This window comes from Harmonia axyridis, chromosome X (assembly GCF_914767665.1).
Source record: "Harmonia axyridis chromosome X, icHarAxyr1.1, whole genome shotgun sequence".
Taxonomy (NCBI): Eukaryota; Metazoa; Arthropoda; class Insecta; order Coleoptera; family Coccinellidae; genus Harmonia; species Harmonia axyridis.
The window spans coordinates 799,659-922,584 of NC_059508.1; the positions used below are offsets into that span (position 1 = coordinate 799,659).

The 122,926-nt window shown below is 32.2% G+C and overlaps 6 protein-coding genes across 15 annotated transcripts; 4 read left to right on the forward strand and 2 right to left on the reverse strand.

Annotated features, from left to right (window-relative positions):
- Positions 1-23,806: 23,806 nt before the first annotated feature.
- LOC123685756 (ras-related protein Rap-2a) lies at positions 23,807-25,391 on the reverse strand. The gene has a single exon (XM_045625614.1). The coding sequence runs from the start codon at positions 25,079-25,081 to the stop codon at positions 24,536-24,538; it is 546 nt and encodes a 181-aa protein (XP_045481570.1). The 5' UTR covers positions 25,082-25,391; the 3' UTR covers positions 23,807-24,535.
- Positions 25,392-26,554: 1,163 nt separating this feature from the next.
- LOC123685757 (phospholipid scramblase 1) lies at positions 26,555-45,340 on the forward strand. Of its 3 annotated transcripts, XM_045625618.1 has the most exons (8): positions 26,583-26,872; positions 27,204-27,244; positions 27,306-27,497; positions 40,676-40,783; positions 40,906-41,123; positions 42,292-42,618; positions 42,779-42,841; positions 44,361-45,340. In XM_045625618.1, exons 2-7 carry the CDS (start codon positions 27,205-27,207, stop codon positions 42,806-42,808), a joined length of 915 nt encoding a protein of 304 aa, XP_045481574.1. In that variant the 5' UTR covers positions 26,583-26,872; position 27,204; the 3' UTR covers positions 42,809-42,841; positions 44,361-45,340. The 3 variants fall into 3 exon arrangements, with proteins under 3 accessions (XP_045481572.1, XP_045481574.1, XP_045481573.1); XM_045625616.1 differs by lacking the exon at positions 42,779-42,841 and having other exon boundaries at positions 26,555-26,872; XM_045625617.1 differs by lacking the exons at positions 26,583-26,872; positions 42,779-42,841 and adding an exon at positions 26,960-27,046.
- An 830-nt stretch (positions 45,341-46,170) lies between these two features.
- On the forward strand, positions 46,171-47,558 carry LOC123685758 (DNA repair protein complementing XP-A cells homolog). The gene is made up of 5 exons (XM_045625619.1): positions 46,171-46,424; positions 46,479-46,587; positions 46,650-46,777; positions 46,936-47,098; positions 47,179-47,558. Exons 1-5 carry the CDS (start codon positions 46,306-46,308, stop codon positions 47,449-47,451), a joined length of 792 nt encoding a protein of 263 aa, XP_045481575.1. The 5' UTR covers positions 46,171-46,305; the 3' UTR covers positions 47,452-47,558.
- A 1,348-nt stretch (positions 47,559-48,906) lies between these two features.
- LOC123685759 (3-hydroxy-3-methylglutaryl-coenzyme A reductase-like) lies at positions 48,907-100,913 on the reverse strand. Of its 5 annotated transcripts, none has more exons than XM_045625621.1 (12): positions 100,642-100,913; positions 67,232-67,407; positions 59,835-59,949; positions 57,122-57,209; positions 56,880-57,070; positions 56,453-56,559; positions 56,240-56,394; positions 53,315-53,422; positions 52,589-52,833; positions 52,189-52,526; positions 49,807-50,333; positions 48,907-49,624 (listed from the first exon to the last, which is right to left on the reverse strand). In XM_045625621.1, exons 2-12 carry the CDS (start codon positions 67,397-67,399, stop codon positions 49,033-49,035), a joined length of 2,634 nt encoding a protein of 877 aa, XP_045481577.1. In that variant the 5' UTR covers positions 67,400-67,407; positions 100,642-100,913; the 3' UTR covers positions 48,907-49,032. The 5 variants fall into 5 exon arrangements, with proteins under 5 accessions (XP_045481577.1, XP_045481579.1, XP_045481578.1 ...); XM_045625623.1 differs by lacking the exon at positions 100,642-100,913 and adding an exon at positions 95,702-95,833; XM_045625622.1 differs by lacking the exon at positions 100,642-100,913 and adding an exon at positions 76,112-76,268.
- LOC123685761 (deoxynucleoside kinase-like) lies at positions 62,348-114,347 on the forward strand. Of its 4 annotated transcripts, XM_045625625.1 has the most exons (6): positions 86,177-86,334; positions 104,975-105,089; positions 112,977-113,173; positions 113,379-113,512; positions 113,571-113,689; positions 113,808-114,347. In XM_045625625.1, exons 2-6 carry the CDS (start codon positions 105,017-105,019, stop codon positions 114,062-114,064), a joined length of 780 nt encoding a protein of 259 aa, XP_045481581.1. In that variant the 5' UTR covers positions 86,177-86,334; positions 104,975-105,016; the 3' UTR covers positions 114,065-114,347. The 4 variants fall into 4 exon arrangements, with proteins under 4 accessions (XP_045481582.1, XP_045481581.1, XP_045481583.1 ...); XM_045625626.1 differs by lacking the exons at positions 86,177-86,334; positions 104,975-105,089 and adding an exon at positions 62,348-62,414; XM_045625627.1 differs by lacking the exons at positions 86,177-86,334; positions 104,975-105,089 and adding an exon at positions 112,648-112,799.
- Positions 114,348-116,663: 2,316 nt separating this feature from the next.
- LOC123685861 (ubiquitin-conjugating enzyme E2 H) lies at positions 116,664-121,621 on the forward strand. Its single transcript, XM_045625719.1, has 5 exons — positions 116,664-116,893; positions 117,605-117,681; positions 117,734-117,901; positions 118,736-118,864; positions 119,246-121,621. Exons 1-5 carry the CDS (start codon positions 116,841-116,843, stop codon positions 119,362-119,364), a joined length of 546 nt encoding a protein of 181 aa, XP_045481675.1. The 5' UTR covers positions 116,664-116,840; the 3' UTR covers positions 119,365-121,621.
- The last annotated feature ends 1,305 nt before the right edge of the window (positions 121,622-122,926 follow it).

The following is a 122,926-nucleotide window of genomic DNA, read 5'->3' on the forward strand; positions in this document are numbered from 1 at the left end:
GGTAGATACATATATTAAAATAAAACTTAATGTTCATAATGTATAAATGTTTTTTATGTGTAAATGAGATTGGGCTGATATAAGTAATAAAAGGAACTTCATGCAGTCCAGAAAACATGGCGGAGATCTTTTTTTTCTTGGGGGGGAAAAACGAAAGAAAAATTCTTGAAGACATTGTTTACACATATCTATAATGTCAGAAAAAGAGGTTTGATAACGAAGTTTGAACCAAATAACTCGAAATAACCTTTTTTTATTATGAATTCGATTGTTCATACCTTACACTGGGTGTTCTTAAATCAAAATTACGAAGGAAAATGAGAGATCAGTAATATAAATAATATAATGGGTGTTTTTTTTCGAGGTATATAACTTTAAATTGGCATTACTGTTCAAAATGGCGACCGATTCAAAAGCTGTCAAGTTATTTATTCTCAGTTTGGTTTGGCAATTCATCATGAATAGACTCACGCCTGAACAATGCTTGCAAATAGTGCAATTTTATTTCGAAAATAATGGTTCTGTGCGGAATACGTATCGCGCACTACGTCCATTTTATTTTGTTTAACGTAGAAGCGCACTTCTGGTTGAATGGCTACGTCAACAAACAGAACTACCGCATTTGAAGTGAAGCTAATGCTCAAGTGTATGTCGAAACACCGTAACATCCAGAAAAACTGACTGTTTGGTGCGCTTTATGGGCTGGTGGGATCATTGGTCCGTACTTCTTCAAAAACGATGATGGCCAGAACGTTACAGTCAATGGTGATCGGTATAGAGCCATGATTACTAACTTTTTCATTCCTGAATTGAACAACCATGATGTCCAGGAGCTGTGGTTCCAACAAGACGGCGCAACATGTCACACAGCTCGTGCCACAATCGATTTAATGAAAGACACGTTTGATGATCGCCTAATTTCACGTTTTGAACCTGTGAATTGGCCTCCAAGATCTTGTGATTTAACACCGCTAGACTACTTTCTGTGGGGCTATGTAAAGTCATTGGTCTATACGGATAAGCCACAAACCCTTGAACATTTGGAAGACAACATTCTCCGTGTTATTGCCGATATACGGCCCCAAATGTTGGAAAAAGTCATCGAAAATTGGACGTCCAGATTGGACTACATCCGAGCCAGCCGTGGCAGTCATATGCCAGAAATCATATTTAAAATGTAATGCCACAAGATTATCTTGCGGATAAATAAAATTCATGTCAATCGAATGATTCATCGTTGTTTTATTGCAATTTAAAGTTCTGCAGCTCTAAAAAAACACCCTTTACAAGTAGAATGAATGGGCAATCATAAAACTTGTACTCGATTTTTGAAATCAATAAATAGTAGTTCTTATCGTGTTATTTTACGTGAAATTGTCATTTTTGGGCTGCATGAATTCTCTTTAAGTTGATGAAATTTTACATATTATTAAATTAGCATTTTTTTGACGTACTTATATTTATTAACATACAGAAGATTGCTTTGAACGGGAATTCAATAAAAATTAAAAGGAAAACCATAGATAATTATCAAATTTTTATTGAAAACAACAATAATAAATAACAATTTACAATGATCGTTGATGAAATAAACATTCAACAGATCCCCAAAATACCAAGGTCTATAAAAAAGTTTTGCGCAGTTCAGAAAGAAGCAGTGATATCAAAGTATTAGTATATACTTCACCAAATTCACTTGTTGAATCCAAAAATTTGTTCATACTAGGTAAACTATCATAAGAATAATATTCTTTGTGGGGGTGCATACTATATTTACAGCAATAAAAGCATTAAAATTCAGTTGAATATCGAAAAAACTAATTTATTCAGAAAGAGGTGCACATGGTAAACAATTTCCAGCAAAATGATGAGAACATAAAAAAACTATTAATTTGAGGGATAAATTCAAGTTTATTTACAATCTGCACCCATAGTTTTCTCTTCTTTAGGAAATTCTGGAATGAAGATGCTCCTTCCTATTATTTTATATTCTATGCCAAGGATGTGATTAACGCATGAATGATGTCAGTGCTTCGCTCATTATTATCGATTAGAAAATATTTTTTTAAGTCCTCAATAATAATTAAAGAGAATTTGAAAAATTTGTGGTCTAAAACTCCATTCAGGAAATATTGCATTGTTGAAATGAAATATCTCAATTCGCCGAAAGATAACTATGCTTTTATTAAAATAAAAAAAAAACTGGTGGAAGATGTTGCATTTCTGTTGGAAATTAATTTTCCCGCAATCCAAGAAATGCGGAATTCTCATATCAAGCATGTTTTGGCTCCATAACCATAATAAAACAAATGGAATTGCCAGTAACTCCAACGAAACATTTTACCCGTAAGATGCCTGAGACCTCTTAAATTTCAAACATTCCAACAGACTGTCCCTCCATTACTTCACTTTAACAAGGGTCCTTTTGTTTATTAGTTTCTGCGAAATGGAAACAAAACATCTGGAATCTTGAGGCCGAAGAGAAGGAAGTTATTTTTGTAGTATTCTGATGGCTATAGATGACAAATCTGTTGCTCCAAAAACAAGCATAAAAAATTATTGAAATTTTATGCGAGACTTCAGCGGTTTTTAGAATTGTTTTTCCTGTATTCATAACAAAGTAAAACGGCATCCGACTGACGCAGTGAAGTGGATTGGATGATTAATAATGTACGATTTTCTCAATTTCCTACTCGTTTTCCTCGATTGTTGACACAATTCTCAGAATAAGCATGACCGTTCAAGTTTACACTTAAGTATGCATAACGATAAATTAGATCCTATAAACTCAATACTCTCTCTAGCTGAACTTTTACCATATACATCTATGAAGACTTGTGTACTTCAACGTCGCTTACAACATTACAAATTTACAATGAATGAAATCGTTGATGATAATTACTATGTACCGAGCTCATGAAGCCTACACAACAATAGATTTTTTAGAACACATTGAATAAGGTGCGGTATCGTTCTTTGCTTCTGTTTTCTCTTCCTTGAAACTTTCGTGTGATAATGTCAAGGAAAGAAGATGTTATAGATAATCTTCGTTTTTGCAGAGCATCTTCATACAAGGTCCGACGAGAAATGGTTCTTAGGTCTTCTTTTTTTATAAGGACTGGAATTTTAATCTCTACGCCTCTACTATAATTTCTCCAATTTCCTACTGTTGTCTAATTGGGAGACTTCTCTCCCTTCTGCAAGTCACTTTTTCCTTCTATTTGGTTCTTTGAAAGAGGTATTTCCTCTTATCTGTCTTTCTTATTGGGATTTGTACTATCTTACTTAATTCCTTATTCTCATGTTTTTTTGGCGCCTCTATTGTTTTCTTTCTTTGTTTATTAACTATATCCTAAATAGTTTCAATTTTCAATTCTTCTCTGTTTTTTTTTTGGTTGCTTATATACCATTGGGCGCCAACCGCTGTTCTGATAACTGTATTTAGTGTACTTTGCAACTGATCTTTCTTTTTGTCTTTCGTATTATATCAAGTTACTCCTGCATACGTAATGCTTGGTATTAGCACTATTTTTATTATCTTCAGCTTGATGCCACATTTTATCGAATGTCTCTTCTAGGTATATCCAGTGTGATTCAATATCTTCCTGTACCAATAGTCAGAGCTTCGTCAATTCATATGAGATCATGGTATAAAGAGATCCTTATACTATTATGAGATCAATGAAATCTATGGAACCTACTGCATTTCACTTCGAAATTGAATTGTGAATTTCATAATTTTTTGTAATAACGATTTGAGTTTTATTATGTTATTTAGTTATTTTTCTACGTATTTTCTTGATATAAATTGTATCTTTCTTCTAATATGCCAATCAGAAATCTTTATACATGTGATGTTTTTTGTATTTTTAATTTGAGAATTCTAATCCAAATCTGATTTTGAGTAGGCAGCATATTTAGTTTCTGAAAGAACATCAAATTTATTGATATTAGGGAAAATACATACTTTCAATCATAAATCCCATGAAATACAGTCGCTCCTTCAAAATAATAACACCGTAAGAAAAAAAGACTGATTTTAATTCTATTTTCTCCACGAGTATCCAATTAGATTTCAAAAACCGGCACACAAGATGTTATTTGCACAAAAAAAATATACTATTTCAACCTGATTTCCAGCAGGAACAAAATAAGAAGTAGAGAAGTAGGAATCCAAATATTAATTTGATTCGATACATTCGTTGAGGAAAACAATCAGCCTGTACATCGAAACGAACAAGCGTTGATCTTTGGTATGGGGTTGATATTGAAACGCCATGTCCTTTCCCCATTTAAGTTTTGACCATTGATTTTTGGAACACCTATACATATATTTCATGGATTGAGTCATTCAGTTCAACATCATTAAACGAAGAAATGATGCAAATTTCATCCAAGGTTCTTTTTTTCCAACTCTACCTGTAACTTTTATTTTGAATTAGATAATATCGATTAGATACTACATTTCACACTATTAGAAATTCGATTTTACTGACCATTAAATTGGTTTTAGTATTTGATGACTAATAATGTAAAGTTTCGTTATTTATTAAGTGGATAAATTCTCTGTAGACCTTTATCGAGTATCACTCATTTTAATTTCATAACATCACTGTAAATAATAAATGAAGTTGGAGGAACACCTTGATATTCAATTTTGTAACGAATTCATTCACTCCACTTTTCATTGGAAAAACATTCGGTATTCCCCATAATATGAATTCTACGACGCCAGCATGTATTTTTTAGTTTGATTCTTGGATGTCAATATATTCTTCATAGAAGGTTACCTGTCGATTCAATCTAATGAGGAAGTATGTAATTCACTCAAACCTTTCAAATTCATAGCGTAATTTGTGTATCATATTCAAACAGGATGTTCCCTCCGAGTCATATAGTAAACCGGATTTGTGTTCATTGGTTTATTGAATATCACTTGTGCAGTGGAGCTTTGTCACTTTCGAAGTCATTAAGCTTCATTGCACATCGCACTTAATTAAATAATTAGAATAAAACACATGTATTCCTGACAATATTGAAAGGAAAAATGTAAATAATGATTTCGATGATGATACAATATTTGAAGCGAATTCTGGCATTTGAGTTGTCATCATTAAAATCTACATGCTACTTATAAAATTACAAAAACATGGGAAATGCTCAGGGTGCCATCCCAAACAGTATTTCTAATCTAACCAACCATTGGTTACAACGATTTAGTGTTCAAAAATCACCCCTTCAATTAAGATAAGTATATAATGAGTTATTGACAAAAGGGTTAAGTCTCTATTAAACAAATTATATCTCTCTTCACTGAGTGAAATCCATATTTTTTTATTAATAAAGCACTTTTTGGAGGTTATTTATTCCCAACTATTACAACAAATTTATATCTCACATATTCATTAATAGTTAAATTATACAATCAAAAAGTTTATCAATAGAGAATAAAATATTTGTTTACAAGGTATTTGATAATATTTAATATATTTCGGTTTTAAATAATTTATATGAACTTACGTTATCTCCACAAATAACATAAATTCATTATCAACAAATTTTCAACTGGTAGTTAACGAACATTTGCTATTTATGAATAAATTCTTAAAAGAATTCAATAATTTATTTACTCAGAATATAAGATTTATTAATAATTAACAAACTAACATAACCCTAGCGATCCAATCTGTGGAAAAGTTTAAGGACACATCCCTCAAAGAGAGCGCATCTCCTTGAAGGATATTAAACATAAAATCTATGTTTCTATGGGCTTATTGAACACCGCTTAGCACATCTGTACTAATTTTGGGTTCAGATCGTTTGTACCTGTTTAGTTATTAATGATGTTGGCAGAACAGTGGTTAGAGGGAACAGATGCGATCAAGATGCCTAGGGTTCAAACCCGGATACCCTCAAAATGAACTCTAAAAATTATCTAGTTTGGCAAACGGTTTTTCTCAGACCCTAACAATCGTATAATAGAAACAACCAAAATAATTATCTAAGAAATACGTTAACCATTACTGAATTGAAATTTCATTTTTATTACATATAAATAAGGTTTATTAATTATTACTCAATGATATATAAACCTCAAATATATTTATTTCCTTCAAATGGAAATATCTTCAGCATTATTAATATAAGTTATGCGTAAATAAATAATGATTATTGGTGGGATTTCAAATAAATTATTTATTTCCATGAAACTAATATTTGTTAGTCCATATATCCAATAAATGATTTATTAACTATAATGCATTTTCGATTATATCAAATAAACACTTCTCTCAGTGTAAAGAACTCAATATCAATTACTTATCGATTTCTTCATTATGTATAGGTATGAGATATTATGTAATCGCTCGAGTAACGCCACTGTGTTCGCTTTCATATGTTCCTTCACTTAACCAATTCAAAGAAAGTTCTCTTCTTCTGCCAGAGAAGCACAAAAAGCAAATGTCCATTGTTTCTCCTTTACCATTAAGAAGTCACGTACTTCGAAGTTTATAATATAAACACAAATAATTAATTTTTTGTTTGCTCATTGTGGGGGAAATTATGTACCCACCTAGGATATTACCTCGTGAACTCTGATGAGCATCACCGATGACTCGAAAAATTTTTTACTCCATACAGCATGAACAATTGACAACAACAAAGGTGATACCCAGAGTCGTTAACCCAATTGTCATTGTCATTATTCCGAATTCAGATCATTATCAGTGTATATAATTATGTACGTTGGATATTGTATGAAAGAGAATGGAGCAATATGCCAGACAAAACAAGTTCTCTAACACCTTGAAAAAATTCAAATGATTTAACTGCATACAAAGACATTTACAGCATTCTTTGGAACTGTTCCATTGAGAATCGATCTCCTATTGATTTTCATTCTATTGAAATAAACTGAATCGTGTACGTTTATCATAAACTTGAATGAACGAACATAATATATAACACCTCATTCAGAAATTTATTTAATTAATTTGTACGTACCTATAAACACTAAAAATTTTACACTTTGTTTCATTATTTCCTCTTCAAACACAAAATATCTCGACATTGGAAAAAAAATTTCACGATTATGTGTTTTAATGGTTTCGAGAAAAGAATTGTTTTAAAATTGATTCAATTTTTTGCAAAATTCACAGATATTATTATGGAGCTAGGAATATACAGGGTGTCCGTGAAATGTGGGAAATCTCTCGGATTCATATAAAGCATAAAACAATAAGATGACAATTTCCAATTTTTTTTTTTCCTAAATGACATCACTGGAAATCCATTTTAGAATATTTTAGTATAATATTCTGGCTTCCTCCAAGTGACTTTGGATATACTATACCTTTTTTTAGCTTAATGTTCAAGCTATCAAAATTTTTTGTTTTTTTCTACTCCTTATGTACAACCTAGTCCGCCTCTGGTAAACTAAAAGAGCTAATTTAAATTTAAGGGCAGTATTTTAAGTGGTCCTCACTACTATTCATCAAATCAAATATTCCTTAAATTATATTAAGTAGTTTGAAATTTATTCCAGTAAAATGGATTTCCAGTGACGTCATTCAGGAGGCCGTATTTCCGTAGGAAGGGCCCCTAGGAAAAAAATGATGGGAACTTGTCATCTTATTTTTTTTTATTTTATCTGAATCCGAGAGATTTCCCATATTTTCCCAGACAATCTGTATGTATAAACTTTCTCATATATGAGTATTTTTCTGTTCGCTTAAATGATACCGATGCAAAGAATATTTGAAAAATGAAACAATCATAGAGGATTTAGACATTTTCCCTACTGGGTTTAACTCAAAATATTGTACAAAGTGGATGATCACATAATATAGTTATTTTAATAATGAGGACATTTCAATGCCAAATTCAAGATTTCAGTCACAAATATGACAAATTATCGATCGATAAGGTTATATCAGTTTTTTTTTCAATTAAAACCTGGATCTGTGATTCGGTTCTTTCCATAAACCAAACAGCATTCAAGTGAATTGAGCATTAAGTACCTACATTGCATCATTTCGTCTGATTGATTTATTGAATGATCGTTTGAATCATGTTTTTGATGAATGTTAGAAATTTCTTGAAATGTGTTGTAATATTCCGCAAAAACACACTCGAGTTGTGTTAATTAAAGTTTTTTCTCGTCGTCTCTGTTTCGATAATCAATTCCGAAAACGGTTACTTTCAATACCAGGTATTCACAAAATCGTATTCTGTACCCAGTCGTGAATAATAATGAGCATTTCTGCATATTGTTGGTAACACATGACTCACTCTTTTCATTCATAACTTGTTTCTTGAATTTAGAAACGAAATCTGGTCGAAGAATACGATGGATAACTTCTATCTAGTGATGATCGACAAAAAAAGGGGTTTCCTCAAATATGAATCATCGATTTTATTACGGGAAACGTATTAAAAATGCAAAATCGTATATTAACCAGAAAATAATTAGGGAATATGTTTAATGAAATTCAACAGGAAACTTTCAAGATTCTTTGAGAATGTAGAGACTGTTGTTAATATCTGGGTGACTTCCATAAAATATTTATCATATTTCCTGAACAATCTGATTTATATACCTTAGGAATTATAAGAAATTTCTAACGTACAGGGTGTCCCAAATTCGATGTTCAGTAAAAGAATCTCGAGAACTATAAGACTTCAGTCCCGATCTTTTTTTTCGAAATAATAATATTTCAAAAAGCACATCATAAAAATCCTGATTCCTTCTTAAGTTACAGGGGTTCCTGAAAAATGACTCTTTCAAATATTTTGCTATATCTTGGTTTCTGGTTGAGATATTCCAAAAATCCAAAATTCCATTTTCTTAAATGGAATAACCTATATTTGTCATCGCAGTTTTTTAACTGCAAATTTGTCGAAAAGCATCAAGTTATTGGTTTTTCAAAAATGTCATTCGTTTCAAAGATATTGAGTTTTTCGACTTCATTTTTTGATAGGACTATACAGGCTGAGCCTTCGAGTTGTACATATTCCAACCGAAGATTCCTAAGGTTAAAGGAAACACTTTTTTCCTTTACTATTTTTCCGAATTGATTTTTTTTCTCACTTGATAAAGCGAGCATTTCCTCGTTGACCGGACTTTGATTGAATTTTATGTTCAAAAAAGATCCATCACATCAATTTAAAACTATATTGCGAAAAATATTCGATTCCGGTTTTTTCTCGTTACAGAACGAAAACATCACTAAATTCTGCATGAAGATTCTTTCTACTATTTTGTACATGATTTCTAAATTTCAGTTCGATTGGATAAGTATTTAATCAATTATTGAGAAAATAATAATAACTATACAGGCATACTACCTGAAAATCTGGGAGATTTTGCCTATTAACGAATTCAAGCTCTGAACGTTGCCTGAATCCTTCATTATTGAGCCGACCCAATCATTCAAAACCATTTTCGTCTCATTTTTTGACTATTCCTGACATTTGGTTGAAGCTTGAACAAGCCCACAAATATGTAGGGCCTTTCAATTACATGCTTCAATATGCATTATTTCGTGTGTACAATTTGAGTAGCATTATTGAACCAAATAGCAAACAATTCTTGGTATAAGTATACAAGCTTCGAGGAAAAATGCACATTTTTCGAATGACTACAGCCTGATCTGTTCTGTTCAAGAAGCGTTAAATTGTTAAGTGTTTCTTTAGGTGAATGACGAGTCAGTGTTATGACGAGCTCTCCTTTTAATGAGTCATGAAGTCTTTTTCAAACTGTACGACATACATATGCGAGTGAAACGTTTTGGCTTTTGTCCAAAATGGATCTGTGAAACACGTATTTTAATGGTAATTAAAACCGATAAAGACTGAACAGATGTTTACTTGCAAGATCAATGCTTCGTATAATTATTGATTATCCTTGAAAAATTCATATCCGCAGTGCATTCCGTGAAAATCACTCATTGAAAAGGTTTTATTCAGTTGAATATTACTGATATGAATTGAAAAACACAATGGCATTAATGTGGTTCCAATGTGGAGATGATTTGAAGACTAATTCACAAGACAGCTATTTCAAATAATTTGGGTTATGAACGATGTTTCATGCATTTATTATTCTGAATCATTTTAAATTTAAAACAATATTCATTATCAAAGGTATAATATTTTATTCGAAAATCAATGAAACTGATCAAAATAGATATAAAAATTACTCATTGCTAATTTAGGATGTGGTAAGATGGCTCCTTAATTCTTTTGATAACATGACTTGATTTCGTTCAATTTGATATTGGTATTGAATATTAAAAATATTTCAATATGGCTCTGAACATTTTATTCCATTGAAGAAATTCAAATGAATTTCAGATACTTATAAAAAGAAACAAATATCTGTTGGTTAAGTCTAATTGGAAACTGGTGGCAAATAATTGAAGAAAAAGTATCTAAAAAATGTAAGGAAGGCCTATGTCTCCAAATTTAGAACATCCTTTGCATCGGATTTAATACCGACTAAATTAGTAATGCGTACCTACACGTTAAAATAAGAAATATTTCATTCAAAGAACTTCAAGACTGATATTGCAATAACTCTATTGTATTTCGAAGAATTCGAATAATCGCCTAATACAAGTGTTAACGTGGAAGATGGTTATTGGTTGATTGAATGAGTGAAAGCGTTAATATTACCTAAAATGAAATATGTTTATGTATAACCTTTGTCTCTTTCAAAACGGACCCCTAGAAAATTTGATTTCATAACACTGAAAGTTTCATTAACGACAATCGATATTTAACAGACCAGTTAGATCAATTACGTATTCATGACTGCAATTGATTCAATGTAAATTCCATTTATTGTTCATTCGACTGTGATTTCAGCTGCAGATACAGCTCGATTTTGGCTAATTCGTTCATCACCCACACTCATCCGTTTCTCAGTGGAGTTTTACGTCTTTACAACATCAGGTTTTGAAAGATTAACGTCATTATCAGAAATAAATGAGGAAATTCTGGTATTTGAATAGGAGATCGATATTTCCAATTTACAAGCGGTGGACGTAAGACTATAGAGGTTTGGGACAGCTTTGATGACTGTGTAATTATTTTTCTTAATGAACCGGAATATTTCGAAGTGAAAACATTCCTGAATCTGACAGTATATTTCAAATCCAATATTATGTAATTACTTCCCCTCCTTTTGGATATTCTCTAGAAAAATCTAAAAGCTAAATGCATGAAATGCAGTTGACGAATGAGAAAAGCATCAAATTCGGAATCATGAAATTTTTTCACAAAATTTCGCAAACAGAGTGAGTCAATAGTGCTCGATCGGTCGATAACACGTCTAATTTTCGACGGAATCGACAGTCCACAGCGCATAAGCTCAAATTATTTTTGACTCTACAGGGTGATCTGGAAGTGGTGAAACACGATACCACTGTGTTTTTATTAGATAAGAATATCAAGATTTTATATCAAACTCATAATCTACATGAAATTCTGATTTCGAAATACCTCACTTGTCATAATTTTCATCTATGGTACTTTTTGACATAATATGCCATTTTCTTGGACAAATTAAGGATATAGAGGTTTGAATTAATGAAGATCATATCTTGAAAACCGTTCGAGATAATTGTACGATTTATTTTTTATTGAATTCCCAAATTGATTTCAAGTTGTCCGAAAGACACTGCAATTTAAAAAAAAAATGATATTTAAATAATGGCATGCCCTGATTTTTTTTTTGTCTGCCTAGTGAGTAGTCTTTATTTTTGTCTAGACAATAATATCAATTGAAGATAAGCCAAAACAAAGGGATAATTAGAATATTTTAAAATATTTATTTTGACTAATTGAAATGAAGACCACATGAAAAAACAGAAACATCGTCTGAATTCTCTTCAGTAGAACAAAATTATTGCATCAGCAGAAAAAATCTCTTCAATATTTATCGTTCATATGATCTGCTCAGATGTCTGCAAATTTTTTTTGAATTTTCAATATGATTGAAGTGCAGTTCGATTTTAAAAGAATTTGCAGTGATCTGAGCAGATCATATGAGCGATAAATATTGATGAGATTTTCTCAGTTGAAAATATGCAGTCATTTCGAACTCCTAAAGAGAATTCAGGCTATGAGTTCCTATTTTTCGAGATGGTTTCTATTTCATTTTATAAAATTAAATGTTTCCAAATACATATTTTGATAATTTATTCGATTCGGCTTATCTTCAATCGATAGTATCAGTAGATATTAAGTTGAGTTGAGTAATCTTTTCCCTTTGAAATTGAATACGTGAAAAGTATAGGTACTGCCAGCCCCATTACAAAACATGAAATGCTTAACTTTTTGAAAATTATTCATTTTAGGCATAATATATGTCTCGACAAGAAATGAGACCAATCACTAGGTTATCTGACAAACAAAAACATTTTAGGGGATACCATTTGAAAAAGCAAACCTAAAATTTTATAAAGGTCATTTAAAAGAAATTAAGTGTTTTTCGGACCACCTGTAGAGTGATCCGTAAATTTGCTGAAGACTTGACAACTCGGGAATCAATAAAAAATAAATCGTACCATTATTTGAAAGGTTTTCAAGATATGATCTTCAGTTTAAACCATTAGAACCATGAAATTTTTCGAGAAAAGTGGCCTACGTCAAAAAGAACCACAGATAAATGATGACAAGTGAGGTATTTCGAAATCAGAATTACATGGAGATTATGAGTATGAGATAAAAATTGGGTATTCCTATTAAAGAAAAAAGGTATCGTATTTCATATTTCGGACCAGCCTATAGGTATAGTAAAAAATTTTTTAAGCTTATGCACTGAGTGCTGTCGATCCCGTCAAAAATAGAATAATTCCCAAAATTTATAAGAGTTACCAACCGATCGAGCAATATATTGTCTCACCCTGTAGATTTATATATTTAATTTATTGGTCTGAACACAAAGCTGTCTTGGTCAAAACTTCCTGGACTATGACATGCGATGAAAACATAGAAAGACGTGATATTTTCAACGCAATGTTATTTATAAGTTTTAAAAACAATGTTGTTGAGAAAAGGAAAAAGCGTATTATAAGGATTAGGTTCAATTTTCACCTTTTCCATAAATTACATTATTGTATGTACTGACATTGGTACCTGCATTCTGCATTTGAGTTTGTCAAGTTTCTATAAAATTGTCTATTCCATTGAAATTTAGAGTTTCAATTTTTTTTCAAATTGATTATTTTCAATTTACATTCTTTCTCAGTTAGCTTCAAACGACAAATATTTTATTTTTTGAATAACAACGAACTTAACCTAACTAATATCTAAATTTCTAACTATACGTAAATACTAATAAATTTAAATCACTTACCTTAGATCAATCCAGCTTCCTCACTTATTCTACTTTCAGTTCTGTATTCTTATGACTCCCTTCTATCCAAATTCCTTATAAATACTCTTCATAATAATTTCTTTCTCGATGCAATTGTATCATTGTATAATTCATTATAAAGAGTGTTCCCAAATTGAGGGTACAAAGGAAAATGAGAAATTCCTTCGTTAATTTTGAAAATAAATAGTCCTATAAACATTAGCTTATTTTCGAGATACAGGGTGTTTCTTGTAATCCCACCTTATTTTGATGATTATACCTGTTTATCGAATCTTTAATAATCTTCAGTACAGATTGAGCAAATAAGTACCAAAACTTATAATTAATTTATTCATCACAGCTTATTGGCTGGATTTTCATAATGATAAGGTTTTTCTAAGGATCACTAGAGGTTGGTTAGAATTTTTTTTCTCGAAATCGGTGCGTGTACGACAAAACTGCAAGGAACCAAAAAGTATTGGACCTAAGTTACTTTTTACATTTTTCTAAACAATCTTGGTCCACCTAAAAAAATTATGGAGGAAAAAAGCGAGCACCGTACCAGCAACAATATCACCCTCTAGATTCGCATTCAAAATTAGCATCACATGATGAAACCTTTAAATTGAAATATCTATGCCAAATTTAAGTTGAATATAATGTGAAAGTGCTATGAGAAAAAAACTGGAAAAAATCAAATATCCTGTATCTCAAAAACAAAGCATTTTTGATGTTTGTTTCAATTGATTGAAATGTATTTATTCTATAAATTATTTTTCTCAGACAATATTTTGAGATCGAACACTATTTCAACTCGACAATATCTCAAAATTTCACAATGACACTTTTCATTTTTCGTAGTCATTCCATCATTTTCCAAATCTCCTTTGCCTTGCAATCATATTTGTGAAACCAATTCATATGAATATATCTATACATCTTCTTATATCTGATTTTTTTAAATTAAAACGTATATGAAACAAACTGTGATTAAATTTACCTGAATTTAGATTGGATATTTTGATTTCATATTTTATAAAATTACTGGACCTTTTATTTGAATAAAATATAATGAATTATGAAAAATTTGACTGAAAATCCATAACAATAGGTTTGAGAGTATACTCTCATCTCAAAATTAGAATATTACAGAAATTCGGGCAAACTCTAAAATCAAAGTTTCCCAAGAATGGAAGATCCTTATTGAACCTTCTTGTTTGAGAATTCCGATATCGATAACATGTATAACTCACTTATTATGAAGAATAAAATTAAAAACGTGTTCCTATTCACTTGAACCAAATTGATAATACCTGATTAAATCATAATTCTTTACATATGTCTACTGTCTTGCGTTCTATGTTCCAAAATACAAATTAGGAAGGATGTGGGTTAATTTATGGTCTTGTAAATTCTACCACGATTATAAAGATTCATTTAACTAAAAACAGATGTTCCTCTGAAGGGCCTTTCTTGTCCGGAAACCGCTTTTAACACGCTGGTAGGTCGGAATTCTAGAACCGCTCAGTTTCAGTCCATGTCTTTTCACAAAGTTCGCTTCAAGTAGATTAGGCTGAAAATAGGTACCTAGCTTTTCAGAATAATTTGGAACAAAGTTGTTGGGAATTTATTCCAGTATTCCTGAAGTTCAAGGGCCAGTTGAAAATAGCTTTTGTTTTTCATCGACCGAAGCGGTTCACCACTTTTCATTCTCTATTTTATCGTAGTTGATGTATAGTCCTTGTTATGTTTATTGATTAATCTCTATAATGAACCGATCAAGAAAAATGTTTCAAACCTCTCGCAAAATTTAAGTTTTGGAATGTATAGAATCAAGGAACACATAACATAAGCATGAAATTGAAAATATGCCGTAAAAATATACAGAAGCAATGGTGTTTTTTAAATGGGACACCCTATATTTCTCAACGCAGTTTTATAGCAGAAGCTCTATCGAAAAGCACCCCTCTTATATTCTAATATATAAATATGTTCAATTTATAACGAGATTTGATTCATTTTGTGAAATTATATAATGGACACAAAATGAATTGAATCTCGTTATAAATTGAACCCTATAGGGTGTCCCATGCAAAATACACACTCTCCTCTATATCTCTAAGAGGGTTTTATTAATTTCTATGATGTGTTATGAATAAAATACGAACCATAAAAATCTCTGAAAAAACACAAAATGTAATAAATTTCGAAATACATGAATACATTTTCGAATATCTTGAATAGAAACCAAGAGGTAGGAAAAAAAGTGTTTGAAACAGTAATTTTCAGAAACGCCCTGCAACTCGAGAACGAATCAGTATATCAATGATCTGCTTTCTGATATCTCATTATCTCGAAAAAAGAGATCGAGGTCCTTGAAAATTTCCAGTGAGTATAGAATTGAGAATTAATTTCCGATCATCTTTTGGATATTCAAAATGAGAGGATTCATTGATAACTTAATCAAACGTCAAAATCGGGCTTTCAAATGGCATTCGCATTATTTTATTTTGTGGAGAATTTTTCGAAAATAATGAAATTTGCTACCAAATACAGCGTATGCCATTTAGAATAAGACCGATATTAACGTTTGAATAAGTCATCACTTAATTGTCTCATTCTGAACATCGAGTTCTTAATGATTATCAAAAAGTCCGTACTTACCTTCATTCTTCTGGGATTCACTTTCAAAATCTCATATAAATAGACTCATTCATTTCAGAGGCATTTGGTTTTTCCAAAAACCCAAAAACAAAAAAATCTCATTAAGCAAATGAACTTCGAATAAACTTGTGTTCATTCATTCCATGGAATCTGAAAATTCAATAAAAACAGTTTGTTTCTTGAGAAAAAACTTTATTGGTTGTTTACACTTTTTTGGTTCCTACACGATGTGTAGAATTTACAATTTGAGAATGTAGCTATAATGGAGTCTAATGATACTGTGTCGAAAAAAAATTCAAAAATTCAGTGCTTAACTGTAATAGAGCGTCGCGTCAATGGTGAAACAACCTGTATATACAGGGTGTTCTTAAATTGAAGGTACAAAGGAAAATGAGGGATTCCTTGGATAATTTCAAAAATAAAATGTCGTGAAATCATAGACCCACAAACGCTTTGTTGTTCTTGTAGTACCTACTACGTTTTGTTTTCGACTTACTGGGTGTCTATTGTATTCCTTGCTTAATTTTGTGATGATTATACCAGTTTATTGAATCTTAATTGATCATCGCTACAGATTGGGTGAATAAGTTCCAAAAATTATAATTAATTTATTCATTACAGCTTACTGATTTTTATGTTGATTTGAATTTTCCCGAGGAAAGTAAAACACCAGGTATCTCGAAACCAAAAAGCATTTTCTTCTTAAAATCACCTGGGGATTCTGCCATTTGCTTTAATTTAGGAACACTCGATATATAAACAGTTATGGGGTCTCAAAGTTCGCATGAATTTTTGTCGTTGTGATTATAACTATAAAACTGACCCTAGACAATTTGATTTAATCGGATCTATATTTTGAAACGGATAATTGATTGCAAAACTCTGAAAAAGTATGTAACAACACATTATCAGTAATCAAAAAGACAAAACGATTCAATCTTAGTTTAGCTATGTAATGTGAAATCTTTGCTCCTAGAGAACCTATTGGTATTAAATATTTGGACATTTTTTTAGAGTGCATCTACATACAACAAGAGTTTTGACGGCATTGTTCTGCTTGTTGAATGGCTTTCATCTTTCATTCTGATTTCATTTCAAGTTGACACTGACACTATTTTTCGATCGATTAAACGAATTAAATTCTCGTATTTTTGATGCTCACTGTCGCGTTTGCTGTTTAAATGGTCATAATTAAATATAACCAGAATTGAACATTTAAACAGACATCTGATTGAAAACATTCTATAGCTAGAATAGGAATTGACTGCTTTTGTTTTGATACAGTTGTTTGAACAAATACCATTCCAATTAATTCAAAGCGGTGTAATAGGAAATGAAATACCTATCATTGGACCAGTTGGTATAGTATTTACATCTGAATGAACACATCAGTCAATAGTTCGCTAAAATTATCAGTTAACTACTTACTTGTGTAGGTAAATATGAACTGTCATATCATTTGTGAGAACCGCACCCTCTGATGTGGAAAGCTTATTGGTGAATTAATAAAAGAATTTTCCAATAGCGATGATACAATTTGAAAATTGAAAAAAAATACCTATATAAATTATTCAATGAGACAATTTTTTTTTTTATTTGAAAGATTAGGTTAGGTTACATCATGCCATTATCATTATGTATGATAAAAAACATCATGCAAATGATCGTTTGTACCTACTACATTCTGCCAACCCATTTTTTCACATAATTTGGATGTATTTCATCAATAGTAGGTACGTTTAATATTGATTTTCTATTGCTCAGTTATAGGTGGATTATCAGTATGAACATTTGATTTACTATATCCCAAGGACGTAGAAATGGGGGGTACTGGGGTGATTACCAACCAACCCCCCAGGATTTCCAAAATATAAAATTGCAGAATTTTCACAAAGACGAAGACGAATATTTTTCCATAAAATGAACCAATAAATATTTCACTTTCCTCTGAAATCCACACAGCAGTAAAAAATCGGACCCTTTTACGGTCTATGAGTTTATTATCGCTTTCAAGATGAGTTCTTTTATTGCACTACGAGCAAGTCTTTGTCCTAGGTTTATTATTTTGCTTCATCTATCCGCTTTGTCGGCTTCGTCCCTTATTTGACATCTGTGATTTTTGCATTTTTGTATCATTCTCGTCACAAAATTTCAATATTGAAGTTATCAAAAAACTGAACTGAATAATTCGCATAGAAAAATTGTCTGGGCTGTGTTGTACAATTCATTGTGTTTCATTTAAATTGCAATTTATTTGTGAAGATATCAGTTTTGAATTGACTATATCTAAACGGTGTACCTAAATTGGCGGTAAAAATGAAAAAGATTTCTAAACAAATTGTTGCCGTTACAACCATTTTAAATCTTATTGGAAAACCCAATAGTTTAAATTTATTTATTTTATCGTACAGGGTGTCCCACATTCAACGCTCACTGAAAGCATCTCGAAAACTATATGACTGAGAAAAAATCTTCAAAGACCCCTGTTCTCTTTTTATCGAAATAATAAGAAATCAGAAAGCAGATTGAAGATATCTCGACTCGTTCTCGAGCTACTGGGCGTTTCTGAAAAATGACGGTTTCATATACATAGTTCGATATACATATTTTGGTTTATGTTCGAGATATCCAAAAAACTCTGAAACGTTTTTTCCAGTAGTTTTTATGATACTCAATACAGATCATAAAAATCAATAACCGTTTCAGAGATATAGAGCAGCCATAATAAGAAATTACCGAAAAAATACAAAATGAATTAAATCTCAAAATAAATGAAAAATATTTATAAATAAGGTGTCCCATCAAAACAATGAAGTCAAAAATTCAATATTTTTGAAAAATATAACATTTTCGAAAAACCATTTCCGACAAATCTGCAGGCATTAAACTGCATTGAAAAATATAGGGTATCCCATTTCCGAAACCCCAACTTTGCTCTATACCTCTAAAACGGCAATTAATTTCTATGATGTTACGAGTATCATTCAAACCATAAACTACTTTAAAAAAAAGTTTTAGAAGGTATAGCGAAAAATATGAAATAGTCATTTTTCAGACACGCCCTGTAACTTGAAAACTAATCAAGATATACATGACCTGCTTTCTGATATCTCATTACTTATTTCGAAAAAAAATCAGGGGTTTTTGAAAATTTTTTCTCTAAGTCTAGAGTTCTCGAGATGCTTCCAGTGAGCATCGAATTTGGGACAGCCTGTACGACTACGAAAAATTATCAATACTATATTTGTACCCAGATTTGCCATCAACCTAATATTTGTAGGATGCATACTGGGTAATCATTCACAATTCATAACTAATAAATTTTTCATCGAACTTTTGTTCTCAAATTCCTGAAACCTGGGTTTATATTTCCAAGTATACCATAAATTATTAAACTTCATTCTTCAATTACACTTTATGGAGTTAGTGATGCATGAGAAACAACATCAAAAGCTTCCATTGTTGAATAACTTAGTTTTCCGTGATTCAGATGAAACTTAAAATTAATTTCCAATTTCGGATATTTTTTAAGGTCAATATGTACGTAATGAGTTTCATTGTGATACTTTTAAGCCTTGTTTTACTAGGAATATTCAAATTAAATTCCGGTTCAGTGAGATGGAATGAATCATAATGAAATATAATCGATCTAAATGTTCTAACAGCACCGGATTGATTAATTTTATAGTTTTTCAGCTTTAATAATCAACCTTTGCAATCGTTGAAGAATCTTTGAAGAATTTTTTATCTAATCTGAAAGTTGCAGTTTACGTTTTGAAATGAGTGAAATACAAAAATTTTACATCATGGTTTATTGTTTCCTCGTAGAATATCTCAGATGTCTGAAAAAAAAATATATTACTGAGTATCTTTTTCAATGATAAATAAATTATGTCAATCAAAGTACAATAATGCTTTTCAGGTATAGAACTGGGGTTTCTCAGGGCTCTGTGTCGGGCCCACTACTCTTTTTATTATTCATAATAATAATGATTTGCCCATTCATTTGGGTTGTCTTTTGTTGGTATTTGCTGATGACACATCAGTGGTGGTTTAAGCACAGAGTAGTGAGGAGCTTATGAAAACTTGATGGTAGAGTTTTTTTAGGTGGTGTCGTTCGAATAACTTGATTTTCTATATCAATAAAACAGTTTGCCTATAAATATTTCAGCAAGAGTAACCATGAGAGACATTCTCTAAAATTCAATTTTATAGATTATAAATTGAAAAATAGGTACAGTTTGATGAATAAACTTCTGGCCCAAAATGCATATTAAGGGAGATATATCCTTTCAAAGTTGATAAAATTAAAAAAAAATCACCATAACTTCTGAACGGTGAATGCCACCAGATTGAAATTTCGTGCATAAATGTATGTTATTAAAACACAATATATTAGAATATAAAAACATGAAAATGTGTTATCATGAATATGAAATCAGAAATTCTCATATTTTTCTTGTACCAAAACATAAAACACATAAATTCGATTGATATTCTTAATATCAGAGCATTAAATTATACTATGATTTACCATTCTTTGTAGAGTCTCAGTCGGAAAAGAAATGAAAACTATGCTATATATTATTCAGTAAAAAAGAAAATATCTCACCGATTCAATAGTTTTAGGTACCTACCTACTTAGTATTACTTAGAGAGAATTATCATGCTTTGTAATCATTTTGTTTTTCACCTTTCCTATAAATTTTGTGTCGTTCAGGATTAATAAATTATGTTATATTATGTGAATTTGAACCTAAATCTTCCACGTCAAACACCACCTAAGTGTTTAAGATTTAGGTTCAAACGCGTAACAAGTCTTGAGAGTAAAAATTGTAAATAAAATGACAATATTAAAAGGAATTATACCCAAAATTGATAACTTTGGAACTATGAGAGTTTTGCGGTAAAATATATATTATTTCGTATCATCAAGGACATTTTCTCAATTACCATAATTATTGGAAAGAATGAACTGAATTTGGTTGTTCAACCGCATCAATCCTGCTAGCTTGTAAACAAGATCCATCAAATCTGCAAAGGCAAAAAATCGCGGAATAAAATTTTGAAAATATTTGCGGATATATAAACATTGAATTGGGATCATATATTTCTATCACACTAACAAAAACTCTAGCACATTCACACCGACACACATTCATGAGATAAGATTTTTTCAATTATACAATTTTTTATTTGGAGCTCGAATTCTGGCGATTTATCCATTAACACTTTGGAAAATAGATTTTTCAATGTTTGTAATTGTCCTTGAGCACTAGACTTCGGATTTCCAATCTTAAAGGTCGATTTTCAAAAATGATCAAAATCTCTAAGTAAGCTTTCACCTGTAGGTAATTCATGAACTCAATTTCGATATTTTGTCGTGTTCAAAACGAATCTGTTGATGGTATCACAAATCTCTTGATCTGCCAATATTACCGAATGAGAATAATAATTTCTCCACTAAGAAACCAGTTCTTGGAACCTCGTAAACAGCAAATGTTGAAATATAAGTTACCCTGAGGCGTATCAATTACTTAACTTCCAACTGTCGATATCGCATATTTTACATCAAGTAGTTTCAATTGAGTTGAAGGTTTCAGAACTGCCAGTAATTTACATAAAGTAACTTCGTGATTCATTCTTCCACAAAAAAAAAACAGTTTTATATTCGATGGACTGTGAATCATTTTAATGGCTAGGAATTCAGAAAGAGTATGAAATCGATTTTTCAACGCCTGAAATTTAGAGAACTATAAGAACTACTGGAATTACCTTGATGACTCATTTACAGGTATTTCCGATATAGGTATGTAGGTATACGTGCCTGAAACTTGATTAGTAAATAACTCTGCGGTAATTGAAATTGAACTTCAATGTAACTAGGCAAAAATATTCAACCAAACTCAAAAATATGAAATCAATAAAAATAACTTGAACGATAAAACTATTGACATAGATTTTTTTTTAGACATATATTTCTAGTCATAATCCATAATTAATCCAAATGAGTATGAATTTCCTCAATTCCGATCTGATGAATAATTAATAGTAGAAAATATAATTAATAAATCAGGATTGCCGAATGAAATTAGCACCTAAATCAAATCAAATATATTCGTCAACTAGATGACTGGTGAACATATAAACAAACCTTTTTCAACATGGTGATTTGATAATATGTCATTGGGATAATGTAAACACCTTCAGTTCTCATAAATTCAAATCGAAGTTTACGATTACAACCTGATGGTATCATATTCCCAGTTTCTGCACTTATAATGGGCGTTATTTGAGTCTTTGAAACTTCTTTCTTTTGTTACAATAGAAAAGGCCACCATTGAAAGAAAATATGAATAAGGAGTGTTTGAAATATGTTCAGATGGTTTTGATGAAAGAATTCTTAACCTGTATTGTTAAGAATGTTGGAAACCATGCCCAAATAATTTAATCTTACGTGTTCCACATGTAATAATTTGTTTTTTTTTAAATAAGTATTTGAGAAAAAAAAATAAATCAAAATAATTTTTCAGTTGGTTTCTAACTTTCATGAAAACCAAGGCCTTTGTCATATTTATCTTGGAATTCATGTTAATGGGGATACGACATTGTCGATTAAATTGCTGAAATTTCAATAAACCTACCTTTACCAAACTACACAGTAGATCATCCATTCTTGTTGTCTTCAGTAAAGATGAAATTGAAACAATTCTAAGTACCATCATCACTTACTTTAGGTACCACATATTGAATTGGACCACAATGAAAATTCCTTTTGTGTATGATTTTCAAGATTCCAGTCTCACACAGCTTTCTTAAACTCTGAAATGGCTTTTACTGAAAAAGTTTTAACTTTTGGCTGTCCGGAAATGAGCTATATACTCAATTCAGTAAAAAGAATTACCTGCGGACTCTTTCATTGAACGTTTTCCCGAGTAAAAATAACGTGCATGGAAATTTGACCGAGAGAAAATTCATGTATCGGATTTCTGTTTTAAAGGGAGAGCTTTGGGATGGAATAAAAGGGAAAAGCGTGGAAATTACATGCTCTATTTTGTTCTCGAAGCTTTTGCCCCAATTATTGGCTGCTGAAATTTCAGAACAAACTACATCGGGTCGTGTTGATTGATGTTGAAAATTAGGTAAATTCGAGCCCATGCCCAGTTTGGCGATCCCAAAAAACAGAGCTGAACTCGAAAAATTATCAGATTACATAAATCGATTATTCCTACTACAGGCTTTTGATGATTTGACTTCAACCTGAGGTTTATTTGCAGATATGGATAACGAATTGCCACCATAAAACAATGAACAACTATGAAAAACCATGTTGTGCTCTAAATTTCTGATCAATTTCGGGGTTTGCTGGATTTTTTCGTATTCAATTGATTATATATTGATTGATTATTATATTGATGTCGGCCCAAGGTTCATTGAATAGCTAATGCTGAAACGGAAGAAAATTGACATTAATAATGATTTTAAGATTGATATTCAGCTAAATGACTTATAAATTGTTTATGGTGGTTCGACTGCTGCAATAACTACATAGCTCAATCATAAGTAATTTGCCAGTTCTTCAAGTAGAAATTTGACACATTTATTGAAATTGATTGATTAGGAATTTTTAAAGTGAACGAAAGACAAGATATTTAAGCCTGGTAGTACGGAAGTGCAATTATCAATAGGAATATATGCTTATTTGGTAGATGTGAAAGTTGTGCACGAAAGCTCATTAAGCTGCGAATGGTTGGATTTGCGAAATCGAAAGAAAACAAGTACTTTGCACTTGATTTTTATTATAATACGTATATCACAAATCCTTTTTGGCTCTCAGAACACACATCTATCGGCAACATTTGAATACTTACAAAATCGTATTTATTTAGTATTTAGTATCTCTCATCCATCATTCAAACACACATCACATAGTAGTTTTATATTACAAAACACAGATTTCTCGATAAAATAATGTTAGTCTTCTAATATGTACATTATGAGCTCACATGATGGGGCACCGAGATGATATTGGCCGGTTTATAATTTAGCAACCATGTGGCTAGTTTTTAGGCCATGTGGGTACCATCTATCTCTATGCTTGAACAGTCGAATTGCAACCAATGTTGAATCATTCAGGCACTATCATTAATAGGTATTAAAGATCGGTGGTAGATATGAGTTGGTTCAAAAATTTCTAAATAAAATATTTATGTATCGTTCGCGTTGACTTTGTTCAATGTATAAAAATATATTGTGCTGTTCTAAGCCATTACTTATAATATATTATCAATGAGTAAGTAGGTATACTAGAAATGAGCTTATAGTCTTAAAAACGGTGGTTTTGCTGTCCAGTTCAACACTCTGCGTTAACTGAAAGTTAAGGTATATCTCTGAAATCGGCATCAGTTAACAACAATCAAGTGGTTGGTGAAACGAGACTTCTTGCCCATTGTACACTGCTTTTATCCACTGTCTGCGTTCCACTTCGCTCTACGTAACGGGGCCACACAATTAAAGTAAACTGCAGCAACAATAAGTTTTTTTTTCTTTTTCCGGACTAAAGTTCATCTCGCGCACGATCTCAGCAAACACCTCGTTGACATTCGTTCTGTTCTTAGCACTGGCTTCTATGAAGGGGCATCCCCACTGTGCTGCAAGACTGCTGCCTTCAGAAGAAGTCACCTCCCGCTGATGGTCCAAATCTACTTTATTTGCTACAAGTAAAATGGGAACTCTCTCCGTACCTTTAACTCTGGTTATCAATTCCTTCATAGTCCGGATATCTTGAAATGTTTGGTGGTTTGTTAAACTATATACCACTACGAAGCCCTGGCCATTCTTTATGTAGAGGTCGCGCATGCTGGCAAATTGTTCAGTACCAGCGGTGTCTAATATTTCTAACACACAGGGGGAGTTGTCCACTTCGATTTCTTTGCGATAAAAGTCCTCGATGGTAGGGTCGTATTTTTCCATAAAACAACCAGAAACGAATTGTACTGTCAATGCACTTTTCCCAACCCCACCCGAACCTAACACGACTACTTTAAACTCACGCATCGTGTCCTTTCAAACTGACAACTTTCAACTATCAAAACTTCTTCAGAAAGGGCACTGCACTTTGTTTCTTCCGTAGGATGATCTTTGTTCTTCACGACGTCTGCACTGTTTGCAATCCATCTCACGAATAATTATGCACATGTCGCCATCTTTGCAATATGTTCATCACCGACAATGTTCGTCTAACGTACAGCCACGAGGGGCCAACTCGGGACTACTTACATCTTCGATACACGGATACCAAAGCAATTTAATGAATTTCAATATTCTTTCTGCGCACGTCAACAACCTACCACCACCATGGTATGCGCAAGACCAGAAAACACTCCAATCGTCAAAATATAAACATTTAGCCGAATAAACACTTAGCGACATCTATGGGCTATCAATTTAACACAACTCACCTCGAGAAGAAACTTTTTTTCTTGGGATTTTCAATAAATATGAAATAAAATAGGAAATCCCAGTTTGTCGTTTTCCCCTCAAAGAAATGAATCAACATCGTGTCTATCTACTCTACCAAGAAATTGATGTTCGTATGGATAATAAATAATGAATTTCAATATAACCTAAATAGTCATAAATACCTATACTGTGATGAACATTTATTTATGATTTGCTTCAGTTTTCATTTGCTTCACCAGACAAGCCATTACTTATTCCTTGCGAAGCTGATTCTTGTGCAACTAACTCGTTATTGGAAAAAAGACGTTGTTTCAGTACGATATATTATAATTTATCATTCATAATAATATAACTCAGGAGACATGATCTGAAAAATATTGCTTCAATTTTTCTGGTTATCAAGTTTCATTTTGTGTATGAACAAAGGTTAGCTACAACGAGAACATTATGACCTAGATGCTCTTTCCACTCGGATTAGTATTAATGACAATAATAATCCTTCTAGGCCTAATGTTAGGAACAGAAGAAGTCATATGATTACAAAATGATTAAAACATATTTCTGTCATCCAAATTCTCTTTGACACTATTATAATATGCCTCACAAATCATCAGCGATTTAACTAGCAAAGTTTCAATACTTCTTGTAAAGTAACAATGAAAATTACACAACTTGTTGTAGGCAGATTTGTTGTCTTTCACATATAATAAGTTTTTATAAATGAATATAGAAGGCACATTATATATTCCAATAAACAAAATCTTAAGCTTAACTTTAACTTTGAACCTTTGGGAGAAATTCAGTTTCGCATCCACCACAATTGGGTTCCACTACCGCAATGCTTATATAAAGCGCATTCACCACATATTTTTAGATTTTGAAATTGTTGGGTTAGGTTACACAAGTTAACGAGTTTCGGTGTATGATTTATTTGAAAATCTACCCATTGAACTTTCGTTATTACCGGGTGAAGTCCAGAAGACAAATTAGTGATCCCAGATGGTTTATTTTCGTATAACCGCTGTACATACGAAATTCGGAGACATAGAATAGTTAATAACTTTGATGAAAATGTTTTCTTCTCTGTGAATCGTAGGGAATTCTTGACATTTGTTCTCATCGTAACTTCAAACAACGTTAAATTTGATCGTTTCTGAATTTAATTTCAAATAATTGATTCAGCATAGCACTTATATTGCACTTTAAAAGTTGAATTGCATTTGATAATTCGAAATACCCCAGATACTGTCAATTCAATTCGCGTGGTGTTACGTCATTCAACTTTTTTATTCTATTTTGATATTGTAGAATATTTTATAGTGTTGTGTATTCCTAATACAGCTTCTGTTGGTGTATATAAAATTTATTATTAGCATATAGTTTAAGGTAAGATCCTTATTTTTGAACAGTACATACGAAATCCACATATATCGAAAATAGTGTTTAATTGCCGGGTGAAACTGCTGAAGAAAAGCAAATCTTTTAATGAGGGGGATTGAAAATGATAAAAAATATGTACATTTTTTAATCTCGACAGTCAAGGTCAAGTGCGATACCCAAGTAAGCATTCTTCCCTATGAAATCTTCAGTTGATAACAAATATAATTGAGAATCTCAAAAATGTAACTGATGTTAGTGTATTAATTAGAAGGGTTCAAACTATTCTAACTATCTATCTAACTATCAAACTATTCAAACTATATGGCTTTCATTTCAGAATGTCCTATCCTGCAACTGCTCCTCAGGGAGGATATCCACGTGAGTCTAAAATTACATTTCTAATTATATTGAGTTTGATATGTGGATGATTTTTCTCCAGATCCAAACCCTGTGTATGATGCCAACTTCCCTCCACACGGAGGCTACCCTCAACCCCAATACCCACCTGGTGGCAATCAATATCCCCCAGGACCACCTGGACCTGGACCGTTCCCTCCTGCACCTGGGGGATACCCACCTCCAGCAGGTTATCCAGCACCACCCATCACCAATCAACCTATGGCTGGAGATGGTAAGTTTCTATTTCATTACAAACTTATTTCCTAATTATAATATGAGCAATTAGTACCAATGCCAGTTATTTTCATATTATTGGGTTGTATTAAATCTGGGTCAACTTCCCATTGATAGGTCAGAAGGATAAAAAATTTGTACATTAGTATATTTTACCTTTTTTTAAAATAATTTTCAATGTCATTTGCATATCTCCATCAAGATTTGTGGTTTTCTCAATCTGGGAATATTGCATTACTGCTAGTGTTTTTTTTTCAATAAAAATCGATTTTGTGAAAGAGTTTTGAAAATTTCAGTTTCATTTGAAATGGACAAATTTAAATTTTTAAGATAATAATTCGGAATGCTTTTGAATGAAATATTATATCATTACAGGTTCAAAAGTTCACATTATATTTTGCAAATGGATCAAAGCCACTTGCACAATATGCTAAAAATTAAAAGTGTAAAGTTCAATATTAACGAACAAGGCTCAATTGAATCTCCTTTGTATATTTCAATACAATATATCAGACCTTACTGATGAACAAACTGAATGAGTAATATTTTACAGTTAATTCTTTTTGTTATTTGTGCTTGTTGCAGCTTACTACGTCGTTCTATGAATAGATTCGAGTATTCTCACGCCCTCTTTCGTTTAATCAAATGCTATATAGACCTGTGATAGATTTAGATTGTCTAGGAGTACATTCCATTAAGTTTATTCTTGATGATAATATACTGTTATGGAACGTATATATATTTTCAAGTTGAGATTATGTTGTTGTTGATTTGATTTAAATTGATTCGATCCAATAACTAAATTTGAAACTATATTTTTATAATTTTGCGCCGACTATTTATCTCAGGAGGGTTCATTCAAATTCAATTATATATTTTTTTTAATTTAATTAATATTTTCGAAATTCATTAACTATAAAGAAATTCTTATCTAATAACTAAATTTATATTAATCTAATCTTATATTTACGTATTTAAATCTTCATCGACCTCATCAGTGTTCTATGTTATGGTATGGTATCGTCTTCTATGCTCCTAACCTCGAATGGATTATAACCTTGATTTGTATTAATTCAAGTTGCATTGTTTTGAATCCATTTTCCATTTAATATTGCTTCAACTTGCTTGAATCCAGGGAAATTTCTTCTTGAAATTGATTAAATAATTTTCCACTTCTTCTCACAATGATTTTCAGGTACGTATTTAACAATTTTAATATCTTGCAAATTTTCGTAAATAAATTCTTTCGTTTATCAATTATTTCAGGTAAATTTCTTGAGTCAGGTGACGTGCTCTCAACAATGGTTTTTTACTGACTGATTAGCTGTCATTCGGCTGGGCTTTATATAGATTTTCAATTTTTTCTTGAAATCAAGATTGCCTTGGATGTCAAAAAATTTTCCAAATATGATGCTTTCGCAATTTTCTCTTTTGAGGTAAGTTTTCTCTCTTCAATCTTGATCTAGTTAATTTCTTCATTTAATTCCGCATCTTTTGGTACCACATATGTTGGATTCGGTCGATTCGAAGTTACAAAATTTTCAAATATTCTATATACAATTTGGAAATTTTTCTAATATTCACTTTCTTTGGCCTAATATTCAAAGATTTCTATCTATAACTCCTAAAATCTACTACATATTTTTAAATTATACTATAATCTAATGAAATATATACATTTTTGTATGTTTGAGACATTAATTACTTTGGAATCCCTGATTTATCATTCGATATCCTATCCCTATCCATTATTTACAATTTTATTAGGAATTTTGGCTAGTATTACATTTTTGAGATTGTATCTAGATGTAATTCACTAGATCACAAGCTATTTCATGAAAATTAACATAGGAAATATAAAATAAATGATTATTTTTTATCATTTTGAATGAAAATTGAATATTCAGTCTTTTGACTCTTTTAACATTATTTACATGATATATAAATGGTTCCTGATACTTGAGTTGAATATCTTTTGTTGATTTTATCAAATTGAACTTGAATTTTATTAATATTTTCATTTTGTTTCAGATCCTGAGATGTTTTGAATGAATATTGATATAGTACTTTAGAAATATTGGATTTATGCTACTTTTATAATGTGCAAGTGAATGGAATAAATGAATAAAGTTACTCTACTTTTCTTTAAAATTATTGGATCATATCAAGTTAAAATTTATTATCTATTTGATGAATTTGCTGTAGTTTCCGAAGGATAGAGTCTGGTAATGTATTCTCATTGATTTTATAAGTTGATAATACCATTCCATAACAATTCCCCAAATTTAATATTTGATAATTTTTATTTTCAATATAAAATTTAAAATATTAAAATTTCTCCAAAATTTTGAAATTTGATTGAAATTTACATTAACTTTCATTCGTTGTCTGGATGAATTCATATAAATCATTAATATGAAAAATTCCTCTTATTCTTTCTGTTTCTAATTCTTTTAATACATAACTGTTCAAACCATTCTCATTATCTATTATATATGGTCCCTCGAATGGAGTTTTTAATTTCGCACAAATCTTATTCCGCTTGTCTGTTACCCTGTGGGATCGTACAATAACCAAATCTCCTTTTTTATTTAAACTTCACATATTTCCTTCTATTCATTCTCTCCATTTTCTTTCTGTATCTTTTTCTATTCTTTTTCAATCTTACTTTTACCTTCTTCATGATGTCTTCATTATTTATATGACTTGTTTTGTAACAATTTCTTTCTTGTTTCATTGAATATAAATTTGTTTCTTCTCTAACTGTATTATGCATTGTATTCAATAAAAATTCCACTCTGTTTAATTGTATATCCCATTTGTTTTGTTCTCCATTGACAAGTTTTCTTGAATATTTCACTACTTCTTGAATGTATCGTTCTGATGGGTTTGCTTGAGTATCACTTATACTGTTATAATTCAGAATTATCTCTTTATTTTCATAATATTTGTCTTCTATTAAATTTTGTGGATTTCCTATCTCATATATATTTTGGTCAATCTTGTTTTTATTTTCTGAAAATTCTATTGAAGGTGCTGTATACTGATTTATTAATTTTTCATTGAAATTCATGTTAATCTCTCCTAAAATTTTCAATTTTTCATTTGACTTCTCAATTTTCTCATTTCGTTTTTCGATATCATTATATATAATACTCAGATTTCCTTCTGTTAGATTGTGAACTTCAGTTTCACAAATCTCCAAATTCTCCTCATATATTTTACTTTCTGTATCTAATTCAGCTGAAGATTCTTTTTGTACTTTATTTCTTTTGGTATATAACATTTCCTTGGAAATCATCAAACTATCCCCAAGTTTCTTTTCCATTTCAATTACCTTATCTGCCAAATGAATTTTCTTTTCTTCTTTAATTTCTTTCAAATTTTTATCCAATATTTTACTCATATTTTCTTCCTTAATTTTTCGAACAATCTTCAAATTTTTTACTCCAATTTTCTTCTAATTTTTTTATTGCATTCATTATATCCCATAAATTCAGTTCTTTTCTATTTTCTTCATTTATTTCCATATTTCCTCTTGCATTTTCTTCTTCATCCCCCTTTTCTCCAATTTTCGTTTTACTTCTTGTTTCCATTTTTTATTGAATAATCAATGATATGATTCCAACAATTATGTATTAATTTGAAATTTTTTTAAAATAATGCTGTAATTGAATTAATATAATAATGCTGTAATTGAATTAATATAAGAATGCTGTAATTGAATTAATATAAGCCACGCGTTGGGCGACAATTGTTATGGAACGTATATATATTTTCAAGTTGAGATTATGTTGTTGTTGATTTGATTTAAATTGATTCGATCCAATAACTAAATTTGAAACTATATTTTTATAATTTTGCGCCGACTATTTATCTCAGGAGGGTTCATTCAAATTCAATTATATATTTTTTTTAATTTAATTAATATTTTCGAAATTCATTAACTATAAAGAAATTCTTATCTAATAACTAAATTTATATTAATCTAATCTTATATTTACGTATTTAAATCTTCATCGACCTCATCAGTGTTCTATGTTATGGTATGGTATCGTCTTCTATGCTCCTAACCTCGAATGGATTATAACCTTGATTTGTATTAATTCAAGTTGCATTGTTTTGAATCCATTTTCCATTTAATATTGCTTCAACTTGCTTGAATCCAGGGAAATTTCTTCTTGAAATTGATTAAATAATTTTCCACTTCTTCTCACAATGATTTTCAGGTACGTATTTAACAATTTTAATATCTTGCAAATTTTCGTAAATAAATTCTTTCGTTTATCAATTATTTCAGGTAAATTTCTTGAGTCAGGTGACGTGCTCTCAACAATGGTTTTTTACTGACTGATTAGCTGTCATTCGGCTGGGCTTTATATAGATTTTCAATTTTTTCTTGAAATCAAGATTGCCTTGGATGTCAAAAAATTTTCCAAATATGATGCTTTCGCAATTTTCTCTTTTGAGGTAAGTTTTCTCTCTTCAATCTTGATCTAGTTAATTTCTTCATTTAATTCCGCATCTTTTGGTACCACATATGTTGGATTCGGTCGATTCGAAGTTACAAAATTTTCAAATATTCTATATACAATTTGGAAATTTTTCTAATATTCACTTTCTTTGGCCTAATATTCAAAGATTTCTATCTATAACTCCTAAAATCTACTACATATTTTTAAATTATACTATAATCTAATGAAATATATACATTTTTGTATGTTTGAGACATTAATTACTTTGGAATCCCTGATTTATCATTCGATATCCTATCCCTATCCATTATTTACAATTTTATTAGGAATTTTGGCTAGTATTACATTTTTGAGATTGTATCTAGATGTAATTCACTAGATCACAAGCTATTTCATGAAAATTAACATAGGAAATATAAAATAAATGATTATTTTTTATCATTTTGAATGAAAATTGAATATTCAGTCTTTTGACTCTTTTAACATTATTTACATGATATATAAATGGTTCCTGATACTTGAGTTGAATATCTTTTGTTGATTTTATCAAATTGAACTTGAATTTTATTAATATTTTCATTTTGTTTCAGATCCTGAGATGTTTTGAATGAATATTGATATAGTACTTTAGAAATATTGGATTTATGCTACTTTTATAATGTGCAAGTGAATGGAATAAATGAATAAAGTTACTCTACTTTTCTTTAAAATTATTGGATCATATCAAGTTAAAATTTATTATCTATTTGATGAATTTGCTGTAGTTTCCGAAGGATAGAGTCTGGTAATGTATTCTCATTGATTTTATAAGTTGATAATACCATTCCATAACAATACTTATCTGTAATTTTTTTTGAGATAAACGGTTTACAACTGAAGGACTTTCATGATAATTACTGTCGGAACGAATTGAATGTTGTGAATTCGTCAAGACCGTTTTTTTACTATCCATTAAGAAAATAAAATAAGAAGTAATGGCAGAATTCTATAAAAAAAGTAAAACATTCGGAAACCATGTTTTTTGGGTATTTATTTTCGAAATACTGGGTTGAAAGAAAGTCTATGTAATTATGTTACTATCCTGAATTGATCCTCCATCTCGGCAATATCATTCTTGAATTGCTTCTAATAAAATATTTAGTGAATTACTGTTGAAATTCGTGTTGAGGTGTTGGTATTTCTGACGTTCCAAGATATATTCTTACGTGCAAGACACTTGACTTTTAGATCCATTTATAACTGATATTGTATGGAATATATCAAAACAAGTATTATAATCACTTATTATTTATTTTTTTATCAATATCGAACATAATTCGCTTTATCAAGTATTCTAGGAAAATTTAATGGAGTTTTTTCTCTCAAATTCTGCATTATTGACGAATGAGAGGTTCGAGATAAGATGTGACGTTATGTTCAATTCAAGGAAAATTATCGTACAATAGTTGTTTTCTACTCGAAACGTTCCATCTTAAAATATCTGAATTATGAGCGTATTTCATTAGTAATAGCTTCTGCGGTCTGAAAATAGGAATGAGTTTGGGAAAACGGAAGTGAATAAGGGATATAAATCAAGTTCAGATTTTGATATCATAATGTACATATTTATCAATCTATCGAATTTATTTTGACGTTTTTCCTTTCCAGATACGTGACGAAGTTGTTTGATTTGTTCTAAGGAAATAGCAGACTATCATTTTGTCCAAATGTTTGATACCTTCATGAAAATTGTACCTCAAAATCGGCCGTCGTGTACACGGTAACTCTCGAATCGAAATTTTCGATGTTGAAATAAGCAAGTCTCATTGTATATCCGAAAAAGGTGAAATTTCCATGGGACCGCTCACTACCCGATCCAAATATGATGTTTTTAGCTTGTGAACAGCTGCTTGAAAGGCAAAGACGGAAGGGATTCCTGCATCGCATTGTGACTGCAGACGAAAAATTGTTTCATTACGATAATCCCAAGCGCAGAAGATAATGGGGATATCCCGGCCATGCTTCCACGTCGAAAGTAAAACCGAATATTCACGGTTCCAAGGTCATGCTCAGTATTTGGCGGGATCTGCTCGGCGTAGTGTATTATAAGTTGTTAAAACCTAGTGAAACAATTACAAGCGATCGTTATCGAACTCAATTAATGCATTTTAGCCGAGCATTAAAAGAAAAACGACCGCAATAAAACGAGAGACATGATAAAGGATTTTACAGCATGACAATGCTCGACCTCATGTTGCGAAAGTAGTCAAGAAATACTTGGAAGCGTTGAAATGGGAAGTCCTACCCGACCTGCCGTATTTTCCAGACGCTGCTCAGACTATTACTTATTTCGATCAATGGAACACGGCCTGCCCGAAAGATGGGAGGAAGTAGTGGCCAGCGATGGACAATACTTTGAATAATAAATGTTTTTTACAATAAAGCCTAGAATTTCGGAAAAAAACGGCGGAAGCAAAGTTGTACCCCTATGTATATCGTGTGAAATTTCGTGGAAAAGTTTCGGACTTCATTATAGAACCGGCTTATCTTGAAAACCGCAGAAGTGGTACCAGAAATCCTCAATTGTGGCCTACTTCTTGATGAAAGCTTTAATATTGTCCACTTCCGATCACCATCCCGGAAAAGGTTCCATCATTATCTCCGTTGTTGCGATACTTGCACAACGTGTTTCAATTATTGGTTCCGGTGCAGAAAACAATTAAATAACAAACAATCAAACAAATTTCATTCTCACCAGTCGCAATGGTTCAAAAAATTCCAATAACTCGGTAAACATTAGGAGGAAAACACGATATGAAATAAGTATAGTATTCAGTACCACCGTACCATTATAATATCCTTCAAAAATAAGCTGGTTCTTCATGGGGTGCTGGTGCCACCACCTCTCGAAAGGAACTTTGGCCTTGGTTTTTTTCTGCTGCTCCTGTCATTTCGTTATCGATGGGAATTTGGAAGCGAAATTTCACGATCAGACAGTATTCGATAAGATCACAAAATGAGGAATCGCGGCAAAAGAGCGTAAAAGTTGTTATAGTATATCCAAAGTCACTTGGAGGAAGCCTGAATATTTCAATTATACAAGGGTTGTCCAAGTTTTCAGAAATTTCTTTGAAATTTATGAAAATATTGCTATCAATACTCTCAAATAAACCCCGGTATTTAGTAAATCGTCTTGGAAACAAGAATCTCCCGATTAGATTGATCTTATTGGATGAATATTTCCCCTCGTATTCCCCTTTCCACTTTGAGAGCGTTTTTGGTTACACTCATTGGCTGCATCTATCACCTCTCAATTACTTTCTAATAATTCGCATAGACCAGTGTGGTTCATAGGGGTATTATTGAAATGCATTTTTACGTAGTTTTAGTTCGTTGTGTGACTGATGCTTTTAATGATTTCGACTATGATGTTCGGCACAATTCTATGGCTTATGTAAAAAAAGATTAATATTTCGTAATCGAATCTATTCCTCCATTTACTTTAAAAGTCAGGACAGTTTTAATAATAGGTTACATATATCTTTTAATATTTATTCTGATTCTTAATACGAAAAATTTAAGAGATATCGAGGAAAAACTTGAACTGAGGAAATACTACAATTTCTAACTGAGTGGAGTAGTTCATGACTTCCAGAAAACATAGAAACTGAAATCGAAATTTGGATAACTAAATTTAACATTTCATGAAATGTCATTAATAATACGTAATTAAAAATTTTATTGGTTTATGGATTTTCAACTATCTTAATGAATAATTTATTACAATTCATGAAATCTCGACTTTTTAATTTCTTTTATGTTTTCTGGAAGTCATAGACTACTCCATTCAATGAAAAATTGCAGTTTTCCTTAGTTCAAGTTTTTCCTCGATAACTCTTTAAGTATAGGATTTGCTTGAGACCCCCCTCTTTTTATACCTACGTAAAAATGACTGAATGAATAAAAAATATAGGTTTTTTTCCAAGAAACTTTTTGAGTGACTTGATGTCACTCAAGGATCTCAAGGTCATGCACCTATTCTACCCTAGTTTGTCTTATCTTCAGACAGAACATTTCCGAATTCATCTCAAATATCGTGCTCTTATAATTCTATGCAACGATCAGTTCATCATCGTTGATAACGTTCCTTGATATTATATTACAGGTCTAGAATAAAGAATAATCAAATTATAACACCGTAGAATGACATAGTATCATTTTTGATGTAACAGCGAAAGCTACACACGTCAAAAATTTTCTGAAAGAATCGACATCTGAGTCCCATACATACGCAAAAATATTATTTTCAACTCAAGGGTTTGAAAAGTGTGCGCCTATGGTTTATGACTGTTTTGCAATTATCTCTGGCCGAGCGTTTTTATAGACTAGTTCAAGTGACTTTGGATATACTATAACGGCAAAAGCTACTCACGTCACAAATTTTCTGAAAATATCGACATCTCAGTCCCATACATACGCAAAAATATTATTTTCAACTCACGGGTTTGAAAAGTGTGCGCCTATGGTTTATGACTGTTTTGCAATTATCTCTGGCCGAGCGTTTTTATAGACTAGTTCAAGTGACTTTGGATATACTATATCAAATGAATCAGAAATCTTCGGGTCCGAGCGATTTTAAACATTTTCATTTTAAACCCGGAAAATCGAACTGTTAAGTTTTCATTGGACCACACTGTATATTACACGGTTTTATTTTTTCGATTTCGTAGTTTACATTCTAAATTGTATAGTCTGAAAATTCAATGAGCAACTGCACAAATATAATGCTTACATTCACCCAAAACTACGGTGAGAATCTTCAGAGATCTCCACGACTTTCACGAGATACCTCAATCCTGAATTTCGAACTTTCTCCAATTTCAAAAATTCATTGAAAAAAAAAAGTTAGATGTGACAACTTTGTGTGATACCAGGTATTGAAGCTGGTTTTATGCTCTTTTTGTAAATCGAAACAATGATTTTAAATTCGAATTACAAAGTGGTATTTTTAACCTGAGCACATCAAATAAGGAATAATGAGTCCGGTCCTGGAATATTTAAATAATTGATATCTCTCTGACTCCATCCAAGCATGTGCCATGTAATAACATTCCAAGTTTCATGAGTTTGATTCTGATGATGGTCTCAGTATTTCCCTGAATATCAAAACTCACCCTATAGCTTTCTGAAGTAATTAATTTTTAATAGTACATCCTGACTTCCTTAGTCCTACTCTACCTCTGATAAGAGTATGTACAGTTACAAGATTTTTTTAATATGGAAGCTAGACGTGGCTCACCCTGTATATATCGCGCAGTCAATGCTGAAGAATGTTGTGGTAAGCTCCAACGGGTACCGATACAACAGTACTATTCGACGAACAGCAACTATAAATCCACAGAAAATGCTATTTTTAGAAGATAATGAGTGATAAACTGAGTGTTGCTGAGCTGATTGGGAAATTTTACCACTCCTTATTTATACATTTCGCAAAGTAATTACAATCGTTACCACTTCTTAAACATTATAGTGAGCGTAACTGTTTAGAAAAAAATATTGCAGAAGAACACAAACTCTTTTTCTGTTTGGTAATGACCAGTAGGCAATTGATACTCTTCTTCACTCATCACTTCTAAGGAATTTTTTCACTTAGAAACGCACGCCGAACTGAAATTCTGAAGCATATACATAAGCAGAATTACAAAGCTCAAAATTGTCTGTTTCCTAACATTTCTCTCGATAAGTCCCGGACCTAACAAAAAGAAAAAAGATTTTTTCTTAAAAACTCAACTTTATCCTTCAAACTAGGAACCTTCAACCTTTTCTGTAGAAAAAATCGTCATCTCCGCGGCAATCACTTCTTCATTAGTGTCAAATTTATTTTCCTGGAGCACATTTTAACCATTGTTGTATGAATAACACTCATCAAGCCATTGCATAGTATTTTTTTTTTGTCAAAAAACTGTTTTATTGATATGCGAAACTTGTTTTTATCCATTTTTCGAACAACATTTGTAGCTTCACTTAACACCCTCTATATCCACTCTAATTCTATGTTCCGAAATTTTGATACGCATCTTTTGTATCAAGTATCAAGCATACTAACGATAAAAAAGTATTATGGCACTGGCGGTGCCATGAATGAACAATCGCCCAAAAGCTACTGATTTAGTGCCATACTCTGAGACGTATTCAATTGACTAATAATATTGAATTATTTCATAATTCTAAGAGAAGCTTTAGAAGATGGTCCTATCCTAAATCAATGTCCATGTTGTCGGTCTCTTTCAATTTGATTAGCAATTACTCAATTAATCTTCAGATTCTGACCCGGCAATTACAAAGGGTTAACACTAAAAATCAATATTAATATTCCGAGATCAGGTTCAATGGATCAGATATATTATCGTCTGTATTTCATGGATTTAGGTGGCTACGCGTTGTTTTGAATATCAGTGTTCAATAATTATTATTAACAAGAATAACGATATCCCACAGTCGTGCTATCCCTATATCCCTCCTTTGTTGACGACAAGTTATTTTTCCATTTAGAATGTTGATAAATATTTAAAGATAAGATTGAATTATTTATTTCGAAAGAATAATAATTGTTCCGACTTAAGTATGTATCTTATGTATACTTGGGAGTTTGTGAGAAGACCACACTGATAATGGAATTAAAACAAACTGTGTCGGTATTTTAGAGAAAACGTGCTCTCTCTATTCCTATCATCTTCGATAATTTCGGGCCTTATTGAAAGATTGTGTGCATTATGAACTGTTCCTTGATATCACCGGAAAAAACCAATTTACTACGAACTTAAAAAGGCTCAGTCGGATTGTTCTGCTCTAAGAATGGCCGAAAAGAAGATCTTGAGGTTCAAATGTATTCCACGTTTTTTGAAGCGTCTCAAGAAAATGTTTGTTGTCAAGAAGTCGCCCAAATCCGAGGGTTATTTTAAATTTTTGACCGATGAGGAGCAAAGGTATGTGAATATTCAGCACATAAATCACTTTTAACGATGTATTTATTACCAATGTTTCACTGGTAAACTTAATTTTCTTTTTTCGTTCTTCTTCAGATAGTACAGCAAACTAACGACAGGTTTCTCGTATCATTTTTGAATCTGCTGATATCTTCATTTTCTTGTTATTTGCATTTTTATTGTTTCCACTCGAGTTTAATGTGCCTTTTTCGTGGTGGTTTGATCTGTTTTTCAGTTTTTTCGTGAATTTATAAGTCTATTCAGGAATTATTGGCATCGAAGTAGGACCTGAAGTCGCGGCTTTATTTTTGTTTTCAAGAATATCACTAAAAATTGCTCTGGTTTCATCATTGAAATAATCAGAATATATGATTTTCATCATTTTTGTATCGGAGATATCCCAAAGTTACGAAGGGATGATTTCATAAACTGGAATCCAATGAAGAGATATCTATTCATTTAAGAGTTCTTTAATAATTTTGCACTCTTGATAGACATTAGGTATCTACTTGCAAAATTCTAGTCATATATTTAACTCTAATGGCCAGTTGCACCATTTGCCTAAACATTGATAAAAATTGAAACATTGATTATTTTCTGATTTCTCTTAAAAAATCAGAAAAGAAAATAGGAATGCTTTCATACCATTTACTATTGAATTACATAGAGTATTTTGCCTATTATTTTGTGAATTCAATTCACCCACTAACTACTTGAGGCATTTTTGTATGAAATCATTTTCAATTTGTAAATTTCAAAATTTAATTGCATTGTGTTATCTTTGAGTAGTTGAGAGTGAGGAAATTTTCGAATTTACTCTTCTGAATACATTATTTGCACAAATACTCAATGAAAATTCCATAAATAGAATTAGAATTTATTTGATTTTTGGATAAATCATTTAATAAATATAGATTCAAAAGTTACAGACTTCTTGATTACTCATTGAAGAACAAGAAACAGATATAACAATGTTTAATTTCAAAATAGAATATAAATGAAACTATAAATGCAATGCCAAGACTTTGTTCACAGATCTTATTTATATAGCTTAATGTTAGTTAAATATATCTCGTCTCAATTCCTCAAAAATCCTAGCATCAGCCATTGAATCATCCAAAGAATTGAATTTGAAATTCATCATCTGAGCAGTGAACTAACACTCATTGTACCAATTATCTGCATAGGCGTTATTAATTGTTCACCAACCCAATTATGATATAATTCTCCATTCATAGATTTATGGTAATCCTTATGATCACCACTGTCAAAACATCCAGGTTAAAATCCATCAATTTTTCCAGCATTCGAAATAGGGTACCTTCTACCTTTACCTTTGAATATTCTTGGCAACCTTTTTGTTTTCTTTTTAGAGTTCAATGTTAAATATCCAATTTTCATCCAGATAAATGAATTCCACATTTATTCCAAGTATTCTTTGTATTTACCGTAAAATCCTACTCTATTCACTATATTTTTCATTTTATCAATAACAATTTTTCTTCGATCAACTGTTTTGAAATTGTAACCAATCAATTTTATGTAATAATAATAATATGGTTTATTCTGTAAGCTACAGGGTATAATGTTGTCTTTGATTAAAATCCAGGTGCTTTTTGGTCACTTCAAATGTTATCCAGACTGATATATTCATTGGTTTTGATTTTGGTACCTACTTAATAATAAATTCTCTAATAAATATCTCCATCATAAAGTAACCTGATCTTTTGTTTAAGGTGGTTGGATGAATATACCTCAAGGACCAGTCAACTGTCCAGCAGGATTGGAATACCTTACCATGATTGATCAGTTGTTAGTGCATCAGAAGATCGAACTGATGGAAGGTTAGTTGATTTCCTTACCTATAAGAACATTCATTAATGAATTATCCAATGAAGATATCCAAAAAATATGAAATGGTATAACAAAGCTATTCAACATTAATATTCAAAGCAATTTTTTACAGCCTTCACTGGATTTGAAACCAGCAACAAGTATTCGGTGAAGAATAGTCTCGGACAAAAAGTTTATTTTGCAGTTGAAGATAACGATTGTTGCACAAGAAATTGTTGTGGACCTTTGCGGCCATTTGAAATGAGAGTTTTTGACAATTTCCGAAATGAGGTCATTCATTTCCACCGTCCATTAGCCTGCGATTCCTGCTGCTTTCCCTGCTGTTTACAGGTACTGTTTATAGTTTTTTCTTGTCATAATCTAAATAACAAGAAAAGTCTTTCAATATGGGACTTTGATTAATTTGATCCTGTTCCCCATAACATTTCTTCTTGAAATGTGCAAAGTGCAAAACACATCCTAGAGAAAGCTTTTGGCGTGTCAAAACAAAAACTATCTTTAATTTTCTGTATTGTCTGTGATAGGCATAGACATATAAGAACATGGACTTGCTATCACAAGGCTTCTACTCGCAACGCTTTGCAGACTATCAAAGAGAGACAGGTGTTGTGAAGGATGGAATAATTAATGGCAAAACACGAATTGGCTATTGGAATAACACGTTTTGATTTCTTTTTTCAAGAGAAATATTAAGTTATTCGGATGAGAAGATTATTTAAATGGCTATGAGAATAACGCGTTTTGATTTTGTTTTTAAGAGAAATATTGAGTTATTCGGAGAATAGTAGTGAAATAGCTAAGAGAATAACGTGTTTTAAATTTTTCATAACAGAAATTTTGAATTATTCTAATGAGAATAATATTGATATAGCTAAATGAATCACATCTAGGAATTGTCTGTGACAGATTTTCATGATATCTTAAATTTCTTTCAGATAAAGGAAAATTTCATCGGGTCCTATTTGAAAGAAAATATTTTTAATTTTATGTTCCAAAAAGTTCATTATATGAATGATATTATAGATAATTAAATTTATATTCGATATAATGTGACTACAACTGCAGTTGAACTTCAGGGAATTCAAAATTTGTGATGAATGAACACACTTACGAATGATCATTTATGAAATTTTTAAAATTTTATATCTGTTGTCTTTAGAAAAATAGCACAAATATTTTAGAGAAATAGACTGAGAAAATAGTGATCACTATTGGGGATGAAAGTGCTATACTTTTTCTATCAAAGGAGGACATTTTAGCCTTACGTTCCAAATGTATACATCTTTCTTTACTCTGGCGTTGTGAAAAAAGTACTGTATATTTTATACAAGGGTTTATTTTATTACCTTCAATTATCAAATATACAAGCACATATGGTAAAAACATATCATAAATATCATTGTAAAAAAATTATAAAAAACATCTTCTGTCTATGGTGATAGGTCATAGATTTTCCTTTCTTTCAACTCTAGCTCATATCGATTTCGACATTTTTCAGAGCATGGAAGTCTCTTCTCCTCCTGGTCATCTAATCGGAACAGTGGAACAGGACTGGAGCCTGTGCTGTCCAAGTTTCTCAATCAAGAATGCAAATGGAGATACTGTTCTAAAAATTGACGGGCCCTGCTGTACCGTTAGTTTCTGCGGCGACGTCGAGTTCAAAGTGATGTCGGCAGATGGTAGTACCGAAGTAGGGAGGATCTCCAAACAGTGGTCTGGACTTTCAAGAGAGATGTTCACCGATTCAGACTTCTTCGGTATCACTTTCCCAATGGATTTGGATGTCAGAATGAAGGCAGTGATGCTTGGAGCATGCTTCCTTATTGTAAGTAAAGGGGGGAGGTGCATGTTTCAAAAATTTTCATTGGTTTTGGTTTCTTTTTAATCATTAACAACTTAGTTTGTTGCAGGCTGTACAGAGTTATTCGATATTAATCGCATTGTACATATTCATTGCATGAAAACATTGAATTATTTTTTTACAGGATTATATGTTCTTTGAAACAACTAACTAAAAGGAGTTGGGCAGTTCCTTCTGTCATTTAAAAGTAATTACATTAATTTTTCTTTTTTTTTTTTTTCAATTTACTTTTTTCCTTCTATCAAAAAGAATAATAGTGAAACAATGAACAGATTTATGCACTTAATATTCTTACAGAAGGAAATGGTTATTTTTAAAATTTTCATTGCTCTGAAGATTCATCTCGTGTACCTATACAAAAAATGATAATAATCAGAAGTTTTAGTTGAAATGAGAACATGTATCGAGTGTCCCAAATTTGTTGTCTATTGAGGGGATGATCTCAGAACCCCCCTTTGAGTTAGAAAAATATAAATTGTACATTTTCGGGCTCGATTTTGGAGATAATAAATTTGATGAAAATCGTTACCTCATAAATTCAACTGTTTTCAAGCTAGAAAAAAAAATAGAAAATGGCTTGAAATAAAAAGTTCTCACACGGCAAATCAACCAAGTGCCTATCTAATATGATCTGTGAACTTCACATAAATGATAAATTCGGTGTCCACCAAGGTCTCCGGATTTAACACCGTTAGATTCTTTTCAACATTTTCAAATTCAAGAAGAAAAAATCTAACGATGTTAAATCCGGAGACCTTGGTGGCCACGCAAGATATTATTTATCTGAAGTTCACAGATTATTTTCGATAGGTACTTAGTTGATTTGCCGTGTGAAACTGAAACTTTTGATGATTTTTTTAATTTGATAAGGAATTTATATATTGTGTTATATATTTTTGAGAAGGAAAAATTAAGCGATTTTATTTGTTAAAGAAATTGTTATGGTCTACATTTAAAAAACGCAAGTTTGTATTATAACTTCCAAACTAATGACAATAAAGAATAAATTATAACACCAATAGGTTCTACTGAAAAAAATGCCTGTAGAACGTTTTTGTTTCATGTTGATAGCACCAGTAATAAAAAAGGTATGATTACTTTTCATTTCGCGCCATTATCCAATTTTCTCTTATAACTTGAAAACGGTTGAATTTATGAAGTTGCGTTTTACACGAAATTAATTCTCTCAAAAATCGAGACCGAAAATGTACTATTCATTTTTTTCTAGCTCAAAGGGGTTCTGAGATCCCCTCACTAGACAATGAATTTGGGACACCTGATACATAAAGGTATCATCATTCAGTGAATACTCATTTCCTCAAAAAAATTACCATAATAATTAATACAAACTAATATACAGATTAATTTCAATAATTTCATTTCCTTCTCAAGTCAAGGACTTGCTTCTTGAATTGTGGTTTATAGCAAAAAATCTTAACTCCTGAAAATTGCTTCATTATGATTTCAAATCTTGTTTTTATGCTACAAGGTGATAATAGAGAACAGTTAGATTCCATTTTGATTATGATTCATTGGACAATATTTCTGAATCAGTATCACCTCCTAGTATAAAAATTATTTGCTTTTTTCCAGCTATGTAAGATAATATTCAAACATGAAGTCGTCCATTTCGCACAACCTATCTAACATTTCCACTCTTTCAAATTTTGAATTGATTAATAATTGTAAAATGTTTTCTTTTTCAGGACTACATGTTCTTCGAGAAGAAACAAAATAATAATTGAACCTGAACTTATGAAGATGTGATTACAAATATTTTCGATATTTTACATTTTTTTGAAGCTTTAAAAATTTTATCCCCATGTATTTTCAAATAACTTTCTAATTATAGCTGCTCCGAGAACTTTTTATTGTTCATCGAAAAATCCATTTCATTACAAGTCAATTTTTTGACTGTATGACAAACTTCCCTTGAAATAATTTCCATTATTTTACCCATATAATCTTGTTTCACCTTTTAATGAGGAAAGATTGTATATGTTTGTGCCTTAATATTATGTTACATGATGTTTCAGCCTCCAAATGATGAAAACTATGCTGTATTTTTTCTAAGATATATATATTGAAGATTTTAATATAACTTAATCTGACCTTTTTTCAGAATAGCATATTTTTTGCACAAAATATTGTACTTATACATTTCATTGTTTTGCTTTAAACGCATGTTTCTTTTTTGTTTTTTCTAACATTTTATGTCGAGGATGTGGCATAATATTAGAATATATTCTTTTATATTTTATAACGTTATCGTTTTTCTGATGTTTCTATCTATTCATATTTTGAGCTAAAAATTAAATTTTCTTTTATGTTTTTTGACATATTATACTCTACATATATATACCTCGTCCGTTGAATAAATTTTTAGTTCAACTGAAGTTAAAATTTGGAAATCAGGCCTTAATATTAAGATTTAATTGAGGGGCTCCTCTTCCACTTCGACCTAATAGTCTATTGTGCCCAAATGAAGCCTTTATTTTAGCAAATTTTCATAATGTGGGTATTTAAAATTTGGTAATTCCATATGATTAATAAATATAAATTGATTATTTGTTTCATCTGCATGAATCCAGAATTGTTTTGTTTTAAAACTAGTCTCAATATTTTATGAATTTCACGTTATATGTAATACATTATTCATTCAATAAAAATGTGTATCAGTGTTGTATATTTTTTCATTATTTCCCCTATATCGCACTGTAACTTTGATGGAAATGAATTGTATTAGGTTCTGTAGAGCGGTGTGACTTTGCACCACTTTTTATAGTTTTCTTGGTGTAACTTTTTCGTTTATTTGTGAAATGAGTCCTATACAAAGTATGTTTAATTTGAACATTTCAGTTGTCGACTGCTGTGGTTAGAATCAGATGAAAAGGTGCACACTTCTTTTTTATTTATTTTTAAAAACTTGGCAATGCCTTAAAAATTCGTGTTTTGGGCGGTATATATTAGTGCACTAATGCCTCCGGGTTCGCCCATGTATCTTTTGTTAATTTCATTCCAAAGAGTTCTTCTGGGAATGTTGTACACTTCGGAAGCTGTCTTGAAATGTTTTCATTTTGAACTGCATTGATTGCTCGGATTAGTGTTTTTTACTATATGTATTTCCTTGCATCCAACTACTTTTTGTATCGACAACCCATAATTGTGCCTCAAAATAAAACAGGTGAAACATATTTGGTATGTGGCAATGTCTCCCGCCAAAGGGCCACAATAGAAAAATTTCCCGAAATGTCGAAATCCTCTCAACCAAATATTTTCAGTTTTTTTAACGTGACGTTTAATGAATGTAAAGTAAGCTGCTAAATATATTTCGATGGACCGTTCGCATTTATTTTCTGCACAACAGCTAGTATTTCGCATATACACCATACACCCACGTTAAAAAATTACCCGCTAACATAACTAGCACACCATTCAAAGTAATCGCTGCCCTGCGCCCTGGCCAGTTGGGTACAAAAGAATTTTATATAGGGCCACAAGGGAATTTGACAGATGAGTGAATAACATAACCTAAAAAATATTCAGTTATTATCGAGAAGAAAAAGTGGGAGAGGACATTTCAAAATTTTGTTTTGTTTGCCGCAACAAGTTTTTTAAAATTCTGAAGTTGTTGTGGAGCATCCCTTCAATATGTCAGAACACGAAAAAGAGGAGTTAACTGAATCTGCCAAAGCTCGAATAGAGAGAAATCGTCAAAGAGCTATAATTCTGAGGAATAGTAAATTGGTTGCTCATCCTTATGCAAAAGGGTAAGTAGGGAGAAATCATAAATTAACCATATATTTTAATTGATATTTTTGCAGAGAAACGATAAGTGTTGATACTGCAACAATTAAAATTGGCGCCACAAAATATATTGATACTGGTGGAGGTTTCTTACTTGAAGAAGTTGAAGGTCAAGAACCTATTCAGGTACTGATGAATTTCTTATTATTTATAATATTTGGGAAAAATCTGTAAACTTTTGTTTACAGACAAAACCTGTTGAAGATGAGCCTCCTATACATGAGGAAGATCGCCCTTTTTGTATTAAATGTGATAGACCTTTCGCAGTTTCATGGCTGTTCGATAAATTTGGTTATAAGTGTTGTGATGAATGCAAGTAAGTGAAATGGATTATAATGTAATGATAATCTTTCACTTCCCTATTGAATTTAGGATTCTTCATCCGATTTTAAAATCATTCATACTTGAATAAATAATTTTTAATGTATTTCACAAATGTATTGATGAAAATATTGGTTTTTATTATTATTATAGAGACCCTGAAGAACATGCTCTCATTACAAAGACAGATGCTGTCAATACTTTCCTCTTGAAAGCAGTCGATTTAGAAAAACGGGAGCCACCACTGAAGTTTATTACGAAAAAAAATCCTCATAATGTAAGATGGGGTGACATGAAATTATATCTCAGGTCACAGGTATTTTGATTTTTATTCTGTCATGTTAAGGAAAATGGAACTCCGCCAGTTATTCTTACATTCACATTATTATTTTATAGGTAGAGGAAAGAGCTCTTCAAGTTTGGGGCAGTCATGATGAAATAGAAAAAGAAAAAATTAACAGAGAGGAAAAGAAGGTTATGTCTAAATCTAAGAAATATAATAAAGAATTGAAAGCATTACGGATGAATATGAGAAGTAGCCTTTATGACAGAACTTCAGCAGCTTCACATACTCATAACTTTGGACCTGAAACATATAATGAAGAAGACGACACTTATACTCATAAATGTTTAACTTGTCCTTATGTTGAAACTTTTGAAAAAATGTGATGGAATCTCACACACTTAAATGTGGAACATAAATCTCATGGAAGTTTGGATAAAATAAAAAGAAACGGGTGTAATAATTTCCTGAATAAATTGCATTTTATATAAAATATTGTTTGATTTTTATTATAATGTATTTGATATTTTCCTCTGAATAAGACTGAATAATTCAATATGGTATCTACAATTCAAAATTGCTCCTAGGAGAAAAGCAAAGAACTGATATCTTTTTACTGTACCAGGAGATTAAAAGAAAATAGTCAACTTGATAAAAAATAGATACAAAAACATATTTCTTAATTTTGTTTGTAGAAAGGATTATTCAGATAAAGCCCAAGTTTCTGAAACAAAAATATAATATATCTTTAGAAATAAATTGAACTCATTACTCAAACTCAACGCCCTGTATTGTAGGCCCATGTTTATAGGACTTTTTTTTCAAATGATCTGAGGAATCTATCATTTTCGTTTGTACCTACAATTTAAGAACACCCTATACATTTTTTATACAGGCTGAGTTAAAAATGTGTACCGAGCTTTCTGGGGGTGATAGTACATTGAAAAAAAGGTTTAGTTTGATGAATGAACTTATAGCCCAAAATGCATATTAAGGGAGATATATCCTTCCGAAGTTGCGAAATTAAAAAAATTTCTCCGCATAACTTCTAGGTGAATGCCACCAGATTGAAGTTTGGTGCATAAATGTATGTTGTTTGCATTCACTTTTTATTTATTACATTTCTGATATTCTTTTTTGAGGGTGATTTTTTGGGACAACTCATTTCGTTGTATTCCTTTTGGTGAAAAACTAGAAGCGTTCGGTGGAGCGAAGAAGATTTCATGAAAATGTACTCTTATCCAAATACAAAAAATTGAATCGTTTTCGAGATATTTGAGTTTTTGTAGTCACAAGTTGTTCTAAAAAAAATTATGATTCAGCCTCTAAAAACACCCTTTAAAACAATATCAGAAATGTAGAAGTGTAATGAAAAAATGTATTTTAATAACACACTTTCATGCACGAAATTTCAATCTGGTGGCATGCACCCGGTGAATGCCACGGTGAATTTCACCGTTTAGAGGTTATGCGGTGAAATTTTTTAAATTTTATCAACTTGGAAGGATATATCTCTCTTAATATGCATTTTGGGCCATAAGTTTATTCATCAAACTATACTGATCTTTAAATGCACTATCACCCCCAGAAAGCTCGGTGCACATTTCTTATTCACCCTGTATACATTGACATAGGTAATCATAGTAGTTTTCCGAAAATATTCATCCTTAAATTCAAGCGGTTCTAATCTGATTTTGAATTTGTTTGTTTTATCGACGGGGTGTTAAAGAAAACTCAAATATTTCGTTTTTTGCAATCATGAATTAGGAGGGTTTTCAAAGCTACGAACCTACCATTCATTCATGTATCTTAATTGTTTATCTGAAAAGTGAAGTGACATGTTGGTTTTGTAGAAGTATATATTGGAGAAGAATATGTACAAATATTAGTAACAAACTTAACAAATCGAAGTTCACTGAACCTCCTTATAATTATTAAATATTAAAGCTAATTATTCTAGAATCACTTTAAATATTATTGTCAATACATGGAGGTAATAATAATTGTGGACTGATTTCAGTTGGCAGTACTGTTCTTGATCTATTGTGTCTCAGATGGCTTTTCACCAAATGACCGGCGGCTAATGCAGACATTAAAGATAGTTCGCCAGCTAATACTGTAGCACATACAATTCTAGCTAGTTGACTGGCATTCTCTCCTGGTTTTTCAACATTAGCACCCTTCACCCCCAACATGTCCAGACAAGCCCCTTGGGCTTGTAAAACGGTTCCACCTCCAATTGTGCCAATTTCTATAGATGGCATCGTACAAGATATATACAAGTCTTCTCCATCTGACCCCCAAGGTTCCATAAGAGTCATACAGTTGCTGCTGCTGACATTTTGTGCAGGATCTTGACCTGTTGCTATGAATACTGCTGTAACTATGTTGGCTGCATGCGCATTGAAACCACCTATACTTCCTGCCATGGCTGATCCAATCATATTTTTCGAATTGTTCACGTCTACCAATGTGTGCACATTTGTCTTTAGGATTGAGGAAACTACTTTTGCCGGCACTACTGCTTCACACACGACAGATTTACCACGGCCTTCGATCCTAAAAACAACATAACTTCAATATATTTTGTTACAATGAGGAGATTCAATGGGTTGTACGCTTGTACTATCCATCCATAAAGTTCTAATGAACTTGAGGAGGATTTTTTCACGGCTACCACATCCGTTATTTTAGATCACAAGAATCCTCTAATTTTCAATATATCAAAATGAGATACTTACCAATTTACAGCTGCAGGCTTCTTATCTGTACAGAAATTTCCAGAAAGACTTAAGATCTCCATCTCAGGGAAGATCTCCTGTACTCCTTTAAGGGATATCTCTGTACCTTTTGAAATCATGTTCATTCCCATAGCGTCTCCAGTTCTAGCTACAAATCTAATAAACAGATATCTTCCCGCTATTTTGACCAGTATCTTATCCAATCTAGCGAATCTGCTGGTGGAATCGAAATTTTTTTTCATCACTTCGAAATTTGCTGGTGTTTGCATCCATTTCATCGCTTCACTAGCCTTCTTGATCGAGGGGAATCTAACAACGGGGCCCCTTGTCATACCATCTCCCACCACGCTACTGGTTACTCCACACTTCATAAGGGCGCGACAACCCCTATTCGTACTCGCCACCAGGCAACCCTCGGTGGTGGCCATTGGAACATAAAACTCTTTTGAGTCGAGAATTAGAGGTCCAGCGTAGCCAACAGGGATTGGTAGATATCCTATTACGTTCTCACAACAAGCTCCCATCACCTATAAGAAATAATGGAACGTTAGAATAGAAACTCACAAGTCAGTTATATGAGTAGCATAGATTCTTGTTTAATTGCAAGAGACATGGGGAATCAAGACTTGGGTATGCCTTAGCTAGCTCTCACATTTCACAAAATAAAGGTGGAGTTGGAAAGGGTAGTACCTGAGGGGTAGGATTGAACTTGTTCACAGTATTGGGTAGTTGAGTTTTCAGTCCCCGTCATGCTAGGTTTAGTAGAGCAGCCTGGTTGTTTTGTCATCACTGATTGAAAATTGCGGTTCTATAGTTACAGAATTATACTAACTGACAAAGAAACTGCAGCATCCAGAATGAGCTGTATATTTTTAATTTTTTTTTTTTTGTAAAATATAGATAATATAGCAAGGAGTAAATTATTTAATTTGGAGAAAAAAACGAAGGTTTTTTTCATGTTAATTTTTGTTACTTAAATATTGTAGTCGTTTTTCGCAGTTTTTTTGAATTTTGAACCAGGCAATCATGTGTTCGACGAGATTCAAAGTCGATCTTTAGTTGTTGTTTAAATACATAGAGCACTTGTACGCGCAATTTATCGCCAGCTAAGTGAATTTGAGAGAGGTCTAATTATTGGCCTACGAGAGGCGGGGTTGTCATTTCGAGAAATCGCTAACCGTACGAACAGAAATCCAACTACTGTTATTGAGTGTTGTCAAGCGTGGTTTGATAATGCCCAAAATCGAAGAAGAGTAGGCACCGGACGTCGAAGGGGCACAAATGAAATTCAAGATCGAAGTCTAAGACTTATGGCCATTATATAACGATTTGCGACAACTATATTTTTGGCTGATGAGTGGTTAGGAGAACAAGGCCATCCTGTAATTGTCCGAAAGGTTTACCGCCAGATAAGGTCTTTTGGACTACAGCATTATCGACCCCATCTTGTGTTACCTCTGACGTTTGAGCATCGCCGGCAACGATTACAGTGGTGCAGAAAACGTCAACATTGGAATGTGGAATGACATCAGGTCGTCTTTTCTATTCAATTTCGATTCTCCTTGGGTGCCCATGAAGGCCGAAGAAAGGTAAGACGACGTCGGGGAGAAAGACCTGAACCTCAGTATGATGTTGAGCGTCATTTTATCCGGACAGTAGGCGTTATGGTATGGGGTGCTATTGCACATACAAGTAGGTCACCTTTAGCCTTTATTCGAGGTAAAATGACAGCGCTGCGTTACCTTCAAGAAATAGTGTAGTCATATATTCTCCCTCGCCTTAACCGGCTCGAGAATCCAATATTTCAGCAAGATAATTCCCGACCTCATGTTGCCAGAGTTAGTTTAAACTTTTTCGAAGCGACCCATGTAAATCTTTTACCATGGCTGCCCATCTTTCGCCCATAGAGCATGTTTGGGACATCATGGGTAGAAGGCTTGGAAATTTACCCCAGCCACCACGGACTTTGGCGGCTCTGAGACATGAAGTACAGGTAGCTTGGGTAGTATCCCTCAAGAAGAAATAGACCACCTCATTGCATCAATGCCGAGACGTGTTGGGAAATATATAGATAATCGCGGTGGACAAACACATTATCAACAAATTTATTAAAAAAAATTGTGAACCCTTCTTTTTTTTCTACAAATTTCAATCATCTATGTTCTACAAAAAAAAATGTAAAATTTAAACAGCTCCTTCTGGGTGTTGCAGTTTCTTTGTCAGTTAGTATATATTGTTTTCAATATATCTTACATTCTATTTTAAGACCTCTTTGAAATGTGGGAGTCAGCCCTGGCCCAATGTGTATTTAGAAATTATATTGTTGGTTCAATAGGAAAACAGAGCATATTTAATGGTATTAACAAATTTTTTGAGACTCACCTGTTCATAATTGTAGTTCTTATATGGGAGGTTTATTAGAGCCTTGGTGACTTTAGCTTGTGACCCTAAGATTCTTCTTCTGATACCAACACCACGTTCTGCATCTTCTACAGCTTTTTCAAGTTGATAAGCAGGTATGTGCTTATTATCTACTAACATAATGACCTCCTCGTCCCTCAGGAATGATGCTCCTAAGTCTGTGTCGTTATAAATGCTCAGACATTCCTCTATACTGCGGCACGTTTCGCCCATTCTGTCATCTTCAGGAGATGAACTTTCAACATCCGATATTTCTGGGAAACAATCAGTTTGAATTTCTTTGTCCACCTTGTTGGAATCTGAGGAATGGATATGTTGATTTTAGATTTTTTTGACCACTTACTAGGAGTTGAACACTTACCTTTGTCTTCATCATCTCCTGAAGAAGCTTGACCAGAGGACGAACTATTTGTTGAAATCAGAGAGAAACTTCTGTGGATTCTCCTTCTACTATCTTTCTTTGGCATTTCAGTTCTTCTCTCCACTATTTCAGTAGTGAGCAACTGTTCTGTTAGTTCTTGTTTGTCCTCGAAGAACACGAATTTTATGATGAGGGCCAGCAAAAGGATCAGAATCACGATTTGGTCAGCTCCAAGAGCCATCCATCTAAAAATTAGATCAATCAATTGCTATTCGGTTCTCAATCCCTACCCAACTTAATTCGGAATTTTCTATATAAAAACATGTTAGAGCGAATGAAGCACACGGTATAAAGAAATTAATTTTATAAGCAGTGTTAACTGAATAGATGAATCTTCGTATAACTAAGATCAATTGGTAGAAAAATTGATTATCGAGGATGAGTGTATAGTGTTCTAATGCTATGAATTGTATTAAACAGTCTATCTTCATCTGTATTGATCTGATTCTTTGAATATATAAAGAGTTGATCCTACATTTAAATTAAGTGCAGTTATTGACACCAGAAATATAACCGGAAATGTTCTATTTATTCTTAAAACGCCTTCCTGTTCATTATTACCTTTTACGAACTTTCTTATTGAATATATATGTAGGTCAATGTGCTTCAGTACCTATGTCCTAAATTCAAGAACTGCCGATTATTAGAACTAGAAAAATAACTCACTTCATGATTTGTCCATGAACAGCTGTTGCTTCTTCAGTACCATTGAAAGCGATGTGATCTTCAATTACATTCGGTGTTCGATTTTCGTAATCCCTCAAAGACCACCGGCTGAAACAATTCACCATGATCAATTTACCCGGAAGAATACACGAAGATCGCCTTATTTATATCATTCTAACCGTCGTTCAAAGAAGTGATCCTCATACATGAACAGAAAATAGTCTGAAAGGTTAAGAAGCCTCTTTTTTTAGAACATATTGGAACATATTTGAATAATTTGTATTATATGTCGGGTGTTTTGAATTGTTATTCAAATAGAATTCCTAGAATGGATTTTGATCATGAATCGTCTGCTTGGTATATTGATGTTTGACGTGGTTTGAGATCGTACTTAGTCGAGTGTTAAAACGGAAATCCCACTTTCCAAAACATAACAGTTAATTTTATTCATAGTCAATGTTCTTTTTCCAGGAAGATGATGTCATGAAAAACCTAATACTCCCAGTGAGTAGGAACTAGTACATTATTTGTATTCAGTTATTTAAATATTTCAATGATCCAACACTTGCTCTTCTTGGAGTACTCGATTACGACCTTGGCTTCATCCTGACAAATTTTGGAGCGATGTTCACCGGGTAAGGCAAAATATTCACATCACAATTTCCATATCGATTATTTCCAGAACGTTTCATGAATAACTGTTAATGCAGGACAATTTGGATAATCTGAATCAGTTTTGGAAATGTTCTTCATTATCCATTCCATCAAAAACTTGAATGCTTCCACAGATTTTCATGAAAATTGCAAGGCCTAAGCCTAGGACATTGACCCAATATTCAGATCTATTTAATAATCAGCATCGAAGGCCTGGATGCACAAAGTTAGATCTTCGATGTTAAATCTAGCATTGTACAGGGTGGGCAAATTTCGATGTTTTAGCACTACAACTTTTGAACCAGAGGAGATAGACGAAATACGATACCCCCTTCTCGGTCTCTTTTTCTGAGAAACTAACAAGGGTAGTTTTCATTTTTGGCCACCTTCTTTTGTTTTCGAGTTATAAGCGAAAATTGGAAAAATGGCGATATCGAAAAACATTTATATCTCCGCTAATATTGATGATAGAGCTCTGAAATTAAAACATCATACAGGCACTTTTTTACGTAGAATCCAGTGGCGTGCTCGTATTTTCAAAAGGGTTTTTAGTTACGAAGCTATGACCCAAAATTATGTTTTTTTAAATAGGAACACTAGATTTTTGTGCCATTTTTTGAGAGCTTATTTTTTCCTGATTTCAAAAATATATGACTTCGTATGGTTTGTATTAAAATAAATAATAGAAAATGGTCCAAAACCTTTTTTTTACCTAATAGTCTCAATATTTCTATGGTTTCAACTGTTGATGAGCACAGCAAAATTGAGCTTTCTATAACAAGAAGAGTGTCCTTCCGTCAATCTGATCATTTCTATGCGTTCTAATAATTTCTACAAAATTCGAATCAATGAACAGTTGAAACCATAGAAATATTGAGACCCTTAAGTAAAGAAAGGTATGGATGTAACATCAAAAATTCAATTTTCTTAGTCCTGGCCTGCGCTATTGATTATTAACTACGACTGAATATTGGTCATTGTCCTAGACTTCTGCCGATTGAAATTTTTCGATTGAATGGATAAAACATCCTGTCATTAACAAATAGACAAGTAATTTCAACACTAATTCAGACCATCTTAATTGACTCACCATCGCATTGAAAGCATCTATACAGTTTTTTATTAAATCTGTGTATTTAACCTACAGGTAATGAGTGTTCCAATAAGAGGTTCTATTTCGATATTATTAAAAAAAACGAGTATATTTTAAGAGAAATCAATGGATACTTATTTCATTGTAAAGAGGAATTATAGGCTATTGTCGGTGGAAAACGATATCAGCCAAATGACTGCCATAGCTACGGTTGCAGCACCATAACATTTTCATGAAATTTTCGATGACCAAATCTCACATTTGCGACTGTATATCCTAAATAACATCACGAATTTTATTCTTAAGGTCTTGAATCAATTGTGGAGCATTGAAATAGACCTCATCTTTCACGTTAGTCCAAAGAAAACAGTCTAAAGGTGAGAGGTAAAGATTTCGATGGCCAATTGTTATCACCTCTTCGAGAAATAACACAGCCAGGAAACTTTTCTTGCAAAATTGCTATTGTTTAGTTGCTTGTGTCGCACTTATTCCGTCTTGTTGATAATCAACGTCCACATCAATATCATCCAATAATGGCCATAAAGAGTCACTAATTAAAGCTTGGTAGCACAATCCATTCACTGTAACAGTTGCACCAGCCTCACCTGAGTTTTCGTCAACACTACAGGCTATAGCAGCTCGGTTTTTCTTGAGCGACACACACGGTTTCGATTCTTCACATCACTAACTTGTTCCAACAGCTGAAATTTTATCACCTGTTTCACTATTGCCGGCCGAGAAGGTGCTCACGGCCCAAAAGTGATTTTGTTTTACGAACTGTCACTGCAAAGTTGTCAGCAGTTTTGTACTGAATTTTAACAAGTGCGTTTTTGAAGTGTGTATCGTTTCATTTTGAGTAGAGCCGTAGTTTTCACTTGTTAGATGTCAAAAGATGACAGCTACGCAGGCTATTCAAGATGAACCTCTTATTGGAAAATCCTTAACATCCATAATACCTTCGCGACTACTCGAAAATAACAATTGCAAAGTGCAATAGGTTTCAAAAGTTCAACACCCTCAAGTGGCAAGACAAAAGAAATTTCAAGTTAAGAACAGATACAAACTGAATAGAACCATAAATTATACATAGATGACTGAAAGTGGATATGAGTTTGGAAATTGATACAGTATCTTAGTTTACATGACACAGACTGTGAAATCTGCCACATAATATTCACCTGTGTACATGAACCATCATTAGACCAGCAGTCATTATGACCTTGACCCTCTGAACAACAGGATTGAACCTATGATCTTCTTCTTTGAGAATTCTGGCTATCAGTGCTGATCCCCGTCTAGCATAAGAATTGGCAGTGCGGGACAACTGAAAATACTGAATATTCCAAAATAATTAATGATCTCTTTGATTGGTTTTTCAATCAAGGACTAACCTCTAGTATTAGCGACAGGCAAGCTGGGTAAAAAGTCATAAAAATAACATAATTCACTAAAACTGAGATGCAGGCAAAGTAGGACAATTTTTCCAAGCGGTGAACACCTAAAACGTAAATTAAAAAAAAATGTATACTCGTGCCTAAAGTCTCACAATAATTTCACGATTTGTGAAATAGAAAATGCAACACTCAATATTTCACTAACAACGTAAATTCAACTGTTTAATAACAGAATAACTGTAGTATCTACAGCAGACAGCTAAGTTTATGTTGCCAGTGTAATCTTGTAAAACATAGGTGAAAAGAATAGACCTGAAATGCTCATACATGATATAATATTACCATGCACTAAATGGGAAATATTTTTTGTATTTTTTCGTGGTGATTTGAAAACTTTTTTGTAAATGCTGACTTCTTGACTTACCGGATAAAGTTCCAACACCAATAACTAGTGTTTCTACGATTGCATCCAAAGTTAAGGTGGGTCCAACAACCGACATACCCCTTGCAATGTTCGTCTTGACTTCTTCTTGATTGGAAGCATTCAGAGCTAAACGAGCTAACATGACTGCTTTCGGTAAATCGATAAGGAGAAGGAAGAAAAAAATTGCATCCCTGAAAATGCATTGATTAGAATTTCGACATCATTCTACAATTCATATTTACTTCAATTCGCTAACACGAATACCTAGTAGATTGATAGCAGCAGAGGTGAATATAAAGCTGGAGAATACAGTGAAGAGTCCTGTTATACCTGCAAATTTAAATTATATAAAATAAAGTGACTAGTATTTTGGAAGAAGGACTAGATTTCAGTCATTGTTTTTGTTTCCGAGTCTATCAAAGGTAGATAATGTATTGTGATCTTATATGTTTTATCCCGGACACTAATGGAATCATCACTATGGCAAATCAGTGATGCCTGCCATATACACCTCTCATCTTCAAATTATGCCAATCGAAAAGTCCCCGATCTGATGCACAGATGACAGTGTTAGTATTAAATCCATATGATTTTTAGTTAGTACCAACCTCCAAACGATACTTGTCAGAAGTTGACAGCAGTCCGACCATTAGTTTGTGAGATATTGCGTTATGAGTGTAGCTACTTTTGTTATTTGGAAAAAGATGAAAAGAAAAAGAATTTCGTGTGTAATAATTAATTATTATCGTAATGAACCCGTTTTTCGTGTCCAGTCACAATGCGATGCAGAAATCCTTTCCGTCTTTGCCTTGCAAGCAGCTGTTCACAATCAAACAAATGTCGTTCCACATCTCTCGGCTTCAACTCGTACTGCACCCAATTTCCTTGTTTCTGAATCATGCAACTATTTTGTTGTATAAACCTTCTCATGAATGAAATAAACACAACAAGAAAAGAATTATCCAATTTGGTGTAGTCGTTTGAACATGATGCCTTTACATAATATCCATAGATCCTCTTTTATACCCATATATATTATTAATCAACTCAAAAACACAAAAGATGAATAAATCATCTGGAAATAATGATTAGATACATATATAAATATAAATGTGTCATCATAGATACTCCTTCCTTCTATGAAGTAACATTGAGAATGAAAAAGTAAAGAAAATTCATCTTAGGCTATAAACATTAAACAATAATTCCAGGTACCTTTTCTTCAGAGTATAATAGAAATGTGATCAATTTATTCATTCAACATCTCATTTATACCACTACGGCAATTACCTACACCTACAGGTGGTAAGCATGGTTTCCATTGAAAAATAATTAGCAATTATTCTGTTGAAGAATGACTGAAGTCTATTGCTATATCTTTTTCTAGCAGACAGAGCGATTGTATTTGGTCAGTTTATATTGATTTCTCAAGCAAGTTGATCGCACAAATAGGCGAAAAGGTCTGCGAGAAGATACTACAGTTTTCGTAACAATTCAATTTGATGATTCATTTCTTTATTTTGAAATAATATATGAAATACAAAAGAACTGAAAGATATTCAGAACATCCTCAATGGTTAGCGAAGAGTTGATATGTAGACCAAAGTTGTATATTTCCACTATATCAACAAAAAACACTTCGACCTCCCCGAGGAAGTTTGAGTTTTCATCTGTCTCTTGTTTGAATTAATTCTTGATTAATTGATCTGATTTGTTTTCCTCTACGATTTAGTTTTAAAATGAACCTAAATAAAACAAAAACACTGCTCATTATAATAATTCATAATTTAATTCGCCGCTTTATTGTTTTTATATTCGATCTTGTTGAGGCGCCGTTTTAGAAAAAATACCATTAAGATTGCTCTGATACTTGCTTGAAGACTTTTATCATTAGATTTTTCATGGTATGTATATTCATTACTCATACATAAAATAAAACCAACAAAATTTAACTTGCATTAGTTAAATAAAATAATAACATTCTCTTGGCATTTGAAATACATCTGGCAAGGTTTTTCCATTTTCGTATAAATATTATACATTGCCAATATATGTATGATAATATTTTTATATTTTTCTAAAATAATCATACATTGTTTTTGTTGCATACACACCATAAACATATTATATTTTATCAAATAGATTTAATTGAATGAACCGGGTCATTCATTTCAGACAAATTACCATAACATAATAATAATGGAAATTAAAAACCACCGTCTAAGACTCCGCTATTCAGAAACTTTATATACAGATTTTCTAGCTTGGGAATCAAATTTAAATGCTACGGTTATTGAAATTCACACTTTACTTAATAAGTTCCGGTCTAACCAGGTTTTTCTTAAAAATTCGACTTTAATCGTCAACATAGCCTCCTTCAACAGTAATAGATACATGGACTCCAACGCTCCTCTAACTTTTAAAATCTTTTGTGCGGAAAAATAGTGTGCGAGCAAAGAAATTGAATGGTTTTGCTCGCACAGTATTTTTTCACATCGAAAACAGTGTTTCATCAATACACGAAACTTGTTTTGATCGATTTTTCAAACAACAAATAATGTAGCTCAATTCAACCTTCAATATCTCTTTCCAGAATTTTGACAAGCAACTTTTGGAATTTGGTACTAACGAGGAAAAAATTGGTGGCGATGCTATCTGGGCCCGGAACTTATTGAGTGTGTATTTACCACAACACTTAAATAATTATCGTGCAATCTTGCACTGCATGCAGATTAGAGAATCAAGATCATCTGTTTACACGGTGGAGATGTTTAAAATTCCTTTTACTTTCAGCTCGCAAAAATACATAACATATTATTCACAGTTACGGTCGTAGATGCTTATATGAGTTCGAGTTACTTTCACTCATTATAAGTTTCAGAATGATACTAGTTTCAATCGCACTTTCAATGGACGAGCACAAACATTTATTAACGGACTAGAAATCATACTCACCCAAAATGTATTTGTTATCTAATTTTCGTAATCGATTGAATTGATAATATCCGAAAAGTATCGCTAGACTTCTTATGAGGGTCATCGTTATCAGATCGGCAGCATGGTATTCAGCCTGGAAATAAATTAGTTTTCATATAAAATTCATATTTCATTCCCAAACGAAGCAGAAGAGAAAATTTTTTGACTACTATTTGAACAACTATAGCATCAGTATTGGCGTGGTTGATTGAAGCACTGACATTAAGTCGGGAGCTTTTGAGTGCTCGTTCATTCATCCGCCATTGCACCCTTGGACATCTCCACACAGCTGTATATAGGTAGGTATACATAGTGTAACATTAGTGCTTAGCCATAGCCTAGTGGTGAATGCAGGTCATTTAGGCCTTTCAGAAAGATAGCTTTCTGTGTATCCTAAGACCGTTAGTTTCGGAGCTACAGGGTGATTCATGAAAATTGGCCTAAATTTCTGATATCCATAACTTGGAAATCAGCAGTTCAATTCTCTTTAAATTTTGTAGGGTTGTTCACTCCGTACAACCCTTCAAAACGTTCCAAGTCAATTCAATATTTCCAGGGCAGTTCTCATAATATGGGATTTTTTCCTTTAAACTTCAAAATCTATATTTTTTACACGTTTCAGAGGGATGTTGTGATCGCCATGAAAAAATACATAATTCAGTGTAATGAATTCAATTTTTTCTTGGATTGGCACACTTTCTTCAAAAGACTAGTAAACGAAAGAATTGGTGTGTGAGTAAGTCTTTCCCGTTTTTTGTAAGAGATGGCGCCACCAATAGTGTGCGAGTATTTAATGGTTACATATGTCGTAATCAAAGCTTATTCATCTGTCAACAATTCCACACTAACACATTAATTGAAATTTTTTCGCATCATAAATTTTTGAAATCGTGAAAATGTCGAAATTTGAGCCGAGTCGACGTCATTTGCGGGAAGTTTCACTTTATTGGTTCAATTTGAAGAAATCTGCTGCCGAGGCGCATCGGTTGCTTCAGGAAGCTTATGGAGAAGGTTGTGTCGATGATTCAAGTGTTCGCGGATGGTTTCGACGCTTCAAAAGTGGCGATTTCGACGTGGAAGACAAGGAGCGTTCCGGGCGGCCGCAAATCTTTGAAGATCAAGAATTGGCGACTTTGCTTGATGAAGATTCGTGTCAAACGCAAGAAGAACTTGCTGAAGCATTGGGAGTTGACCGAACAACCATTTCCAAGCGTTTGAAAGCCATGGGAATGATCCAAAAGCAAGGAAATTGGGTGCCGTACGAACTGAAGCTGAGAGACGTCGAACGGCGTTTTTTCACTTGCGAACAGCTGCTTCAGCGACATAAAAGAAAGGGTTTTCTGCATCGTATCGTGACTGGCGATGAAAAGTGGATCCGTTACGATAATCCGAAGCGAAGAAAATCATGGGGACTACCCGGCCATGCATCATCATCGACGGCCAAGCCAAATATTCATGGCGCCAAGCTCATGCTCTGTATATGGTGGGACCAGCTAGGTGTGGTTTACTATGAGCTTCTGAAACCGAATGAAAGGATCACAGGCGAGGTCTATCGACGACAATTGATGCGTTTGAGCCGCGCACTGCGAGAAAAACGGCCACAATACTCCGACAGGCACGACAAAGTTATTTTGCAACATGACAATGCTCGCCCACATGTTGCACAGCCGGTGAAAGCATACTTAGAAACGCTCAAATGGGAAGTCCTACCCCACCCGCCGTATAGTCCAGACATTGCTCCGTCTGATTACCATCTCTTCAGATCGATGACGCATGGCCTGGCTGACCAGCACTTCAATTCCTACGAGGAAGCCAAAAAATGGGTGGATGACTGGATAGAGGCCAAACCGGTCGAATTTTTTCGCAACGGGATTCGTATGTTGCCAGAAAGATGGGGAAAAGTTGTAGCTAGCGATGGCCAATACTTTCAATAATTCATTTGTAACCATTTTTTCACAAAAAAGGCTCAAAATTTGAAAAAAACGGGAAAGACTTATTCACACACCTGATACTTTTTTAAAATACGGTCCTGTTTCCTGTTTTTATTTCTTTCGTGATAATATTTGATGTTATCAGCTGAGATTTTGAATTTCGTAGCGTTCTGTTCAACTTTTCTTCATTCTAAAACCCTCAGCACCAACTAAGTGTTTTAACACGTTGCGTAAAATATTGACTAGAAGTATGCATGATCAAACTGTAAATCATTTTGAAACTAGAAATTAAATTTGAAAAAAATGACGTAACCTTCTCGGAAAATGTGAACTGTGAGTCTTTTTGCTTTACAGCAAATATAAGTATTGAAAATTAAATCTGTCAAAAATTCTAAACTTATCTATTTCAATTCATGAAATGGTGACACTGTGGCATGGACACCAAGGTCACCGGATCCAACTCAATTCAATTATTTTCTGTGGGGTTATTTGAAAGATTAGATATATGCCATTGAAATTTAAAATACTTCACGGGAGCAGTTGCGGCATAGAATAGAAGAAACTTGCACAGATGTAAGAGACAATCTCGTTATGATTAGAAGAGCTATAAATAATCTCCTGTTAAGAGGTAGGGAATATTTAAAAATTGAAGGATTTCATTTTCAAAATTTTTTTTCCTACTCCTCTTCCAATACTATGTAATGAATTGAAATAATTACTGTGAATGTTATTTCTTATGGTAATGACATTCCTCTGAAACGTGTACAAAAAATAGATTTCGAAGTCTAAAATAAAAAAAAAAACAATAATATGAGTCTAAGTTATGGATATTATAAATTAAGGCCAATTTTCATGAATCACCCTGTATCTTCGAAATTAACAGTCCTGGATGACCTGCATTCACCACTAGGCTCTGGCCAACCACCCATGTTACACCCTGTATATGTGTCAGATATACAGCGTCCTCCTAAATTGGGGGTACCAAAGAAAATGAGAGAGAACAAGGATAGTTTTGAGAAAAAAGAGTGGTAAAGTTTAATTTTTTTTAGGTTATTTTCTCACTTGACTAGCTATTCAACTAAAATTTGGCATAGTTTTTCCAATTCAAAGTTAGCACCAGTTTCCGCCAGACCTATTTTTTTTTTGTTAACCGTTGGTAGTTTAGAAAAATGTAAAATAAATTTTGGGATTTTGTAGTTTTGTCGCTACCGATTTCGAGAAAAAAATGTCAAACAATTCTCTCGGAATTTTCAGGAAAATTAAATCATCATAGAAATCCAATTAGTAATTAATTATTATTAGTTTTGATGCTTATTTTCCTGATTTGTAGCAATTTTTCATGAAGATTTCATAAACTCGTATAATTATCACAAAAAAGTAGAATTACAAGACACATCCTATATCTCGAAAACAAAACATTTGCGAGCTCATGTTATTAAGAATTTTTTTCTCAAAATTGACCAAGGAATCCCTCATTTTCATTCGAATCCCCAATGTAGGATCACCCTGCAATTTAATTTAACCAAGGGTTGCTCAAAACTTGAGAATTACAGATATCGAGACGAAATAATAAGGGAGAGAGAGAGGTGCTTAAAAATGCATTCAATTGCAACCTTGCAGTACGCTAAAATTTGTAACAAGCCTGTTCAAAAATACCAAATACTTCTCGATCCAAATTAATCCTTTCTTCAGGACACCTTTTAAACGGATCTAGGTCACTGTTTCAAGACCAGTAAATGACTTATAGGTTCTAATATATACCAGATAATTATTGACCTAATGAAGAAATTATCTTCAAGCTAATTTCCATCATTTCTTTAAATTCGCTATAAATTTCTCAACGTTAGGTATTCGTGAACATCGTATTAACCCCAAAGTATTGCTTCATAGTTCCATCCTTTTTTCAGCCATTAAACTTTCAATTTCAAGGCTGTGTTACGAAACAGCATCTTTCGAATGAATAAATACAAAATTGCAATTCTCTCAAGGAGAAAGATATTATCCCAGAAGTTGATTATGATGAATCAATAGCGTAAATCTAACTGTATTTATGCTTTAATGAACTTGTTCATGAAAAGTTAACTAATCCGTTTTCATTGGGATTACGCTTAACACGAGTACTTTATAATTACATCAACCATTTTATTGAATACTCCACTGATTCTGTTCCCATTCCAATTAATTTAAACAGAGAAATAAATATGAAATTTTCCTCTCAATTTCTCGGAAAGAAACTTATGAATTAGATTCATATTAATTTGTTATTGTAACTGATAATTATTCACAAAAGTGCAAACGAGCTTGTGAAAAAAACTCGAAAAATGATATTTTTATTGAATATTCAAAGTTTTTCTGGATGAAAAAATTGTTTAGAATACAACTAGATGATGAAAAATACATGATAACTTTGGAATTTGATGATAATATTTCATCAGTCAATAACAAAATGCATTTTCGAGAAGAAGAGTGTAGAATTAGTTTGAAATTATGCAAATAACTAAAGAAATCATTGCTAGAGAATGCTGGCTGATTATGTCTATTGATATTCGCTTAAATGCACCAAGGTTGCAATTGTGAAATCAAAACGGTTTTTTACGGTGGTCAAGATTTTTTTTATGCATTTGATGATTCATCCATCAGATAGATTAGGGACTATGTATAATATATCTAGAAATGATATTATGGTAATTGTCTAAATCAAGCGTGACACTTATTAATTGAATTATTAAACTACTTTAAAATAACTGGATTTGTGAATGTGTGAAACGACTCACATTCTAAATGTTAATTATTCATATTGATACTCGATTGTGTTAGTAAATAATATTAGTGGTACTTGGGAAATATTTTTACTATACGTTCCATCAAAACCTAAATTGTTTAATCTGAAACTGCTAATGAATCAAATGAATACATCCATTTAAAGACTGATACTTCATATTTTTTAATCAATGTTTCTCACGGAACCGTATACTTAGTTCAAAAATTTACAACTTCTAAATAATACAACTGTTATCGATAACTTACTTTAATAGCATCATAATAAAATGCCCATACTTTCCAAAAAAAACTTCACACCTTGATCAAGTATAGACTCATTTAAATTCTATAAAAATGAATAGTTAAAGGCCAATAATTGAGACCGCTGATACTAGTCCGGCACTGTACGGCGACTGACCTTTCTAGTGCACCAACGATGCTTTCACTGTCAATGCCGAGAAATTGTTCAGATCTGTTGTTTAATCTTCCATGTTGTTATTCATTTCACTCACTTTCATATAATATCGTTACTTAATGCAATCTATGACAGATTACATTAATGCTCAGGGTGATACAGACGCAGAGTCCATGGTAAAAAATCCCAGAGGTCGTATTACGAGCCCTATGGGTGAACTCAAGTTCAGGTATATTTTCCGAATTACATATATTCAAAATTTTATATCCTCAATAATATTACGGCTGATGAAATGTATTTTCAAGTTTATATTATTTCATTTCTAACCTGTGTGGTTTCCAATAAATTAATTTTCATAATCGCTTATTAGCCTTCAAAATTCAATGATTAGGCTTAAGTTGAGATGGTCAATGTGGTTTATTGACCGATTTTTCCATCAGCATTTATGCAAATAGTCTTCTACAAATTCCAAAACGACATGGTAACTGAGAATAATCAATTCATCAGATGCCGTATTACAAAATCTGTGAATAGTAGTAGATGTCTAGATGAAGAAGTTCGGAATTCCTGTTGAATACTACGAGACAATTTCCAACTTTCTACTGCTTACCAATCAATAGGAAGTGGAGTTAATCTCAGGGGCGAAGCAGAAACAAAGATGCTAGCAAAAATTAAGATAAATATGGAAATTTTCGAATTGTGAAACTTAAAATTGCGTGACTCGAAGGTGTGGTCTTTCCTTGATGTAATCGTCTCTTTCGGAAGATTCTTTCCGTAGAAAGAACGAATTTCTGAGCAATAGGCTATTCGACCGATTTTTTAATTTGTCTTAAATTATTCAGTGACGATTATTGAGCACATAAAAATTTATATTCCATGGGCATAAATATTTCTTGAGAAAAATAGCAATTTTGTATTAATTAAGTATCTGAAGGGCTTTCCAATAGGAAGGACACAATTTATAATTGTTATAATGGCAACAACCCTGTGTATTAATTCTTGTGGTTTTTTCTGTCATTTGTGTTCAGTAGGTTAGACTATTCAATTATAGAAAGATACAAGCTTATACAACGTTTAAAAATTAATCATCATTATTTGATGTTTTTGTGTTTTTTTTAACATTTCTGAACATCCTACCTATATAGTATCATACATCATTTTGAAGGGAAAAAAATAACAAATTCAACGAAGTAATGATATATAGGGTGTTCCATTAAAAAAAATATAGGTTTGTGTTGAATCTTCAAAACCATAACCCGAAAAAAAAATTTGAGTAGCCACTGGATTCTACGCAGAATTCTGATTCAGACGTAGTTTTTACCTCAGCATTATTTTTAATAGCTTCGGAGATAATGGAGGTGTCCGAAAAGTATCAATTTCCAAAATCACCCTGTATCTCTTTAACGGAAACAGTTATGAAAAATCTGATTAGACCAACTTGAGTTTCACGAAAAAGTAGGACGGGAACGTGAAAACCGCAAGGCTCTATCTTAAATAACAAGCGAGAAACCTGGCTGTCTCACCCAAAATGGGATGCACTGTACAGTTACTCCTGGGACACCCTGTATATCTTTCTTGACCTTCTAATCTATGAAGATGTCAAAGCATAGGACAATATTTTTTATACTATCAAATAACCTATTGCGTCTTAATACTCGGAAGAAGTGTTGCTCAATACCAAATATGTCAATGGAGAATGGATTTATCTTCTTCTTATCACCAAAATTTATCGATAAACCTTGATTTTCTGCGTGTTCATTCAATTATTCATTGAACCTCTTGAAAAACCTTCGACCATATTCAATCAAATAATGCTTGAAACTGTCAATCAAACCAATAGTTAAGATAAGAGTTAAAATAAATATCGTCGCCTCCTAACATTATCTTGCCTTCATTCATCAACCGAAAAGTCTTGAGAACTGGAAGTACCTATCGTTCATAAGCAGCACCATCTCACGATGATCGTGACATAATGTACAGATTGCATCTCTGCACTGTTATTTATGGTTGAAGGTCGTTTTCGACAAAAAGGACAGCAATTACTGATGTCCGAAATTTCCATTGGAACAGGTTTAATCTTTAATTACTTTATATAACTGAATTCCATTCAGTTAAGTGTAACACGATGTTGCTGAACTTCTTCGTCGATAAATTGTTTGGCCCTACCCTCAACAATTTCGAAGTTATGAAATTTTGAATAGATGATTCAGAATTTGATTCTAATATCTAGTGTTAGTTAACTTTGCAAGTTTATGTAAAATTAATAATACCTCTTCTATGCAGTCTCCACATGATCTTACAGTAGGTTTTGGTGGTGGTGCTTGATATTGATAATCCACAGTCATCATACAGGCAGTGAGAGTTAGGGTAGCTACTATTACTTCCCAAGGGTGAGAAGTGCAAAAGTTACCATGTATGCGAAAAATCCGACTAGTCATTTTGTATTCTGTAATAAAAAAAAATAATGAGAATCTTTCTAATGTTTTAAAACCTCCACTTCAATAAAGTGGTTCAGCTGAAAGTATATCTATCAAAACTAATAAACACTTGAAAAAGTCTACACCTAAATCATGAAGTGAAAATTGAACTGTTCACTATTGAATCGCAAGTAACTCTGATACACCTCCTAAGTATTGCAACTCACCCATTGATAATTTCAGTAAATTAACATAATTACAGTTATTTCACAAGCACGATTCAGGACTGACTGAAAGGGTTGGTTCAAGTGTTTAGTCTTTAATATTTTTGCACGATCCTTTCTACGAATCATTGTTTGCTTTACTTTTCGACGAAAACTGATGATCGTTCATTATATTCAAAGAAAATTATTTCGGATGTTTATGAATTGTACTCTTTATACATATTAATGAATGTTCAATGTTATTTCAGCTCCGTAGCTACTTTCGGGATTCCCATTGCTTCAATAAACACTCGAGATGTATGTACTTTATACCAGGGATGGCAGAAAATGACTTGCAGATCTATCTAACTTAGATCTACTCATCAGATAGATCCTCCTCAAATATCTCGATAATTTGTTTCCATTTTATCAATCATCCTCAATTTCCACATAAAAAATTTCCTTTGTCATTCTGGGAAAATTCGAAGCAAATTTAATTTTTTCAATTCCAATATAACTCGAATGATCTACAATTTCTCCTTTTAATGTACGGCACTTTTTCCGCAAATTTCTTCCTGTATATGCAGTTTTCGGAAATATTCTAATTTGGCCAAAATATATTATTTGTATAAGATATAGCGAAATATTTGAAACAGCTACTATTCAGAAACGCTCTGTTACTCGAAAACGGATCAAGATATCAATGATCTGCTATCTGCTATCTCATTATTTCGAAAAAAAAACAACTCCCTGAAGATTTTTGCCTTAAATCTTATAGTTCTTGTGATGCTTCCAGTGAGCATCGAAAATGGAACACCTTTACACCAACCAAATTTTTGTGAAAAAGTAATGAAAAATTGCAGTACGTTCTGTGGAAATGTGATGGTCATTTGAATGTAATTTTCGATGCATAATGGCTTTTACATCTTTATTACAGAATTTCTGCAGAAAATTTTTTCAATTAATCCATGTTTTTCAGAATGTTGATTGATGTTTTTTTTTTTTTGAAAAGAACTATTTCAAGGTAAGTGAAATAAGTTCATATAGAATTGTGAACATACTTAATTTTCCGTCAGCTGACTCACCTAATTTAGTTGGAAACACCCCGTATTCTCATACATAATTTGACGAATTCTAATTCGATCAACGTAAATTCTCTAACAGCGCTCAGACTTTCACGTATTTCTCTCTCTTCTACATAAATGGTGAATTTCCAGTATGACGTCATTGGATTTTCGCATCGTTGAACTCAAGAAATATATGGCATTTCAGGGTTCTGGTAAATAATGTATATTAGACTCAAAAGCTGAAATGATTACACAAAATTTCAATTTTCTAAAAGTATTTGAAAAAGACACAATAGGAATACGAAATTTTGAGAAAAAATTAGTTTTTACATGAATTTATAAACTTTTGAAACACAAAATATTCGAATATCACCACGAACAGAAGTGAAAGTTATGAACATTACATCTCATTAACTGACTTATGCTCTCTAGCATAAACGACTTCTTTCGAATCAAAAAGAAGAGTGAAGGTCATCTGATTACTCATATAAAAATTTAATGAAGGACGTTTCAAAGATTGCAGTTTTTTATCACATGCAATCTATCAAAGTAATTTTATTGCTAGCAGTGATAATTTCGTGTTTTCCACATGGCTTCATAGTGCGAGAAATAATGCAACAATTGTGAAGGTAAGGGCTGGTTTATTGTGCCCATAAAGTTCCCTTCCTTAACATGAGGTGCGAGAAATATCGCAACAGTTTTTGAAATCTATTCGTCAATTTGTTGGTACCCCAATGTTTCGCTCGATCTTCGAGTTATGAATGTGTTTCTCGTTTATTTTAGTGCGATCGACAAAGTTCGTTCATATCTGTCACAACGATAGTATTTGGTTTTAGTACTATTTATTATCGTTAAATGTCCCAAAGGAGAAAATATACTTTTTCAAACAACCGAGAAGACAACTTCTCCTAACCTGATATAACAGAAAACAACTAAAATCGTTGTATTGTTAAGAGAAACCTTACAATATTTTTTTCAAAGATATTGGCTCGAATGTGTTGCAAAATGAATTCAAGGGCGTAGATTTTTTTTTTCTTGGGTGGTTATCGAAAAAAAAATGTTGACGACATTGTTTACTAATATATGAGAAAAAGAATTTTGATAACGAAGTTTGCAGATCGATTGCAGATACAACAAAACTACAACAAACCAAAAAGTGTAACACTGAACCAGAGTTTCTTTTAAATTTTTTCTAAACTACCAGTAGTTCACAGAAAATAATTCTGGAGGAAAAAGCGGGCACCCTCCAGAAAAAATTCACCCTGTAGATTTGCATTTAAACTTAGGATATCACATGATGAAAACTTTAAATTGGAATATTTATGCCAATTCAAGTTAAATATCTTGTGGGAAGGTGCTATGAGTGAAAAACTTGAACTTTAACACCTGTATCTCAAAAACAAAGCGTTTGTGGACTCATGTTATAGGACTTGACCGAGAAATGATCCGAGTAATCTGTCATTTTCATTCGTACCTCCATCTTAGGAACACCTTGTAGATAAAGTCAATTCAAAACTGATGTCTTCACAATAAATTGTACACTACAGCCCAGACAATTTTTCGATTCGAATTACTCAGTTCAGTTCTTTGATGACTACATATTGACATTTTGTGACGAGAAGATACAAAAAATCGAAAACAACAGGTAAGTGTATACCGATGACGAATGCAAAAATCACAGATGGCAACTAAAGGACGATGCCGAGAAAGCGGATAGATAAAGAAAAATAATAAACCTTGGACAAAGACGAGCTCGTAGTGCAATAAAAGTACACCCATCTTGAAAGCGATAATAAACTCTTAAACCGATAAACTCCGATTTTTTACTGACGTGTCGATTTCAAAGGAAAGTAGAAAGATTATTATTGGTTCATTTTATGGAGAAATTTCCGTTCTTCGTCTCTGCGAGATTCCTGAAATTTCATTATTGAAATTCTTGGGGCGGGTAATTACCCCCCTATTTCTACACCCTTGGTTAAGAGAAACCCCACAATATTTTCTGCAAAGATATAGTTATAGTGGTCTTGGTGTAGAATCACAAGATATTTCTCATTTCAATCAATATCTTCTCGAACGCGCAAGTCATATGTTAGCCTGAAGGTTGCCATCTAGGGTTTGAGGGCATGCGTTGTTAGATCAGTATAATCTATGTAATATTTTGGGATTGTTATTTTGATTTAATAATCTCAAACTTAAAGAAAGACTAGTTGAGTGTAATATTCCTTCTGAAATGGTTAACTGGGAGTCTGTGGGAAAGGTTACGATTCGGAGAATTGCAAAATTATCGGTCGATGACATATCGTAAAGCATTAGAATAATCGCGCGTTCGTTTATGTAAAAACGATATCGAAGATATTTCCGTCTTGTCTATTTCGTAACAAGCACACCTCGGACACAATATGGTTACACCTGTTCAAATGAATTCCACAAAACGTATCGACATTTCTGAAACTCGAATGATAAACTGAAGTTGGCCAGATTCATGCCACATACGAGTGGCACTTGTGAAATAAATGTTGCGCATACGCGTTCCCTTAACCCACATTTGCCCCGGTGATCGATTTTTTTCATTGTCAATTTCATCTTAAAAATGTTGTAATGATCCTGTCGCTGATTATGATCCTCCAAGGTTGAAGAAATACCGAAGACAAATATTTGAGTAAAGAGTGAAATTGGCATCATTGTACTCTACCTAATGTCCTTCTACGAAGGCATCTCGGGATTTTTAAATGTTCGCCTTCAGTGTTTGGTTAAATATGAAACTCGTAAGACTGAAATTATTTTAAGGAAATTCCGCGCTTGTTTGTTTTGACGAAAGTCTTGTTCAAGTGACAATCTCAACATAAAACAAACAGTCAGTCATGGACAGCACCTATGGAATATCCCATTTCTCACTCATTCATAACCTTTAGTTTTATTATATCCAAACTTTAGAATTGTTCGGAAAATAAACATTTAAAACTCCTGAAATTTTCAGTTTACGTTTTGGAATGTCTACAGGGTGAGTCAATAGTGCTCGATCGGTCCACAACTCTTGGCAATGTTGGGCTGGAAGAATTATTCAAATTTTGTTGGAATCGACAGTACTCAGCGCATAAGCTTAAATCATTTCTGACTCTACAGACGGTCCAAAAGTGGTGAAACCCGATACCACCCTGTTTTTTCGAATAAGAATGCCCAATTTTCATATCATACTCGTAATCTGGCATGGAACAGCATGGATTCATTCCGAAAAGATCAATCACAACCAATTTTCTGACTTATTTAAATATAATATCAGAATCAAGTCGACTCTATACATATACACATATTTCAAAAAGGCATTCGATTCGGTTGCTCAATGGTTGCTTATTGGTTAACTCAAAGCACTAGGGATAGACTCCCCGTTATCAGATTGGTTGGCTGATCGAATAAAAAACATTAAACTAAAAGTGCTCATATCAGGTATATGTTCAACGGAATTCATTTTGGAATCTGATATACTTCAGGGTTCACCTATTTCAGGGCTCTTATATCTACTGTTCATTAACGATATAGGAAGAGCAATTAAGTTCTGTTCATTCCTACTTTTCGCATATGACTTCAAACTTTTTCGTCAACACATCACTAGATGATTGTGAATTGTAACAACTAGATTTGAATGCTATTATGGACTGGAGTTCAGTGAATGACATAGAATTCAACATAGAAAAATGTCAAGTAGTGAGATTCAATAGATTAAAATCACCTCATCTTTTTGAGTACAAAATAGACCAGATAGTTTTGAGAGAGTCGTCGATTGTGAAAGATCTTGGAGTGTACTTCGATACGAAAATGAACTTTATACATCAGATACAATATGTAACGAACAGAACGTTCAAAATGCTCGGATTTATGAAAAGAACGACAAAATATCGAACGTGTAGGTACCTATAAAGAAAATTTTCAAAATGGATAGCCTTCAAGTTGGATCTTCCCTTATCAACGGAGAGTTACGAGGTTGTTCAAACCGAACTGAATTTGAGATCACTGTAAATGAGGCGAGAAAACTTCGATATAATGTTTTTGTATGAACTATTGAACTATTTTGTCGAAAGTAAATACCTATTGAATCGAATAGGACTGTAAACCAACATTGTTGAGATCCAGGGAACGTTTCACGCAAGGTTCAACCCTACCAACTACACTATGAATGGTCCGATCGATAGAGCACTTCGTTCAGCGAATGATTGCGACATGGATATATTCTCTGCATCAATTTTTCCACAAGAGCGATATTTCGAATCTCACTAAATGAAAATTCGGTCACTAGAATTTCAGAAATTCTTGTTTATTTTTGATATTATGTTTTAAATTGTAATTTTTTTATTATAATGTAAAATGGTTGTCCGTATAAATAAATAAAATCTCCATGAAATTCTGATTTCGAAATACTCCACTTCCACTTATCATAACTTATCTGTGGTACTTTTTGATACCGAGTAGGCCACATTTTTCGAATAATTTCATAGATCTAATGTTTTAACTAAAGATTATATCTTGATAACCGTTAGAGATAATTGCACGATTTTATTTTATTGAATTCCCGGAAGGTTTTCAAGTCTTCTCCAGGATTTGTCTTAATTTCAAAAAAGGTGATAGAAACTCGATTGAAAATTATAGACCAATAATTATTATTCTATGCAATTAAAATTAATAATATTCTGTATTCGCATGTCAGCGGTCAGATTGTTGAAAATCAGCACGGATTCATTGAAGGTCTATTCATTGTGACCAATTTAGCTTGTATCACACAATAAAGTTCGATGAGTTTTCCCACGTCGATGCCTTTTATACGAACTTTTTCAAGGCATTCGATAGGCTGGACCATGGTGTCCTTCAAAATTTGTCATCATTTGGATTGATTCTCAATATCATTTCCTAGAGTTGTTCCTTACCAACAGGATGATGTGGGTTTCGTACTTTGGATTCGCTTCCGCGGAGTTTGTGGCATTCTCTGGTGTTCCTCAGGGATCTATGTTGGGTGCCCTATTATTCGTCATCTTCATCAATGAAATTTGCCGTTTCTCGAGGAGTGAATGCCTACTTTATATGGACGACTGCAAGTTATTTCTGCGTAAGCTGTTGGTTAAGTATTGTTGGGAACTTCAGGGTGATATCGATGGGTTGAATCGTTGGCGATATTGACTTCCTCTCAACATAAATGAATGTTGTTTATTTCCATATGGTCGAAGGATGGCACCAATTGAATTTCAATATAATATTGAGGGTCACATTCTTTCTAGGGTGGGTGAGTACAGAGATTTGGGTGTTGTATTTGATTCAATGTTTACTTTCACACCTCACGTGCGTTTGTTTATAGCTTGTAGATTCAAGGCGCTTATTTTTTTGGAGAGGAGTTCTAAGTGGTTAATCGATTCCGGGACGCTCTTCATCTTGTTTAATGCTTTTGTGAGGTCAAAGTTTGAGTGCGCGTGCGTGGTCAGGAACCCAAGGTACGGTATTCACATTTCTGGTTTGGAAGAGTGCAGAGGCAATTTTTGAAGTAATTTAGTTTCAGACTTGATGAAATCTGCTGAGCAGATTTGAGGTCGATAGTCTGGATGAGCATGGCACCTATAGGTGTATAATATTTCTTCAGAAAATTCCTACTTTCCGTTATCTATCTACATGTGGCCAGATTGCTCGTGCTTGTTGAGACTCTTTTTTTTTAATTTCCTTTGTTCTTCTCTTCTCGCCCTTGTACCGGATATGTCGCAGCTATCTTTTTGTTCAGGATGTTTTAGATATATTTAACTATAAACTATCTGTTATAAGAGGGCTATTCTGGGATCATAGTCTGAATTAATTTTTTTTTTTTGTATTATCATTCCATGACTCGCACTTGGCTTAGATCTTTCAATTTTTCACATAAAATGTATTTATTGTAATGAGATTCCATTTTTTGTAATTTTTTTCTCATTCTGTTATAGGCTTAGGCTATTGAATGGTGTTATAAATAAATGAAATAAATAAATGATGGCAACACAGTATGATATTCTGACAATTTTTATATAATTTGTTCTCAAAAGGTTATGCAATTTGAAGAGCATACTATTGCAACGACCATGACCAGTCCTAAGTCGATTTGAAATACACCAAATTTTCCTAGGAAGATTGAAACCTGGAATTTTCTCTGAAATATCAACAATTGTTTAAGACATTACCAGAACTCCATTCTGAACGCCAAAACTCCTTGTTACTTTCATTAGATTGAAGGAAAGTATTAATTCTTAAAGGTTTGCGTTACTTTAATCTGGCAGTTCAAGTATATGGGAGGTAAGATACAATTGGAAGTAAGTTCGGGTAGAAATGAAATTTTTCCCAAGATTTCTTGACTGCAATCGGTCTACGAATATGAGGCAGAAAATTATAGGTGATAGCACTGGTAACCAATGTAAAGGTGTAGATCTAATAGTTGCGCACTATTGAACCAAACAAAACAACAGTATTCAACAGCAGAAAAAAAGGCCAAAGCTGATGTGATGAAGAGTACTGGCATCAGCACCCCATGAAGAACCAGATAATTTTTAGAAGAATATTATTCCTCGACTTCAATGTTATACGGAAATTTCTTCAAGTGAATCTTAAAATTCAAAGAAAAATCAAGTTTCACTCCAAGATATTTGGGAGTATAATTTTGATTCAAGACGAAATCAATGAAAATTACTTTCAATTTTCTATATTTTTCTTGATTATTCAAAAGAGAACAGAAAACTTCTGTTTTATTTGAATTAGGGCATAAACGTCACTCAAGAGAATAGTTTTCCATAATTTTCAGATCTTCATTTTCAGGATCAAATCAAAGTAGTTAACCATAATTTCAGCAACTCAGTGTAGACTGGCTGCCATTTGGAAGCAAGCCATTTGAAAGCCTGGATTCCAAATGCTCGAAAAAACGCTTCGTGAGTGGCGGGCATTAGAAAATACAGTAAATTTCTTAGAATGATTGTTCAAGAACTGAAATGTGTATTTTTCTTTTTTGATTTTTGTAATTATTTCTCAAAAGAATATATATATTATATAATTATATATTGGCGTTCAGGAAAACGGCCGTTAATGGCATAACCTGTTGAACACAAAAGACATAAGAAATGTCATAAAATAAAATAGAGAGTTGCCATTAAAACCCTTTTAAATTGAATAATTCCTGTTGGATAACCCTATATTTGTAAACGTTATTGTGCGAACTGGAATTGATTAATTTCCCTACGAATTAGGACCTGTTCAATAATTATTTTTTCAATACCTGATGATTGTCAGGTTCGACAATTGTGTCGAAACAACGCACCACTTATTTCGCATTCACATTATCCAGTATCATAACAACGAATAAAATTGCGATAAATTAATTTGTATCAATATAAAAGTAAGCTATTTCTAGTTACGTTCACTGACCTTAAAGCAAATAGCTATCATTCTATTTTCAACGTATAGGTACTTACATAATTTTCCTGGACATACATAAGTATCTCAATAATGAATAATGCTAAATATGCTGCACTACACCATAAACGAATTTCAGATATGTCCGTCAAGTCTTTAACTTTTAATTCATCATCAAGTGTTACGAAAGCCAGAAAATAATTATTTAGGAATGCTCCTATTGAAAAACACCAAATTTTGATCTATTCATTAATTGCTAGTAAATTATCTCAATTTATTAAAAATTTTAGATAAGCAATGATTTGGCGTCAGAAACTTCTTCTGATCACTCGTTCCTTTTCATGTATATGCTGCTCACCACAAAGCTGTATATAGGTTCCTTTGAGATGTAAGTTATTCTGATGTCATTGATGTGGGTTGGTTCATCTTTAAATAAACTAGCGGAACTATAAAAATTCAAGTAGAATTTCGAAAAAAATTATGGAATAATCGTTCTAATTTTCAGATTATATTTTAACCTACTACAATCTGTTGTTACGGATATATTGAGTAATTTTTTTCGGAATTCTTTTTGAATTTTCTGTAGTATATACTTCCTCGGATTGTGGTTGCGAAAATATTGGGAAATTTCCGATATTCTTCTTCGATATTTGTAGCAAGTTGCATTTTTTCATATGCATTTGAGATCATTTTTCCCTTTGTTATGTTATATTCACCTTTGATGGTTTTACTTCCCAAAAAAAAACGGATGTCATAACTTTGCTAGCTGATTTTGAGATTTTGGTCGCTAGATGGCTCTCACACACAGCTTTTCATTCATTTGACGCTCTCTCAAGAGTGTATAGTGATGATCCATGTTGTAACCAATGTATATCTCACTCACATATCAATGCAAAAATCCTGTTTATTTCGCTCAAAAAGTTCTCAATAACGTTCAGAACCGACGTGTTTTGTGGTTTTTATCAGCGGTGCGGCACCCATTTTGAGTGGAGCATTTTCATGAACAAATTTTTAAGCAAAATAGCGAATACACTGCCTTCTGGTATCTTAAAATTCACAGGAATCCTACACATCTCACATTTCGATCGCTCAAAACCATTTAACGGACCTTTTTGATGTTTTCTGAGACAACTGCAGAATTAGGTCAGTCTTCGACCGCTTTTAAAGTCAGCATACCAACTTTAAAAACTATTGTTGTCGATGGTGCAGATTCTGAATAACACTCATCAGGCCATTGACTTACTTGCATAGTATTTTATCCCAGCAATGACATTGTGAATTGAATATTATTTGTATTTTTCATTTGTGAAATTTGACGTCTGGTTCAAACTCATATTCTCGTAATTTTTTGGAAGTTTCGAATTTGCCCTTTGATATATACCATTTGATTTGATATCGGTAGATTTCAAATTATGAAAGAACTTTCTCCTTTCAAACTGATTTTTTCAAAATACACAACTTTTTTGTAGAAATTTCGCATATTCTTAAAATGAATTTGACAGCTCACCAAAATCCTGTTCTTATTGTATCTTCTTACGCTTTGGCTCTTCTTTGATCCTTCTTGAATTTGCAAAACCGAAAAATCTGAACCAAAACAGGCCGTGGTTCAAAAGATTATCAAAACGTCAAAAGTTTATTTCTCCTAAATAAGCTGCTTAGCTGAAATTTTGGATATAACTGAGTCCATAGATGAATTTTATACCGAGAGTAACATGAGTGGTTTGCCATAGATTAATGTTTTTTTTCGGAAAGAAACTAGCTTGTTGTTTATCCTAAGACTATTAGTTTCGGAGATGCAGGGTAATTATTGAAAATTGGCCTAAATTTCTGGTATCCATAACTTGGGAATCAACAGTCCGATTTTGTTAAAATTTTGTGGGTTTGCTCACTTCACCCAGTCCTTCAAAACATTCAAGGTAATATTAATATTTTCAGTAGGGTAGGTACTCAGATTATTGGGATTTTTCCTTTGGACTTCAAAATCTAGATTTTTACATGTATCGGAGAAATATCGTTATTGCCATGAAAAATTACATAATTCAGTCAAATGAATTCAATTTTACTTTGAATGGCACTCTTTTTTCAAATGAGCAGCAATGAAAGAATTCATGTTTTATGTAACTCTTTCAAAATACCGCCTTTTTTTTCAATCCTCTCGTTTATAATATTTGATGTCATCAGCTGAGATTTTGAATTTTGTAATGTTCTGTTCTAAAAACCTCAACAAGTCCTGGGCATTGTAACACGCTGCGTAAAATATTGATTAGAAGTATGCATCCTCAAACTTTGAACTCATTTGAAAGTAGGATTGAATTCAAAACAGAATGAGGTAACCATCTCGGAAAATGAATTGTGAGTCTATTTGCTTTACAGCAAAAATAAGTATTGAAAGTTAAATCTTTGAGAAATTTTTATTGTTAATACTCATTTCTGCTTTCAAGCCCAAACACTTAGAGTTTACATTTCTCGAGATGGTTTAATCATTTTGTTTTAAATTCAATTTCTTGTTTCGAAATAATCCACAGTTTGATCATGCATACTTCTTATCAATAGCTGTAAGTGCTGAGGGTCTTGGAATGAAGATAAGTTGAACAGAAAGTTATAAAATTCAAAACCTCAGCTTATAACACCTAATATTTTCACGAAAGAAATAAAAACAGGACTATATTTTAAAAAAGTTACATAAATCGTGAATTCCTTCGTTTGCTAGTTTTTTAAAAAAGTGTGTCATTCAAAGTAAAAATTTAATTCATTAAACTGAATTGAAACATTTAAAAAATATAGATTTTGGAATCTAAAGAAAAAAATCAATAATCTGAGTACTGCCCTGAAAATATTTAAATTTCAATAAACGTTTTTAAGGTTATATGAAGTGAACAAACCCACAAAATCGAACAGCTGATTCCCAATTTCGTTTGAGTTAACGTGTATAGTTTGTCCCAAATTCATTGTCTAGTGAGTGTATCTCAGAACCCAGTGAACTAGAAAAAATAAATAGCAAATTTTAGGGCTCAATGTTTGAGAGAATTAATTTGATGAAAACCTCAACCTCATAAATTCAACTGTTTTCAAGCTATAAAAGGAAAGTGGAAAATGACGTGAAATGGAGAGTTCTCATAACTTTTCATAACTGTTGCTATAAACTTAAAACAAAACATTCTACCGGCACTTTTCTAAGTAGAATCCGTTGGTTTGATAATTTTTTGTATTGCAATTAGTTTTGAAGTTAAAATACAATTCAATGTAAACAAACACCATACATTTGAAAAGGTGAAAAAATGATTTCATTTATCACAGAAATGTTTATGTATTATATTTAAAAAAAAAACAAAAGTTTTTATTATTACTCCAAAATTAATCACAATAAAAACAAATGATTACACCAATGGATTCTACTGAAAAAATTGTCTGGAGAATGTTTTTGTTCCATGTTTAGAGCGCCAGTAATAAAGTTATGAGATCTTTCATTTCAAGCCATTTTCCAATTTTGTCTTATAGCTTGAAAACAGTTGAGCTTATAAGGTTAAGTTTTGAACTAAATTAATTCTTTCAAAAATCGAGCAGAAAATATGCCATTCTCGAAATTAGTAATTACATTCGGGCAAAAAGAACCTGCTATTTCCCTGGAACCAGCGCAAAAAAATGAGTTGAGGTATGTCATATTTCCAAAATGTAAATAGGTATCTGTATAGAGTTCTGAACGTATTAAAATCATGACAGTCACGAGACAAAACACACGCATTTATCATTTATGCTTTCATGTATGAATTTTATAATGATAACCGTGTCAATGTTGACATGCATCTTAAACTCATGTAATTGGTATGAAGAAATAGCAAAAAAAGAAGAATTGTTCTCATTAGTGACTATTAAGTTGTCGTTTGTCTGTAGGTCAAGAGCAATGTTAAGTTCGCTCACCAAATTGGAAATTCGACCATTCTCACTCAAACTTGAATATTTCATGTTGGAAAATAATTATATCACCACAAATTGAAATGATCTATTTGTTTTTTTCATCGAGTTTATCACTTTTCTAAGGAAATGTCAGATATACCACGATGAGTTTGACCTTAGACTCAAATCAAGTTCAGGGATATCATTTAATACGCTTATAAAGCTTCTCATTCAAGAATATATTAGTTTTAATGACCATATATAAATGCTTCACTCTTTCTAAGTGAATTATTTGGGGTGCAAAAAAATTCATTCTAACATATCTTAGAAATTTTTATGTATTTGATACAGGAAATTTTTCATATTTTGAATAGAAATAGTAATGTAGTTTATGCCCTATAACATAAGGTTTGAAGAAATGACACGGGTAATCTCTCAAGTTATTCGAATTTGATAAAGAAAAAAATTGAAATTTCAGTAGATTTTTCAGTTAATAAAATTAATCGAAACAGTACATGAAATACAAAAAAGAAACCCAGTCAGATTTGTGCCATGAATTCATATACAAATCTGGTATTCTATATAGAATTTTTGGATTTATTTCAGTTGAAACAATATACCAATACGATTATATTACTCACTGACTCATTAGTCACAAATCGAAATCAGTAAATAGGAAGTTGTAAAATTCTGATGTCTCCTAAAACTATAATGCATAAACAAATTAATTAATTTTTATCTGATATGATTTTTTCTGACTATGTATATGATATTAATTCGTTTTTCACATTATTCTTGAAAATTTAGCGTATAGCTCGGTTTTCTTTGTTGAAAGTTTAATCACTTGAGTAATCTTTCATTCATAAACACAACTTTATATAGGTATATCCAAGGGTGCAATTGGCGCATGTATAATCGAGCGCTCAAATCTCCAGACTGCATGTCAGCGTCTTGCTTTTTTTTCGATATTCTGGACGAATTGTCAATAGTTCTGACAATGCTTTGAACACAAAATTTTGCATGAAGCTTGAAATTGTTTTCCTTTATATACGAATAAAAACTCTAGTTGGATTCTTCCCTTCAATAAACTCAACCGTGACTCAAGATTCGAACATACCCTGAAAAGTGTCCAGTTCGAAAGTTATCGAATTTGACTACGAATTCGTCATCGTTTGAGACCATTTCCTTCTAAAATGACAGACATTGTGACGAAATTATAGAAATGTAAGTTCAGGGAACGAGCGCTCAAAAGTTGTAATTTCCTTATCACTATTGAACGATTCTAAACCAATAGATCGTACATGAAGAGTCCCGTGAGAAGGATGATGATTTGAAAGTGAAATTTCAGACATTCTATGAGAGCAGTCCCGAAATGCAACAAAAAAATTCGTTTAGACTTCTGTCGATGCAGAAGTCAGTGTCCGCACAGAGAAAGTAATCAACCTTGACAGACATTCCGGCATCATTACGCTACAGAATACCGAACTAAGTGTCTTACAAAGTTTTTATCAACATTTTCCTTAGATATTCTCACTTTTTATAATAAGTGAGACCTCGAAAGTTGTGGAAGATTTCACTAGTATCAAATTATAATAATATGCAGTGAATTCATTCAATATATTTGAAATGTTACAAAATTTCCGCGCAATTACTTTACTAATTAGAGTCTTTTGAAGGTCTTCAAGCCAATTGCACCAATCATTGCACCTCTCATTGTGCTCAGTAGTAAAAAAGATAAAAAATTCGAAATATCAAATGTAACTTCGAGGTTCTAAAAATAGAAATACATATAAGCAAAGTTAGTGAGAGAAATAGGAAATTATGACCTAGGTTTTAATTAGGTTTGACTCAGGTCACAAGACAATTGCGCGTAAAGAAAAAAACTTTTTCCACTAAAATTATATCTATAATTTTACAACTTTTCTTTGTCTTTCTATGAAAAACAAGAAAAGCGCCGATGTGAAGTGAAATCAGGAGCTTATGAACGTTTGAATTTCTTCGACCTGTATAGTGACAAATTCTGAAAATATAAAACTGAGTAATATGTAACGGGTGTTTTTTTAGCTGCATGGGAAATTTCGATGGCTTGACAGTTGAGAATATGAAACTGTGTTGATATTTCTGTTGAAAAAGATTTGGCAATTCATCATGAATTGTTCTATACAAGAACAACGCTTCTAGATCATGGAAAAAAATTATTCTGTTCATTGAGCACGTCCATTTTACGGTCAATATAATCGGCCTAGTAAGCAAACAATTCTTGCAGTTATTGATCGTTTTCGCACTAATTTCACTCTTCTCGATTCAAAACCGTCAACAAAGACAAAAAATGTGCGTATTGAAGAGAATATTGCTACTGTAGCGTTGAAATAGACGCTGAATTATCAATACGTCGCCGTTCTCAACTTGTTGGCCTTTGTCTTTCGACTACGTGGAAAATTAAAATCTTGGCTTACGTGCCTGTCAACTACAGCTCGTGCAAGAATTAAAGCCAAATGACCATCGTTCACGTTTTATGCTGATTGGCCTAGTTTGAAACTGACCGAAGATGAGCATTTTTACCGAAGACTATGGAGCTCTTTTCTAATTGAATGGATTCGTCAATAAGCGAAATAATAAACTCCACACCCCACGAAAATTTCACATTTCTTTCATTTTTTTACTTCTTGCATTTCTATGCTATTAACCGAAAAAATACGAAACAAATCAGTCCCTTCTTCGAATGATATGTTGTGGTTCGAATGGATATTAGATGAGAAAAACCTTTTGATTTCTGGAGCAAGCTCGAAAAAATGATTACCAGATGAGTTTTAAATGGGATAAAATTATTTATCAAATCTGAGAGCAAAGAAGAGAAGAAGAAGTAACTAAATGATGTGAAAATAATAAACGTAGTTGAATTTGCAAAAGTTTTTTGGCTGAATAGATAATGTCACAAGAAATTTCTCATTTACCATGCGAAAGAGCAATTTATTCTGAAAGAAATCGTATTGAGGTACATGCTTGCAGAGGAAATAGGGCCATTGATGTTTTCTTCTCATCTTATAAATACTAATATTTTGATATAGAGAATGAATATTCTCTCCAAAATATTCGACCAACAATATTATTTCTATTAGCAGCGTAAATGATCAATGAATAAACCTCTGCAATGATTGACTCTGAATTATAAGCGGATAACAAAATAATTTTTTCTGAAATTGCAAGGACTTGTTGGCCTTCCATTTATTTATTATGCAAAAATTAATAGAAGAAATATAACGAGGTAATAACTTGCTGTATGTATAATGAGAATATTCCACACAAAAGTGAATGCTAGGTTGAGATTTTGTTAATCTCATGAAGTTCTATGTATATGTTGCTTACTTGAAAACTACAGGGAATATGTCAAGCATAATTTCGGAAAATATTAGCATTAAAAGAAATTTTTGGGAGAAATAAGGGAAGGTTTTTGAACAATCATTTGAAATAAATACAGAAATAACTGAAGGTAAGATTTTGAAAATTCCAAAATTGCATCCAAATAAGCTGACTAACATCAACAAACAAACTTCCTTGTACAATTTTTTTCCTCCGAATAATATAATTGAAAAACAACTCGGGTTATCTTTTTCGTAGTGTAAATAAGAAATAGTTTGGTAGAAATGAGTTCATTAATCTCAACCTATCTCATATTTTATTCATCATCCGAAATTATTCAGAGCTATCATCCTTTGAATACTATAAATAGGCGAATAGTTAAGAACGCCTTCTCTATGATCAAAGAACTACCCTAACCAAGGTCGAGTCCCAATTATTTATTGGTTCATTTTAATTCTTTAATGAAAGAGAAAGTTAAATTTATGGGCCAAGTTGAGAGATCCTGAAAATTTCCATAGGAATTGAGATGGAATGATAGAATTCTTTGATTTCAAGATTGATGTCTCTTACTCAAACAGGTCATCATGTTGTCCAGGTTTGTAAGGAAACATGTCGTTTTTTTTTTCTAATGATATGCTAATTTCAAATTTATGGAGGATTTCCCAAGTGAAAGTTGGTAGATAGCACATTTTTTATTAATGCTTTATCGTTCGTAGTTGGTATTGGTTTCTTTTATAATGAGATACCATTTCCATCGATGATGAGTTCTCAAGAATTATTGGTTTTCGTGTGATAACTAATTCACTCATAGTTCATAACCAATAGAAATGATACAATTTAAAATGGTTATAATGGTCTTTCCAATTGGAAAACATTTTTTATTGGATCGTTTGAAGATCTGGTGTTTTCACGAATTAAAGTTTCCTTTTGAAGACACATACTTATACTTATTCAATTCAAAAGATTCGAAGAATCATGAAGAATGGAAAACCTTCAATATGTGTACAGTACAAATGGACATTTTAAAGAATGATGCATCAGAGATTAGTTATTATAAACCGTAATGACTCTTCATCCTTTGGGATTTCATTATAACGAACACGAGATGAATGACCTTAGTTGAACCAGGATCAATGTCAGAATGTCCCAATAATCATTAGGTTATTAGGTTTCTGCTAATGAAAGAAAAAGAAATCTGTTGACAAATGTTCTGATGACACATCTGCATCATTGATAATAATGGACTCCTACGATTATTATACAGGGTGATTAATTGGTAAATGGGTGGAAGCTAAGGGTAGATAAAGGACACTGAGGCGAGTCAAAATAATAAATATAATAAATAATATTTGAAGGGTTTATCTCTCTTTATAATCAAGATACAGAGTGGTTTATTGATTTTGTCAATTCATTCAATATTGATAAATAACATTCAACCCAAAAAACACCCTGTTTATCAAAATTTCTTGAATTTGATAGGATACTCGAATAAAACAGAAAAAACCAAAGAGAGCAAGGTATTTCTTGAAATTTCCATTGCGATTTTAATATTCAAAAAATCTAGTCATAATGAAATTACACGACTGGTTTTTAGGTGGATCTATAAAAATCAGAGAATTCTATACAGATGTCTATTTAGCGATGAAGCCCAATTTACCTAGGATGGCATTAATAATTTAAAAAAATCAAATGTGTGCTCTGAATCAAATCCTTTTGCTACATAATACGCCCATTCTCAATACAGGTTCACATTTAATGATTGGTGTGGTGTTTATAATGATAAGTTGGTTGGTCCATACGTGTTACCACCCCTTTCTACTGGTGAAGGTCATTTTAATTTCTTCAAAATATTTTACCTGTTTTGCTTGATGCAGCTGTTGATGTCGGAGACATGTATTTTCAACAGGATGGGGGTGCACTTCATTTCAAGGCCAGTGTGACCAATTTTTTGAATGAACATTTTCCGAATCGTTGAATAGATACGGGTGGACCTCATAATTGGCCTGCAAGGAGCCCCAAATAGAAACCTATCAATTATTTTATTTGGGGGTTTCTCGACACGAATAAAGGATAGAATGCAACGTCCTCTACCTAACATTAGCTTACGCCAATGAATCACCCTGTATTCTGGATGATTCAATTCATGTTGGTAAAAACCAACGAATATTGAGTTAGTGGATAAAAACCTTTCAATCTCGTATCAACTACTTTCTAGAGCGTGCATGAGTAGCAAATATCGTCTGGTCTTAAGAGTACCACTGCTACATTTTTATTGCGTAAGACGTACGAAGAATTTGAACCATCTTGTTCGACTACAACTGCTGCATCGAAAACTCTATTCGATTACTGTTATACGAAATGTTGTCAGCTGATGATCCCCACATTTCATAATAACCTATCCTCAATTCGTCATCAACAAATGTTACAAGTGGCCGAAAATTCCAGCAAGAACGGTTTATGAGATCCTCAATGCATCTGAACAAAAAAAAAACCGGACAGCAATGATGAAATAAACATATTCAAGAAGGAATTAAAAACCATTTACGTTTAGCTCAACGTTACGATTTGTAGTAGAATGAATAATGACTTTAAGGAAGAGTAACTTACATTACACGAAAATCTCAAACGATAAACTTATTAGAAGTTTATATTGCCATATAACGGTACCTAACTTCACGTCATTATTTCTCTCATTTTTTTCAAATTATTGTGAAGATAAAATTTTATATGGGTATAATTCCGCAACTATAAAACAGATTTTGCTCATTAACTTGCTCAACCGTGTATTCAGACCCTAAAACATACCTTAAAAATCTCAATTGTCTAGCACAATCTGTTCGAGAGTTGATTTTGACCCCGAAATCTTCATCTCTGAGTCAAACGCAATTATTTTGGATCATTCGCGGCTCAAAACACAAAAAATACGGACATTTGGGCGTGTGTAAAAAAAAACAGTGAGCGTGTTGTATTTCTATATATCCGCCAATCTATGAGGTAATGTCTGATTACACTCAATCATTTTAATCGAGTAAGTACATGAAATAAGATCGTAATCAGCGTAACGAATTGTAACTGTTTGCACTCAAATCTAAATGGCAATTAAACTTAGTGAAATGAGTGATCACAAATAAAAATGAAAATCTTAATTCATATCTAATTATTTTCAAGTGGTTTACTTTACCGATGTAAACGTCGAATCAATGGATTTCTCAAGTTCATGACTAATTAAAAAATCTAGGACTCTAATTACTCTATTGTTCCATTGTTGATGTAAGATTTTGAAATGGATTAAAAAAAAGTATCAGTGTCCAATGAAAGCCAATTACCGAACAGAAATGTCTTTTGATCACCTAGATATCCAGTAGAGTGCAAGGAAGTCCCTCCAAACTGAACTAATTGCAACAGTTCTTTCTGTGAAGATTGCAAATACAGAAAAGATCTACATAAATGAGCTAATATACAGTACTGAATTTGCGAAAATGCTTATTTTCTAACAGGTAATGGTTAATTGTTTGTGTGCTATCGAAAGATAGCCAATTATCATGCTTATTCCCTACATCATGTTTCAACATTTTTGATCTAATGAAATTACTGATGAAACATGGCGTTTTGATAGCATCATTGTAATACATTGTGATTACTTTAAGAGAATGGTCTATCCAGAAAATTTTCCACTATGTTTTAAACATTCGAGAGCTGGAACAGTTCCTTCTGATATTTCGCAAAACCATTTTAAAGATTTATATACAGAAATTTTCGGTTCTCATTTCATCATTCAATAATTATTAATTGAAATGTTGAAAACACTGCAAATTTACCCCACGAATTCTGAATTAATAGATGTTTCTTAAATCTGGGTAACCTGTTTCAATTAAGGACGTTTTTATTACTGTCTTCTAGCAAATGACTTCTTCCAATTCAACTCAATTCTTATGGAAATTTATAGAATGGCCCATAAATACAACTTTCTCTTTCATTGAAGAGTCAGAATACCAAAAAACCTTGAACGTTGGTTAGGGTGGTTCTTTGATCCAGAATGAAGCGTTATCAGTATACAAGATGAATGAATAATTTAGGATGATGAATAAAACATGAGATAGGATTAGATGAATGAACCAATTCCTACTAAACACTTTCACTTAATTTATACCACCAAGTGGTTAACTTGAATTCTTTTGAATTGAAATGCTTGAATGAAAAATACTACATATCACATAAAATAAAACAGAATCATAAATAAATTATTTGTGGAAATTATTTAGGTTTATTTTATTCGATAATGCATTTTAATCAATTGATGACCGAATCCATGAAATAAATGCTACATATTTTACATTTTACTAAATTATTTCCTTTTTAAATTTTCTCAATACGTATAAAGAAAATCGTATACATAGTAAATATCAAAATAGAAATTATTATTGATATAAATGGCATGATTCGAACAAGGGGTCATTGCTACTGATTCCGAAAATAAAATAACTAGGACATCTCGTAAAAGAATTTTGTGAGTAGCACCATAATTACTTGTTATCAATTTACAGATTGTTTATTCTAAAGTTTCCGAGTTATAATTTTTTTTTAAACAAAGTATTTTATTATGTCGTATTGTTTTCCACATTTCATCCAGGTCAGTGTTGCCAATCTACGGATTTTAATCCGAATTGCTTTAATTTTTACCTCGATCTACTCGAAAAAATTTTCAACAAGGAAATTTTTTTCATCAAGTTATAAAACTAAGGCACTAGATTCACACTAGATTTATGTTAGTTCAGGGGTGCCAACTTATTTTCTGGAAAAATTTTAAAGAGAAATTATTTGGAATAGATGTGATTGGACTACAAAATTCTACAAAGAGCTTAGAGTTTTCCAACAATTAATGGATTTCTCTAAATTCAAAAAGACCCAAAAATTTCTGAAAGTGTTAAATTAAACACATATTCGTCCTCTCAGGGACATTTTACTTTATAGTACTTGTTCATCTCTAGACATTCAAGGAAGGTCAGTACTTAATTTTTATTATTGAATCTCGCAAATGTTGAAGCAGAAATTTGATTCCATTGTTAAACCCATATACCATCCATTTACATAATAAATTCAAAATTTGGCCCTCATCTGATCGAAATTCATTTGAATTAAAAAAATGTCCACAAGATTATAATAAAATAAAAGACAATTGTTTTGCTTCACTATGGCTTCATCAGGTATTTACGATACAACTGATAGCAATTGCAACAAGACAAGAAAGGAAAAATGATAAAATTATAATAGGTACATAGGTATTGATGTGCTTTCTGGTATTTCCCGACTATTGTTTTTCACAACAAGAATATAAGATTTCTCATCGGTCCCAAAAATGTTCGAAGTGTATTTTTGAATTTATTTGATGGTTTTTTGAGTGAGCGGATTTTTCCTGATTTCAAACGATGCCAAAGTTATATTATAGGAGCTAATAATACAAAAATTAACCGAAAGCTTACTGAATCAAATTTATTACAATCTTTCTAGCTCGAGAATCCGATCCATAAATTTCAAAGGCTAAAATGAAGTTAAATTTTCAGAAATTAATTTTTCGAAGACTATCATGAAATTTGTTCACGTGGAAAAATTTGTTGCATAAAATGCTGCAAGGCAAGTCTATGGTCTGTTGAGGCTGAGCAAAACGGATTTCCAACTGTTAGTCATGGTCTAAACGTGAAATGCACTACGTTTAGTCTTAGGAGGGAATGTGACAATATGTTCGTCATAAACTTTGGTATTCTCATAAATTTCATATCGCAGAAGAATATAATCCTATTCGCCATAATACTATCGTATTTCACCTCTATGGACAACGGCTTAAGCTTTTGGAAGGATGACCCTAACTACAGTTAGGAGAAGGGAAGATGGCCACATTTTTCAAACTTTCACGATAGATTTCAACATATGCATCAATTAAACTAGCCGGATGTTATAATGCCTAACCATCGCATACTTTTGGAGCAAGAGGTACAGAAATAATGCGTGTTGAACCGGAGGATTTTTTGATGTCAAAAGATTTATTACAGTTCTCGTCTAGGCCGTGATTTAAATCAATACTGATTCAATATTTGGTTCATACAACTGCTGTATACACTGTATCCGTAAAGTAAGGAACAAATTTATTTTTAGCTAAACATACCATTTTAAGAAATAATCCGGAAACACGTCGATTTTTTATGTTCATTTACAGTATTTTGAAATAATAATCTAATATACAGGGTGAATTACTTTCGAGTAATCACGTCACCGTCATTTTTTTTTAATGGAACACCCCCATTTTATCTCAATTTTTCGATTACTCTAGCTGAGCTAATTCCAAAAATGTATCACGTGTTGATTCCAATTGGTACAGGATGGACAAAAATGCAATAGTTTTTTGTGTGCTCATAAAGTAACGCGTAACATTCTTCATTAGTTAAATGAACAATATTATCAAAAATACTTATTGTCTAGCGGCAATTGGTTTGAATGTAACACTCTGTAGTTTGTTACATTTTTAGATTAATAAAAATGAGCTGTTTCCAAACAGGTTTGGTACTTGTGTTCTAACAGACAGAATAAGAAAGAAATTATTTCTTATCAATTAAAAAAAACATAGTCGTCTAGTTTTTTATGAAATGTCATTATTTGTTTATTGCCGCTAGACAATAAGTATAATTTAATTAATAAAGAATGTTACGCGTTACTTTATGAGCACAAACAAAACTACTGTATTTTTGTGCACCCTGTACCAATTGGAATCAACATGTGACACATTTTTGGAATCAGCTCAGCTAGAGTAATCGGAAAATTGGGACAAAATTGTTAATAACCACAAAAACATTAATATTTTGTGTCTTCTTTCACGTTATTTATCTATCCTTATGAAGATAAAATGCCTCCACCCATATTCGTACAAACTTCACAAATGAGAAGTAGATGAGTTTTTTGTTTTATAAAACCGAGAAATAATAAGATAATAAATAATTTTGAGCACTTGCTTTAAATGTTTCCTCGTTTTTTGAATTGCAGAGTAGGTATTTTAGTTGCAATTCATACTTCACACAATGTTGATGATTTTGTTGTTATTAATGAATAAATACCAAGTATGTACTATCGTTGTATTCCAAATAGAATGGCACCCAATTTTAACTCACAATATACAGAGGGTGCCATTTGAAAATAAAAAGTTAGGGGTAGCTACCACAGGGTTGTCAAATGTAAGAACCTTTTTAATACATCACTGGAAAGGTACTTAGATGTTATTCAAGCAATTTTTCATTTCTTTATTATCTTGTCAAATAATCTAGATATTGCCTGTATACGATAACTTAGGACACCCGGTATATCGAAAAATAATTCCTAGACACGTTCAAAATTTCATGTTTATAGCGGCTTCAGAATCGTGGAAAATTCAGACAGAATATCGAAGAAAAAAATGATTCACTGATGATGTCAGAAGCTTTTAGGCGCACGTTCATTCATGCGTCATTTGCAACCTTGTAGACCACATATATACTGTTATGTGGTGTGGTGTCCAAGGGCGTTATTGGCGCATAAATGAACGAGAACTTAAAAGCTCCTGACTTCGGGTCAGTGCTTTCTTAATTTTTAATTTAATTCATTCAGGCCTCACATTTATCAAGCTCCATAATCTTTCATGAAAAGCTCTGATCCTTCTTGTACCACTTTCAATTTCCCTAAAACTGGTGTGAATATTTTTTCGTCCGATACTTGGTGAATTACTCGTAAGAAATTCCACTCTTAATTTCGTCTGGACTATTTAAGCATATTGGTCCTTCGAATAGAGAATCAAGACAAGCAGGGATTATTCGTTATTTTTAGAAAGTCGGGAATGCCGAATTATTTCAGCTAAAGTGGATGGAAATGTGACTGGGAGTCTTGGAGTATTCCTAGGTCAATTTTGATATAACGCAGACGTACTCAATTGCGTAGGCATACATTTAAATCATTTTCGATTTCTAGAGAAGTATGTCGGAATCTCCGATATTCAAAACATAACACTGAATGATTGTACTGAAAGAAATTGCTTCTATATTTAATGGATTTGATGGAAATTCATTTCTAAATGATATAAAACCAAATTAATTTCCACAAATACTTATATTAACAACACTGTGGATTTCCAGGTAAATTTTGCATTGACTGACACAAGAAAGAGCTTGTTTTATTAATATTAAAATATTTGTGGAAATTGATATTGTTTTATTTCAATTGCTTTTATGTTGACATAATTACTCATGTTCTCCTTAATCATCATTGAAAGGAATCTTCCATATTTTCACTGATAGCCCAAATATTATATTTTCGAGGCGGTCGTGCTTTTCTTCTAATTAGCAGTTTTTTCTCTCACATATGATCAAATCGCACATTTGCGACTGAATGTCTTGGATAACTTCATGAATTCCATCTTTGAGGTACTGAATCGATTGTGATACATTGGCAAAACCTCATATTTCACGTGGCCCCAGAGAAGAAACCCACAGATGTTAAATCACAATATCTCGGTGCCCAATTGAGATCAACTCGGCCAGGAGAAACTTTTCTTGCAAAATTGCGATTGTTTCGTTGCTTGTGTGGCACGTAGCACGGTCTTGTTGAAAATAAACGTCGTCCACATCAATATCTTCCAAATCCGGCCATCAAAATGATTAATCATTGCTCGGTAGCGCAATCCATTTACCGGAACACTTGCACCATCCTCATTTTCGAATAATTGAGTTCCAATCACACCACTAACCTAAAAACCGCATCAAATAGTGACACTGTTGAGGATGGATTTTCCGAGCACCAAATGCGACAATTGTGATAATTAACGTAGCCTCCTAGGTGAAAATGGACCTCATCATCGAAGATACGACATTGCTGGTGATCGACCAGTTTGAGTTATTGTGGTAATTGAACTTTGAAAGCCTCAAGACCCAAGTCCATATGCAAAATACTGTGTGATGCTTTTTGTGGAATGCCTTATTCCCAAGATCAACGAGAAATCGACAAACCTGGGTTTCTTCAACACTACAGGCTGCAACAGCTATATTCTCGACTGTTCTTGAGTGACGCACACGGTTTCGATTATTCACATTACTTAATTGTCCCAACAGTTCAAATGTATCCACCAGTTTCACTATTGCTGGTCGAGAAGGTGCCTCACAACGACTAGAAGTGCTTTAGTTTTGCTTTGACTGTGACTGTGACTACAAATTTTTCATCATTTTCGTAGTGAATTTTAACAATTTCAATTCGTTTTTTAAGCGAAAATCGTTCCAGTTTTAGTAATGGCATAGTTTTTACTTGTCAAAGGATGACAGCATCAAAAGTGACAGCTGCCTAGATGGCAAGCTATGCAAATCGAGATTCCAAATGAAAACTTTCATTAGAATCTCTCCCTTTATTAATTCAATGAATAAAATCCGTCAATTGAACTATACATTGCGGACGGTGTTTATGACTGAACTCAAAGAAAAGTTTGAAATTTCGTAAGAATAACCTTTGTTTCTAACTTCAATGTCAATTAGTTTTTTATTGGAACGAGTCAACTTTTGTCAAAAAGAGTTAGTACAAATTTAGCATCCAAATTCGAATTCTTCAGAGTTACCTCAGTGTCCATTTCCCATTAAAAAAATTTTGTTTAGTGTTCGAAGGCTTAATCTTATCCGCGTACATTTGAAACAATACTTAATTTTTTCCATTTAGAAAAGTAACAAAATAATTGTTAATTATCTAATTTATCGAAATGTTATTCAGCTATTTCTTCAAATTGCCGTTTATGCATATTTTATGTATGTAAAGAACTTTTTGTCTGGAAAAATATATATAAATAGATAATAGTTAAAAAAACGAATTTCCCTGCTTTTTTTAAATTCATATTTCGATCATTTTCATGCATATTTTGATATTTTTTTGCAATATTTACATATTGCATATTACAACAGAAGATAAAATGAATGAAACAGTCATTTGTTTACATTAGTCAAAAGAATATAAGAAAAAAAAATTTTCAAAATACTTTTACTTTTCGGACGTGCCTTGTATTATTATTCAACAGTTGAAATATAATATGCATAATGTCCATTCTTCTCTTGCTAGATTACATCAAAGTTGTAATATGTTAATATTTCGATTAAGTTATTATGTAATTAAATTTTTGCCAATTTAGTGGTTCCGCTGTAATATATTCTTCAGATTCACCAATCTCAGCGCTTACTCATAAGTTTCACTTTCAACTATATCGAATTTATTCTAAGGAAAGTTCAACGTTTGGCCTACTTGAAATTCCTAGTAGGCGTTTTCTTGTATTGATCACGATCAATGGAAAAAATGGTAACCCCTATTATTTTCTCTTGAATTATACTTATTTAAAGGAACATATGAAATGTCATAACAGCTTTGAAGTTACTGTTTTAGTTCCCTCATTTTTGGGCAAAAAGTTACTTCTACTTGAAAAAGTATTTCAGATACCTTATGTTACAAACGTAGCGTTTAATGAATAAATGAATTGAAAATTATCGAGCATCTTAAAAAGAAACTTGAGATGAGGGTCCTTATTTTAAAAACCTACTAGATACTCAAACTCATTTAGTAACTAGATACTTTACAAAAGTATCTTTGACAGCCTCGACCGAAAGATCCTTATATGAAATTCAGAAATGCGATAACTGTATCCAAGGGCGTAGAAATAGGGGGTACTGGGGGTAATTACCCCTTTCAACGGATTATGAGTTTATTATAGCCTTCAATTACTTTTATAGCACTAGGAGCACATCTACGTCCGAGGTTTATTATTTTCCTTAATCTATCCTCTTTGTCGCCTCTTGTTTTGCAATCTGTGAATTTTGCATCATTCTTGTCATGCAATTTCAATACTGAAGTTGTCAGACAACTGAACTGAGTTAATAAAAAAAATAACGTGTGTCATTCGAATTAGAGAGGAAATATTATTCTAGTGTTATGCAGACTTTAACGGAATTCGTATTAAGATTAAAAAAAAGTATCGTTTTTAGTTTAATGAAAACAGAATTAGAGTTGTGGTATAAAAATACAATAATGACACTGAAAATCTGCCAGATACAGCATTGACTGCACTAAAATTTTGCGATATGTCATTATACCCGAAAGTTTACTTGACACTATATTTGATCTCCGTAATGTCTGTAAGTGTGGCTAACTTTGATAAGAGTTGTTCAACATTGAAGAGCTTGAAAACTTGGCTAAGATCAACAATGGGTCAAGAGGAATCGTCAGGTATTGCCTTATTATACATTCATAAAGAAATTGAACTCGATATTGATTCTGTGATAGAAAGTTTTGCTAGTATGAAGAAGAAATTCTTAGAATTGGTAGGCATTATAAAAACACAAATGACAAACTATATTACGACAATATGATCTTAATTCCGTTTCATAATCATTTGTTTCTTAAATTTATAGGAATGTTTTATTTATGTTTTTCTGATTACAAATTTATTAAATTTTTTCTTACGGAAAACAAGTTTGTTATTGTTTTTAAAATGTTCCTTGTTATTGAAATATGTTTTATAAGTATTTATTTTTGATTAATCGATATGTACCTGACGAATTTTTTTTTCGATTACAATCCCCCCCAAGAAAAAAATCTACGCCCTTGACTGCACCCGCAAGACTTCAGCACGTGAAAGCTATTCTTATGGAAGAGGATATCCTGATCTGATTTCTACTCAAACACATTACATTTCATTACATTATGTTTTGAATGTTTTTTATCAGTATATCTTTATAAATACCTTCTTGTACATAGAAGAAGTAATTAATGAAACTATAATCAGTATAAAATGCCATGAAAATAATAAACCATTATACCTCAACATCTATCCCTTTTCTTAGCTAGCTTAGCCCATTCTAACAATAATGTTGGAATGGGCTCTGTTGTATGTTCAAATTGTTGGTTCGATGGTCCAAATTATAGAACGTTTTATACTCGGCATCAATATAATTTCAAGGGATGCACTTTGCAAAAATAACTATCTTTTCACTTTGCATCATTGGAAGATAATTTTTTTTCGATATCTCATAATCTATTCGTCAAATTTCTTCGAAATTCATCGACAAAAAAATTAATGCAAAAATTCAGCTATCTTGCTTTTGCACGGTATAAAATATTCAAGTTTATCCGATTTGATAACTCTCTGAATCACAGAATATATATCGGAAATCTGATTGGTTTCGAATTTTTACGATTATTTGCAGGGACTGTCGAGATGCAAAAAGATACTAGAAGGATGAAATTTTCTCGATGCAGCATTCATTTCTCGAAAAATTTGTGAATATAAAGACAAAAGTTGATGCAAATTCTAGTGGTCTGAATATGTTAGTGTTGAAATTTAATAATTTAGTACTTACGGTCAACTGTTGAAAAAACAATTATATTATTTTTATTATTGCGGACGATTAACCAAAAACCTATCGATTAATTATCAAAAAACGAAACATTTTGAGTCCAGACTCAGTTGTGAAGCTTGAATTTTGGATCAACATATTAATTCATCAAAAAAACTGACAGATGTACTTGACCGAAAACAATATCTTAGAATGCTCAGTACAGAGTTCAAAAAAACATAAATTGAATCCAGAGTGAAATTGTATTGATTCCATACCCCACTCGAGAATGTTTATGTGATAAAGCTTTTACTGTATGTTCGTGAGCCGCCATTACTGCATTCAACTGACAAAAATAATCACAACCTCTTCTGATAAATATTATGCTGACAGTCGATTTACGAGATTCAATTTTGATCCATTATTTCCAATAATAAACTTTTGGAAACGGCCGAGGAAAAAATTCATCAATGATAAATAATAAAAAACCTCCAAAAATCAAGCTGTTGGTGTGAAATTTGTTACAAAAACGGTTGCTGTGCCCCATTGATCCTTCGAAGAATCTGATTCATTCGTTACAAAAACTAAAAATGAAGAATATAAAATTCAGTGCTTGTGTTCAGAAAGGATTCTGATAATTAAATATTATAATCATACTATTCAATAAAAAATTGTGGAATAAAATAAAATTTATTCAGTAATGTGTTCAACAATTTCGTATAGCCTTCTGAATTCCTGATTCATATTATACAGTGCGCGTCAAAATTATGGACATATAAATTTTTTCAGAAGAAAAATATTTGGCAACTTAATCCTGAAACAGGTCAATTTCTGTTTCACTTTTACCAAATTCTTATGCATTTTTGAAGGATTTTTGTTGCACCCTGTGCCATCCCCATCAACCCTCTAAATTTTTGGAATAGAAAAAGTGGGTCATGTGGTACTTTTTTGGCAAAGTCTTTGTATCTTCTTTACAGGCTTGCAGAAATTTTCAAGAGAAACATTTTTTTTTTAAATTAGTGGGTTCAAAGAGGTTTTCAGTACGTGCACGTTGTCATGGCTCATTTACTTTGGGACGATGGTACCTGATGAAATTTGTCACCGAATGAAAGTTGTTCATGCACAACTTTCGAAGATAGGTCAGTAGGTTTAGTATAGGTAGAATAGTTTGAGGTGGATGAAGAAAAATTTTTCTATTATATTCTGCATTTAACTTCTAATGTGTGTTGCCTGATCTCAAAACTAATCAAAATCTTATTATGACTAAGAAAACCTCAACGAAAAACTTCTTTAAAAGAAGGAAAAATGATACTGAAATTTTTAGTGTTTGAATCTGACACTTCGACAGGTAAAAATCAATCTCAAGAATTCCAAAAAAAAAATTATCAAAGAAGTGCATGAATCAGTAATCTCAGAAGCGTTTGTTTTCATTTTCCAACGTCTGAAATTCGAGGTGTTTTACACAGAAAACTTTCTTCGTGTTACGTAATCTTTGTTTTGAAACTTTTAGTTGCTAACCCTGAGCATCTTTTTGCAACCAACTCATTACCACATTATGTATTTGAATATGAATTAGGTGTGGTGTGCTCTTTTCCTTTTTACTATAATCATCGTTTGAACCCAGGCTTGGAATGTCATTCATTCATTTTACTAGAGCCGAGTATGCTTGTGTGAATGCTGATTCAGTTTTTGTCACCGTTTTGTGCTTTGTAGAGCTGGAACATCTTTAACCAAAGAAGCTATTGGCATATCGCTTCTCTAATTTCGAAACATTCTGTCTATTAATATTCACTGAACGATAGTGTAAGGTTATAGAAGTGCGTACTTTACCTACTTCTGAATACAGATACCACTATTGCATTACTTCGATTCAGTTATTCCTAAGAGGCATCTAACTCAAACTCATTAGTTGAATGTTAGCCGAGCCATTGTTATTAGCTTGAAACAATAATTTCCCTGCACGTCAATATCATCCTTCGTCTGAAAAATTTTATCAATTTCAATTGGCATGGGTGGTTCTTATGACTATCAATTAGAATAATAGCTGCTGATAATAAAACATTATCCAAAGAGGGAAAGAAAAACAAGCATTTCTCAATTATATGAAAAACACCTTGAAATTAGTGTGAAATTTTGAATAGCTCAATTTATACTGATGCAATTAGCAGCAATGTCAAAAAATTGCTATGAACACTATACTGTCATCCAAGGTTTCATAGGAGAATTGACAATTGACATGCTATTTTACAATCTCATATCCGGATATTAGCCTCAATAAAATGAGTCAATTTTTCATATTGTTCATTTCGCGCACTACAGTTGAAAATTAATCACTTTCAGGAATATTTTGCTCAGCAAAAAATTTTGTCACCCTATATAATTTTTTCATCGTATGTAATTTGAAGGTTGGACATGTTATTATAGAATTTCACACTCTTAAATGAAGGTTTTTCCAATGAGAAGCTGTCATCAATTGATATTTAACAAGTAAAAACTACGCCATTAGTAGAAATCGAACGATACACGCTGCAATAAAGCACCGAAATTGTTAAAATTCACTACAAACATGGTGAGAATTTTGCAGTCACAATTAGCAAAACTAAAGCACTTTTGGTTTGTCTTGAAGCATCTTTTCGGTCAGCAATAGTGGCACTAGTGAAAACATTTGAGTTGTTGTGGCAAGTTAGTGATGTGAATAAACGAAACCGTGTGCGTCGTTCGAGAACAACTGATAATAATGCTGCTGTAGCCCATAGTGTTGACGGAAATAGGCATTCGAGAAACGACATTACACCTTATTTCACATAAACACTTGGGTGTTAAGACTTTCAAAGTTCAGTTGACACAAGAATTCAAGCCACTCGATCAATAGCAACACAGTATCTTCCTTGTGGTGTTATTTCTCGAATAGGTGATCACAAGTGGCCACCGAGATTTTGTGATTTAACACATTTACACTTTTTTCTAGGGCTATGTGAAAGATGAGGTATGAGCTAATGTTCCACAATCGATTCAAGACTTTAAAAATGAAATTCGTGAAGTTATCACGTACATAAAGCTCCAAATATGCGAATTGGTCATGGAAATTTCATACAACGGATATGGTGCTGCAACCATAGCCCTGGTGGTCATTTGGATGATATCGTTTTTCATCGATTTCTCTTGAAATATACTCTTTTTTCAATATCAGAATTAAAGCTCTTCATATCTCTATTGAAATAAATATAATGAAATCACTTACACTACAGTCAATAATCAACCATTTAAAAATGTTTTACTCAGCAAAGGAATTAATCGTGTCACATTTGTTATTTCTTTGGTACGTGGAATTTGAAGATAAGATAATGAAGAAAATGAGAACACCAAAGTCGTGGGTGTGCCATTTACTCAATTGTAGGAATTCTTCATTTTCGACATTTGTTTGAAAAAATCTTCTTCGGCCTGTACTGATATGAATTTCATACATTACGCATATCGGCAATGAATAGTTCATGTATACAACATTGCCAATATACTTTAAATATTTAGTGAAAAAAATATATTTGCGGACTATTATTTCCACTTAAATTAACTTATTATTTCCAAAAATATCACAGAACATTTTATTTCAACCCTACATAATATAGCGGTATTTTTTTTTTCGTTATTTCATCTTCATAAATCTGTGATTGATTCATTATTTTTTCCTACAGACTATAAACAGGATGAACATAATATTTTTGAAAATGCTTCTAATACTTTCTATACTGATCTAATATATTGGATAATTTTAATGGAATCATTCGGTTGTTATTCATTTTTCATCCTCCAATTCTTGAAATTTTTTTTGAAAATATATATTTTGCCGAAAAAATTATTGAAATAATGTAAACTGTGAAAGTTTAACTTGTTTTCAGCAAATAAAAAAATTATACACCACGACCTATTTAAATTTCAATCGATTCAAAGAAACTTATCTGCTAAGCATTATCATCAGACGAAATCCTTCGGTCCATGACACTCTTTATTTTGGTTGTAGTTCCGTTCCATTCTAGCTCAAGTGAGGAAAGTATCCGGAGGTGTATTGGTTGTCTGTTACGCAACATTTCGAATATTTTCCTTCGCAGTAGGTTTTCCCATTTAGTGCAATCATTGAAATATTTTTTTTAAGCGTTACCTTAATAGCTGTCTTAATCATAAACTGAGTGGATTCCCGCAAAAGAAGGATCATAGCCGGATAGCAATTAAATTTAAATCATAATATCATTTGAAATATTTTAGTTGATAATGTGAACTCTCAAAATGTGAGGATTGAGTTGATTTTTTTATCAGCGATGTTAACAAGTCAATTACAAATGATTAGTATGTAAGCAATTAATTTTCGTAGATAACTTGCTACTTCAAATCTAAGCACTTTTCGAAAAAGTGAACAACGCACAAATCGATGTGGTGTTTCAAATTAAAAATTGATGTTTTAGATAACCTAGCAACGTACGCAACATATCTATCAACGAAATTATTAAAATTTTTGAATGGAATGTCTGTCACCGCCTAAATAAAAGATAATAGAAAGAAATTAAACTTTCCAAACCACTGCATCAGACAAAAACTGTGCGTAATTGGTGGCTTCCAGCCAATTTTACAACGAACTATTCTCAAGTTCAAGATCGATATCAACAAGTCCATCTTGTCACGCACCTCAACAAAAACTTTAAATAATTTCATTTCATGAATGAAATTCGAATTGATACGATTGTAGATTGTAGTACAGATTGTATTCATTCGTTTGAATAAATTTCGGTTTCTATATATGAAGAAGTTTCGAATTATCAATGAGTGCATGATACTTTTGGCGCACAAAAAATAGAAAGTGATTTTCTGAATTGGTTTCGATTTTTTTTTAGTGCGATAAGACTTGGTAAAGTTTTGCAATAACTTTTAGGGGGTGTAGGGTAAAATTTGATATGGAAAAATCGCGTATTTACCTTGTTTTGATTTGGGAGATGCAGTCACAGAAAATGAAAACACTAAGTTTGTCGTCTTTCAGTCTTCTGTTTTATATGTGCACATTGGTTTAATTGAACTTGCGAATCGCATTTATCGGCTAATAAATATTTTGACAACTGTGATTTGATGGTATCTTACTACGTAACACTAACCACTAAAACACGCGCTATGATCACCTCGAACAGGGACCCACCTAGCTAGTATAGTCTAGGTATCGAAGGCAACTACTGAATTGAGACTTCGGAGTGTGGCTCTGTTGGCAGAGTGCCCCATGTTGACGATCCCCAGTACCAATTGCCCACCTCCCGTCCATCATCTTCAGGCGAATTAGTCTCACTTTGACTGTTTACATTTATTTGTCTGACGACCTGACAATTCTCAGGTGAAATATTCTGGTAATTCGCTGAACAATGCCGAAAGAACGGATACATTAGGTACAGGGCTGAATAACTTCGGTTTTGCTACTTTGTGACACATTCACGCAGTTCTTGGAACCGGCTTTGAAGCTAGGAGAGGGTAGGTTTGTTCGCACGTTTTATAAGTAGAAGGATCTTTGTTCAGCAAGTTGTTTTTTCGAAGTGGATAAACTTAAATCTACACATGCTATTTGCAGAGATTTTCTATACATCCAGCACCTTTTTGAAACCCTTCACTGGGGTAGGTCACCCCACGTGATACCAATTTAACTTTGATAGTGTTATTAAAAATACACTAGGCGAAATAATTAAAGAATCAAAATAAAATTCGAAATTTTTAGCGGTTTCTCAAATGGCTGTATTTTCGTTAAACATAGTCCAATCTAAATTTGAAAAAAAAATTTTGAAGCTTGAAATTTATAGTTTAGTGATCTCCTGATTAAAAATTTTGTTTGAGCAAATTGTACCACTCAATGCTAATGAATACAGTAAGAAAAATGTCTGCGCAATTTTTTCAGTTTTTATTTTTGGTTTACTTTTTTCAAAACTTCGATACGAGCTCTTCTCACTGAAATATCGCACTTTGAATTGAAAAGGACCTCTTTTTCGTTAACCATCAATATCTCACCAATCAATGATTGCACAGAAAATTTAAGGGATGTTTTGAAATTTTGATTAGATCTCTATTAGAGGTAGCTATTGGTTTTTCGGGAAAAAATTTTTTTTGTTCTCTATATTAATTTGAAAAGTTGAGAAAAAAACTTTCGGAGGCTTTTTGGATAATCAAGCGCTGAATTGAAAATATTGGGGAAACCATCAATATTAAGTATGCGTCTTACAGTTCAATATCACCACAAAAATCCCAGAGAATTTCAATTCAATCCATGTAGCGGTTTTTTTGTCCTTTTCAATCAAAGTTCGATATTTCATCGAGAAGAGATCGTTTCGAAGTTTTGAAAGAAGGATTTTGAAGCAAAGTGAACAAGTTTTCTCATCCATATACTGGTTGAGTTGGAAAAAAATTTTCGAAGTCTGTATGCCAAAAATAAAAACTGAAAAAATTTCGCAGAAATTTCATTTACTGTATTCATTAGTATTGAGTTAGTACAGGTTGCTTGAAAAAATTTTTCATCATGAGATCTCTAAACTATAAACTTCAAGCTTCAAAAAGTTTTTTACAAATTGAGATACGACCATTTTTATCAGAAAAAGGGGTTTGAAAAACCGCTAAAAATTTTGAATTTTATTTTGATCCTTTAATTTTTTCCAATAGTTTACTTTTTTGTTTATTTTCTTTAGAAAATTATCACTTTCTTTTCCATTACTCATTTTTTTATTGTTACTTTTTCATTGTTATGAATAAACGCTTTGTATTTTTAATGTTCACTTCAATCACTTCCCTTTCATTCTAAGCACTCAACAATTTCCAAACTTTGAAAAAGTATGCAAAATGTAAATGTGCGGATTTTTTGTCCGGAACTGCATAGGTCTTTCCAAAAAAATTTTATTCTACCCCTATTTTCCGTGCTTGATCCAGGGGGGCAGGAGGCTATCATTTTGCCCCCTTATCTTAAATATATCTTGAAAATAAAATTTCTGAAAAATCTGTATAAAGACATTGATATGAAAAGCGGAAATATCGAACGTTTCAATTATGCATTTACTATTTTATTTTTTTGTTTCCTCGAGAAAAATCAATTCCAAAAAAATTGAAGAATGATATTGTGTTGAAATGATCTAGAATATAATTCTGTTTTCATGAAAGGTAACTCAATTTTATTCCATTATATCGATTTGAGGGTTCATGCGAAATTTCACGAAAAAATTACATGGAATATACAAATTTGGACGATTGCTGAAAAGCTTCTGATTTCACGTCAGTTGTCTCCTCATTTGAAGTTATTGATAAAAGTTATAATTCTCGCTTGGTTTGTTCAAACATTCGTGAAAAACACTGACTTTGTATCTGGAGCTTTTGGGCGCTCGTTTTTCATGCGCCCTTGGAGATCTACTGAAATTCGAAATTAGTGTTTGACGCAAGTTTCGACAACAAAGTCGTCATCATCAGACACTATATCAAAAAGTCCAGAGGATAAGAGCGGAAAAAAATATTCGGTACCGCACTATATATTTATTATAAATATTTTTCATATATGTACGATGAAATATTTCTCGATAAATTGAGGAAACAATGGAGTAAATTTGCAGTGTTTTTCCTCAAATTTGAATGATCGATTCTAGTTTCTTGATCTCTCCAATGTAATATTGAATACATACTCGGACAGTATTCAAAGAAAAGCTTTTTCTGTAAATCCAGGAAACTTGGAATCATTAAGAAAAAAAAATCAAACGTACCTCAAGTACTTCCATTTTTCGCTCTGAAATACGTAGAAGAGAAATATTTGTCCGCTGTTGATGAAATTTCGTAAAAACTTCGATTAGGTGCAATACAAGAAATTTAAGAGCTAAAACTCAAGGAATACAATTAGTTTACTGTCAATTGTTCTTCCGAAAAAAGTTGAATCGAGTGTTTATTGTTTATACAAAGATAATCTCAAAAAAATCTGCAATCAACAAATAGTTAGAAAAATTAAATACACATAATAAAAATGAATTCTACATTCAACCTTTTTCAGATTTACCTCATCGTTAAAAAATCCATTTAGCAGACATGTGCCGATTCATTACAATGTAACTCACGGAAATTAAGCAAAGTTCACGAAAATTTTTATTATTACCATGACAATCAATCTAATATAAAAAATTTTATAAACATTTTTTGGATATCATTCTACCAATTTCATGAGTTTTTGATGTCCAGTTTTTCCAGAAATGAATTATTAAGACTAATAAACCAAAATGAAAAATTTCGGCAAAACTTAATTGCATTTTTATGTACCTACCTGGTATATCAATCATTTATAGAGGATAATGTAGATATAGTTATTATACGAAATAATTGTGAAGGAAACATGTGTTCCTTTTAAAAAAAATTGATTGAAAGCAACGATTATCCAACACAAAATGAAACATTTTAACCAAACTAAATATTTCCTGTTGACCTGTGTTATTTCAAAATGAAGCCACCTTTTGAAGAAATCATTTGTTGTGTAAATTTCCATCCCATAAACATAATTTAAATCTGCGCACTACTTTGCATTGATCTGTCCCCGTTAAAAGAGTTTCATCTCTAACATTTCGTATATTTCAGATTTAGAAATGGGGAGGTGTTTCATAATTCACGCGAATGAAATTATTATTGGTAATTGTATTTGATAGATTCTTCATGAATATTTCGAAATATTGTGGAGTTCAATAGTTGAACATCCGGATAGGATTCTTCTGTCGCATTCACTCTCAAGCAGAAGACCTAGGCAAATGCATATTCAATATTTCATAACTGCCAAATCATTAGCAATCGGATTGAGTATTAAAGTTATATTCCTATCAAAAATCATCTAACCTTACATCCAAACTTCTTACTTTATGTGTCTATTATTCAATTCTGACACAATATTTTTTTCATTTTGATAGTCTATAAAATTTATATATTGGGTTATCACAATTTAGTAAGAATTAAAAACGTGAGAGAGATGCAAGAGTGCATTTTCATAAATAATAAGGATTATCATTTAAAAAAAATAGCTTCTTCTGGATATAAAGATCTTGACACAATTGATCGTACCAGAGTTGAAATGTCAAATAAATAGGAATAATTGATTTTCAGCCTAATTACTACATCATCCATATAATTATATTTAAATATAGATAAAATGAATTCACCAAGCACTTTTTTTATCAGTTGTAGCACGTGCGAGAATATGTCCTGAATATGAACTACATGTCATTCGATATTCTTGAAATTTCATTTTAAATCTTGTACTTTATTTTTCAGAATCAGCAACTTGATAATGAAGTATAAAGTTCCGCAGCTACGATGAATAAACACTACAAAAAATTATTGTTACTTATTTTAAATCTGGATAATTGCCTTCAAATATTTTTTTCTGGTAAGCAAAAATTATTAGTTTTCTGTCCGTAATTAAAATTTTTCGAATTTGGTTTTTCAATTATTAACCTTTCAACAGCATAGATTAGACTAGGACCTAGCAGTAACTGGAGATCAATTTATTTTACGCGTAAATTAAATTAATTGCAAAACTCAAAACTAATATGATAACATATAGTTTTAAATTGATATAATGAATGTAGTAAGAATTCTCTCAACCATGTTATTTATCATTTATCAGTGTACTTTTCCTAAAAAATCTTACGAAAGATGAAATGATATAACAACCCAAACAATATTTTTATTCAGGAATATAATTGACTAGAAATGCATTATCGCCTAATTTTGTTCAACAAAATCTTCAGATTAGGCGATTTCTATCTACTTATATCTATTATTTGTATAATAATGAGGATCAAATCATAAAGCACAGTTAGTTTCACAAATAATAATAATTTCTAACTTGGTCGTTCAGGTAGGATACAACATGATTTCTCAACACTTTCCTTCGAATATACACAGTGAATTTGTTGCCGAGATTGTTTTCATTGTAAAGCACAAGTATTATTTTAATTCAGTTGTGTGAAAAAAATTTTGCTATAAACTGTCTAACAAAGAATCACAACATGTGTATGATGTTACACAATTCCTGTTTCAAATAGACCTACAAAAAATCCAATCCTAAATATTATTTCAAAGCAATCTTTCGGTAAAGTTGGAATTCTTCAGTTGAAAACTTTAGGGAAAAATTCAATTTCAATTCAATTTACTCATCATGCATATAAATTACCTGTATTGTGAGAAATAACATAATAAAATGCACATCATGCAGCCTGCATAAGCTTGTATGCTACAAATTTATGCAAATTTAAAAGATGAAATTAGGCCCATGTAAAAATACATAAATATTAATTCATACACATCACCCCACCCCGTTTTGCCTAAGTGAAAATCCCTACAAATGGATATAAAGGGAAAAATACATCAACCGTACAATTAAGAAAATTAAAAAAACTTAGCCGAATATAAAAAGAACCATAAAATCTGGTATAAAATATGGTAACTATTGTGCATTGATCCTACTCAGTTTTTTTGATTTTATAGATAGGTATACAATTCTGGATAACTATACTAATCCTTCTTTGAATTTGTAACATTTTTGTTTATATCATTAGGTACCTAAACGGTGTATAATCTACTCAAATGTCACAGATATTGAGCTTTTCGTCTTAATTTTTTAATGGGACACCCTATATATGGATATTTTACATTTATTTGGAGATTTGATTCATTTTGTTTTTGTTTTCGATTGTAATGTTAATAATTCATGGTTAAAACTAAAGATCATTTCTTGAAAACCGTTCGATATAATTGTACGATTTATTTTTTTCAACATTCCAAAAAAGTTTTCAAGTCACTCGGATCACGGTAAAGGTGGTCCGAAAGACACTACAATTTTTTTTAAATGTCAATAAGTTCATTTTTCATCTGCTGAATGTCTGCAAACTTTTTTCAAGTGGAACTGCACTTCATTTCAATCATTCCAGGTACACTCATTAGTAAAGACCGAGTTATATGCAATTGCATCTCCATTCAATTCTCGCCAGTTATAGCATTTTTTTCACCAAAATCTAAGGATGCTGCATATTTTTTATTTACTATATTTTACAGTAGTAAAGTACCTAGTAAACCTTGAAAATCTAGAGAATCATTGGAGTACATGAATCACACTCGAAGGTAACTTTGTTGACGGATAAAGTCAAATTTTTTTAGAAAAAATGTGTTTTACTGGTTAGGCCAGGCAGTTATATAATAATCCCCAGTAAAGTTGTTGAATGAAGTATTCTTCTGGAATGTGAGATAATTAACAACGAATGTACGATTACATCGAAGATATAAAATTTGGGTTACCATTTGAAAAAACCTAGTTTTATTACCTATTTCTAGGAATGCTGCAAAATGCTGGTAATAAATTTTATGAGCCCACGTGCGACCTGAGAAGCGTTTGAATAGGTTTGGTCGATTTCTTTGAAAGGTTTCATTTACTAGGTGAAGGTACCCTACGGTCAATTATTGTAAATACAAAAAATATACAGCATCCTTAGATTTTTGTGAAAAAATGCTATAACTAGTGAGAATTGAATGGATATGCAATTGCATATAACTCGGTCTTTACTAATGAGTGTACCTGGAATAATTCCTCATAAGCATCAGAAAATTTTCAGATATTGAAAATGTTTACGTTATCAATGAATGAAAATAGGAATTGTGGTCCCTTGAGCAGGAAAGTTATGAATGAGCCAAGAGTTCAGTTTAGAAATACCTCCACATGTTAAAAAGAAATTGAAAGTGAAATCGTACACGTCTGCAGGTATAATAACGAACAACGGATCAGAATACGAAAAAGAATGTGGCACTTTTTACGTAATTGTTACATACACAACGATTCATCTAAAGTAGCACAAAATACAAAACCAAAACTACCTACCCAAAATTGATTACCTGCTTGACGAGGATTTTCTTCTTGGTGCTTATTTCTTCGCAATCAATTAATGGAACCAGACGAACTAGGCTAGTTTCCAGTGGCGGGTATATTGTTTATTTCACAAATATAGGTATTTTACCCAAAGGTATTCTCACATATTCGGTAAGAACGTATTAATTGAAAATATGAGAAGAGCACTAATGAAAGCTCGGAAGCTTTTGTGCGCTCCTTCAAATCCGCAATCATTTTTCACGAAATACATACTAAGACAACACTACACTCAATAAGTCTGAGGCCTACCCAGTAAAACACATTTTTCTAAAAAATTCTGCTTAAGATGGAACACATACTTTACTCAAACAATTATCTACATGGAAGATAATAAATATTTTTAATTCGCGAATGAAAAAAAAAAAAGTTTTGGTAACTTTTCGTTTTTCTCATAAAAATTGATGGTATGTACCTTGTACAAAGCACTAATATATTTTCAAAATATTCGTGAAAAAAACCTACCAAAAATAAAGAGGTGTAAAACTATAATTCCGTGAAAGTCGTCTTACAGTGCTGCCCTCTACTTATTTGCTTCGAAAAAAAGAAGAAGATGAAGTGCGTGTACAACTCCAAAGTTTGGTCATCGCAGGAGTTCCAGAGGGGAAATGAATGGCTACCAAAGTTTGACTGATACGCGAGAAACCACATGGCAGTAATCCCTCTTAATTCGTCAACATAGTCACCTTCAGATTGATACATGAACTCCAACGTTCCTCTAACTTTTCAATACCTTTTCTGAAGAGAGATTCATCTTTGCCTTCATTACAGCCAAATTTTTTTTCCTAGAGAATTTCTTTAGGTCTGAAAAAGACAGTAATCTGAGCAATACGCTCTATTAGTGATGACGTCACACACCGCCATTTTAGTTCTCCTGTCAGTGTTCGGAATCCAAACAAATAAATTGACATTCAAATTAGTACGTTGTCGTTGAAGAAATTGGCTTATTTTGATAAATAAGATTATTTGAGGAACGATTTTACTATAAATTGACAGACAGAAGGAACGAGATTAATGCCAGTAAGTTTGAACTTGAATTTCGAACTAATAAACACGGCTTTTTACGAAATCTGGGTAATGATGCAGGATTCAAACTTACTGGTATCAATCTCGTTCCTTCTGTCTATCAACTTATACTGAAATCGTTCCTTAAATACTTTTATTTATGAAAATAAGTCAATTCCTAAAACGAAACCGTACTAATTTAAATGACAATTTATTTGTTTGGATTCCGAACACTGACAGGAGAACAAAAATGGCGGTGTGTGACGTCACACTAATAGAGCGTTTTGCTGTACCTATGACATCAGCTTTTTGGATTATATAGGGTGTAACATGAGTGGTTGGCCATAGAGTTGTGAATGTAGGACATCCAGACCTTTTAGAAAAATAGCTTGTTGTGTATCCTAATACTGTAAGTTTTGGAGATACAGGTTAATTCATGAAAATTGACCTAAATTTCTGACATCCATAACTTATGCATAATCTGCAGTCAAATTCAAGGGCGTAGATCTCTTTTTTTATTGTGGGGTAATAAAAAAACAATTTGTTCACAACAACGTTTACTCATATCTGTAAGGTGAGAAAAAAAGGATTGATAACGAAGGTTGAACCAAATTACTCAAAATAATTCTTTTTATTACCAATTCAATTGTTTTTACCTTATACTGGGTTTTCCTAAAATGAAGTTACGGAGGAATATGAGAGATTTCTTGTTTAATTTTAAGAATAGTAAGTTCCATAAAAATAATCCCGCAAACGCTTTGTTTTCGAGATACAGGATGTTTCTTGTATAGTCGTACTTTTTAGTGATGCTTATATCAATTTATTTAATATTTATTAATCTACTCTAAAGAATGGGTGAATAAGTAATGAAACTTCCTAATTTACTAACTGGATCTTTATAATAATTTGGATTTTCCTAGGGATTACCATAGAGCTATTTCAATTTTTTCGATAGCAGGTACGACAAAACTACAACAAACCAAAAAGTGTTGTAATAGACCAGAATTTCGTTTTACATTTTTCTAAAGTACCAGCACTTCACCATTTCTATGCCCTTGGTCAGATTTTGTTTATATTTTGTTTAAATTTGTTTACTTCATAAAACCCTTGAAAACGTTTTTATGTATAAAATGTAATTTTAATATTTCCAGGGCAGTACTCCTTTTGACTTCAAAATCTACATTTTTTTTAAGTATTAGAGAAATGTCGTTATTGCAATGAAAAAAAAACATGATTCGGTATAATGAGAAATTAAAATTACTGATTCCTACCCCATAAAATGTGAATGAACAGAAACACATAATTTTAAGTACCTCCTTATAGTAGATTCAATTCCAAGTGACGTATAGATACCGTTTAATCGAATTTAAAGCGATATGAGTGTGATATATACATTTGAGATTCATATCTAATAAAAATTTCAACAAAGGCCTATAGCTTCGGTTCATTTCAGTTGAAAACGGCATAAGTGTCACGTATGTGATTTCGCTTCAAATCTAAAATTCAATCACATATATCAACTGAAATCAATTTGAGTTTAAGTTATGCAATTATGCTTCAAATAAGTCAATAAGAACATATATCTCAAAATACATTCACTTTCTGTTCTCAGTTATAGATTTGAAGTTAGTTGGCTAGGTATTCCTTAAATGTAAATGTGAACAGTGCCTGGGATATCAGGATTACCTATGCTGTAGTTTTGGAAGAATTCGGGAGAGCATTAACGTGAAGTCAGGAGCTTTTGATCGCTCCTTATTCATGCGTTAATGGCACCCTTGGAGACCACATATAAACAGTATAAAACCGAGGAAACGAGTCTAGATAGAATTTTTGTGACATTAGATTAGTAAGTGGAGCTCGTCTTTGCTGATATGGTGCGATGCCTGTACAAAATCGTCCGGATATTTCTCCGAAGACTTTTGTTATACTTTACACATAGGTTTTCACAAAATTCTAATATTTTATTGACACAGTTTGCTTTTTTGCGATCGAATAATTTATTGTTGTAGCATTGAGGCAAGAACAGATTCTTGTATGCATCCAACCTATCTTTCATATATGTAATGAGCTCATCATCCAACAGTTCGATCAGCTACAAAAACAATGATTCTTTGAAGATCATCAAGATTTTCACTGACTTGAAAATCAAGGCTTTTGGGTAATCGATTTTTGAAACGACGTTCAATTAGCATTTTCAATGATGTATTTGGAGGTAGAGAAAAAACTTTTGTCACGGTAGGGTAGTGATCATTGCCACCTGGGTCTGGGAGAACCTTTAAAGGAGAGTCAACTGTTTTCTAGTTTAAATTTCATATGATAGATTTCTGAAATCATCTAAAAAAAAACAAGAAAAAGTTTGCAGATTATATTATACATTATTATATTTCAAAATATTCTGCTTCTAGTATGATTTGGTCCTAATTAAATATTCCATTTTATGATGAATGCTCATGAACGCATAGTGTTTGAACTTATTACTTCAAAGGTCGAACTATTTGATAATAATCGCCAAAACCCGTATAAAAGAACATGAAATATTTACCGAAATTTAAATTCATGATAATCAATTAAATGTAAATGTTATTTATTTTCGTGACCTTTTCAGTATTTCTAATGTGGATGAACCATCTGAATAACATACCCACTGATTAAATGAGAAATTTCATAGTCTGGTTGGTAAATGAATACATTCGTTGAAGGGGGAAAATTTTTGAAATTAATCAAGCATCCAAAATTTTTCTTTGGAGTTGTGCCCTACTACTAATCATTCAAATTCAGAATTCATTTGAATTTTAATTGCAGTTTGTATCTACTTTTCTTTTTCTCCTTATATAAGAATCAAACTTAGGTTCAGCACATAAGTGACACTTATGGTTTTCGAATATCATTTGAAAAATACTTCATAAATCTTATATTGACTATTAAAATTGGCTTTAGAATCAGTAATGCTCTTAAATTAAAATTTTATATATTTTTTTCAAATAATTGTCTTAATTTTCATTATCCCATGCGTTATAGTTTTCAAAAGTGGTTATCAATTTTTGGCGGATGCGCTCTGGAGAACGTTAGGTAAGTTATGGTATGAAAGGAAGCTATATTCAAGGGCGTAGAAATGGGGGGTACTGGAGGTAATTAAAAATTTAAAAACTCTGTATTGAACTCTGGTTCAATACTACACTTCTTGGTTTATTGTATCTGCAATCGATTTCGAGAAAAAAAAAGACATATGTCTTTAGAGAAATTTTTATTAGATATAGAGAGTAATAGCATATATGACTTATTGCTTTAAATTAAAATACTCTCTATATCAAATAAAAATTTCTCTAAAGACATATGTCTTTAGAGAAATTTTTATTTGATATAGAGAGTAATAGCTTTGGTTCGTTTCAACTTATAACGACATAAGTGTCACTTATGTGATTTGGCTTCAAATTTAAAATTTTATTTCACATCACATATACATACATACTGAACTTAAACATGACTATTCCTTAAATGGATATATGATCAGCGTCTAGGATATCTGGGTTCCCTGTAGTTGAGGATAAAATTCAACAAAGCACTGACGTGAACTCAAGAGCTGTCATTGTCAAGCGCTCGTCATTCATACGTTAATGCACCCTTGAAGACCACATATACATATTTGTGTTTTGAGTACAAAACCGAGAAAACGTGGTAAATTTGTGTCATCATTGTTTCGCAACTCAAGATAGGCCAAAGCTGTCTTGATTCAAACTTTTTAATAATATTAAATTTTTGGCTTGTTTTGCTTTCATCCGATTGAGATTGTTCAGGGGAAGTCAATTATTCAGGTGAACAGAAGAGGATAAATAATGGAAAAAATAAAGGATAAAGAATGGGCTGAACCAAGAGATCTCTGTTCGGAGTACATATTCGAATTGTGCGGTTCCAAAAGCTTTCATTGCGCCATCTATGTGTATTTTATAGAACTATTTTTCGCCATCTTGGAAGAATTATAGAAATCTGAATGTAACGCTGTTGATCATAGGAAACAACTGGCAACCATACATACACTTGTGTTCAAACTGAACCTTCAAATCAAATAATACATGTTATTTTATAGGTTATATGGAAGTAAATATTATTTTTGAATTTCTGGTTCGCTAAGAACCACATGGCTTACTCAGATAATTGAAGAAATGGGTTCAATAAGTACGTAGTACAACTATTTACCTTGAGGATATGATATTCATGTATAATTTCTATATGAGATAGTAGATTTGGCGGGAATTTAATTACTATGTCAATTCTATAATTAAGCGTCAGTATTTGCCACAGCTTCGTTCAGTTGCTGAGTATTTCTCTTTTAAAAATTAATTTTTTTCACAGGAAAATATATAGTGAATATGGCTAACAATTTAATTTGTGCAGAAAGTAAGAAAAGCCGCCCTTTCACTGTTATAGTGGAGGGTAATATTGGATGTGGAAAAACGACATTTTTAAACTATTTCAAAAAACATAAAAATATTTGTGTGTTATCAGAACCAATTGATTTATGGAGAGATTGCAAAGGGCACAATTTACTGGTGAGTTCCTCTCGGTTCATTGAATTCTATTGTCTCGAAGGTAATCACACTATTCTGTATTTCAAAGATCACAATGATTGTTAACCAATTATCTATTTCCACTTGTGAACAATACAAATTAATTGATCCTTGTCAAAAGTGAACAATACAAATTAATTGATCCTTGTCAAAAGTGAACAATTCAACATCAAGTGTTCTGTTTCAGGGCCATATGTACTCGGATCCGAAGAAATGGAGTTTTACATTTCAATCATATGTTCAACTGACCATGCTGAATCATCATGTCCTTCCAACCCCATGTCCTGTAAAACTGATGGAAAGATCAATTTATAGTGCTAGGTAATTTATCAATTAATCGAATCATTTTTAGATAAATTTCTGATATTGGCGTTTTTAGGTATTGCTTTGTGGAGAAGATGAAGAGGGATGAACTTCTTTCAAAGCCATCAGCAGCTGTTATAGACGAGTGGTTTCAGTGGCTAACCAAAAATACACCAATCAATGTAGATCTCATTGGTATTAAAATTATTTATTATTTTTGTTAGAAAAAATGCTTCAATTGTGATTTCTTCTAAAACTTGATCAGGGTATCTATTGATGCTTCAAATTACTATATAACTGTTGTTGATTTCAGTTTATTTGAGATCTTCTCCTGAAGTGGTGTATAGAAGAATGATGGAAAGAAATAGATCAGAAGAGAAATCAGTGCCATTTGAGTATCTTGAGAGTTTGCATCAGCTTCATGAAGAATGGTTATACTATAAAACTTTACATCATTGCCCAGCCAGAGTTCTCACTTTAGATGCAAATCTAGATCTAGAGTCAATTGAAGAGGAGTATGGTAAATTTGAACCACATATTTGGAATCTAGGTATTCTAAATTCTAATTGAATGAGTTTAGTTTATTCTAATTATATTTATTAATAGGTTCTTTATTTATAATACACCATCACATTACAGAATTTGTAGAATTATACTATCAATGAAATCTAATTTATGATTTGATCTTTGATTATCAAGTCTATCTGATTTTACCTCTCTTGCATTTGAAAATTTGAAATTTTTACTTATGTTTTAATTGGATGAATAGCACATTTTATTTTTTACCTTCTCTAGTATTGATGTACATAATAATTATATACCTATCATTGTTAATATATGGGTTTTTATTAAATGTAGAAGTTTTTATGTTTACCCCACTCTTAATTTCCAATATCAAAAGATTTATTTCGCCTGTTTTATCTAACAATTATTTAGCTTAACGTAATATACCTAACTCCTAAATGATTTCAGCATTTTCATTCAGTTGAATATGTGAAATATTCATAAGTAACTTCATTTTGGAATTTACTAATTGATACATTGGAATAAACTGTTTAAAAAAAAATTTATCATTTTGAATAGGTGTAGGCACCCAGCCCAAATGAATAAATGATGGTATATCCAGAAATTCTTTTGGGGCCAGTTAATTTATTGCCTAACAATACTTTCAAATAAACCACGGTATTTAAAATATCGCGGTATCTACTTCTAAGGGACATCTATGGCCAAGCGATTTTATGGACTAGTTCAAGTGACTTTGGATATACCTTAGAACATTAATAATCTATATTCTAAGGGATTATACTATACAGTATTTTAAAATTCCAATTAGTACAGATTTGCGTGTAAGCCATCTATACACAATTTATCGAAATAATTCTCGCTTTACCCAACTACTAGTAGAATTCTGTAACATATAGGTAACTACCAATTTCTGGTTTCAGCTACTTTTTCTGGATGTCAGCATATAGTCGAATCCATAGAAAAATTTAGTAATCCATAATCCATTGCTGAACGATAAAACTTCTGAACAAATGAGCAAGTGATATTTGGTTTGTAATAGGAATTTCAAAGATGAAGTTATATTATATAGCCATAAAGGAATTTGGAAAACTGAATTATTTCTCTCGGTGTTCTTTTGTTCTCTACCCTACTCATTCATGGAAACCCAAGGAGGTCATTAATGTCGTTAATAAAACTGACAAGCTCCTTAGGGAACCCTTGGCCGTTACCTCTCGGGTATCCAGGACCGGCTTCCCCATATTAATGGTTCTTAGGCCAGCCAGCTCTGAACACTTGCATACCATGTGTTCGGCTGTTTCTGTTTCTGATCCACAGAGCCTGCAAATCTCATCTGCTGACTTTCCCATACGGTACAAATGATATTTGTACCGACAGTGCCCTGTCAGCAGTCCCACCATCACCCGAAGCTCGGCTTGTGACAGCTTCAAGAGCTTTTTGGCGTAGGTAGGTGAAATCATCACGAATTTCTTGGCCTGAGTAAGTCCAGGAGTGTTAGTCCAGTGTGTTATACTGTTATTCAACTCCCATTGCCTGACCGCAGACTTATATTGGTCTTTTCCTAGCCCACAGAAAGGTTCAGGTCCAGCAGGTGCTAACCTTGATGCACTTTTTGCAAGTTCATGGTAGTAGAGCACTTTATTGCCTCTGGCCAGTTGCCTTATGGTATTACGGCACTCCCAGGTCAACAGAGACCCCTGGCAGTACGATTCCAGGGATCTCAGCGTGATTTGGCTGTTCGTGGTGATGTATTCATGCGCCCCTTGAGGTTCATTTTAAGACACTCTTAAGCGTATACGTAAACAGCCAGTTTCTGGATCTGTAAAAAGAGGGCTCACTTCCCAGGGCATTAGAGATTCTCAGTTTCCCCTTTCCGTTTGGCTGCATTGCATATGGAGGCATGTAGAGTATTATCAAAGGCCCCTCCGATACCTCCAAACATTGCAAGCAGAATCTCCTTTGCGGTGGGGATGCCTTCCACCTCTCTGAGGAGATGATGAAGGGCGTCTACAGTAGATCTGCACCCCCTCCCCCTATAGGCAAACTGTTTGTTGTGGAGCTTTAAACTTCCCCTTATACTATTATCTATTATTTTCTCCATGTTCTTCAGGAGAAAAGAGGTGAGTCGATAGGATTTAGGGTCCGGGGAGCCTTCTCGAATTTCTTTGGGTATGAATACTACCCTCGCATCCCTCCATGATTTCGGAATATAACCAATTGCAAAACTGGCTTTAAAAAGCTCAGCTGTCGGGGCCATAACGACTTCAACACCTTTCTGAAGCATGGCCGGAAAGATACCATCTATGCCTGCTGATTTTAAGGGCTGAAAGCCTTAGTGTGAAAAGTCTACCAGCTTTCTGAAAATCTCGCCTGGTGGGAATGTATAACTCCCCAGTTACCATCTTCGGTGGTAAACCAGGAGAGTGAGTCTCTAGCAAAGCTCTTAGGCTCTCTTCAGGATCACTCGTCTTCAGTGCCCCCTATCGTCGGGGATCAAATTATAAGACAATTTATTCCATTATTGCAGTTTTCTTTCAAAAAATTTTCTACAATGTACTACATTTTAGGCACCGTGTTTCAACCATAGATCTTATACATATGTTTTAGATTTTCCCCTCCCATCCAGCTGATAATTCGGGAACATGCGTAAACTGAGATATGTATTTGTTGTCAATGTTGTCATACATGAGCAGCTGAAAATCAAGGAAAACTAGTGTGATAAATCTCGAAAAGTGGCAGAAGCCATATTTCTCGTGAGTTTTTGTGGTTTATGATATCTATTAAGACAATAAATTCATAATCCCGTATTTATGAAAATTGGAAAATGTCGTCTCCAAGCGCAGGAAAGAGACGTTTGGACACAGATGTTATCAAGCTGTATCCTTTGTGTTATGATTGTATATATGTTGTTTCTTTGTATCAGCTGATCCTCGATTGGCATTTTGCAGATGATTTCTATTCAATTATGGTAGCATGACAGTGCAACAACTATACTCTCCTATTTGAATAACTTTTAATCATTGACATTCAAAAATAATATAAATTTATCCATTAGAAAATTAGGTAGAAAAAGATTAATTGAGAACTTGTGTCATCAATCACTGAACTGCATGCTGATGATATAAATAGATATTTTCAATTTTTCTTTTCTACAATTTTGAAAAGTCAAGTTATGGTAGGTTTTACAATTATTGGTGATTATTTTCTATCCCCTCTACTTGTTTTTATACTTTATTTTGTTTTCAATTGCGTCAGATCTTCTCACCTATTTCTAGATATAGCTTTCATGAATATTCTATAGTAATAGTTTCCTGTATCATTGAATGATCATTTTTTGTCTGAATACCTGAATGATTTCCTTTTTTTGTGCAGTAATTAGAAAACTAAAAATAAATTGAGACTGTTGTTCCATTCTATTTGTGATTCACTTCTGTTGTCATCTTATTCTAGGAAAGCAAGGTCATTAACTCTGAATGACATATAACCTATACTTTGAAGATATTTCCTTGAATATCAATATGAATTATCAAAATCTAATGAAACAATCCTTTTAAATTTGAATTAATAATTTCCTTATTCAACCTACAGTATTGAAAGTAAACATGAAGTAACAATACTAGGTGGACTAAATGAGTTTTGTGTCAAGTTTCATGGACCTAGAGGAAGTAAGAAAATACAGTGCAAAGTTTTTAGTCTCCTAATTGATTTTATCTTTAGCACCATATGAAGGAGGAGTTTGGAAAGTAAGAGTGCATTTGCCAGAGCATTACCCTTTCAAATCCCCTAGTATTGGTTTTATGAACAGAGTGTATCATCCTAATATTGATGAAGTATCTGGAACAGTCTGTTTAGACGTTATAAACCAAGCATGGACAGCTTTATATGGTGAGTCATTACTTGAATTTTTCGTCCAACCAATATATTTTGAACATTCAGTACAAAAATATAAAATGAGATTTATGAAATTCATATTTTCTACTAGGATTCTAAGAGGATCTTTCAAAACATTTCATATAATAATCTTATTTTATATACATTAATAAAGGTATATTGGCAATTAAGCACAGTCATCACTATTATTATTATAAATTTTTATTCGAAAACTTTTCTTTAAATCAATCTTGAATCGATTCGAGAAGATTTTTTTTGCATACACCTTGTTTATTCAAATCCTTGAATGCACACTCTTATAAAATGCAGATATGCATGTTTAATGAAATGATATCGCATTTTTGCTGTGTGAAATTGAACTTGCCTCAATTCGGATGTATGAAATTTTCCTTTACAATTTTGTAATAAGTAATTCCATGTTTTCTGTAACAAAATGTTGTTTTCAAATCGAAATCTTTTTTTTTTGCCATACATGAGATTAAAATTCAATGCCATTCTATTCATAAATTTTGAAACCTGAAAAATTTAGTCGTATATCTAATACTTACAGAATTAATTTTTGAGAATTTTATAGGAAAATATACAAAAAAAACTTTTATTTGTAATTGAAATAATAAGTGTGAGCTTGTAGTACTTTTTCTTTATGACATATTATGTATAATGGAATAGTATGATATCCAATTTTTATATGATATTTTAAATCATTTTTTAACATGAAATGCTGGAGTTGAAAATAAATATCGGATAGTTTCATCAAAAATACGTGCCTAAGTTAATCTTTAAATGTATGTCCAACAATATTAGAATAATGAAAGATTTCAATTTCAGATTTATCGAATATCTTTGAATCATTTCTTCCTCAATTATTAACCTATCCTAATCCAATAGATCCTTTGAATGGAGATGCTGCTGCCATGTATCTACACAAACCTGAGGATTATAAGAAAAAAGTTTCAGGTGAGGAATATTTGAAGTATGATTTTATGTAAATTACAATTTGGATAGGTAACTTTTGTATTCAAAATTGGGAGATCTATTGCTATTTTTTCATTATAAAAATTTTAGTCTCTAATTATTATCTATCATTCTTGGATAATCTTACCTTAAAAACAGTTGGTAGTAATATCAAATAGTACTACAACCAGCTTTGTGTATGGTTGTGTTTAAGAATATTCCAAAATTTCATACAAGATCACAAATAATCAATTTGAACCCTGTTCGAACATAAAGTGTTATTTTCCATCATCATAGTTGAATTTCCAAGTGAGTGAGGCCATGTTGAATATTTTCTTCTCTAAAAAAAATAGTATTTATAAATGACATTGAGCACTTTTTCAGAATATGTTAGAAAATATGCAACAGAAGAAGCGTTGAGAGGGCAAGAAAATGTTAGTTCTGACAGTGAATCAAGTATGTCAGATTTTTCTGAAAATGAAGCGGAAGATATGGAGTTATAACGTATGCTCTATGGGAGACAACTGTTCGCTCAATATCTCCATATAAATTTATATTTTTTGATTACATGTGATGTGCTTACAAGGGTGTTTTTTGAATGTTTATATCTTTTACATTTTTAGAGTTTATTTAAATGATATTAGAATTTGATTTCAAAATTTCATCCATTTTTTTGACTATATGGATATCACAATCATATTATCCTCAATCAGAGTTGATTTTAATAATTTGATTATTGATAATCTTACTTTTTTGACAATTTAATCTTTACATTGAATTTTGATCCAATTGATTCATTTTATTATTGGAATTCTTTTATAATGTTCTTAAAATGTGGATGTATGTGTGTATATTTTGTTTTCAATATTAATTTAATTTGTTGGGACTTAAGATCTCATTGCACGATTGTATTCGCCTTAGTACCTTGCGCAAAGCATTTGCATAATTTTAATCCAAACGGTTTTCATGTAATATCTAAGTTATTATTTCCAGGAATATCATGATAATCACTATCTGCAAATATTTCTTGTTCTTTTTTAATTCTTCCCTTCCTTAAATTGGTACCTCAAACATAATCTGATTCCAAACTGATGGCAAGATGAGAAAAAAATATTGGTTTAAATTTTATTTGATTATGTATTTTAAGGCAAGCCAATGATTATTCAAAGAATCACCTGATTTCAGTAACACCTGCAAATTGTCTATATTTTCATACATATTACTGGAAGTAATTACAAATCCTGAGATTCATTGGAAGATTATTATTTTTCCTTTGATTATGGTATAGTATCTCATTATTCTAAGTCACTAGAAATTAAAAATGTTTATTCCTAGAAATCAACATGCATGCAGTACTAATTTGATCATCTTGCTTATTTGAATTGAATGTTTGATGTAAATATAATTAAAATTCCCTATATGAAAAGGAGCTACGATATGAAAGATGTTATTTTCAGTACTGCATAATGTTCATATTTAAGAAAAGAAGGTAATATGTAATTTACTCTGAACTATAACTATTGTTTGAAAACAAATGCATGATAATTTTTGTCCACTGGTTATTTCAATTTTATGACAATTGTACTCCAGATAATAAGAATTTTTTCTAAGATTGAGCTAAATTTTGAATTCTAATCTGTTGAAGTAGTATATGTAATTTAATGAGATTTTTCTGTGATTCATTTAATGTATTGATGTTCAGCATGCAGTTTTATAGTATGATTCAGTTTAAAGTCAAGTTGAGTATTCAATTTTTATCAGTTAGCTTGATAAATCTAACACTGAGTTAATAAAAACATTGCATTTATATTTTATAAAAGCGCCTTCAAAAATTGAAAATCTTCGAACTAGTAATTTTAATGAAAGTGAAAATCAGTGCAATAAACAAAAACAACTAAAATTGAATTGAAACTTGGCAAGCTAAGGAAAAATTGAAATTTTTAAATGATTGATTGAACTATTTCTCAAATCAGCAAACGTTCTAAATCGACTAATATGTACAAATATCAGATCATCATTAATTTTTGACGAACGTCTTTCGAATACAATTTTTTTTAATTGTTCATCAAAATCAATTTTTTTTTATGTTATTCATATTTATAAAATTTTTCTAAATCTGCATTTTAAGTTTTTCACTATTATCTGTTTGGGTTAAATTCTTTCAATCATTTTTCAAATGGATTGTTTTTTACTAACATAATTAAATTACGATGTTTTTTATCAACTTTTGCATCACGTTTTGCTGTCATTTCTGTTATTGATCAAAAAAATATTTAATCAAAATACTCAACACAAAAATATCTCAGTATGTTAACTGTAGTAGTCCTGAAATGTTACTACAAATGATTGTTGTGTTCTTAAAATCAACAGCATTTCTGGATATATGGCTATATCCAGAAATGCTGTTGATTGCTGGTCAAGTACCATCAGGCGCATACATTGTATAAACGATAACTCTAAACTGAAGAGCTTCTATCTCCAGCATTTCTGGATATAGCCGTATATCCAGAAATGCTGTTGATTTCTGGTCTTAAATGCTGGTCAAGTACCATCAGGCGCAAAAATTTTATAAACGATAACTCTAAAATGAAGAGCTTCTATCTCTGATGCTCTGCAATAACTTGTATTCAATTTTCTAATTCTTGGATTAATACATTTAGAATTATGGATTAATTTTTAATGATTAGGAATTTGTACAAAGTAATTTAACAGTTTATACAATTAACGTTACTTTTAGTGAATAATATTGTAGTTTTAAAATTGTATTTATTCAGAACACCTCCCGCCTATATCCTGTTGAAATTTCCTTCCTTATGAAGCGTTTTCTCACATGGAAATAAATTGAAATTCAATATCTCTGTAACTATCACAATTTATTGATCGGATATTCGCAAGTTGAAATAATTGAAGGTTATACTAAATGAAACGCAATATTTCTGGATGGTCTTTATTTGATTTTTACATTCTAAGCTTAGCAAAACATATAGTATAGTGCTAATGTATGGAATTCATTTTCTCCCAAAAAACAAATTTTGTCAAAAATGCTGAAACATGTCAATTTATATATATATATATATATATACATAATTGGTAAAAAAAATCATTGATCGCAATTAATCTACTAGATAAAAATGTTAGGATGTTTCGATCTATACATGGCGTACACATTAACCATGGATCATCTTATTCCCTAGACTCTCGTTCGAAATGTCATTATGAAATTGTAAATTTAGATATTTCAGGAAAAAACTGATTGCAGATTCGTATTCGCTCAAGTTAATGGCTGTTTCTATCAAATGTCAAGCCCAAACATTTTTTCTCGGGATTCATGCAAAGTTGTGGCATATCTCGTATATGTAGTAGGGGATGTTAAATTGAGCCTTGTTTTTTACTTTAAACAATCTTCGAGAGATTAGGCTCATATTACTTTCGGCAATTCTTCTCAGAAATCGATATATCTCGAAATTGAGATCTTTCAGGAGAAAACTAATTGTTAACACCAATTGATGTGAATTAATCAAAAGGAAATGATAAAATGGCATGCAGACAATTATTTGCCGTTTTATTGTTAACTTTGAGACAAAATATAGGTATTATTACTTTCAGCAATTTTTCTCAGAAATCGATATATCTCGAAATTGAGATCTTTCAGGAGAAAACTAATTGCTAACACAAATCATTGTTAACACGAAATAATGTGAATTAATTGAAAGGAAATGATATAATGGCATGCAATTATTTGCCGTTTTATTGTTAACTTTGAGACAAAATAATATGTCATGGTACTCAGGACAAGGGTGCAATTGGACCGAGGTCCGAGAATTAGCCCAAGTACTTCTTCCCTAGACAGTCGGTCCAAAATTTCCATGAATAATTCTTCCACTTGTTCCAAGCTGACTTACTCTCGTTCAGTATTGCGCGTATAGATGGCGAAGTGTCACATGTGAAAAATTCGAAATTGGGGTCCTTCGGGAAAGAACTGATTGATGTTCCGTATTAGCCAGGGTTTCTATCAACTTTCAAGGCGAATAACCTATTGTCTCGGAATTCATCCAAAGAAGTCAG

Excerpts from the sequence above, each read along its gene's own strand:
- LOC123685758 (XM_045625619.1), top strand. The coding sequence starts at position 46,306 with ATGTCAGAACACGAAAAAGAGGAGTTAACTGAATCTGCCAAAGCTCGA. Across the intron at positions 46,425-46,478 it reads GCTCATCCTTATGCAAAAGG|AGAAACGATAAGTGTTGATA; the intron begins GTAAGTAGGGAG and ends ATATTTTTGCAG. Across the intron at positions 46,778-46,935 it reads AAGTGTTGTGATGAATGCAA|AGACCCTGAAGAACATGCTC; the intron begins GTAAGTGAAATG and ends TTATTATTATAG.
- LOC123685756 (XM_045625614.1), bottom strand. The coding sequence starts at position 25,081 with ATGCGTGAGTTTAAAGTAGTCGTGTTAGGTTCGGGTGGGGTTGGGAAA.
- LOC123685757 (XM_045625616.1), top strand. The coding sequence starts at position 27,205 with ATGTCCTATCCTGCAACTGCTCCTCAGGGAGGATATCCAC. Across the intron at positions 27,498-40,675 it reads TCAACCTATGGCTGGAGATG|GTGGTTGGATGAATATACCT; the intron begins GTAAGTTTCTAT and ends CTTTTGTTTAAG. Across the intron at positions 42,619-44,360 it reads TTGGAGCATGCTTCCTTATT|GACTACATGTTCTTCGAGAA; the intron begins GTAAGTAAAGGG and ends TTTCTTTTTCAG.
- LOC123685761 (XM_045625625.1), top strand. The coding sequence starts at position 105,017 with ATGAATAAACACTACAAAAAATTATTGTTACTTATTTTAAATCTGGAT. Across the intron at positions 113,174-113,378 it reads GCAAAGGGCACAATTTACTG|GGCCATATGTACTCGGATCC; the intron begins GTGAGTTCCTCT and ends GTTCTGTTTCAG. Across the intron at positions 113,513-113,570 it reads AGATCAATTTATAGTGCTAG|GTATTGCTTTGTGGAGAAGA; the intron begins GTAATTTATCAA and ends TGGCGTTTTTAG.
- LOC123685759 (XM_045625620.1), bottom strand. Across the intron at positions 59,950-67,231 it reads GTGGAGACTGCATAGAAGAG|GCTGAATACCATGCTGCCGA; the intron begins GTATTATTAATT and ends ATTTATTTCCAG. Across the intron at positions 56,395-56,452 it reads GCCTGTCGCTAATACTAGAG|TATTTTCAGTTGTCCCGCAC; the intron begins GTTAGTCCTTGA and ends TGGAATATTCAG.
- LOC123685861 (XM_045625719.1), top strand. The coding sequence starts at position 116,841 with ATGTCGTCTCCAAGCGCAGGAAAGAGACGTTTGGACACAGATGTTATC. Across the intron at positions 116,894-117,604 it reads GACACAGATGTTATCAAGCT|TATTGAAAGTAAACATGAAG; the intron begins GTATCCTTTGTG and ends TTCAACCTACAG. Across the intron at positions 118,865-119,245 it reads TTATAAGAAAAAAGTTTCAG|AATATGTTAGAAAATATGCA; the intron begins GTGAGGAATATT and ends GCACTTTTTCAG.